The sequence below is a fragment of the Bos javanicus genome, chromosome 5, assembly GCF_032452875.1.
Source record: "Bos javanicus breed banteng chromosome 5, ARS-OSU_banteng_1.0, whole genome shotgun sequence".
NCBI lineage: Eukaryota > Metazoa > Chordata > Mammalia > Artiodactyla > Bovidae > Bos > Bos javanicus.
Genome location: NC_083872.1, coordinates 45,305,605 through 45,421,897, shown reverse-complemented (window position 1 = coordinate 45,421,897; position 116,293 = coordinate 45,305,605). Strand labels below are relative to the sequence as shown.

The 116,293-nt window shown below is 41.0% G+C and overlaps 1 protein-coding gene across 3 annotated transcripts; it reads right to left on the bottom strand.

The window, feature by feature from the left end:
* Window positions 1-13,195: 13,195 nt before the first annotated feature.
* On the bottom strand, window positions 13,196-93,198 carry CPM (carboxypeptidase M). Of its 3 annotated transcripts, none has more exons than XM_061416538.1 (9): window positions 93,110-93,198; window positions 92,653-92,815; window positions 50,002-50,099; window positions 42,971-43,143; window positions 41,143-41,327; window positions 40,291-40,458; window positions 34,056-34,208; window positions 23,097-23,245; window positions 13,196-14,862 (listed from the first exon to the last, which is right to left on the bottom strand). In XM_061416538.1, exons 2-9 carry the CDS (start codon window positions 92,810-92,812, stop codon window positions 14,818-14,820), a joined length of 1,131 nt encoding a protein of 376 aa, XP_061272522.1. In that variant the 5' UTR covers window positions 92,813-92,815; window positions 93,110-93,198; the 3' UTR covers window positions 13,196-14,817. The 3 variants fall into 3 exon arrangements, with proteins under 3 accessions (XP_061272522.1, XP_061272520.1, XP_061272521.1); XM_061416536.1 differs by lacking the exon at window positions 13,196-14,862 and adding an exon at window positions 18,605-21,012; XM_061416537.1 differs by lacking the exons at window positions 13,196-14,862; window positions 92,653-92,815; window positions 93,110-93,198 and adding exons at window positions 18,605-21,012; window positions 44,168-44,315 and having other exon boundaries at window positions 50,002-50,074.
* Window positions 93,199-116,293: the final 23,095 nt, after the last annotated feature.

Sequence of the window (116,293 nt, the reverse complement as noted above, 5' to 3'; positions counted from 1 at the left end):
TCTCAACTCAAGCATTTGTGATATAGTTAGTGTTATAAGTAATCTAGAGATTTAAAAGTATATGGGAGAAGGAGAACCTTTGCATAGTTTATGTGCAAAACCATAGAATTTTATATAAGGGACTTGAGCATCTTCAGATTTTGGTATCCCAGGGATCACGGGGAATCTTAGAACCAACCCCTTATGGATACTGAAGGACAGCTGTACATTTAGAATGTAACTCAATAATTATGCTATTTACAAAACATTCAAACTGCTGCATGGTCATGTATGGATGTGAGAGTTGGACTGTGAAGAAGGCTGAACGCTGAAGAATTGATGCTTTTGAACTGTGGTGTTCTTGAGATTCCCTTGGACTGCAAGGACATCCAACCAGTCCTGGGTGTTCTTTGGAAGGACTGATGCTAAAGCTGAAACTCCAGTACTTTGGCCACCTCATGCGAAGAGTTCACTCATTGGAAAAGACTCTGATGCTGGGAGGGATTGGGGGCAGGAGGAGAAGGGGATGACAGAGGATGAGATGGCTGGATGGCATCACCGACTCGATGGACGTGAGTCTGAGTGAACTCCGGGAGTTGGTGATGGACAGGGAGGCCTGGCATGCTGCGATTCATGGGGTAGCAAAGAGTCGGACACGACTGAGTGACTGATCTGATCTGATCAAACTGCTGCACATAATTTCATTCAGCATATACATGCGTTACTAATGCAGTCTTGATTGTCTAAATATTTTGATGTAGTATATGTATTTATTTATTTACAAATAAAGGGTGTACTGAGTGCTTAAGAATTGTTTAAAAAGTGTGGCTATTGGATCTTATAAGCAGTTTTCCCAGAATGAGTTTTTATTCCAGTTTTATTGAGATATAATAGACATACAGTACTCTGCTGTAAGATGTTACAGCATGATTTGACTTATTAATAACATTAAATGATTATTACAGTAAGTTTAGTGAACAGCCATTATCTTAAATAGGTAAATTATAATGACAGTTTTTATTCTTGTGATGAGAAGGATTTATTCTCAACTTTAATGTAGAACATACAGCAGTGCTAATTACATTTATCATGTTGTACATTATAACTTGAGTACTTTTAACCGGAAGTCTGTACCTTTTTACTGCCTTCATCCATTTCCCCTCCCCCAACTCCCCACCTGATAACCACAAATCTTTTTCTGTTTATTTGGGTTTTTTGGAAATACAAAGACCTACAATACTGTGTTAGTTCCTGTTACACAACAAAGTCATGTGGTATTCTATACATTTTCAAATGAATACAATGTCTCATTGTATGTTACTGTACAAAGATGTTACATAGTTATTGCCTGTTATTCATACCCTGTGCATTTCACACCTGAGTCATTTACTTTGCAACTAAATATTTGTACCTGTTAATCTTCACTTCTTTCTTTCCTCCTCTGATCTCTGTGGCAGCCACCCCTTTCTGATTTGTTGTGTTCATTTTTTAGATTGCACACATAGTGAAAGCATGCAGTGTTTGTCTTCTCTGATTTATCTCACTTAGCACAATACCCTCTAGGTCCATCTATATTGTTGCAAATGGCAAGATTTTGTTCCTTTTATGGCTAGTCTTGCCCAGTGTGTGTATGCCACATCTCTACATCTTTACTCATTGTGCATTGACGGATACTTGGATTGCTTTCTTTGCTGTTGTAAATAGTGCTGCAGACATTGAAGTGCACGTAAATTTTTGGAGTAGTGCTTTTGGTTTTTCAAGGTATATACCTGGAGTGGAGTTGCTGGATGATATGGTAGCTCTATTTTTAGTTTTTGAGGAAGCTCCATACTGTTTTCTGTAGTGGCTGCACCAGTTAATGTGCCCACCAAGAGTACAAGGAAGGATTCCCTTTTTTCCACCTTATTTGCTGTCTTGATAATAGCCGTTCTGGTAGGTGTGAGGTGAGATCTCATTGTGATTTTGATTTTCATTTCCCTGATTAGTGATGTTGAGCATCTTTTCATGTGCCTGTTGGCCATCTGTATGTAGTCTTTGGAGAAATAGCTGTTCAGATCCTCTGCCCGTTTTTCAATAGGCTTGTTTTTATTGAACTCCTTAATCTATTTTGAATTTATTTTTGTGAATGGTGTGAGAGTAGGCCAGTTTCTTTTGCATGTAGTTGTCCAGATATCCTAACACCGCCTTTTCAGAATATTTTATTTTTGGCTCTGCTGGGTCTTGGTTGCTGCACATGGGCTTTTTCTAGTTCTGAGAGGAGACTGCTCTGTAGTTACGGTGCAAGGGCTTCTCATTGCGGTGGCTTCTCTTGCTGCTGAGCACTGGCTCTAGGGCTCGAAGGCTCAGTAGTAGGTGGCGTATGAGCTTAGTTGCCTCGCAGCATGTGGGATCTTCCTGGACCAGGGACTGAACTGGTGTCCCTTGCGTTGCAAGGCAGATGCCTAAGCACTAGACCACCGAGGAATCCCCCAACACCCCTTACTGAAGTGGTTGTGTTTTTCTCATTGTATATCCTTGCCACTTTGTCATAGATTAATTGACCATAAGTGTGGGTTTATTTCTGCTCTCTATTCTGTTCCATTGACCTATGTGTCTGTTTTTGTGCCAGTACTACCCTGTTATGATGACTGTAGCATTATAGTATGGTTTGAACCAGGGAGTGGGAGGCCCCCAGCTTGCTTCTTTTTCCTCAAGACTTTTGGCTGTTCAGGGCATGTGTATTCTCAGTGAAAAATACCATTTTGGCTGTTCAGGGTGTCTGTGTGTGTGTGTGTGTGTGTGTGTGTTTTCTCATAGAAGTTTTATAATTAGTTGTAGTTCTGTGAAAAGTATCACTAATATTTTAATAAGGATTGAATTGATCTGTAGATTTCCTTGAGTAGTATATAGTCTTTTTAACTAATCCTTCCAGTCCATGAACACCGTATATCTCCATTTATCTATATCATCTTCAGTTTCTTTTATTGATGTCCTGTGGTTTCTCAGTACAGGTCTTTAACCTCCTTAGTTACCTTAGTCTTAAATATTTTATTCCTTTTGATGCAGTTCTAAATGGGATTGTTTCTTAATTTCTCTTTCTGATGATTTGTTGTTAGTGCGTAGAAATGCAACAGGTGTCTGTCTATTGATTTTTGTCTCTGGCAGCTTTACCAAATTCATTGAGCTATAGTAGTTTTTGTTGGCATCTTGAGACTTTTCTTTGGTGTGCTGTGCAACTTGCAGGATCTTTGTTCCCTGACCAGGAATCCAACCCAGGGGCACCAAATCCTCACCACTAGACCGCTAGGGAATTCCCAGGATTTTCTATGTATAGGATGTTATCTGTAAGCAGTGACAATTTACTTTTTTGCAATTTCGATTCTATTTCTTTTTCCTACCTGATTGCCATGACTAGGACTTCAGATAATGTCTTGAATGAAAGTGGCAGGAGTGGGCATCACTGTCTTGTTCCTAGTGTTAGAGAAGATGCTTTCACCTCTTCACCATTGAGTATGATGTTAGCTGTGGGCTTGTCATTTATGGCCATTATTGTTTTGAGGTATGTTCCCTCTATACCACTTTGTTGACTTTCTATCATAAATGGATGTTGAATTTTGTCATATTTTTCTACATCTGTTGAGATGATCATATGATTTTTGTTCTTCAGTTTGTTAATGTGTATCCCCTTGATTAATTTGCAGATATTAGTCCATCCCTGGGATAAATGATGTTTGATCTTGGTGTATGATCCTTTTAATGATTTGTTGAATTCTGTTGCTAATGTATTGTCAAGAATTTTTGCATGTGTGTTCATCAGTGATATTGACCTGTAAATTTCTTTTTTAGTATTATCTTTGGTTTTGATAGCAGGATGATACTGGTCTTGTAGAATGAGTTTGGAAATGTTACTTCCTCTACAGTTTTTTGAAATAGTTTGAGAAGGATACGTGTTAACTCCTGGATGAAAGAATTCACCTGTGAAGCAGTCTGGTCCTGAACTCTTGTTTTCTGCAAGTTGTTTTATTACTGATTCAGTGTTATTCCTGGTAATTGGTTTGTTCACATTTTTATTTGTTCTTAGTTCAGTCTGAGGATATTGTACATTTCTAGGAATTTATCGTTTCTTTGAGGTGGTCCGTTTATCAGTATATAATTATTTGTTGTAATCTCTTATGATCCTTTGTAATTCTGTGGTGTCAGTTGTAAGTTTCCCCTTTTCATTTCTGATTTTATTGATTTGGGCTCTCGTTGTTGAGTCTGGGTAATCAGTTTTATCTTTTCAGAGAACAAGCTCTTAGTTTCATTAGTCTCTATTGTTTTTTAAATCTCTCTTATTTCTGCTCTAATCTTTTAATTTCTTTCCTTCTGCTCACTTTGGGTTTTATTTGTTTTTCCTTTTCTAGTTCTTTTAGGTGTAAGAATAGGTGGTTTATTTGAGGTTTTTTTTCTTTGCTGAGATAGGCTTGTAGCACTATAAACTTTTCTCTTAGAACTGCTTTTGATGCATCACATAGATTTTGGATTGTTTTGTTTTTGTTTTCATTTCCAGGTATTTTTAAGTTCCTTTTTTGTTGGCATCTTCAGTGATCCATTAATAAGTAGCATGTTGTTTAGCATCACATTTACATTTAGCGAATTACTGATAGGTACTTATGGCCATTTTGTTAATTGTTTTGGAATGTGTGTGTGTGTGTGTGTGTGTGTGTGTGTGTTTGCAGTTTTTTCCCCCTTGTATTTATTTTCTAGTCTCATAAGATTGTAGTCAGAAAAGATGATATGGTTTCAGTTTTTTTAAGTTTATGGAAACTTGTTTTGTGGTGTAGTAAAAGTCCCTTAGTATTGTATTACTCTGTTTCTCCCTTTGTGTCTGTTAATAGTTGCTTTATGTGTTTAGGTGCCCCTGTGTTCGATGCATTTATTACTGTTAATGCCTTCTTAGGTTTATCCCTTTATCATTATGTATTGTCCTTAGTCTCTTGTGAGTCTTTATTTTCAAGCTTATTCTTTCTAAGTATTGCTACCTCATTTTACCCCCACCCCCATTTTCACGGAATGCTCATTTTCCCATCTACTTTCTGTTTCTTCAGATTTGAAACAAGTCTCAGGCAGCATATATATTGGTATTGTTTTTGTATCTGTTCAGCCATTCTGTGTCTTTTGATTGGAGCATTTAGTTCATTTACATTTAATGTGATTTTTAATAGGTATGTACTTAATGCCATTTTGTTAATTGTTTGAGGGTTTTATAGTTTTTGGTCCTAATTCTCTTCCCTTGTGATTTGAAGACTCTTTAATGTTATGTTTTAATTCCTTTCTTTTTTCTGTGTATCCGTTACAGGTTTTTGGTTTTCTGATTACCATAAAGTTATCTACCTACCTACCTACCTATCTATGATTATTTTAAGTTGCCGATCTCTTCAGTTCAAATGCATTTTAACAATCCTGGCATTTTTACTGACCATTTCCCTCCATGTTTACTGTTTTTGATGTCATATTATACATCTTTTTTTCTGTATTCCCTGAGTACTTATTGTGGATATAGGCAGTTTTACTGTGGATAATTTTGTCTTTTAATCTTCTTACTTGCTTTATAAATTTGCCTTTACCAGTGAGATTTTTTTTTTCCTTTTGTAATTTTCATTTTTCTAGTTGTACCCTGCCCCCTAGCCTGCCCCCTTAGGAAGTCTGTTTAACATTTCTTGTAAGCTGGTTTGGTGGTGCTGAACTCTTAGCTTTTGCTTGTCTGTAAAATGTTTGACGTCTCCATCAAATTTGAGTGAAAGCCTTGCCAGGTTTTTTGTGTGTATGTGTACGTGTGTGTTTTCCCCTTTCGTCACTTTAAGTATATTGTGCCATTCCCTTCTTGCTTGCAGAGTTTCTGCTGAAAACTCAGCTGATAGCCTTATGGGAGTTCCCTTGGACTTAACTAGTTGCTCTTGCTTTGCTGCTTTAATATTCTTTAATTTTTGCATTGGTGTAGTCCTCTTTGAGTGTGAGACTCTTGGCTTCCTGGACCTGGATGTCTGTTTCCTAGCTTAGGGAAGCTTTTAGCTATTATGTCTTCAGATGGATTCTCTGTCCCTTCCTCTCTTCTTCTGAGACTCCTGTAATGTGAGTGTTGCTCCACTAGATGCTCTCCCTCAGGTCTCTTAAACTCATTTTCTTTTTTTAAAATTGAAATATAGTTGATGCACAATGTAAGTTTCAGGGATAGAACAGTGATTCACAATTTTCAAAGCTTATGTTCCATTTATAGTTACAAAATATTGTATATATCCTTGTAACTTACTTTATACATCATGATTTGTACCTCTTAATCTTCTACCCCTATCTTGTCCCTCCCCTCTTCCTTTTCCCCTTGCCCCTCTGGTAAACACTAGCCTGTTTTCTATGTTTCTATTTGTTATATTCACAAGTTTTATTTTTTAAACTCCCCATATAAGTGATCAGTTGCTCAGTCGTGTCCAACTCTTTGCAACCCCATGAATCGCAGCATGCCAGGCCTCCCTGTCCATCACCAACTCCAGGAGTTCACTCAGACTCACGTCCATCGAGTCAGTGATGCCATCCAGCCATCTCATCCTCTGTCATCCCCTTCTCCTGCCCCCAACCCCTCCCAGCATCAGAGTCTTTTCCAATGAGTCAACTCTTCGCATGAGGTGGCCAAAGTACTGGAGTTTCAGCTTTATAATCATTCCTTCCAAAGAAATCCCAGGGCTGATCTCCTTCAGAATGGACTGGTTGGATGTCCTTGCAGTCCAAGGGACTCTCAAGAGTCTTCTCCAACACCACAGTTCAAAAGCATCAATTCTTCAGTGCTCAGCCTTCTTCACAGTCCAACTCATCCATACATGACCACAGGAAAAACCATAGCCTTGACTAGACGAATCTTTGTTGGCAAAGTAATGTCTCTGCTTTTGAATATGCTATGTAGGTTGGTCATAACTTCTTCCAAGGAGTAAGCGATAGCATACATTATTTTGGCTTTTTCTGACTTATTTTACTAAACATAACATGGTTCATGTCCATTCATGTTGCAAACAGCAGAGTTTCATTCTCTTATGGCTAAGTAGTATTCCATTGTGTGTGTGTGTGTGTGTGTGTGTACACACCATATCTGTCCATCTGTTGATGGACACCTGGGTTGCTTCCATACCTTGGCTATTGTAATAATGCTGCTGTGAACACTGGTGTCCTCATTTCTTTTTGTTTGCTTGCTCTTTATGTTCAGCTCCAGTGATTCCCACTGCTGTCTTCTATCTAGCTTTGTGGATCCATTCCTCTGTATTGTCTAATCTACTATTGATTCCTTCTAGTGTATTTTTTATTTCAGTTATTATATTCTTCGTCTCTGGCTCTTTATATTTTATAATTCTTTGTTAAAACTGTCTTACATTTTGCTCTGTTCACCCACAGCACTTTGTCTCAGGTATGGAACATCACTGTGATCATTACCTGGTGACTAGGGCTGTATGCCGTAGGGCCGCCCCCTATTTCTGCGTGAACTCTTCTTTTGTGGGCTGATCACTGTGGGCCGTCTGATGGATGTGGCTGGCCCAAGCCCGGTTGGTTTCCAGGCCTTGCCTTGTGCAGAGGCTGCCATTTGCTGGTGGGCAGGGCTGGATTACAAGGCTGCTGGCTGTGGAGCTTTAGGGGATCCTGGGCTCCAGCTAGTCCACCAGCGGGGTGAGCAAAGTGGCGTGGGGGCTTGTGGGGAATGAAGGGGGTGAGTGTGTCCCAGATCTAATGTTGGCTTGCTCATGGGTGGGGCCAGTTGCTAACACAGCTGGCTCCCAGGTCTGAGGTGTGGCGTTGCTCACTGGTGAATGAATGGGCCTGGATCCTGGGGCAGCTGGCTAAGGGTTACAAGGTGTCTTGGAGTTGGTGTCTGCCTGCTGGTGGGTGGGACTGGGGCTTCCTGGGGCTGGTGGTGTCTTGTAGGGAGACAGTGCTGGAGCTAATGCCAACTCACTGGTGGGCAGAACTGGGTTCCCAGGTCTCTGCCTGCAAGGCCCCGAAAGTTCTAGAGCTGGTAGTGTTCTGTTGGTAGTGGGGGACGTATCCTGGACCAGCTGACTGAGGGGCCCAAGGGGTCCTGTGGCAGGTGCAAGCCTACTGGTAGGTGGCTGGGTTTTGATACGGTAGGGTGCAGGGTGGAAGTAGTCCTAGGTCTGGTGTCTGCTTGCTGGTGGGCAGGGCCAAGGCCCAGGGTGTCTTGGGGCTAATGCTTATTCACTGGGAGGTAGATCCAGGACCTGAGGTCTTTAGCCCAGGGTCCTGGGGGTCCCAGAGTTGATGTTTTGTCCTGCTGGTGTGTGGTGCCCATAGGATCCTGTGTCTACCCACTGATGGGTGAGCTTGGTCCTGTGAGTAGTGCCCATTGGTGGACCCAACCAGGGTCTGAGCCAGGTTGACTATGGGCTCGAGATCATAAGGCAGCAGGCCTGTTGTTGGTGGGACTGTTTCTCCACCTGGTTAGTTGCTTCGCCTGGGCATCCCAATACTGATGCCAACAGGCTGGTGGGAGGGGCTGGGTCCTGAGGCTAATAAGCTGGAGAGAGGACTCCAAAATGGCACTCACCAGCACCAGTGTTCATGTGATAGAACAAGCTCCCAAAGATAGTTGTGCCAGTGTCTGTGTCTGCAGGACAAGCTGCAATTGCCTCCTGCCTCACCAGGAGACTCCAAGATCAGATGGTGGCTCTGACTCAGGCTCCTTTCAAATTACTGCTTCTGGCCCGAGTCCTGGAGTATGTGAGAGTTTGTGTGCATCTTTAAGAGTGGGGTCTCTATTTCCCACAGTCCTCTGGCTCTCCCAGAAGTAAGCCCTGCTAGTCTTTAAAGCCAGATGTTCTAAGGGCCCATCCTGGTGCAGGATTCTCTGGGCTGGGGAGCCCACTGTGGGGCTTGGACCACTCACTCCGTGGGAGAACCTCTGCAACTTTAATTATCCTCCCATTTGTGGGTCATTCACCTGGGGGTATGCGTTTTAGCTACATCACATCACCTGCCCTCCTACATGTCTTGTTACAGTTCCTTCTATCTTTGGTTGAAGATACTTGCTGCTAGTTTTCCAGTTTTTCTCATTAGTCGTTTCCCTGTTGTAATTTTGGTGTGCCCCGTGGGAGGAGGTGAGCTCAGGGTCTTCCTCCTCTGCTGTTTTGGCCACATCTCCATTATAATGAGTTTTGTTAAAAATTATATTTGAATATCATCTATTTGGGTAATCAAAGGCACTAGTGTAAATATGCTGCTGCTTTTAGAATGGCCATGCCTGCGCACTGTGGAAGTACATATATATGGGCAGCGTGACCCAGTTGGGAGCTTGTAAGGCATGGAATAAGACCAACTTGAGAATAATGACACAATTTAGTAGGGCCACGAAATGCTGTTGTCTCCCTATCTTGCACTTTTGTTACCATATGGCAGGCTGGCTTAAGTAGTTTCTTAACAAGTGGTACTTCTGAACAGTCTGAAAGGGATGTAGCTAGGGCATGGATGGGACTAGGATTAGCTACCCTGTCACTTGTCAGCCTGAAAGGCACCGTTGTAATCGCGTGTGACTTCTCTGTGTTGTCTGTGAACCTAAATTCCATGAATGTCTTCTTGACTGTGATATACATATGGGTGCTTAATAAGAGTTGATATTGAATGAGTCTAAGCACTGGGACATGAGTCTTGAAGCTGGCTTGAAAGCAGGAGATTGTGGGTCCCAAAGGCAAACCAGGATTAGCTGTTGGCATAATTTAGGTTTTTAACTTTGTTGTTCAGTTGATAAGTCTGATTTTTTTATTTTTTGTTGTTCAGTCACTAAGGTGCTAATTCAGGGTTGATTTCCTTTAGGATTGACTGGTTTGATCTCCTTGCTGTCCATGGGACTCTCAAGAGTCTTCTCCAGCACCACAATTTGAAAGCATTAGTTCTTTGGTGCTCAGCCTTCTTTATGGTCCAACTCTTACATCCATACATGACTACTGGAAAAATCATGTTCTTCAGTCGCTAAGTTGTGTCCAACTCTTTGTGACCCCATGAAATGCAGCACTCCAGGCTTTTCTGGCCATCACTATCTCCTTGAGTTTCCTCAAACTCGTGTCCATTGAGTCAGTGATGCCATCTAACCATTTCATCCTCTGTCACTCCCTTCTCTTGCCCTCGATTTTTCCCAGGATCAGGGTCTTTTCAGTTAGTCAGCTCTATGCATCAGGTGGCCAAAGTATTGAAGCTTCAGTTCAGTTCAGTCACTCAGTCGTGTCTGACTCTTGTGAACCCATGGACTCCAGCACTCTAGGTCTCCCTGTCCATCATCAACTCCTGGAGTTTACCCAAACTCATGTCCATTGAGTCAGTGATGCCATCCAACCATCTCATCCTCTGTCATCCCCTTCTCCTCCTGCTTTCAATCTTTTCCAGCATCAGAGTCTTTTCCAATTAGTCAAGTCTTCACATCAGGTGGCCAGAGTATTGGGGTTTCAGCTTCAACATCAGTCCTTCCAATGAACACTCAGGACTGATCTTTAGGATGGACTGGTTGGATCTCCTCGCAGTCCAAGGGACTCAAGAGTCTTCTCCAACACCACAATTCAAAAGCTTCAATTCTTCAGTGCTCAGCTTTCTTTATATAGTCCATAACTACTGGAAAAACCATAGCCTTGACTAGACGGACCTTTGTTGGCAAAGTATAATGTCTCTGCTTTTTAATATGCTGTCTAGGTTGGTCATAACTTTGCTTCCAAGGAGTAAGCATCTTTTAATTTCATGACTGCAGTCACCATCTGCAGTGATTTTGGAGCCCCCCAAAATAAAGTCAGCTGCTGTTTCCACTGTTTTCCCATCTATTTGCCATGAAGTGATGGGATCAGATGCCATGATCTTAGTTTTCTGAATGTTGAGTTTTAAGCCAACTTTTTCACTCTCCTCTCTCAAGTTCATCAAGAGGCTCTTTAGATCTTCACTTTCTGCCATAAGGGTGGTGTCATCTGCGTATCTGAGGTTATTGATATTTCTCCCAGCAGTCTTAATTCCAGCTTGTGCTTCTTCCAGCCCAGTGTTTCTCATGATGTACTCTGCAGATAAGTTAAATAAGCAGGGTGACAATATACAACCTTGACGTACTCTTTTTCCTATATGGAACCAGTCTGTTCCATGTCCAGTTCTAACGTTGCTTCCTGATCTGCATACAGATTCTTAAGAGGCAGGTCAGCATCAGTCCATCCAATGAATATTCAGGGTTGATTTCCTTTAGGATTGACTGGTTTGATCTCCGTGCTGTCCAAAGGACTAAGAGTCTTGTCAGCACCACAGTTCGAGGGTGTCAGTTGTTCAGTGCTCAGCCTTCTTTATGGTCCAACTCTCACATCCATATGTGACTACTGGAAAAACCCTAACTTTGACTATATGGACTTTTGTAAAAGGCTTTGGCATAGTCAGTGAATCAGAAGTAGGTGGATTTGGGGATTTCCTTGCTTTTTCTATGATCCAGCTTATGTTGGCAATCTGAAGGGCATGTCCCTGCTAGTTAGGGCCTGACAAGATCTGGTCCACTGGAGAAGGGAATGGCAAACCACTTCAGTATTCTTGATTTGAGAACCCCACAAACAGTATGAAAAAGTAAAACCATGGCTTTGGTTTACATATAGACCTTTGTTGGGAAATTGATGTCTCTGCTTTTCAATAAGCTATCTAGGTTTGTCATAGCTTTTCTTCCAAGGAGTAAATGTCTTTTAATCTCATGGCTGCAGTCACCGTCCACAGTGATTTTAGAACCCAAGAAAATAAACTCTGTCACTGTTTCCACTTTTTCAACCCTTCTGTTTGCCATGAAGTGATGGGACCGAATGCCATGATCGTTTTTTGACTTGTTTGAAGCCAGCTTTTCCACTCTCCTCTTTCACCATCAAGAGGCTCTTTAATTTTTCTTTGGTTTCTGCCATTAAGGTGGTGTCATCTGCATATCTGAGGTTATCGATAGTTCTCCTGGAAATCTTGATTCCAGCTTGTGCTTCATCCAGCCCAGTGTTTCTCATGATGTACTCTGCATATAAGTTAAATAAGCATGTGACAATATACAGCTTTGTATTCCTTTCCCAATTCTGAACCAGTCCATTCCATGTCCAGTTCTAACTGTTGCTTCTTGACCTGTATACAGATTTCTCAGGAGACAGGAAGGTGGTCTGGTATTCCCATCTCTAAGAATTTTCCAGTTTGTTGTGATCCACACAGTTAAAGGCTTTCGCATAGTCAATGAAGCAGAAGTAGATTTTTTGGGAAATTCCCTTGCTTTTTCTGTGATCCAGCAGATGTTGGCAATTTGATCTCTGGTTTCCCTACCTTTTCTAAATCCAACTTGTATATCTGGAAGTTCTTGGGTTCACGTGGTGTAGAAACCTAGGTTCAAGGATTTTGAGCATTACTTTGCTAGCATGTGAAATGAATTAATTGTGTGGTAGTTTGAACATTCTTTGGCATTGCCTTTCTGTGGGATTGGAATGAACACTTACCTGTCCTGTGGCCACTGCTGTATTTTCCAAATTTGCTGACATATTGAGTACATCTCTTTAACAGCATCATCTTTTAGGATTTTAAGTAGCTCAGCTGTCACCTCACTAGCTTTGTTCATAGTAATGCTTCTTAAGACCCATCTGACTTCACACTCCAGGATGTCTGGCTCTAGGTGAGTACTTTAAATAAATGTTTTAAAGCTACTGATTAGATCTGTGGGTTCATGACAGTAACTGCAAATATTCATTGTATTGTGAAAAGGTGATGGTTGCATTTTCTGGTTATTTGGATTCTGAATTGTGTTTTTTGGTTTAGTTTACTAAATTTTTTGATTTGATTTACTAAATTATTTTTTAGTAATACTTATTTACAAAAATTATATTTTAGTAATTTGTTTAAAAACTGGTTTAAAAGTTTGTGGACATATTGTCTATCACAGCCAGTTTTTAATAATACAGGGAATTATTGACATTTACAAATACTGCTTTAAAAAGATAAATATCTGAAAGCACCAGCACATTTAGAAGTTGCTCAGAAGTGTTTAATATAATGGCAAATTGTATAATGAACTATTAACAGGAACTAGCAAAGAGAAACAGAAAATAGAACAAGGGCAGTGTGAAGTGACAAGCAATTGTGAGAGTCCCCATGGGGTTAGTAGTTTACTAGTATGAAATGCATGTGAAATTATATATTAAAATATTGTTACAATATTATTATTTTGGATAAGAGCACCATCTTAGGAGCGTGGTGATCCTAAAACATCCTTGAATTCTTACCATTCTCTTCTAAAACTCTCCTTTAAAAATTCCTGTTTTAAAAAATTGAGAGAGATTACCTTCTCTCTCTCTCTCAGCATGGCTTACAAGGTCTTAGTTCCTCCACGGGGGATGGAACCTGGGTCCATGGCAGTGAAAGCAGGGAGCCTTAACTACTGGACCACCGGGAATTCCCAGTGTTGCCCTCTTATCCTTGTTTCAGTCCTACAGATCTGCCTTTAGAATACAACTATTTAGATGTTCACCCAACTACTGGGCAGCTTATCAAAATATCTTTCATATTCAAAATTTCAACCTTTTCAGAAGATATTTTTACTATCATGTTAGGTGGATTTCATTTATTTCTCAGTTAAGTTTCATATGCTTATTTTTGGTTCACACCTTCCCAGGCCACATCCTGTACTAGGCTTTCCTCTGAGATCACAGTAACATCTGCCTAGATTGACCTCACCACATTTTTTAAAAAATCCATTTATAGATAATTTACAGATATCTTCATGTCGCTTCCCTGATTTAAATATCGAAAAAAAAACCTTCAATAATTTTACTGCTTGTTGGACATTATCTCAGATGTTTGCCCAATCATGTTAGACTTGTAGAGCTCTCTATGAAAGTTTTCTTTTCACCACTCTATTCTCTCAGGTTTCTTGCTGCAACAAAGATCATTTGCCTCCTGAGTTTCTCATGACTTCATTTTCATCCTAGTGGGGCAGGACAGGCTAAATTCCGATAGCAGATCTGGTACTTACTTGCTTAGTGACCTTAGATTTCAGTTCAGTTCAGTCACTGAGTCGTGTCCGACTCTGTGACCCCATGAATCGCAGCACGCCAGGCCTCCCTGTCCGTCACCAACTCCCGGAGTTCACCCAAACTCATGTCCATCAAGTCAGTGATGCCATCCAGCCATCTCATCCTCTGTCATCCCCTTCTCCTCCCAGCATCAGAGTCTTTTCCAATGAGTCAACTCTTCGCATGAGGTGGCCAAAGTATTGGAGTTTCAGCTTTAGCATCAGTCCTTCCAAAGAACACCCAGGACCGATCTCCTTTAGAATGGACTGGTTGGATCTCCTTGCAGTCCAAGGGACTCTGGAGAGTCTTCTCCAACACCACAGTTCAAAAGCATCAATTCTTTGACGCTCAGCTTTCTTCACAGTCCAGCTCTCACATCCATACATGACCACAGGAAAAACCATAGCCTTGACTAGATGGACCTTTGTTGGCAAAGTAATATCTCTGCTTTTGAATATGCTATCTAGGTTGGTCATAACTTTCCTCCCAAGGAGTAAGCGTCTTTTAATTAGAATTAGAGACAATAATACACAAATCCTGGAATGGAGTCTGGCCAGTGGGAAGGACTTTTAATCATATCCTCCTTGCATCCATTATGACCACAAGTCCACTGAGCTAGATTTGAATTCAACTCGCCCCCATTTTTTCACCTGTGTTGCCTGAGTACTCTACTCACATTTACATTCACTGCCTTGCTGCTTTGTGTCTTCTCTCCACAGCAGATTATAACATCATTTTGAGTTGTCTTCTAACCCCAGGGACCTCATGTACTGCATCCTGTGCACAGTAGCATTCAGTAAAAGATATTGCTTGGCAGGGAAATCAGCTGTGCAGTTTTCTCAAATTTACAAGAGGAAAAGACAGTTGTTATTGTCCATGCAATAAATTATTACTTAAATGACAAGAGAAACATTCTAGTGAAACAGTAATCTTAAAAAGTTGATGGAGTGTCAGATGTGTAATAGAATAACTTTCCAGTTAAAAACAGAGCATCCCTCTGTATTAATACTTTTTTCATCTTTTCTCATAATCATTTTTCTTTTCTAAGAGACATGTGAGAAGACCAAATCTCTGTAGTTAATTCCTTTAACCACCAGATGCAAGCACCGCATTGGGCATTCTCAGAAGGCATCACTAATGGTAGGTAGACTCCTAACAGTATGTACAGAATACTCCCACAAGACAGATTGCCAGACTAGAAAGCAAAGAAATAGTACAAATTCTATTACACATAAATCCTTCACTAGTCACCCTTAAGGGTTTCATGAGATAAACACTGTGCATAATAATACCGTGCTTTATGTTGAAGAACATGTCCTTGCCTTGATCAATTAGGAAAAAATTTAACCTACGTTAAATCAACTTATTTTCATATAAGCTCTGGAAATCTCCATGAATATGTAAGAACGTGTAGCAGTTGTATAAGCTGGTGTTCTGAAATTTGAGATTTCATTCTTTAAATCAGTTGTATTTCTTCCCCTGGTGGCTCAGACAGTAAAGAATCTGCCTACAATGTGAGAGACCTGGTTTTGATCCCTGGATGGGGAAGATCCCCTGGAGAAGGGAATGGCTATCCACTCCAGTATTCTTGCCTGGAGAATTCCATGGACAGAGGAGCCTGGTGGGCAACAGTCCATGGGATTGCAAAGAATCGAACAGGACTGAGTGACTAACACTTCTTTCATTACAAAAGTAGCAAGTGGAAAGTTTCAAAAATGAAGTAGGAAAAACAAAAACATACTACCATGCCCAAATATGGACTACTACATTTAATTTACTTTTGGCTGTGCTGGATCTTCATTGCTTGCTCAGACTTTCTGTGGTTGCGGTGACTGGGTGCCGCTCTCTAGTTGCAGCGCTCAGGCTTCTCACTGCAGTGGCTTCTCTGGTGGTGGAGCACAGGCTCTAGGGCGTGCAGGCTTCAGCAGTTTCAGCTCCTGGGCTCTAGAGCCCAGGCTCAATAGTTGTGGCACACAGCCTTGGTTGCTCCACAGCATGTGGGATCTTCCCGAATCGGGGATGGAGCCCTGCATTGGCAGGCAGACTCCACCACTGAGCCTCCAGAGAAGCCCCCTGGACTAATCCTTTTTAGAATTTACCTTCTTTTACTTTTTTCCTCTGTGTCTATTATTTTAAAATTTAGTTTATTTAAAAATTATATTTTTCTTTGGAAGGTGTAATGGGAGTAATGAATGCTATAAGGAGTTGCAAATTTAAGTATCAAAATCTAGGGACTTCTGGGGGTCCAGTGTTTAACACTCTACACTTTCACTGCAGGGAGTGTGGGTTCAATCCCTGGTTGGGTAAACTATGATCTCACCCTGGTTGTGATGCAGCCAGAATTTTTTTTTTTTTTAAGTATCAAAGTCTAGGTAAGATATACCAGGAAACTCCTGCTAAAGGCATTTCTATATAATGAAGTCACTCAGTCGTGTCTGAAAAGTCACTCAGTCATGTCTGACTCTTTGCAACCCCATGGACTGTAGCCTACCAGGCTCCTCCATCCATGGAATTTTCCAAGCAAGAGTACTGGAGTGGGTTGCCATTTCCTTCTCCAGAGGATCTTCCTGACCCAGGGATCAAACCCAGGTCTCTCATGTTGCAGGCAGCTGCTTTACCAGCTGAGCCACCAGGGAAGCTCTTTCTTTTCCTTTTGAAAATAGAAAAACTATTATTTTTAAATTGAGACACTTGTCACTTTTAAAAAATTGGTACCTATAAATTAGTTCCTCCTCAGTCTTGTCTCATTTAAACTATTATTTGTTTAGCATGTTTCAGGGGGCATATAGACACTTACGTCCAACTTCTCTGCCCTATGACTAGAAATTCAATGTTAAGAGGTTGCATCAATCAAGGAATGAGGGTTAGGGCTATTAGTTTTCCAATTCCTGGAAGAGGCAAATTCTTCTTCTGTGTTTCAAAAGCACTTTGAAATCAATAAGACATTATTTAGGACAAAAGGCCCTTCACTATATCAGCATTTCCCAAAATGTGTTTAGAAATCTAGATAAGTCAGTTCTAAGAGATGCTGCTGCTGCTGCTGCTAAGTCGCTTCAGTCGTGTCCGACACCGTGCGACCCCATAGACAGCAGCCCACCAGGCTTCCCCGTCCCTGGGATTCTCCAGGCAAGAACACTGGAGTGGGTTGCCATTTCCTTCTCCAATGCATGAAAGTGAAAAGTGAAAATGAAGTCGCTCAGTCGTTCCTGACTCTTAGCGACCCCATGGACTGCAGCCCACCAGGCTCCTCTGTCCATGGATTTTCCAGGCAAGAGTACTGGAGTGGGGTGCCATTGCCTTCTCCGTCTAAGAGATGGCACTAGCCTAAATTATTCAAGCAAAGGTTCCATGGATGAGTCTACTGGAGGAATCCACTTTTTTCCTGCATGATTTCTCAGATCCTTTACTACATTAGTATGCATTGGGAATTTTCCAAAGATTTTTTTGTATATATGGTATGTTTTTTGTCTGATTTTTTTGTGTTTGATTTTTTGTGTCAGAAAGGAAATAGCACCCCACTCCAGTGTTCTTGCCTGGAGAATCCCAGGGACAGGGGAGCCTGGTGGGCTGCCGTCTATGGGGTTGCACAGAGTCGGACACGACTGAAGTGACTTAGCAGCAGCAGGCATACTTTTCATCCATTATCTGCCCCATGCACAAACTAATTTGGATGAGTATATGTCATATAACATATATGTCATATATGTCTCTCCTGGAAGGGCTATCTAGGCTTTGAAGAGTTATTGCAATATTATTGCCTCATAAAAGGTCATTAGATTTGGTCTTTCCCAGGCTTTGTTTGATGACAACCAGTTCTTTCTGGTATGTGGACTTTGTACACTGGTGTAAGTATGTGTTTTCAAAGTAACATAATGGAAAGAGCGGCACTCATTATTTATAGGAATATTAATTCTTTATTGAGAATCAGAAATATTCTGATTTTTACTGAATTCAGAGGTAGTCATGGCCCCTACCCAACAAGACTTTATAGTCTTAGACAATTTGTATGTTTTAATTTCTTAATTATAGTACAAAAGAAAGTCACTGAGAAAACTTGTAAAATCATCTTATGCAACATCTATAAAAGGCTATGGAGTAGTTCATATGCTAAAGTATGATATAACAATTTATGATCAATACAGTACAATGTCTACTTATCAGTGATATAATGTAAAAGTCTGTAATGAAATTAAAGTGTCTCCCCAAATTTCTGCTTTAGGTGCTGTGAAGTTTTTTCTCTTGAACCAAAATTTTCTCCCCTTCCACCCTGTCTAAATCAGTCATAAAATAGGCATCAACTGTATTATCACTGTGTAGAATAAGAACCAAATTTCTCAATAAGCAACTTTCCCTGTTACAGTGAGACAATATGCTATGTTCGTTTTTCTGTATTCCCTAGGAAAAGATATTTTGTTTCCAGATCGTATAGAACTTTCAATTTAAGAACTAAAGCAACTCACTTTCCATGAGGAATACACAGCACTCAGAAATCTGCTTACCGCAGTTGCTATATTTTTCTGTTTGATAACTGCCCGACCCCCTTAACCTAATTCGTATATATAATGTTTTAAGTATAGCAGTTTGCTGGAGCATTTAGTTCATTTATTCAATTCTCACCGTGTGCTAGGATTTGAGAATAAATAAATTTTCCAAACAAATTAAGTAGACCTTGGTCTCAAAGACCTCACACTCTACCAGAGAAAATCAGCCATGGAAGTAGAAGATCATAATACAGTGTGGTAAGTCCCATAACAGAAGTAACCTGTGTAATTTGGGAGCAAAGAGGCAGGGGTCCTCAGATCAACGGGTTAGTGGGTGGCGCAGTGAAACTGAGAAATGAAATGGACAACCATCAGCAAAGGTTTCCCAAGGGAATTGAAACCTGAACTGAGGTTTCCTTTTTTTTTTAAAGGGAATCATCGATCTTTAAGTTTTCTTTGTTTACTCTTAACAGACTAGTCTTTATTTCTGTTGTAGTTTCACATCAACAAGAAAGATGTAATTTACATAGCATGTATGCCTTGAAACCTTCACTTTGTAGAGTACATGATCAGAAAGCACCTTATGAAACATTGTTTTAATATGTAATAGTTACTATCTTTATACATAAGACCATTTTAACCAGTTTGAGTATATAATTCACTGGCATTAAATACTGTACAACGTTGTACAACCATCATCACTATTTTCAGAACTTCCTTACCTTAAACAGAAACTCTGCACCCAATAGACAGCCTTAACTGAGGTTTAAAGGTGGAGTGGGAAAGAAAATGTAGTGGGTCAGAATGGCACTGCCAGACACAGGGAACACTCACGGCATGTTCTGTGTGTAGGAACTACATGCAGTTGATTGCTGATTGTTTTTATAGCCCCTTTCCCTAGTGCTACATGGAGGTTGTGTTTGAAGAGGAGAAGGCTGGGAGCAAGAGACCAGTAAAGCTGTTGCTGTGGTTCAGGTGAGTTATGATGGCCTAAATCTGGTGGTCTTAGTAGCCATCAAGACAACGTAGAATCAGTCAACACAAATAACAATCTTTATTGTTATTTGAAGTCTTTGCTATTTGATAACATGTGAAAGGAATGATTTCATATTTGAATTTGAATAATAATAATTTGAATCCTTTAAAATTCCTTTCATATTGTTATTTGATAACAATCTTTGTTATTTGTTATTGTAAATGAAAGTCAGGGACTGACTGAATAGAGGGGATGAAGGAGCAGGAGGAGGTATTAAGGGGGACTTCCAGGTTTTTAGTTTGGTGCTATCAGTAACTGAGACAGAGAATGCAGGAGGAAAAGCAGCTCTGGTGAGAAAAGTATGTACAGTTTTTCAACATGATGAGTTTGAGGTATTTATGGGTCACACCCAGGTAGATGTGTCCAGTGGGCAGTCAGACCTGAGTCTGAAGTCCGGCATTTGGGGATCATCAGCATAACTGAGGACTGTGGCATCCGGTTTCAGAAAGGCAGGGACCCTTACTTAACCTATTATTTTGGGGGTTCTGTAGGCAAATTTGTCATCCCATCAGGTCTGTATTTTCTTGGGCTTCTGGGACATGGTTGCCTATTTTCTCTTACATTTCCTTAGAACATTGGCAGAACTTAATATTCCCAGTCCTATATCATTTCTCCCTGTACTGAAAATTATATATGGCACCATCTCTTCATACAGAGCACCCATGGCAAGGTCTTGCATGTCTTAATAGTATGCTATATGCTCACTCAGCTGTGTCCAACTCTGCCACCTTTTGGACTGTAGCCCCGCCAAGCTCCTCTGTCCATGGGATTTTTCAGGCAAGAATACTGGAGTGAATTGCCATTTCCTCCTCCAGGGGATCTTCCCGACTCATGTATGTAATAGGTAATCAATAAATATTCATCTTCATCGCTTATATTCAAATGGCTGGCTGTATACAAAATTAGTTTTCTTTTTTTTCCCCTTGCAGGAACTTTTTTTAGCTTCTCAAGTTTAACTTCTTATAAATTTCTAAGACCACTTCAAGATTAAGTGTAAGTGAGCAGTACTTGATGGGCAGGTATCTTCCATATTAAGACTAAATCATTCCTTTCATTATCACCATACATTGCTCATTGCAGGATTTGAAAACAAACATTTCTCTTCTTAGGGAAGGATCATGGAGTTTATCCAATCAAGGTCCCACAGAGGGAGTTAAGAGTTGCAGTAACCTGGCATGATTAATCCCTGATTCCAGGTGATGATGGGGGTTGAGTTTCACATTTTGCTTTATTTGAACAATATGTGAAAAAGAGTCACTAAAAATAAGAACAGACTGGGTTTTGTTGCAGCTGAGTGGCCTTGCAGTTCACTGTAAAGAGGAATCCTGGGACATAAAGGATTTGATTCTGAGATATGATTCAATTGCCCTCTGAATGGAAGTAAAATATCCTTTTTAAGAGCACTGAAGTTCTGGGATTTGGGGGGAATAGTCACCTTTGTGAGATGTGGATCATGTCCAGGGACTGTAACCTGAGAGGAAATGAGAAACAGTTATCTGAGTGATTTCAGATGTTTTGTGGTGCCAGCACTGAAAACACTGATATCCACCACTAAAATGCAGCCTTTATGAAACACATGTAACAACCTGCCAGGTCTCCCCGGGTGTTAAAAACAGCTTCAGTCCTGCTTGCTGAATGAATTATCCTGTTGATACGGAGTACTGTTGTTAATGCCGTTGCCGAGAATTACAAAGTGAAATAAAGACAGTTCCTTTATCTGGAGATGTCAGAATTCAAAAGCAACAGACTGATTTCTGTCCCCATCATTTATCACGGATTGCAAAGGTAAAAGAGTTGACTGTTTCTCTTTGTCCCAATCTCTACTTACTATCCTGATTCGGAATCAAGATTATTTATAAGTGGAAATCTTTTCTCAAATTTATTCCATTTTCCTGAAACTGATTTTATATATTTCTGTATATGTATAATGTTAAAAAGCTTTGATTTTACCTGGTTTTGTCCATGAATCTGAATCTTCAGCTAGATTTATCTTTTTGGTGGAGGAAATGATCAGGAAAATAACAACAAATGCTAAACTATGGACTGTTATTTACTGAGAAATGCTTTCATTATATATGGTAGAGGGAGAAGAGAATGGGGAATAACATTTACATGACCACTAACTAGCCTGTATTTAGTTATTCATCTCCGCTTCCACAGTCTTACCTTCGCCTTTTGTCCTAGAGTTAGTAACGAAAGCTGATTTGTGCTGTTAGTCTAACTAATTGGAAATCAACAATTTATAACTTTAAATTTTATTAGAGTACAGTTGATTTACAAGTTTTTAGTTTCAGGTGTACAGCAAAGTGAACCTGTTATACGTATACATATATCTAAGATGTGGCTTATTTATGGGATTGCATAAAAACAATTTAGATTCACCACAAGGAAAACCCTTTTTTTTTCATATAATGAAAATGTCCCAGGAAAAAAAGGGCCTTTTTTAGGCAAAGATTCACAGTGAGTTGGGTCTTTCCAGTTCTGTCTATCTCCTCGGTAGGAGGAGAGACACTCAAGAAAAGGATGTGTGCTGGGCACTTTGGGGATAACCCCTGGATCGGGAAGATCCCCTGGAGAAGGAAATGGCAACCCACTCCAGTATTCTTGCCTGGAAAATACCATGGATGGAGAAGCCTGGTGGGCTACAGTCCACGGGGTCGCAAAGAGTCGGACACGACTGAGCGACTTCACTTTCACTTTCTTTCACTTTCTGGAGCGGGAGTTTTTAATCCTACAGAGTTTTACAAACTGCAAATCATGCCTTTTTTTTATCTCCTAAAGACAAAGTAACTACAAAGCCAGTTTTTACTACAGAATAAATGACTACCTTCTCAGGAATAGCTCTGTATGGAAGGTATGCTATGGCTGGCATTAGACCCACTAAACAAACTAGATATAACTTGACATTCTAGATAAAGCCACGTCAAAAAGGAAGAGGCACAATCTGGCCTACTAAATCAGCTACTTATTCATTTAGTTGATTTGTATAAACCCACTCAGCCTCAAACTAGGCCATGTATCCTTACAGAAGAAAAGCCTCAGAACCATTCATCTAAATAGAATTAAAATCTGGAATTTTACTTGGATTGATTGAAAAACTGACCTTCATCTGCTTATGAGAAGGCTGCAAAAATATGTGTCACTTAATATGCTGGTAGACTTTGTGGATCACATTTTATTTGTAATGAATCCTAAGGAACTTGTGTCCCAATCAGTTCATGGAATAGGTGTTAAACTGGTATTTCATGAAGCTTGGAAGAACTTTGACTATGTTGGTTGTTGTTATAGGGTTTGTTCCATTTTTTATCACGAGAAATGTGATCTGGCTTCTATTTTAAAAATTTCCAGTTGGGGAAGAAACATGATTTTGAGTTTGTTTTTATTATTGCCATTTTACACTCTCCCTCTGACAGATGCAGATCTGACACTGACTTTTTATTCTGTACTGATGGATCTCCTTTTGCATATTCCAGACTTACTTTTACATCCTTTCTAGGTGAGTAAGTATTGAGTTCTATAGTATTTTAATAACAGTAACTAGCATTGTATACTTACCTCTATTACATAGGATCCAGGCAAGAGGAGGAGGTAATACTCTCCAAATTTGTTGGTTCTATAGGGGCAGATATGTTTTCTGTCTTGGACTTCTACAGTTACATTGGATAATGGAGTCTGGTTCTGATCAAAAACTTGGCCCTTTACACCTGCAAGACAAAAAAAGAATTGTGTTAACACCACATTTTATGGCATAAGAAAAAAAATCTTATAATTGTTTAAGAAAAATAAGCCCAATATTTATTAGCTATTCTGAGTTAATAGAGTATTTGAGGAGGGATGGTAAACTTTAAAAAAAAATTTGAGATAAAATAAAAATATATTAGCTTTAGGTATACAACATTGCTAAATATATGTATGTACTGTGAAATATTCACCAAAATATGCTCAGTTAACATAGTTACACTTTTTTCTTGTGATGATAACTTTTATTTTACTTTCTTATCAAATTTCAAGTATACCATACAGTATTAACTATATTTACCATGCTGTACACTACCTCCCCAGGACTTATTTCAACATACCACATTTTCTGTATCTATTTATCCATCTGATTAAGTTGCTTCCATTTCTTTTGGATAAATACCCTTAAGTAGAATTACTGGATCATATAGTAGTTCTATTTCTAGTTTTTCTTAGAAGCTCCATACTGTTTCCATAGTGCTGCACCAATTTACATTCCTATCAATAGTGCAGAAGGGTTCTCTTTTCTCCACATCCTTGCCAACACTTGTTACTTCTTGTCTTTTGACAACAGCCATTCTAACAGGGGTAAGGTGATATCTCTCATTTGTCTTTAACTTTTGACATATTAATTACAATATGTCTTGATGTGGGTCTCTTTTGGTTTATTTGGAATTCTCCAGGTTTCCTTGATCTGGATGTCTGCTTCCTTCTAGGAAGTTCCAGGCTAGGGAACTTCTGAGCCTTTTTTTTCCTTCAAGTAAGTTTTCTGTTTCTGCACCTTCGGGGACTCCTATAATGTAAATGTTGGTCTGCTTGATGTTGTCGCATAAGTTCTTTAACACGTCTTCACTCTTTTTCATTCTTTTTCTTTTTGCTGCTCTGATTGGATGAATTCCATTGTCCTGTCTTTGGATTTACTTACCTTTCTCCTGTCTCATCTAGTGTGTTGTTGAACCCCTCTACTGTATTTTTAAGCTCCATGATTTCTATTTGGTACTTTCTTATATTTTCTATTGAAATTATTTTGTTCATGCATAGTTCTGCTGAACTCAGTGAGCATCTTTATGACCACTACTTTGAACTCTATCATGTACATCACTTACCTCTATTTCATTAAGCTCTTTTCTGGGGTTTTATCTTGTTCTTTGATTTGGAATGTAGTTCTCTGTGCTGACACTGTGTTGGTTTATATGCATTAGATAAAACAACTATCACTCCCAGTCTTGAAGGAGTGGGTTCATGTAAGAGATGAACTTACTATTCAACCCTGCCCCAGCTCTGGGTTTTGTCTCAAATCTTTGTGATTACCCAAGCTGCTTACTTTAGTCTTAATGACTCCCGTAGTTGAGAGTATGCCAAGACCTGTTAGTGTCTCAAAGGGGAATATTCTGCACAAAGGTTCAGGTGTACTGGAAGCCAAACCCTCAGACAGCAGCTTTGAAGGTATACAAATATCTCTCTTTCAGGGAAGGCTGGGAGATGAGTGTTTCTGTCTATTGCCTTTGCACTGAGCCCTGGGGTGATAGCCAGTTAAGAACCATTTCTTTGTTTGATATCATCTCTTTGAACTCGTGAGAATCAGGCTATCAAAGAAAGTGTTCTCTGGGTAGTAGCCACAAAAGCCAAGGGGCTAGATGGGTATACAAGCTCCTTTCTTGAAGACAAGTTGAGAGTGAAGATGGTGCCCAATGACATCTAGAGATGATTGTAGTCAGCCACTAGATGTAAATTTAATTAGAAGCCTGCTCCTTAGGCCACAACTATGAAGATAAACTAATAGTCCTCTTTCACCAAAAGACTGTTTTTACTGCTGCCTCTCCCACTGTGTCCTGGGTGTAGCTGGTTAAGAACTCCTTTTCTGTTTGTTACAGTCCTGTGGGATCCATCAACACAAGCCCTGCTGGTCAAACAGAACCAGGAAATGAAGGGGTGGCCCCTGGGTGGCAACTGTAGAAAACAGGGCACCAGACAAGTGCACAAACTCCTTTCCAGGAGACACTGGGATCCTGCAGGGAGGTGGAGGGACAGGGCAAAGATGGCAGCCTCCATCTCTGGAGAGTATTTCAGCTGACCCCTAGATATGTGTTAAATGAAATGACTGCCCCTCCGGCTGAAGCTTTCAGACAGGCAACTAGGCTTCTTTCACAGAAAGACTGGGCACTTTTCCATCAGCTGCCTTAGCACTAGGTCCTGGGGGATAGCCAGGTAAGTCTGTGTGATTCCTTGAAGAACTGTTTTTCAGTTTGCTATAGCTTTGTGGGTCTCATGGATGCATGCCCTCTCATTTTCAAAGCTGTGTGTTTCAAGAGTTTCTGGAAGGAACCAGTCCTGCTGACACCCGGACTTTAGCCCAGTGAGACTGGTATTGAACTTCTAACCTTTAGAACTGCACATTTAAATTCACTGTTATTAGAGAGGAGACAAGATGGTGGAGTAGAAGGACAAGAGCTCACCTCTTATGGAAACACCACTGACAAAAAAAAAAACCCTGGAATCTACCAAGAGATACCCTACCTTCAAAGAAAAAGAAGAAGCCACAATGAGACAGTAGGTGGGAGGTACAATCCTGATAAAACCAAATCCCATACACGTTGGGTGGGTGACCCATAGGCTGGAAAATGATTATACCACAGAGGTTCTATAGGATTGAAAGTTCTGAGCTCCGTATCAGGCTCCCCAGCCTGGGAGTTGGGCAATGGAGAGGAGTCGTCCCTAGAGAATCTAGCTTTCAAGGCCAGTGGGGTTTGATAGCAGGAATTCCACAAAACTAGGGGAAACAAAACTTCCATTATTGGCAGGCACACACAGGGTCTCATATGCACCAGGACCCAGGAAAAAAGCAAAGACCAAATAATCGACTGGGCCAGACTTACCTGCCAGTATTGCAGGGTCTACCGTGGAGGTGAGGGTGATGGCTGTGGCTCACTGCGGGGACAGGGACACTGGCAGTGGTAGTTCTGGGGAATTTTCATTGGCACGAGCCCTCTGGAAGGCTGCCATTTTCTCACCAAGACTTGTCCCCACCCAAAAGCCTGTAGGCGCCAATGTTGGGAAGCCTCAGGCCAAATAATCCCTCACCCATCAGCAGACAGACTGTTTAATGTCTTCTTGAGCACACAGCTGCCCACTAACCACACCCCCTGACACAGCCCTGCCCACCAGAGGGACAGAACTCATATCTACCCACCAATGGGCAAAAATCAGTCCCTCACACCTGGAAGCCTGTACAAGCCTCTTAAACAGCCTCATCTACCAGGAGGCCAACAGCAGAAGCAAGAAGAGCTACAACCCTGCAGCCTGTTGAATGGAGGCTGCAATCACAGAAAATCAGACAGAATGGCAGAGAACTATGTCCCAGATGAATGAACAAGGTAAAATGCCAGGACAAAAACTAATTGAAGGGGAGATAGGCAATCTACCTGAAAAAGAATTCTGAGTAATGATAGAAAAGATAATCCAAGATCTCAGAAGAAGAATGGAGGCATAGATTGAGAAGATACAAGAAATGTTCAACAAAAAGCTAGAACTAAAGAACAAAGAGATCAAAAATCACAATCACTGAAATGAAACAGTACCCTAGAAGGAATCAATGGAGTAACAGGCAGAAGAACGGATGAGTAAGCCGGAAGACAGAATGGTGGAAATAGACTGTTGTAAGAGACAAAGACGGACACTACACAATGATCAAGGAATCAATCTAAGAAGATATGACAATTGTGAACATATAGGCACCCAGCCTAGGACCACCTCAATATATAAGGAAATACCAACAGCCATAAGAGGAGAAATTGACAGTAATAGTAGGGGACTTTAATACCCCACTTTCATCACCGAACAGATCGGTTAGAGAATCAATAAGGAAACATAGACCTTAAATGGTACATTAGACCAAGGAGTATTCTTGACACCTTGAAATTTCAAGAATACAGTTAATAAAAGGCCGTATATATTTTAAGACTCCACTCATTTTAAATCATGTTTTCCCATCTCAGTTTGTCTACTTTGTTGACAAATGTTATCTTAATGACATAAATGAGAAGAGGCCACAAAGATAAAAGTTATTGAATTCCATATTTCCTTCTCATTTTTTTTTCAATGTAATCAAATGTAAATATCCACTTTGATTTTTTCCTCTTTTGCATTTAAAAAAAAATAGGTTCCATTTATACTTATTCCTACTAGAGCTAACCTTTGGACAATGCAAGTGTTAGAGACATCAACCCTCCACACAGTTGAAAATCCACATACAGCTTTATGGTTTGCTCTCTCAGCACTGGCAGAGTCCACCAACCATGAACTGGGTATTACTAGAGTACATATTTAATGAAAAAACAAAACCAGTCCCCCACTCCACCCCACGCATATAAGTGCATTCATGCAGTTCATACATGTGTTGTTCAAGGGTCATATGTATCCTTTTGATCTTCAGGTAGTACTCAACTGTTAAACATCAGTCATAATTTAGTAACCTGATTCTGTATTTATTCATTGAATTTCGGTGGCATTGTTTTTTTGAAGAGAGATTTCCATCACATCCCAAGTCACTAAACATTCCCAAGCCTCAATTCCATCACCTATAAAATGGGCATAATATGTATATACCTTCCAGGATTGTCATGAAGATCAAATACAAGAGGAGGCTCAACAAATATTAATCCGTTTCTTAATCCTTCTCTGTCTTATTTGGATAAGAAAAATGATACAAAGGAATAGAAAGACCCCAGCTATGTAAGTCTGAAGTTGAATAGATATACTACATAAATTGCTGGGATCTCAATTCAACTTTGTTCCTCAGGAGCAAGAATATGTGAGGAAAGAAGCTCTGCTTAGATCTTCCTTCCTTAGGGCTCTGAACTAGCTCATAGTCTTCCTACCACTTGGAAAATCTGCATTTACGCAAGATAGCTTGTGGTACTGGCAGTATGTGTGTTGGCATCTTTTGTATTTTTCATCTTCTTCAAAACCAAAAAAAAAACAAACCAACCCCAAAGCTCATAGAAAAGTAAGCTATCTTTGAAATTGACTTTATACCATCCTTTAACATCTAAGATAATGCTAGAATAAGACTCAGGATGTTTGAAACTATCACAACATTGTTGATTGGCTATACTCCAATATAAAAAAGTTTAAAAAGATTCAGGATGCAAGGCAGAATATACCAAGAAAAAAATTCCATGGTACTTTAAAAGAATCAGCAAACAGTAATCAAAACAGCATGGTACTGGCACAAAAACAGACATGTAGATCAATGGAACAGAACTGAGAGCCCAGAAATAAACCCACCAACCTATGGTCAATCTTCAACAAAGGAGACAAAAGAAATATACAATGGAGAAAAGACAGTCTCTTTAGCAAGTGGTGTCGGGAAAGCTGGACAGCTGCATGTATATTAATGAAGTTAGAACACACACCATACACAGAAATAAACTCCAAATGTCTTAAAGACTTAAATATAAAACATGACACTATAAAACTCCTAGAAGAGAACATAGGCAAAACATTCTCTGATGTAAATCACAGCAGTTTTCTTAAGTTTCCCAAGTCAATAGAAATAAAAACAAAAACAAATGGGACCTAATCAAACTATAAGCTTTTGCACAGCAAGGGAAATCATAAATGAAAAGACGACTGGGAGAAAATGTTTACAAATGATGCGACTGACAAAGGATTAATCTCCAGAATATATAAACAGCAGGGCTTCCCTTATAGCTCAGTTGGTAAAAAATCTGCCTGCAATGCAGGAGACCTGGGTTCAATTCCTGGGTCGGGAAGATACCCTGGAGAAGAAAATGGCAACCCACTCCAGTATTCTTGCCTGGAGAATCCCATAGACAGAGGAGCCTGGCAGGCTACAGTCCATGGGGTCACAAGAGTCGGACACGACCTAGTGACTAAACCTCCTATATAAACAGCTCATACAACTCAAAAAGATTTAACAAAATGGGCAGAACTAGACAGTTCTCCAAAGATGACGTACAGATGGCCAACAGGCATAAAAGGATGCAAATCAAAACTACAATTAGATACCATCTCACCCTGGTTACAGAAAAGGCGATGGCACCCCACTCCAGTACTCTTGCCTGGAAAATCCCATGGACGGAGGAGCCTGGTGGGCTGCAGTCCATGGGGTCGCTAAGAGTCAGACGCGACTGAGCGACTTCCCTTTCACTTTTCACTTTCATGCATTGGAGAAGGAAATGGCAACCCACTCCAGTGTTCTTGCCTGGAGAATCCCAGGGACGGGGAGTCTGGTGGGCTGCCATCTATGGGGTCGCGCAGAGTCGGACATGACTGAAGCAACTTAGCAGCAGCACCCTGGTTAGAATGGCCATCATTAAAAAGTCTACAAATAACAAATGCTGGAGAGGGTATGGAGAAAAGGAAACCTGCCTACAGTGTTGATAGAAATGTAAGTTGGTGCAGTCTCTATGGAAAACAGTATGCAGATGCTTCAAAAAACTGAAAATAGTATTGCTATATAATCCAGCAATCCCACTCCCTGTCATGTATCCAGACAAAACTATAATTCAAAAAGATACATGTATCCCTGTGTTAACAGCACTATTCACAAAGGTCAAGACATGAATGTCCTTTGGCAGATGAATGGATAAAGAAGATGTTGTACATACATACAGACCACAGACAGAACAGTTGCCAAGGGGTAGGTGGTGGGACAGGGATGTCCTGGGGGTTGGGGATTAGCAGATGCAAGCTGTCTAGAATGGATAAACAACAAGGTCCTACCAGGAACTATATTCGATATCCTGTGATAAATCAGAAAGGAATATAAAAAATATATAAAACTATATGTTATATATACATATATAAAACTGAGTCACTTTGCTGTTCAGCAGAAATTAAGACATTGTAAATCAATTATACTTCAAATTAAAAAAAAGTTAGCATTTCCTTCTTGGCTGGAAATGGTTGTTACGCTTTAACAGAACAGATCTGAATTTTTTGACAGCCTATGAACAGTGTTTTTGGATGACCTTAGATACCCACACAGCCCCCCTATATCATCTGTGAAACTGAAGAAAGATTTCCAGGGACCTATAGTCTGCCTATCCTCAAGTACGGGGAAACGAAGAGTAATTTGGATTCAGGTCAGTTGCTAAAGTCTTCATATTTGAGTTTGACTTTCATTCAATGTCCTCTAAAGATTAAAAGATTCATTTCTATATACCCCTTACCCAAACCTAGAGACAGTAGTTCAAGTTGGGAATATCTGAACATCACTGTTACGAACAAACACAGACCATGCTTAACTACAGAATTTCTATTAGAGGATAACCCCATACCACCAGCCAATTGTAAGCTACCTTTTGATCTTATATGTCTGTTCAATACTCTGTCCAGGCACCGCCAAACTTTTCACTTACAAGTGATTGTTTTACCAAAAGAGATGATTTATTTTGATATGTTAAAATTGAAAATGGGGAAAAAATTAAAAAGACCAGTAGATCCAAAGATTTTCAGATAAAAGTCAGCACTATGACATCAGGAGAACAAAAGGCAAAATTTTGAAAAAAGTTCATGTAATAGGCAAAGGAGAATGAAATCTGAGACTTAAATTTTGTGGCCACACCTGGAAATGAGGGGGAGAAATAAATGTACATCCCTTGGGGATGTATCAAGTTCCGTGGATGAAAAGCACATTCTGGGCAAGAACTGGCCAGAGCGCAGTCTGAGCTGGTGGTTTTCAGGGGACTGTTCATTCCCATGTCCCCACCTGATGAGCACAGGTGTCACTGACTTTGGATCCCATGACAGATGCGTTATCCGTGTCTCTCAGGCTTCTGGCACTCAGCACATACCAGATTCTCTCGGGCCCAGGTTGCTGGGCCTAGGTTTCTGGGTGCTGTGGGCACCCCCTAACCTCTGGATTCAGCTCTGCTCTAAGGAGTTCAGGGGAGAGGACAGCAGCAGATAATGTTATGTCTTGCTCATCTTTACTTCTCCCCAGAGAGGGAACGTTTGGGACATTCCAGGTCCCTAGAATTCAGACTCACCTTAATGTCTGCCTTACCCTCATCTCAGCCTGAGCCTGGTCAACCCTCTTAAGCTTGACAACACAGCAACAAAGAGCCCGAGTTTAGACTGAGGTTGGAGGTGAGATTTAATTGAAAGAACGACCAATCAGAACCTTAGAATAAGCTGGGGTGAGGCAAGGCGTATGCTGTTAGTCCCAGCTATCAGTTGACTAAAAACAGTCGAGGCAAGTGACTTGGCAAGATTTCACACAGGCAGATAACAGAACAGCTTAGGCTTTACCCAGGCTCCTGCCCTCTAGACCAGTGTGGTCCTCAACCCTTTCATCACCACAGACAGGTTTCATAGAAGACAATTTTTCTACAGACCAGGGGTGGAGGGATGGTTTTGGTATGAGTCAAGCGCATTGCATTGGTTGGGGACCCCTGCTCTAGACTAGGTTCTTCCATTAGAGCAAGAGGCCTTTCCTTCCCAGACCAGGACGACTTACCAGAGTCTTTGACCCACCTGGAAATCTCAGATCTTAGCATCATAGCAAGTGGTGAAACTGAACCAATGAATGTGATGCACCTTGACAAACCTCAATAATTTTCTTAAACCAGAGCAATAATGGTAAAGAAATGTTTGTTTCCATTATCCACAAATATACTCTTTGGCTTCCCATTGGGCACCAATATGGAGAGAACCTCTCTATCAGGTAACAGTAACCATGCTGTATCAGTACAGCGGATGCATGTTGATGTATGGCAAAACCAATACAATATTGTAAAGTAAAAAAAAAAAAGTATTTTGAAATAGGGTTTCATTATTAAACTAGGGAGGAAAACAAACAAACACCTGTCTTACACCACAAGGGGGCAGTGTTGATGTATTAATATACATTAATACATATGGTTTAAGTGAACTGTGCGCATCTGATTATAGGGACACGCAGATAGATGAATATTCTTTATAAAATCTAGTTAAATGGACTTGTAAATGCTTTAAATTAATAACAATAATGCTTAGGCCATAATTTGTATGTTATTTAACAGTTTACAAAGCTCCTTCGCTGACAATATTATTTTAGCATTATATTTCAGAGCCCACCTTAATGGGGCCCAGTAGTACCGTAATCTTTCCAGCTAGTCTGAAATTCATAGAGTGTATTTTGTGTTCCGTCGCATTCCCAGTTTTACTCTTATAAAGGAGGAATTTTTAGAGTTTACACTAAAAGATTGGTATAGGTAGAAGCTACAGCCAAAGTAGAAATGTGCCTTGTGAAGAAAGTCAAAAGGAGAAACACCAGAACAGAGTCTGGTGACATAATGAAAAAGGAAAAAGACCCAATAATAAGCTCAATAAAAATTATTAAGATGCTGGTTAAAGTACACTAAGATGCTGGTAATACTACATTTTGTAATATCCCCCATCAACCTACTCCATTAATGTCTCAGCCAGTTAGATGCAGTCCTGCCAATTCAAAAATATTATTTCTGGGAACTTCCTGGGTGGTCCAGTGGCTAAGACTCTGTGCTCCCAATGAAGGGGGCCTAGACCCCACATGCACACAAGAGTTCGCATGCCACGACTAAAGATCCTGCATGCCACAATTAAGACCCAGTGCAGCCAAATAAATAAAAATAAATATTAAAAAATACATAATTTTTCTGTACTTGTGTTTTGGGATGGCAAGCGGTTGGGGGTCAAGTAGGAAAGGGGGAAGGAATATCCATGTTCGGGATGTATGGCCAAGAGAAGCTTCTGACTGTCCCTGCGCTCAGCCCTGTACCCCTCAACTACCCCATCTCTTTGCAGCAGGTGGGAAGCTTTGGTGTGAAGCATGCAGAAATTCCAGGAATTCTGCAATTATGCAATAGGTCCATGATGAAAACTTCTTCAACACACACACACTCCACTTTTGGTTTCATATGGTAGCATAACTGTTACTCGAATTCTTGATGCTTTGCTTCCCCCAACTGTTCTGAATGGAGAAAAATAACACGGGCAATGCAGAAGAGCCTTCCACACCCTGCCCAAGGTTCCACCATCACCACAAGCGATGTGCTGTTCTCATGCAATGGTTTTCAAAGAGTAGTCGCTGGACCTGCAGCATCCGCATCACCAGGGAAGATGTCCATCATTCCAGACCCACTAAATCAGAAACTCTGAGGATGGGCCTGGCAATCCATGTTTTAACAAACCCTCCTGGTGAGTCTGTTGCACATGTCTGAGAAATGACTGCTCTTCTCACACCGTCCGCTCATCTGTCATAAAGGTCAGACAGGCATCAAAAAAACAGGCTGCAAAGACTCCCAGTGCCTGGTCATTTGGCACAGTTGAGAGGTGGGAGGGGTTGAAGCCAATGGTGCTAGGTCACCACCAGTTCTAGGAAAAAATGTAAAATGGCATGTCCAACATTCTCTGGATCTGTGGTATTAAATGGCAAATGACAAGCAAACTTGGCTTCTTTCTAAATGGGTGATGATGTAACAGAGTTACAGCCTGTTTTATTGATCTTTTGCCAGGTCATTCAACATGTAAAATTAGAAGTACTCTGGATTTTACATCTCCATATTAAAGTAACACACACTATCCTTTCTCTTACATGAGCTGATGGGTGCTGCATTTTTCATATGCTGCAGATGCTCATGCAGAGAGAATTCTGAACCGTTAGTTTTGGTACTAAAAATGAGGCTAGACCCAGAAAACAGAAATAGGGGCTTGCATTTTCTCAACCCAAAGGTTTTGCCAGATGCTATGTTTTATGATAATATGAATTAATAAGAAAATCTTACAAACCTATGTGCACCTGTTTTATATATTCAATCAGCGAATCTTTGTTATCCTTCCAGAAGCCTGGAAGCTTCTCCTTGCGAGGATATTTACAGCATGACAGCTCCAACGTAATTTCAAAACACTGGGCCCAGATGTAGTTGTAATCTTGCATTCCACCTAAACACAAACATATTTAAATCTTTTAAAAAGTATGAAGTTGGAGTGAAGACAAGTATCATATACCTTGGAGACACATGAATCAGACAGTTGCAATGACAGTAAATGTAAACAGGAAAAGATGAATTTGACATATTGGCACATACAACTACAGCTTGACATTTTATTATCCAGACATGACCAAGCAATCCTAAATATTCCCATATGGGTAACTGAATCAGAGCTGACTGATGTTCATCTATGTATCCAGATCAACTGAGGAGTAAGGGAAGGGTATTTTTAAAAATCACAACTACAAAAAGGATTCTTCATATTACATTTCTTTCCTAAATTACATTTTAAACAGAGAGAAACTAGAGTGAAATTTCTTTTAAAATATTTCTACAAGCCTTTCATAAACACATTTATTCTGTGAAAATAAGTGTACGCTAGCGTGTGAGATAAGTGCAATTATGTGGTAGTTTGAACATTCTTCAGCACTGCCTTTCTCTGGGATTGGAATGAAAACTGACCTTTTCCAGTCCTGTGGCCACTACTGAGTTTTCCATATTTGCTGGCATATTGAGTACAGCGCTTTCACAGCATCATCGTTTAGGATTTGAAATAGCTCAGCTGGAATTCCATCACCTCCACTAGCTTTGTTCGTAGTGAGACTTCCTAAGGCCCACTTGACTTCACATTCCAGGATGTCTGGCTCTAGGTGAGTGATCACACCATCTGATTATCTGGGTCATGAAGATCTTTTTTGTATAGTTCTGTGTATTCTTGCCACCTCTTCTGTTAGGTCCAAACCATTTCTGTCCCTTATTGTGCTCATCTTTGCAAGAAATGTTCCCTTGGTATCTCTCATTTTCTTGAAGAGATCTCTAGTCTTTCCCATTCTATTGTTTTCTTCTCTTTCTTTCCACTGATTGCTGAGGAAGGCTTTCTTATCTCTCCTTGCTATTCTTCGGAACTCTGCATTCAAATGGGTATATCTTCCCTTTTCTCCTTTGCCTTTTGCTTACTCTTTTCTCAGCTATTTGTAAGGCCTTGTCAGACAACCATTTTGCCTTTTTGCATTTCTTTTTCTTGGGGATGGTCTTGATCCTTGCCTTCTGTACAATGTCGTGAACCTCTGTCCATAGTTCTTCAGGTACTCTGTCTATCAGATCTAATCCCTTGAATCTATTTGTCACTTTCACTGTATAATCGTAAGGGATTTGATTTAGGTCATACCTGAATGGCCTAGTGGTTTTCCCTACTTTCTTCAATTTAACTCTGAATTTGGCAATAAGGAGTTCATGACTGCACAAATGCACTCATCTCACATGCTAGCAAAGTAATGCTCAAAATTCTCCAAGCCAGGCTTCAACAGTATGTGAACCATGAACTTTCAGATGTTCAAGCTGGATTTAGAAAAGGCACAGGAACCAACATCTGGTGGATCACTGAAAAAGCAAGAGAGTTCCAGAAAAACTACTTTTGCTTCACTGACTATGCCAAAGCCTTTGACTGTGTGGATCACAACAAATTGTGAAAAATTCTTAAAGAGACAGGAATACCAGACCACCTGACCTGCCTCCTGAGAAATATGTATGCAGGTCAAGAAGCAACAGTTAAATTGGACATGGAACAACAAACTGTTTCCAAATTGGGAAAGGAGTACATCAAGGCTGTATATTGTCACCCTGCTTATTTAACTTATATGCAGAGCACATCATGCAAAATGCCAGGCTGGATGAAGCACAAGCTGGAATCAAGATTGCTGGAAGAAATACCAATAACCTCGGATACACAGTTGACACCACCCTTATGGCAGAAAGTGAAGAGGAACTAAAGAGCCTCTTGATGAAAGTGAAAGAGGAGAGTGAAAAAGTTGGCTTAAAAGTCAACATTCAGAAAACTAAGACCATGACATCTGGTCCCATCACTTCATGGCAAATAGAAGGGGAAACAATGGAAACAGAGGCTTTATTTTGGGGGGCTCCCAAATTACTACAGATGGTGACTGCAGCCATGAAATTAAAAGATGCTTGCTCCTTGGAAGAAAAGCCATGACCAACCTAGATAGCATATTAAAAAGCAGAGACAGTGCTTTGCCAACAAAGATCTGTCTAGTCAAAGCTATGGTTTTTCCAGTAGTGATGTATGGATGTGAGAGTTGGACCATAAAGAAAGCTGAGCACCAAAGAATTGATGCTTTTGAACTGTGGTGTTGGAGGAGACTCTTGAGAGTCCCTTGAACTGCAAGATCAAACCAGTCAATCCTAAAGGAAATCAGTCCTGAATATTCATTGGAAGGACTGAGGCTGAAGCTGAAACTCCAATACTTTGACCACCTGATTCGAAGAACTGACTCATTTGAAAAGACCCACAGGAGTACATCAAGGCTGTATATTGTCACCCTGTTTATTTAACTTATACGCAGAGTATATCATGAGAAACGCTGGACTGGAAGAAACACAGGCTGGAATCAAGATTGCCGGGAGAAATATCAATAACCTCAGATATGCAGATGACACCACCCTTATGGCAGAAAGTGAAGAGGAACTAAAAAGCCTCTTGATGAAAGTGAAAGTGGAGAGTGAAAAAGTTGGCTTAAAGCTCAACATTCAGAAAACGAAGATCATGGCATCTGGTCCCATCACTTCATGGGAAATAGATGGGGAAACAGTGGAAACAGTGTCAGACTTTATTTTTCTGGGCTCCAAAATCACTGTAGATGGTGACTGCAGCCATGAAATTAAAAGACGCTTACTCCTTGGAAGGAAAGTTATGACCAACGTAGATAGCATATTCAGAAGCAGAGACATTACTTTGCCAACAAAGGTTCGTCTAGTCAAGGCTATGGTTTTTCCTGTGGTCATGTATGGATGTGAGAGTTGGACTGCGAAGAAGGCTGAGCACCAAAGAATTGATGCTTTTAAACTGTGGTGTTGGAGAAGACTCTTGAGAGTCCCTTGGACTGCAAGGACATCCAATCAGTCCATTCTGAAGGAGATCAGCCCTGGGATTTCTTTGGAAGGACTGATGCTAAAGCTGAAACTCCAGTACCTTGGCCACCTCATGTGAAGAGTTGACTCATTGGAAAAGACTCTGATGCTGGGAGGGATTGGGGGCAAGAGAAGGGGACAAGAGAGGATGAGATGGCTGGATGGCATCACTGACTCGATGGACGTGAGTCTGAGTGAACTCCGGGAGTTGCTGATGGACAGGGAGGCCTGGCGTGCTGCGATTCATGGGGTTGCAAAGAGTCGGACATGACTGAGCGACTGATCTGATCTGATCTGATCCTGGGAAAGATTGAAAGTAGGAGGAGAAGGGGACGACAGAAGATGAGGTGGTTGGATGGCATCACTGACTTGATGGACATGAGTTTGAGCAAGCTCCAGGAGCTGGTGATGGACAGGGAAGCCTGGTGTGCTGCAGTCCACGGGGTCTCAGAGACATGACTGAGTGACTGAAGTACATGAATTTGGAGGAGTAATAACCAATGTTTATTGAGTGTTTGCTGTTGCTAGGTACTGTTTGAAGAACTTCACTATCAGCTCTAACCCTCACAGTAATTATCACCCATATTTTACAGATGAGAAACTTAATTACAAATGGTAGGTCATGTACCCAGGGGTTCTTGCAAGTGAATGGCTGAAACCAGAGCACATGCCACCTTCCTAGACTCCCCGTGCTCTCACCCATCACACCACACTACGTCTGTGGATGAGAGACATGGTGCCATGTGGACTCTTGGGAGCAGGGGACGACCCAGTCCCCCGCTGCTTCTGGGATTATCACTGCCCATTCTCACTTTCTAGTTCTTACCTCTCAACACTCTATTTTCAAATGGTTATTCTCATATTTTTTAAGATGCACAACTTCTATTTTAAAATCTCTGAATTGGGAAGCATCTTAAATTTGATGGCTGAAAAGCATCATTGTGTTATTAGTTCAGCTGGAAACTTTTTCTTTCTTGGTGGGACATATTTTACAATCACTGGCATCTTAGATTTGATGAAGTATGGTATCTTTGAATGAATTAGTCTCTGCCAGATTTTAATTAGTTATACTTGATATTTGCCTAGTTAAATAAGTTTTTGCAAGTCCATCAGAGTATTTGGGAAGTAATGAAGTAAATATTTATGCTCAGAAAATGGTCAAAATATTATATAACTATTAAGTAATACTTATGTAGGTCCCTGGAGAAGGAAATGGCAACTCACTCCGGTATTCTCGCCTGGAGAATCCCATGGACAGAGGAGCCTGTAGTCCATAGGGTTGCAAAGCGTCAGACAGGACTGAAGCGACTTAGCACACACGCACGCATGTAGGTCCCAGTTTTAGCCAGGAAGAATTACTCTTTTCTTCCTTTTCCTTTACTTGCAAGTTTTGTATTTCTAAGTTTATTTTCACCAAGAAATAGAAGAGGAAAAAAAGAAAGAGAGAAATGAAATAAAACAAAAGCCCTTGACTGGATGACTGTCTCAGGTAGAAAGAATTTAAATGGCAAAACAGGTGTGGAAAGCACGCTGGACAGAGAATGCCAACTGTGGAGAGTGTGTGCCACTCTGGATAAGGCCAGTCAGGCCTGGCAAACAAAGGCACGCGTGGGAACAACTCACAACAGCAAGACTAGGTTCCTGTCAGTCTCCCACGCGTCTGGATCTGTCTTGGGAAGTCACATAGCACGCTGCAGGACAGAGCTGCCCCTGGGCAGGAGGGCTCCCTTCCTCCCTGTGCAGAGTAGTGAGCGCACACTAGGCCGCCCCCAAGGTGGGGGTGGGAGGGGAGGCTGTCTCTCGGACATGGGAGAGAAGTTTGGGGCACTGTGGCATCTGGCTGGCCCTGCTGCCTTCCAGTCATGGTCTAGGCTTATTTACGTTGCCTGGAAAGCTGGCAGAAACCTGCCCAGATATAAAAGTCCCAGCTTGTGCAAGATTACCTGCCTGTGCATCTACAGTGACAAGTGAGGAAGTGGCCTGAGTGTGGAAATGCAGGCTGCGCCTGCTGCTGGCCAGATCTGCTGACCAGTCTGAAAGGGGGCACTTTTCACCGAGGTGGTGGAACCTGGTCCCCGCCCACTGTCTCCCCTCTCACCCTTCTGTCCTCCATCCCCCCTATTCTCTAGAGTTTCTAGACTAGGACTATGACACCCTTGGGCTTCTGCTGATATTCTTCCTTCTGACAAGAACATCCCCTCTGCCATGTTCCCTACATGGCAAACTCCTCACTCCCTCCCCTCGCCTGGCTACCCTGTTCCAAGGGAGCAAGACTAGAGGGATCTTCTGTTCAGTCTGCAAAGTGGCTTGAAAAATCAGGAGACTTCATGGAAATATCCATCTTGCTTCACAAACTGGAAGATCTGGCAATGCTGCTCCTTACCGCTGCATGGAATAACTACCTGGATGTCAGCAGCAACACACTTTGCTTCCCTGGTGGCTCAGATGGTAAAGAACCTGCCTGCCATTGCAGAAGACAAGAGAAGCGGGTTTGATCCCTGGGTCAAGAAGATCCCCTGGAGAAGGAAATGGCAACCCACTCCAGTATTCTTGCCAGGATAATTCCATGGATAGAGGAGCATGGTGGGCTACAATCCATGGAGTTGCAAAGAGTTGGACATGACTGGGTGACTAACACACAGGTAGCAACTGCCCCCATTGGATGAGACATAAGAATTACATTTCTCCAAGGCCTTCATTACTTCCTGCTGTGTTTTGGCTTTACACCCCTGTGGTACACTGTCCCTTTTCTAAATCTCTGTTCTTATTCATATGACACTGTCACCACAATTAACTTAAATGTTGCTCTTCTCTGTTAAACTTGGGCTTAAGATCTGTGTCCTGTTCATCTTTCTTGGCACAGTTCCTGGCTCCAAAGTGAAGGCTAAACAAGCATCTGAACTCAGGCAACTTTGGCAGTAGGGAACATGTCTGAGCATCTCTCAAACGGTCGTCCCCCTCCTAGCTCTGTGCTATTAGCTGACAGAGACACGACCGAAGGGACTGCACTGTGCCTGACTAACTTCTGGCAACTACTGGGGTCAACAAAGGCCAGCCGGCACCTCTAGGTAAAGACAACTAGGATAGTAGAACGAAGAGAAACTCACCTTTCAGTGGATACCAGGAGTATCCATTTATAATTCCATTAGAAAACCCTGTTTTAATTCTACATGAATTCCTTTTCATGTCAGGATTCCTTGAAGCATAGGTATTTGCAAGATATTGAAAAACATCATCATCAGGGGTTAAGCTCCGAGAGTATAATGTTCCAGTGGCTGTACGTGGAAGACAGACCAAGACCTTTTAGTTGATGTAGAGGAAGTATACGGTATATTAGCCCCTGCATCGTCAAATTCCACACAAAGGCTCTGATTTCCTAGAGAGATCCTCTACCCACTTCCAGGAACGTCTCTCTACCCTTCTCCCAGTTTTTAATGGACACAGCAGAAGGGATATCACACAAAATAACCACGTACATGTGCAAACTCCTCCTCAATCAGCTTAAAAGTTAAATACCTTCTGAGTCATTCTTATTGATTCCAGATCAGTAAACTTTCCTTAGGTATTGTAGGGATTAAATGAAGCCACTAGAATACTTTAACTCCTTGGTATATACCTTATCCCACAGTTTTAAGGGGAGTCAGGAATTATTATTCATGTGATTAGTTTTTTTTTTTTTTCAGTTATGTTGTCTCTTGTGTGCTAATCTAAATTACAATTTTACTATTTCACTCATGAATATCAAGTAATCCCATTTTTGGTTGTCAGTTCAGACACCTTGCCCATCTACTGTTTATAAATTGTAGGAAGGATAGCTCAGAGTCGAGAAAATGAGGCTTTTTCCAACCCCACCAGAAAAATTAAGTAGGGAGAGAAAGAGTGTATCGCCATTCAGAGGTGGACAGTTTGCAGTCTCACTCTGGATTCAGAAAGCAAGAGCAGGGCCCATGTGTGCTTACCTGGAACACCATTATCAAACGGGTAACTGGCCACCAGGGCACCACCATGGAGGTTTGCAGAGAGGACAAAGGTCTCTGTAGTCAGCCACTTCATGACTGCCACGGTCTCAGGCTGCCTCGGTACCTCATTAAGTTCAAAAGCATCAGGGAAATTTCTATTCAGGTCATAGAGGTTACTATTATCCCTTTAAAAGAAAGAAGTTTTAAGGGTTTACTGTTGGTGTATGAGGGAGCAAATTCCTGTAGAGTGTAGACCTCTGCTCTGGGCTCCAGCTGTTTTTCCAGATATGAATACAGAGGTGGTGGATGGTTGCCTTGTCAGCCTCCAACGAATTGCACTTGGTATTCATGCACTCTGTTGTTCCCCGCCGTGTGACTTGTTCTTGCCAGTGGGACAGGAGTGATTCGGATGTAAGCAGAGGTTGGATAAGTGTTTGTGTTTCGGGGCTTTTGTTCTTGGAACACTCCCATTTGGAACCGAGACCCCAGTGCTAGCTACATCAAGGGGCCACATGAAGGAATGAGGGACCCAGGTGAGATCCAGAACTGAAACTCAAGACACAGGGTCCCAGACAGACCCCCGCTGAGGTCCCAGTCATCGTGGCATAGAGATGGACCCTGCTCTGCCCTGCCCAAATTCCCAATTTACAGAGTGGAGAGCAAATAAAAAGGTGGCTGTTTCCTCAATTTGGGGCAGTTTGTTCCATAGCAGTTGTTATCAGAAATAATAGGAACATGCTATTTTACACAAATATATTTCTGAAAAGTGGATTGGCTATGTTTGTCATACTTGTTTGGTCATTAAGTCCTGTCAGACTCTGTGACCCTATGGACTGTAGCCTGCCAGGCTTCTCTATCCATGGGATTTCCCAGGCAAGAATATTGGAGTGGGTTGCCATTTCCTTCTCCAGGGAATCTTCCTGACACAGGGATCAAACTTGTGTCTCTGGCTTGGCAGATGGATTCTTTACCACTGAGCCACTTGGGAAGACTTGGCCATGTTTAAATATGCTAAAAAAACAAAACAAAACAAAAAAAACCTTAAAAGTGGAAGGGAATCCAGTGGTGATTTATCTTTGGTAAAAACAAAATTTTAATTGCACAAGTATCAGTGTTTATCAGACATTTGAGAAATTCCAAACTCCCTGAGGCCATTTAAAATACAATAAACTTTAAATCAGAAATACTACAAAAAAAAAAAAAAGAAATACTACAAGACTCACTCTTCTTTATGTTAGTTTCTGGGCTGGCTTAATAAATCAACCTGCTTATCGAGGGGCCAGGTTCTATACTAGGCCCTGGGATTTCCTAGTGATGAACACTATGGGCGGGGCTCCTGCCCTCGGGTAGACATTAAAGGAGAAATGAGACATTAAAGTTGTGCTGTGAGGGTAAAGGGCCAGGTGATATGAGTATAACTGGGGACCTAATATCCGATTGGTTAGGGAAGGAGGCTTTGAGGAAATGCTGTTGAAACAGGCCAGGGTGGGGCCGATGGGGGTGGGAATGCCAGAGATGAGAAGGAAGCCTGTCGTCATCGTTTCAGGGGTGAAGAGGGATCTAAGCGGCTGCAACAGGGTGACAGTGGGAAAAGCAATAAAGCCAGAGCAGTGGAGGGTGGGCAGGCACAGGAGTAACCCAGCCTTATTCAGGATTTCACTTCTCACAGTCAAAGCCATGGGTGGCCCTGAAGAGTTTCTAGCATGGCAGTGACATGACGCAGGCTATGAGATGTTTCACTAATTCCTCTTGACAGGGCCAAGGTGTCTGATCTGATGGGGACCTTTTGTGGTTTTGTTATGTTTTACATAGATGGGCCCATTCTTACCTGCCATCATTGTAAAAACAGTCAGGCTTTACAACAGCTTCGAATCCATCTGGATTCATTGAGGGCATGATGTGTATCCGGGTACTGTTGATTAGATTTGTGATTTCAGGGTCTCTTCCATCTCTGGTTACAAGATATTCAATTAAATGGAGCAGCAGTTCCCGCCCTACAGCCTGTAGGTGTTAAAACAGAGAAGAGGCTACTTGAGGAAAACAAGGAAAACAGTCCCCAAGGTACAAATTCCCCAACAAGAAACACGACAGATGATACTTAAAACCAAAACCAGTTGTCAGACCACCATTTCTTCAGGCACATGGCAATCCATCACTAGTATGCTGCAAAATCTTTTTAAGAGTATGTTTTTTTTAAGTTAATTTTTTTAAAGTATCTAATAATTTACTTTTAAAAAATGAATTGGAGTAGAGTAAAGGTTATTTCTTATTATCCCGTTTTCAATTTGCTTGTCTTCCAAATACTTGCTGGAGTGATGGAGGGAGGGAGAGCTAGAAATCAGGCATGGGAGCTGAGCACACGTGACCCACGGGAGTGCTGTGGTGCATGTCTGGGTGGATGACGCATGGAGAACCCCTGCAGCAGACACGCAGATGTGAACAGAGAAAAACCCAAATGGGTAATACTCATAATTTAAATAGGTTTCTGATTTCCAGATCCCCCTATTTCCAAGTTCTTCTATTTTCAAATTCCCCTCTTGCACACTTGTGCAATTTTTGCCATACCTCCGTACTTCTGATCTCCACAGTCTCATGTTTCATTGGCACATCAGCCTCACAACTTTCTGCCATGTCTCCATATTATCTATACTATTATTTAGTTTGCATTTTCTGTAAATTGGCTCACTTTTTACTTACGTCAAAAATTATAAACTTTGTATAATTATCATTTTGCTAGATTTCATGTTTTTAATTATACAGTAAAATAAAAGCACGACTATGAAAATAAATATGGTCACATTCACCTAAAATTACCTTATGTACCAACAATGATTGGGAAACTGAAGGCCTGTGAAAAATCTTGCTGTATAAGGGAGAGATTTCCTATTTTTCTTTTCTTTTTTTAGGGGAAAAAAAAAGGAGTTCACATTTTCAGCCTTATTCTGTAAAGATCTGACTAGCCTACATTAATTTTCCCCTGTAACCCTGACCTCAAAGATTCTGCTTCTCAGTAAGGAATATTTACCTCTTGAATGTGATCAGATGTCGTTGAGGGGTTAGGATATGGGAAATCAGTGCAGCAGGTGGTTAAATAAGGATGGTGCTGCCAGTGCATTAATGAAGGCCACGGGCAACAAAAGAATCAATTATGACTCCATTGTAGCAATTCACGGCTGTGACAAAGAAGGAACAATGCTGCACTCTCTACCCCTTGCTGGCAAGCAGAGAGATCACATCTTATGAATCTGTTATCCTAATGGATACAGAATAATTGAAAATGGAACTAAGAAAAATTTAAATGTGTGAATTATATATTTATACATAGCCATAAAATTTAGAGTAGAAATAAATTCCATTCTGACTTCAATTTGTTTTTTCTCCCACTCATGTCTGTCTTCTTCCACCACTGTGATTTTTGTTTTCATAGTCCAAATTGTAGGTTGAAAAAGGTCCTTACAAACTAATAACTAAAAAAGTCACGTGAGTCACACACTGGGTTTTCAATTTGGTGTTTTGGAAGCTCAAGCACATGTGCAAGCTCCTTACTGCCTTCCCTAAAACCAGAGGAGGAGGGGATGGTAATTTTAAGTTGTGAAAGACTCTACAAGTGGATCGTGCGGTGGGCTGAAGTGGGGGCTTTCCTGGCAAGGGGAGGGGAAGAGAAAAGGGTCAAGGAAAAGGAGGAGGAAGTGAGATTTCTAAATGCTGGTTCGAGACTGCAGGATGCTGCCCTTAGAGGGACACACTAGGAAAAACCTGAGGCCAATCGGAGTCCCAGGTCAAGTATGAAGTGAGCCATATTGGAATCCCCACGTGATTCTAAATTTCCTCTTAACTCTCTGAATCATACATTCTCAAGCATGCTTGAACTCAAGACAGGAATTGGCAATGAAATTCATCCACCCACAAGCAAATGAAAACAAAGAGCAAGAAGCTGTGATTAAGCTACACAACTAAATTAAGCAACTGTGGTGGTGTGAGTATAGGATAGAAGGTAAAAGTTAAGGTTTATAGTTAACAGCAAGGGTGGGGCTAGGGGAAGGGGGAGATGAGTTTTCAAAGTGCTAATTTCTTTACTTTTCATAGCAATGGGTCATAGGATATTATCCAAAGTTTAAAATATATATATATAAAATCATTATAATTTCAGCTTTTCCTAATTTTTTGATTTCAGAAGAATCTTATTAATAAGATAATTTCTTATTTTGAGAAATTAACAAGTTCACCAGTCATTTTCATTTCACTTCAGTTCTGTTAAGCTCAAGTAAAGTTATTAAATCTCATACTTCTTAAAGATAACACATATGACATTTTATTTCCTTTTGATTCCTCTCGTTCTATTACTACAGAAATAAAGAGATATGTAGAATAGCATCTGGCAAATAATAATGATGGCTATTTCTGAGTGACAGTATCTTACTCTTATTTTTCTAGTTCTTTTAAAGGAAAGAAAACCTATGTTCTTTTTACAAAAACAAAATCATGATTCTTTCAAGGACACAAATGTGTGACCAAGGTTATCTTCTGTTTGCCTCCATATTCCCAAACAAACCACAAATTCTTAACTGCATAGGGTGAAATAAAAATCCTGGCGGTATGATAAAGAAGTGATTAAGAGTCAGATAATCTTAAAACTGGTGAGATAAACTGATAAAATTTCGGAGAGAGTTAAACAAGGTCCTTTTGTTTTCTTGGACCATATTTTCTTGTCTCTGTAAAAGCAAATTTATGTCACATATTATTCAAATTAATTCTCAACTTTAATGTCTCAAATATTCATGTTTTATGTATAGGTCTCTTTTCATTTAAAATTAAGTCTTTGAACATGAGACCTTAGAGAGACTAATTTTTTTTTTTTAATGTGGTCAAAAGTGTTTCCATTGACTTATCCAGCCTTTCATTTAACTTTCGCTTCCTTTTGTGAGTGTGTGGAGAATCCCTAATGAAGAGCCTGAAAGGCTGGGTAAGCACACCGGCTTCTAGAGTGTTTCTCTGATAATTCATCTGGTCATTAAGATGGCAATACCCCAGGATGGACCTACAGATTGTCATAGTGAGTGAAGTTAGTCAGACTGAGAAAGAGGAATATTGTATAATATTGCTTATAAAAGGAATCTTAAAAAACATGATACAAATAAAATTATTTACAAAACAGAAACAGACTCACAGAGAAGGAATTTATGGCCACCAGGGAGGAATGTGGTGGAAGTGGGGAAGGATAGGTAGGGAGTTTGGGGTTGACATACACACAGTGCTATATGTAAAACAGATAACCAACAAGGACCCTTGTATAGCACAGGGGACTCTGCCCAATACTATGTAACAACCTAAATGGGAAAAGGCTTTGGAAAAAATAGATACATGTATAAGTGAATCACTTTGCTGTACACCTGAATGTAACACATTATTAATCAACTACGCTCCAACGTAAAATTAAAAGTTTTTAGAAAACGATGGCAAGAACTCAGGAAGCAGAAAATAAATCTCTACCAGGTTTACTTCAATTCAGTCAAGTTGGAACTTGCTAGATAGATGAAAATGAGTGTTTCCGCACTTATCAGAACAATTGCAAAAAAAAATGTTGAAGCAACAATCCACAACTGGGTAGTGTATTGTGTAAGACTGAGTGTTGAGGTCCACAAACTCCTAGAAGATCCATGCACCTTGAGGACAGCATTCAAAGCTAGTGCCAGAATAGCAAGGAATCCACCCAAAGAAGGTTAAGAACCACTGCCCACAAATGTTATATATGCTGCTTTTTAACAGTGCGCCTTGAAAATGCTCTTTAATTCCAAAAGGTCTAAGAGAAGAAGAAGGACGAAGAAGCTGGTTAGACCCAGCTAATCCAAGAGACCCTTCTGCTTCTGGGTTAAGCCATCCCTTTCCCCAGCTCCTGGTGGCACCAGGAGGGCAGAAAACACAAGATCTAAATTCAGGATAATAAGTTTCTCAGTGGCCCCCAAAGCTGTCAGACATTGTTAACAGCTGGGACACACAGAGGGTGACAGGACTTCAGGCCTCCACACCCAAAACACACTGACATTCCTCTCTGCATAATCTCAGTCCTTGGCAGTCGTCAAAGAATCAAGGTAAATGAGTGAGACCTGCTTTGACGGGATACATTAACTACCTGGAGGGCAAGATGTCAGAAATTTGGCAAAGTACAAGCAAATTCAGAGGTGAACAAGAGGAAGGACTCTTGCTTTTCTTTGGAAGTTTCAATTGGGAGGATTAAATTCTGAGCAGCAGACTGCAACCTTTCGAAATGCTAGGAATTCAATAAATAAGCTACTGGAGTCAATTGAGGGCCACATGTCTCTTATTAAAAATGGGTTCCATGAGACCCGATCAATTGACCAGATAGCAAAAGGGAAAGGAAGTCTGGGCTGCTATCTATCATGAATAGTTGTTTTATTAAAAACAACTTTGCATTTCTCTGATAATGAGTGATGTTGAGCATCTTTTCATGTGTTTGTTAGCCATCTGTATGTCTTCTTTGGAGAAATGTCTATTTAGATCTTTGGCCCATCCAATATTCTGGGAGGTGGGTCATAGAGGATCCTGTTGTGATGTATGTCAGAGAGTGTTTTGCCTATGTTCTCCTCTAGGAGTTTTATAGTTTCTGGTCTTACGTTGAGATCTTTAATCCATTTTGAGTTTATTTTTGTGTATGGTGTTAGAAAGTGGTCTAGTTTCATTCTTTTACAAGTGGTTGACCAGATTTCCCAGCACCACTTGTTAAAGAGATTGTCTTTAATCCATTGTATATTCTTGCCTCCTTTGTCAAAGATAAGGTGTCCATATGTGCGTGGATTTATCTCTGGGCTTTCTATTTTGTTCCATTGATCTATATTTCTGTCTTTGTGCCAGTACCATACTGTCTTGATAACTGTGGCTTTGGACATGGAAGCAATCTAGATGTCCATCAGCAGATGAATGGATAAGAAAGCTGTGGTACATATACACAATGGAGTATTACTCAGCCATTAAAAAGAATACATTTGAATCAGTTCTAATGAGGTGGATGAAACTGGAGCCTATTATACAGAGTGAAGTAAGCCAGAAGGAAAAACACCAATATAGTATACTAACGCATATATATGGAATTTAGAAAGATGGTAACGATAACCCTGTATACGAGACAGCAAAAGAGACACTGATGTATAGAACAGTCTTATGGACTCTGTGGGAGAGGGAGAGGGTGGGATGATTTGGGAGAATGGCATTGAAACATGTATACTATCATGTATGAAACGAGTCGCCAGTCCAGGTTCGATGCACAATACTGGGTGCTTGGGGCTGGTGCACTGGGAAGACCCAGAGGGATGGTATGGGGAGGGAGGAGGGAGGAGGGTTCAGGATGGGGAACACATGTATACCTGTGGTGGATTCATTTTGATATTTGGCAAAACTAATACAATTATGTAAGGTTTAAAAATAAAATAAAATTAATTAAAAAAAATAAATAAACACTGACACAGAAAAAAAAACACAACAAAAAACAACTTTGATCAGACTCCCAGCAATATCAAGCCTTTTTGAGCACAGCCTATTATGCTCAAAAAAGTAACTTCCACCCACCCATAAATCAGATTCAAAGACAAGCCAAGCCACTTTCTCAGAGGCAAACGTTTGCATTTGAGCTCCAGTGACAAGAAGTCCCCTCGCTGGTCAGGACAGTTGAGCAGCGTGTCTGGACAGGAAAGGCAGAGTTGTGCATGTGTCACGCAGGGTGGAGCCTGTTCCTATAAAGCCTGGGTCTGGGGAGGGTTGAGTCGGAACAGGAAGTGCAGCATTTGAGCAGTGGGTGCTGCCACACTATTGCAGATCTGGAAGTGTTGTAACAAGTCAGCAGGTTGTACTCACAGGATTATGCATTTTCTCTGACATTCCCTAAAGTGTGTTTGATAAGGTGTGACACAGATCCTGTGTCAATTTTCTTTACTGTCAAGACTGGAGACTATCTTTCCCTTCCACTGGATCGCCCAGTTGTGTGGGGTCCTGGGAAACAGAAAATCCTGCAGCTCTCATATTCTCAAAAATATGAGAGCTGAGGAGGTATATACTAAAATATATATCGAAAAGTATGTATAAATATATACTAAAATATATTTTATTGTACATAAAATACATATATAAAAGTATATACTAAAATATATATATATAAGTATACATACAAAAACGTACTCTGAGGAAGTAAGGTGAGAAATTTTGGGGAACATCTTCAAATGCCTGGCTAGAATGGTTGGGCAGCCAGGAGTCGTAAAAGGCTATTTTGCAAATTATAAGATAAATAACATAAATGAAACAAAATAGAGTTGATCTCTGATAAGCTGGAAAAGAGCAAAATGTTATGATGGCATCTCAGGGTTTGTGGAATGGTGGGGATGACAGAGCCCTAAGCTTGATGGTCTAAACTTACGCATCAAAAATGCTAAGTTTTGGATTAAGAGAAAGTGACAAAAGCATTCAAAAAGCCAGCCAGGAGGAGGCTGGGTCGCCAGTTGGGACCTTCTTAGTTCAAATACATCACTCTTCTGCTGGGTCACCTCGATGCTGAGCAGGAGGTGGGGAAAACCAACCCAGGAGGCGTTCAGGAACTTGGGCAGTCCTGAACGTTCTTCCAGCCCCCAAACAAGAAACGAGCTCCCGTTACCCACACAGGGCCCTGGTTAAGCAACCCAGCGGCTGATGGTTTGGGATCATGGCTCCTTCAGTCTCTCAGAAGGCCTTACAGGAAGACCCTTCCAGTCTTTGCTGCAATGTCGGCTGCTTCCTCTGCATTTACACAGAGTGCAAGAGACCCGAGGGAAGGTCCTTTGGTGACACGTCAGATACACGTTCAAACCACATACATACCTCATCTCCATGCATATTTGCCACGTACTTGAATTCCGGAATCCCGATCCTGTGTTCCTTTGGAGAGCGTCCCACGACGAGAACCCACAGGTTTCTGCCTTTACGGGGGAGAAAGTACAGAAAAATGAGTAGCCTTTTGAAATGATGAATGAACTCTGGCAGAATGAGAATAGTGAACAATGATGCTACTTCTTCCACCTGATGAATGTTTCATGACCATCTCAGTTCATGCAACTAACACCTCTGTGCCTGGAACGCTTTTAATTTACTGCCAGCCAAAATCCTTTCAATCAGCAGAAATATTTAACTTCTTATTCTAGAATGTGACTTTTAAAAATTGAAGGCTTAGTAGGTTACATAGATCTTATTCTTCCAAAATGTTTAGTAGACTTAGTAGGTTACATAGATCTGATTTTTCCAAAATTGTTTTTCCAAAAAGCATGCTCTGAGGTCCTGGTGCCTTATAGAAGTGATCTTGCTAATTCACACAATAACACGGAAATAATAATTGATAGTTGACTGGGAGGGAGCCATAACTCTCAGTGCAAGGAATGTGAAAAAACCAACAGCAAGAAAACATGAAACTCAGAAGGGAGACTGTTTTTACAGCAAATCCTGAGTCTTGTTGTATTCAAATGATCATGTAACAAAGCCTCTCAGCAGTGAGTGTCCTTGATGAGCACCAAGTCCTGTCGAGTAAGCTGGGAACCACAAACAATGCTGACAATGCCTCAAGGAAAACTTCTAAGTCCTAACTCTGCCAGATGGTGAGATTTGGACAGAGACTAAACATCATTGAAGATTCGCTCTGGGCAGATGTTACCACTGCATCTTTGGTTCATATTAACTCAGGCAATCCCTTGTCCTGAGCCAGTGAGATAGATTTTTAACCAGACTTTACAAAATGAAAACACTGACCTTCAAAAAATATTAAATAAACTGCTTATGATCACACAGCTAGTAAGAGGCTGTGATTTGAGCCCCAGAACCAAGACCTGAATTCTGGCCTATATGACTCAATTCTAGAGCTCTTAATACTAATGAAAACAGCCTGTCACTCAAGAAGCTTGGTGTCCTAATCAGCAAAATGAAGAGGTTTCTTTAGATTCTAAAATCACATTCTTTTTTTTTTTTTAATACACTTTAAAACTAGAGATTGGGGAAATGTATATTTGATATCTAGCACCTAGATACAAAGTTCACATATCTGTAATAGCTAAACCTTCTGTGGAATTCAAGAAGCCAGGAAAGGAATTTAACAGCAGTCTGTGGGCTAATGTGGAGCCCGTTTCTGCAGAATTTCTAGTGTAGTTCCTTTAATCTGGGGATCCCATAGGTGGGGGAATACTCTCTTACCATAAAGAACTCAGGGAGAAGCAGATACTGGACTTGTTTTTTCCACCATTAATTCTTAATTTATTATAACAATTGTAGGACGATTCATCTTGACAGGGTAATGCTTTAAATTTAGTAATTGCAGAAATTGTCAAAAAACATCCCCAAAGGGCAGCTTATCTGACTGATGCCACTTGTTCAGTGCAGACTACTCAGGTCATTCATTCACATCCATTTATTTAGTACTATTATGTTCATGCATTTACTCCTACAGATAGTTACGCTCTCTACACCCAGTGAGTCTCTGATCTAGAGAAGAACAGCATGCAAGAACATCATTACACTGGACTGTGACGTATATGATCACAGAGTGTGTATAAGGTACTGGTGTGACTGTAGAATAAAGGAAGAAACTTTTTCAAGGAGTGGGATCACATAAAACTTCACAGACATAGGGTTTTAGAGCTGACTTCTGACCAGGGTTCTGAACAGTCACTCCAAGTTAGCCATGTGGACAAGTATCAGTACAATCCATTTGGTGGTTTCCCACCAGAACCACTTTATTAACCAGAATCTTTGATTCCCCCATATTACCAATTCTCAGATCACCTAGGGCTTCAAATTTAGCATGTTACCATTTTTCATGTGAAGCAAATAAGAGCTTTTTTCTATTAAACTTGGCTCTTTAGGTTTCCTTCTGGGGGATTCTTTTCTGTAGCTATTAATGCTTTCAAGGCTAGAATAACCACAGATTTGTATAGAATATGGTCTGGTCTCTGCAAGAAGATCCAACCAGTCCATTCTAAAGGAGATCAGCCCTGGGATTTCTTTGGAAGGAATGATGCTAAAGCTGAAACTCCAATACTTTGGCCACTTCATGCGAAGAGTTGACTCATTGGAAAAGACTCTGATGCTGGGAGGGATTGGGGGCAGGAGGAGAAGGGGAGACAGAGGATGAGATGGCTGGATGGCATCACTGACTCGATGGACGTGAGTTTGAGTGAACTCCGGGAGTTGGTGATGGACAGGGAGGCCTGGCATGCTGCAATTCATGGGGTCACAAAGAGTCGGACACGACTGAGCGACTGAACTGATGGTCTGGTCCCCTCACAAGCAAGGAAAAAAATTCAGTATCATCTTGACGTTGTTGTTTACAGCTGCTAAGTCGTGTCCGACTCTTTTGCTACCCCATGGACTATACCCCATCGGGCTCCTCTGTCCATGGGATTTCCCAGGCAAGAATACTGGAGTGGGTTGCCATTTCCTTCTCTAAGGAATCTTTCCAACCCAGGGATCAAGCTCATGTCTCCTGCATTGGCAGGTGGGTTCTTTACCATTGAACCACCAGGGAAGCCCATCACCTCGACACAATGTTTCTCAATTGTTTTCTAACTCTGCATTTGCAAAGCTGACCTGTAATATAAAGGATAGTGTAAGACAAGAAAAACCTGACTTGACATAGGTATTCAGTATTATTTGAGGGCTTCCCTGGTGGTCCAGAGGTTAAGAATCCGCCTTGCAATGCAGAGAACACCGGTTTGATCCCTGGTTTGGGAAGATTCCACATGCTGCAAAGCAACCAAGCACGTAGCGCCACAACTACTAAGCCTGCACCCTAAAACCCGTGTGCCAAAAATTACTGAAGGCCACTCACCCTAGAGCTGCTGCTCCGCAACAAGAGAAGCCGGGGCAACGAGAAGCCCACACACCGCGACGGGAGAAAACCACATGCAGTGACAAGGACCCAGCGCAGCCTAAAAAAAAAATGTGTGTGTGTGTGTGTGTGTGTGTGTGTGTGTGTGTACTTTGGTTCAAGGAAGTTGGGAAATCAAACCAATAAAATCTAAATGAAGAAATATTGGTAGTAACTCAATCTCAATTTCAGCATGAATGGCTCCTAAGTGAACAGCAAAATGAGAAACTTACCTTGAATAACCCTCCATGGCACCAAGCCTGAGGATGAAAACAACCCATAAACCTGAAGATATTCACCCAATGCTTTTGGAAAGCTAAGCCTCTTGAAAGTTTTTAACCCGCCTCTCTAATAAACACGGGTTATCTCTGGCTTAGACTAGAGTAAATGCACAAAGGACAGACTATTGACTTTTCACAGCCTGATTGCCAAGGTGAGGCTAATTTAAACAAGATTTTTTTTTTTTTTTTCTATCAAGGTTGGACAGGCTGCCTTTATCCCTCTAAGTTCCTGCTTTGAACTTTGAGCACCTACTTTGAACTTTGAACTCGAGCACCAGGTGTGCTCAAGAGCTCTGAAATGCTCAGCCACTTTCTCTCCACTACAAAGTAAAATTGTCAGTATCTGTGTCCAGGAACCTTCTCCGGGCTTGACTCCAAGCCCAGGGATGTGACATGGTGCCCAATGGGGCACCTAACTGGGTTTGCTTGTAGGACCAGAAAAGTGTTACCATTCAAAAGGCTTCACAAAGATCCACAAGGCAAGGAAACAGAACACTCTAGGCATTCAGGAGAAAGTAGGAGGAGAAGCTTGAAAAACGAAGTACAGTGTCAACAGGGAGAAACTGAAGGAGTGTTATTCCCCTACCAGAATCACTGGATCCTTGGAAAAGCACCAATCCCTGAGCCCCATCTCCCAAATCACACTCCAGGGGGAGGGTCCCCAACCTGCACTTAACAGGCTCCTTTGGTGATTCTGAGGCCCATTAAAGTTTGAAAGCTGCTCAGATTGAGGCAGTGAATGTCCAGATAGATTTGGGCGGTAAAATCATCTCATTTTACATACAATCATGAACATGTTTCTATATGAACAAATATACTTTGACTACACCTTTTAAAATGGCTGTTTGACATACATCAACATGAATCCGCCACGGGTATACACATGTTCCCCATCCTGAACCCTGCTCCCACCTCCCTCCCCGTACCATCCCTCTGGGTCATCCCAGTACACCAGCCCCAAGCATCCTGTATCCTGCATCAAACCTGGACTGGCGATTTGTTTCTTATATGATATTAAACATGTTTCAGTGCCATTCTCCCAAATCATTCCACCCTCTCCCTCTCCCACAGTGTCCAAAATAAATAAATTTAAATTAAAAAAATAAAATGGCTGTTTGATATTTTATTACACAAATGTAGTATCATTCATTCAACAATGCTCCATGGTTAGGTGTCCAAATATAAGTAATTTATGTAAATTACAGCATGTCCACTTAAATTATGTATAGAATTTTTAATGTAAAATATTTTACCATGGCAAAGAAATCAGAGAACAAAATTATATAATTACAACCATGTAAAATAGACTATTCACTAACAAAATACCATGGAACAAAACAGCTCCAAAGCATATAAAGCCTTAAATGAAATAATTGATGAGTCCCTATAAGAACTGAAAATAGCACACTGTCAGTGAAAATGGGCTAAGTGATAGGGTTATAAAACCAAGACTTTGTTTTCACTTTTCCATCTTTCTAGTTTTTAAAAATAAAACACTAAATCTTATTGTTTATTAAGTTCATATACTGTATGCTGAGCTTTATAATACCTGATCTTTACACTTTATAATACTTGATCTTTACAACACCTCTGTGTGGTGGGTGATACCCACAATTCATTGATATAAGTGGTAGAACCAGGATTCAAACCCAGGTCTGTCTGATTCCAGTATCGGTGTTCTTCTGATGACTCCAGGCTCTTCCTGCAAGTAATAGGTAGGTCAGGGCCAATCCCACTCTAGGCGCATAGTTCCCCAGCAGCTCTTTCAGCATCACAATGCCATAATTTGTCCCTGGAACAAGTTCCAGCATGCCACCCGTCTATGACCACTGAGCCATAGCAATACACCTGAACTTACGGCTGCCCTACAGGGACGGTCCATACCAGGTGTTGATATAACAATCCCTAAGTAAAACCGTCAGTATCTGTGTCCAGGAACCCTCTCCGGGCTTGACTCCAAGCCCAGGGATGTGACATGGTGCCCAATGGGGCACCTAACTGGGTTTGCTTGTAGGACCAGAAAAGTGTTACCATTCAAAAAGCTTCACAAAGATCTGCAAGGCAAGGAAACAGAACACTCTAAGCAGTGGAGAGAAAGTGGCTGAGCATTTCAGAGCTCTTGAGCACACCTGCTCAAGAGAGCACCCAGAGAGAAGTGGAATCCAGAGAGAAGGGGAATCCCTGTGTGGGTGGCCTGGTCCCAGGAGCAGACCTGCAGTGATAACAAGGCTGGTGATGCGCAAGGTCCAACCCATGAGGCGCCAGCCTCCAGGGTGATGGATCAGTTGTTTCCCAGACTAGAATATTTCTCTTTGTGTCCTTAAAATTACCCTTTGACCTAAGTCAAAGCTCAGGGGACCTTGCTTGATGCATGAGTTTGCGTCTTCATACATAAGTGGGACCAACAGCTCTCCTGGCAAGAGTGATGTGAAGCTGGCGAGTTCCTCCTGTCTTCCCTAAAAAAGAAGCCAGCACTCCAACACCAAACCTTCAATCTCACTTATGCTCATTCCCATTACTACACACACAAAGCCAGCCCGGCCTCAAATAATGTCCCAGAGGACCTGAAAAATAGCACATAACTTTGGTCGGGTTAAACATGTAGTCTCCGTGACCTCGGGCCTGGAAGTGGAAGAGGAAGTTCCTGCTAAGTGGCTTACGACAAACAACACAAACAACTGCAAACAAAACAGGGACAACGTCTCCAGCATGGCTGTGTTTGCACGGTAGCATGCCTCACAGTTCAGAGCATTTGATATATATTCACTTGACCCTGATGACCATAAGCAGTAGGTAAAAGATTATCCTTTCACACAGGTGGAGGCGCTATCCTAGGGAAGCTCACAAGGCCATGGTTCTCACGTGTGGTCCCAAGACCAGTATCATCACATCCTCTGGGAACTTGTTAGAAATGCAGGTTCTCAGACTCCACCCCTAAGTACAGACTCCACCCCTAAGTACAGAGACCGTGGGGGTGAGGACCTGCAGTCTGTGTCTTAATGAGCTCCCCAGGGCATCCTCATGCTCGCTAAAGTCTGAGAACCACAGACACAGAGATCGGACTTGTGGACACGGTGGGGGACAGAGAGGGTAGGACGTAATAGAGAAAGTAGCATTGACGTATTTACGCTATCATGTGTAAAGCAGCTAGTGGGAAGCTGCTATATGACACAGGGAGCCCGGCCTGGCAGTCCATAACAACCTAGAGGGGTGGGATGGAGAGGGGAGGGAGGAGATAAACGTATAATTATGGCTGATTGGTATTGTGTTGGTTTCTGCCCTACCAACATTGTAAAGCAATTATCCTTCAATTAAGAATATACATAAAGCTTGAGAGCCATAGTAACCAAGGACGGAGCTGGAAGGCCTATTCAGAGCCTGCTCTGTTCTTAACCACTATGCTGCACTGTTCCAGTCACCTAAGGGACAGAAAAGATCAAAGAAACGTGAACCTGTGCCCATAAATTGCCAGGTGCCATTTCTGGTGTTGAGATTTTCCTTTCTCCCCTCTGGAGAACTGGAAATGGGAGGAGGGCTTTCAAGGACCCTATGAGGATGGTCTGAGAAGTTAAAGCTATCATCTCCTTCCTTTAGTGTGCAAATTTCAGACTGGTCTGCAAACTAGTGTACACCAGCTTGTCCCCAGACTGCTCTCTATTCAAGGATTACTGGTAAGCCTCAGTGGCTCTGCCCCAAAGCTCTGGAATCTTGAGACAGATCTACTTCAGAGGTTTGTCTGCTAAGCTGACTAGGCTGAAAAAGTAGGGTAGGTGGAGTAGCAAGAGGAGGAAGGACATGGACAAAACTCAACTGCTCTACTCAGATCTTTTCTGGGACAAAAAAAAAATTCACACACACACTCTTCCAACATGGCAAATGGCCCAGCAGTCACTGGGGCTTCTGCATTGAGTTGAGAAGTCTGGCCAGCCCATGTGAATGCCCCGTCTGTCTGATTCTGTACATGCAAAGCTGTGAACCCATCCTTGGTAAGATGCAATGATTCCAATCCCCAGTCAGCCACATGACCTCCTGGAGCTTTAATGCCATTTACTGTGTAGTGGGCTCAGAATTCCTGATATTGCTCCTGAACAGAGGAACTTGTCAAGAAGGGGTTCAGCGGCGCAGAAAGAAATTGGGCGACCTAGAGGTCCTTCTGCTACTGTGACAAGAGCAAGTGCCCTGCTCCGCCTGGAAGCAGCCATGGGACTGGGCTGCCTCTTGCCTCTGGCAGTTCTAAATTCTAGCTAGGACCCCAAGTTTTGGTCCCTTTCCCCCATGACATCAAAGTACAACCCAAGCTCCTCAGCACGGCAAGTGGCCTCTCATGGACTGTGGCCTTGCTGCCTCTAGCCTTCTACCACAATTCCTTACACTGGGCTCCAGGCAGTCTTGATTTAATCATGTGTGATTCTAATGGGAGCTACCATCAGCCTTGATGCCTATAAATATACGCTCTTGCTCCCGCATGGATAGTCCTCTATCTACCTGATCAAAGTGGCCCGCTTCCTCTTGCCTTTCCAAGGCTCAACCAAAAGCCCCCTCCCATGCATCACCTTTCTTAGCCTTCTTCCTTGATCCTATATTTTACCCGCCTGAGTTGCACTCTCTTTTGAATGCCTCCCACATGCTTCTGCAACCCCTCTCCTAACACTAAAACCACAGGTTTTCCTGCAGGCATGGGACTGTGCACCTCTGTGCTTGTGGTAGCTGGTGTCATGCCTGGCACAGATGTAGTAGGTGACCAATAAATGCTTGCTAAATGAATGGATGGCTGGAAAAATGATCAAATAAGTTCAGTTGGAGCCAGGGTCCAGGACCGAAGAAAAGGCTTACAGCTAGTCTACAAAGAACTACTGGGGTGGGCTCTGAAAAAGCTCCAAATTTCTAGATCAATCCCAGGGTTTTCAGACCTTCTTGGGGATATTTCCATACAAGAGACTGCTGAGGTCCAAACAAAATATCTGGCTTCCGATTAGATTCTTCGGTCATCATGGGGACATGGGATTCCATTTGCTTACTTATTTGTCCCCATGGCACTAATGCTGTGAAACCACACCTGAGAAATGGAGATGTTAGTTTCATGTTACTGCTTCCTGAACAAGTCAGTAGGGAAGTTTGGGGGTTTCAATTTCTAAATCAGAAATTCTTCTGATTGCTTGGGGACATTATCTTTTTCAATTGAGAAGAGAAAAGGAAAAACCTGAAGATGTACTGAATTGGAAGACATTTTCCTTTCTTCCTTTTTTTTGATTCAAGACTAGTCACGATTCCCAGAGAAGCTGAGTGTTTGTCTCATTAATCACCAACCATCAACCCAAACAAGAAGATGGCAGGAAATTCCTCTGCCTTCCTCCTCTTTCAACTCTACCTTCTCTATTCCTCCCACTCGATTCCCAGGTCAGAAGCTGATAAATCTGTTGCACTTCCTCTAAAAATTTTTAATTTTTAAGCTATAAAATTAAGAGAATTTTTTTTAAAAAATTAAGTTTTAAAAGCTAGCCATAATTCTCATGTCCCAGCCGCCCTAATTTTTTTTATGTTCCCTTCTAGTCTTTTTTCATAGAGAGACAGGAAACTTGTTTTAAATCCCCAAAGTGAAAATCTCTAGAGGCCTCATACTATAAAAAGCTGCGAACTTCCGCTTTTGGTGCCTTAGGGGAGAGGTCAAACAAAATCAAATCTTCATTTTGAAGAATGGCTCAGTTTTAACAGCCAAATTAAATATCTTAAAGTACAAACAAGTACTTCAGATTTTTTAAAAACGCTATTTTAAAAGGTCAATCATTATAGCTGGCTCTACGTTTATTGTCCGTTGGTGGGTTCTCTTTTAAGGTTTTCCAGGGGCATTCTGGTTCCGTGTTAGTGTTTTGGTTCTTTCTTCCCAGTTGGTGGCTTTACTTCTTATCCATTCCTGGGGGTGTCACACAGCTGTGTTTTACAATGAGGTCAATTCAGATCCATTTGAGCCCTTCCTCCATGCTCCCTCCCTCAAACCCCAGTTCGTTGGAGGCCTGCTTATCCTAATTGCCTATTTATTGCTACCATAAGAACTCATCCTTCAGTGGCAAGGAATAATGGCAATTTCTTTACTAGTTTTCTCATAAGCTGCTTAGAAGAACAAAGGCCTTGTCTCTCAGTCATCCTACTTGTTGCGTTTGTACCTAAAAGGCTTTCATTTCAAAGTAAAGGAAGCCAGGGTTCAGACAGAAATACGCTGAACTTCTAACAATGGGAGAAGCCCAGGAGTTGCCAAAATAAGGCTCCTTTAAGGTCTAAACTTGACCTAAAAGTAGGACCATTGGTGCTTTTGTGGGATGAACAAAATCCCACAAATTCTCACTGATTTTACCATTCTGAGATTTAAGTTTCACAGTTGGGTCAATAATTTAGTTAAGTACATCTAAACCAGAATTTCATATATGAAATTCTGTACAACATATACCTCCAAATAGCATCTGAGAGCTCTTGACAGATATGCAATGTCCCTCTTGTGGCACCTTATGTAACAATGCCTTGTGCAGGTTTTAGAATCAAATTGCCAGGGTTTAAACCCCCCAGCTTTGACACTTACTACCCATATGGTATTGGGTAAATTGCTTAATCTTGTTGAGTGGATTTAGTTTTTATGTTATAGGATTGATGGTACCTATACCACATGGGATTTCTATCTCATTTAATCCTCACAAACTTTATAAACAGTGGCAGAAACACGATGAGCACATGTTTGTTTGAAGGCCCTGAGTTGAACTGATGGATGTTACTACCGGCCCTATGGACTTCCCTGGTGGTTCAGTCGGTAAAGAATCCACCTGCAATGCAGAAGACTTGGGTTTGATCCCTGAGTCAGGAACATCTCCTGGAGAAGGAAAGGGCAACCTACTCCAGTATTCTTGCCTGGAGGATCCCGTGGGTAGCCTTGTGGGCTACAGTCCATGGGGTTGTAAAGAATCAGACACAGCTTAGTGACTACACCACCACCACCACTACAAGCCCTAGGAGATGATGCAGCGTCAGAGCAATGAAAGAAAAATTTCAACTGTAAACAGTGTCCCTAACATATGGACAGACCCATCATGCCCCCAAAATGTGTCTTTCAGAAAATGTGCAGATCAGTTCAGGTAGACCAAAATCAGCTACAGTTTTTTAAAAAACTGAAGTGTGGATTCACAGAATGAACAGGCTGTCTTCAGAAAACATGTCCTTCAAAATCAATGGTGACAGCATGAAAACTGTCACGAATGTTCATACCACCAGACATCAGGGGAATTTACTTAAGCCCAAGAACTGAACCTCATTCAGAACTCCCAGAGCAAAATGCCTGAGGCTGGTGCTGAGCCTGGAAGCAGCACTGCCATAAGGAAAGTGAAGAAGCAGGTTGCCTTGGCCAGCTGTGCTGAACCGTAAATGCATCTTTCACAATGTATTCTTACGTGGTCTGTTGCCAAAGTGATTGAAGCCATCACTCAGATTTTAATAGTCTCCAGGAGATGGAGGCTGGAAATCACGTTAAGATTCCCAGTCTGGTCCTGCCGTGGAGAGACGCCAACTCATCACTGTAGGCGGGCAACCCCAGTGCTTGTCGATAAAGAACTGGTTCATTAGGAATCAGTCAGTGACAAAAAACTGGTCCAACGGGAGATGGTCTATGTCAACAAAAGGCAGGGGGACTGGCCCAGATTACAAGACTAGAGATACAACACGATAGGCAGTGTGTTTCCAATTTTTGATTGGATTCTAAGGGAAAAAAATGTTATAAGAGGCATTCTTGGGGCCATTGGAGAACTTTGATATTGTTCATTGAGTAATTATTTTCTTAACTCAATAATGGCGTGCTGTGGTTAAGAAGTCATATTTAGATGGTGTATGCTTAGATGTTTGTAAGTAAGCATGCTATTTACTATTTCTAATAGTTCACTGAAACCCACAGATAGAGCTCATGAGAGAGAGAAAGCAAATGTAGCAAAATATTAACAGCTGGTACATATATAAATGAAAACTGAATATTTAATATTTTTGCAATCTTTCTATAGGTTTGAAACATTTCAAAATAAAAGCTGGAGGGGACAGGATTTGTAGAAGATAATGGTAAAAAAAAAAAAAAAAAATCATAGCCTGATTCACTGGTTTCCGTAGTTTGCAAAGTGAGATGCAGGCTCAGAAGAGGTCAGAGTTATTCACCTGAAAGGTGAAGTCATGGTTGGGGGTAGGTGGGGGATGGAGGCCCCAAGGTGAGAAATTCACAGGTTGCCTCTTTCTGAAGAAAACACAAAACTATACCAGAAAGGGGGCTAAGAAGTTACTATGTAAACTATCCAAAACCGAGGCACAATAGCTTTTTTTTTTTTTTAATTTATTTGGCTGCACTGGGTCTTAGCTGTAGCATGCAAACTCTTAGTTGTGACTTGTGGCATATAGTTCCCTGACTGGGGGTCAAACTTGGACCCCCTGCATTGTGAGCTCAGAGTCTTAGCCTCTGGACTATGAGGGAAGAGCCCAAAATAGCTTATTAAATCTCCATATATATTGAGAAAGAAAAATCATCTCGATGAAAATATGAATGTTAACTAAAGGATGTTTTTAAATTTCTATTACAACCAGAAAAAAATTAAAGAAGTATTTTTAAATCACATAATTTATGTGATCACTGAGTTTTCTGGTCACCAAGTCATTAACTTAGCAAAGGTCAAGTGATTAACATAGAATAAGAAGCTTGGATGGTGGGGAGCATTAATCGTGAGTTTCATGTCTTCCTCAGGATTGGGCTTTGGATCAGGGGAAAAAAAGATGTAGAAGGCTGAATTTTTCTCTCTGCCTGAATTTGGTCACCACTCCTGTTCGGACTTTGGGTAGAACAGAGCAGTAAGACCGCTACAAGTGAGGAAGCGGAGGGGAGGCAGGGACAGGCTCTGGCTGCTGAGAAGGCAAGGATGAGAAAGAGCCCGTGGACGTGAACTTGGAAAGTTTCTGGCTTTCAAGGGTCCTTTCATTTATCCTTTGACAAAATCACAGCATTAAATTTGTTGTCAACAAACTTAAGAAGCTACATGATAATCACTCAACCTCTTTCAAGAGTGGTGAGTATGAGATTTATTTTTTTCCTATCTTTTGGCCATGCTGCATGGTACGTGGGATCTTAGTTCCCCAACCAAGGACTGAACCTATGCCCCCTGCATGGGCAGCATGGAGTCTTAACCACTAGACAACCAGGCAAGTCCCTGTTTCTGTTTATTTTTGATATAGCCAAGAAGAATGTGAGCATATTTAACATTATAGTTCTACATCATGTAAGCCATGAACTGGTGCTAATTAACTTCTGTAACAAAGCAGCATGTTAAATTCATTGCAAAGTCAGTACAAATATAAATATTTACTTCAAAACAAAACCACAAGAATCACTGCTTTGGCATTCACATCTTTGCAACACCCAAGCTTCAGAAATTATCAATGGATTTCTCAAGCTTACAAGAGTCAGCAATGACACTTTCAGCAGACCCATGGACAACTGTCACTCACTGAGGGGCATTAGAAGGTGAGCTGCTCTAGTAGGAATTTCTATTGATTTGGGGCTTTTCTAGTATTGCACTGAGAATTTGATTATTAGGATTACAGAGGGAGTAGCATATTTAAATGATGTCATAATCAAGGTATCTGAGGAAGAATTCAAAGATTTCAGGAAACCATATCTGCTTAAAATCCTGATATTTTACATAATTTCCAAAGTGTTTCACATACTTTCACATGTCATCTTATCACTTAATCCTTAGCAAAAACCCCATGAGATATGTAAGGCAAGCAGTACCCTCATTTTACAGTTGAAAGAATAGGCCCTGACAGCTTGGAGTCAAACTGGCTTTTTGTTTTACTCTAAGATTAATGTTTGTTCCACACCGCTCCTTCAACATAAAGTAGAACTTCCTCTCTTACCACTTTAGATGCAATAGTTGTTTCTCTTTCTTGGGACAAAGAACTTGAGGCATCTAACTCCTGAATCCTGAGGCATCTGACTCCCAAAATAAACCTACAGCTTCATCTCCCACATCACTCTCCCCTCCCAACAAAAGCAATTCTCAGTAAGTCACTTCTCCAATAATGGCATTAGACTCATTAATTAAGAAGCTTTGGGAATGTAATGTGCTTTTGTGTCTAGAAGAGGTTTTGAGACCCTTCTTACCCTTCAGGTCAATGTTATCTGCAAAGTAGACCTATGTCCAGATGGACAAAGAAATGATCATTTACTTTGGAAGTTGCTCAGGAAGCAACAGTTAGAACTGGACACGGAACAACAGACTGGTTCCAAATAGGAAAAGGAGTACATCAAGGTTGTATATTGTCACCCTGTTTATTTAACTTATATGCAGAGTACATCATGAGAAACGCTGGGCTGGAAGAAGCACAAGCTGGAATCAAGGTTGCCAGGAGAAATATCAATAACCTCAAATATGCAGATGACACCACCCTTATGGCAGAAAGTGAAGAGGAACTCAAAAGCCTCTTGATGAAAGTGAAAGAGGAGAGTGAAAAAGTTGTTTTAAAGCTCAACATTCAGAAAACTAAGATCATGGCATCTGGTCCCATCACTTCATGGGAAATAGATGGGGAAACAGTGGAAACAGTGTCAAGACTTTATTTTTTTGGTCTCCAAAATCACTGCAGATGGTGATTGCAGCCATGAAATTAAAAGATGCTTACTCCTTGGAAGGAAAGTTATGACCAACCTAGATAGTATATTGAAAAGCAGAGACATTACTTTGCAAACAAAGGTCAGTCTAGTCAAGGCTATGGTTTTTCCAGTGGTCATGTATGGATGTGAGAGTTGGACTGTGAAGAAAGCTGAGCGCCAAAGAATTGATGCTTTTGAACTGTGGTGCTGGAGAAGACTCTTGAGAGTCCCTTGGACTGCAAGGAGATCCAACCACTCCATTCTGAAGGAGATCAGCCCTGGTATTTCTTTGGAAGGAATGATGCTAAAGCTGAAACTCCAATACTTTGGCCACCTCATGCGAAGACTTGACTCATTGGAAAAGACTCTGATGCTGGGAAGGATTGGGGGCAGGAGGAAAAGGGGACAAGAGAGGATGAGATGGCTGGATGGCATCACTGACTCGATGGACGTGAGTCTGAGTGAACTCCGGGAGTTGGTGATGGACAGGGAGGCCTGGCGTGCTGTGATTCATGGGGTTGCAAAGAGTCAGACATGACTGGTGACTGGACTGAACTGAACTGAAGCTTCCCAACAGTTTTTCTGGCTGTGCATGTACAACTGACTGATCAAAAATCTTAAGCTGAAGATCATAGCTTTAACAATGCCACCTTGTACCTATAGCTGCAGCTTTGGCTCAATATGTCCAAGGAAACAACACCGTATGTTCAAGCCCTGAGCTGTCTGCCGGAGCAGATCTAAGATTACATGGATCGCTGCCACTGAACACTTCAAGGTCAGAAAATCTCCCAGAGCCAACTTTTCTGCTTCAGACTGTATAATTATCTTGCATCTCAGGTCAGCTTCTACCTTAAAATGTGGGTTGAGCAATGCCCATTTCTAAAGAAGCAAGAGGAAATGCAGCTGTTAATCAGCCACCAAATGTTACTCACCCACTAAAGGACATCTTATCTTGATTTTTGTTAGTTTATATGTATTTAATGAACAATTATGCCTTTCTAATTTCACAATGATATGAGGTGGCTTGCTCACATAGCACGTGGCTCACTGGCAAACTATTCTCAAGAGAGAGTGGGCCAGACGCCATGTCCAAAAGCTATGATCAAGCACGTAAGTGTATGATGCATGTCCGGTCTCTTGAAAGGCACCCTCTTTTTCAGGGGCTGTGATACAAGAATCTCAGTGAAAAGTCCCAATAGTCGCAAGAAGCCATTCCAGAAACCCCTTTTTTGACTATATTAGCCACTTTCCTACAACGGGTCGGTGTAGCCCTGGTGCATCTCACCTCTCCTAGGACAGGGCCGGCTCCACACTTATCATCTGCTGCACATGGTGGCTGGCCTTCGTCCCCTCTGACAGCGTGCCTGTGTTTACTTCAGTTGAGTTTAACACATTTGGAGACAGGGCCCTTATTCAAGCTGTCACCTAATTCACTTCAGTACTCTCAGTCAAATAATTGGGCTGTACAGATGAGGCAGATTCTTCAAGGATGGGCAACAAGATTTGCCAGGGTTTCTTACTGCTCAACAAGCCAGCAAGCTGGGCCACAGAGTTACTAATAGGGCAACACCTTGAGATGTGCCCAACCATCTTTCAGAATCAGGTGCACTCTTGAAGGCCAGTGACTTCGTGCTCTTCAAACTGCCCTCCCCACTTAACCCACATGTAAGTGGGCATGAAATAGTATGAGAGAGGCCCACCAGGGAAGCTGGGCAGAACAGTTTTAACCATGGCATGTGCATTTGGATAGAAGGGGAAGAAGAGGCAGTGGAGGATGTGAATGGTGATGGTTGTGTACAAAGGACTTCTATCTAATGGAGATAAACTTGAGTAGAAAAGAGCCAGGCTTGGAGTTTACTCTCTTTCCATTAACATGCAGGAGGAATTTAAGATACCTCTCATTCCAGCATGAAAATGATTCAGAGAAACCTTGTTGTGGGCATGTTATACAGTGTTTCTGCATTTTTGTGACTCTAAAGTCATTAAGATACATCTCTATCTATGCTATATCCTATAGTGTGAGTTCAATCATTCTCAAAAAAAAATTTTTTTTGCCAATGCCTTGTGGCATGTAAGATTTTAGTTCCCCAACCAAGGATCAAACCTGTGCCCCTGCAGTGGAAGTACAGAGTGTTAACTACTGGATCACCAGGGAGGTCCCATGAATAATTCTTCTGCTCTTGCATAGTCTTGCTGCTGGCCAGGGTTAAGTAGGTCGGTAGCATCACTGTGTTTCTTATGAGCAGGTCTCCGGGTTTCCTGCAGCAGTGTTATCTGGGGTATTTGTTAAAACTGCAAGCTTGTGGGCCCCATCCAGATTGGGAACCTCCAGATATGAGTTCAGGAGTTTGCATTTTTCCTAATTCCTCAGGTGACTATAATATACATCATTAAAAAAAAAACAACAACAACCTTTTCAGTAAAATACAGTACACATACAGGAAACTATACATTTTACAGCTCGCTGTGGATTTTATAAACTGAACACACAGATGTCCAGCCAGCATGTAGAAGCATGCTTGTGCCTGCTCCCAGGCACTATCCATTTCCAACTGCGGATTTACTCATAGTGCTGTATGTAAATGTAACTCCTTCTCAGGGCTGTGTAGTATCTCGCCCTATGATGCAAACCATATTGAGAACCATTTCCTTCAGAATGCAGCACACCAGCCCTGCGTGGATGTGCCACAGAGCACTTATGTGTACCTGGAGCCAGACCACATAGGTCCAGACTGGGATTCTGTGACTTCCTATGTGATGCCGGGCTCCTCCTCAGCTCTGGAGCCTGTTTTCTCATGTGTAAAATAAGGCTTATTTCTGTATCTCATGGGGTTGTTATGAGGGGTAAGTGAGCTAATATTTGAAAAGCACTTAAACAGAGCCTCGCACATACCAATCAACATACATGTTTGATAAATGGATTAGTATTTTTAAACTCAGTGTAACACAGACACTAAAGGCTCAAATGGATCTAACGCCAAAGGAAGAAGGGTACCAAAGTGGCTTTGCGTGGCTTAGCCCAGACTAGATCACACTACACCCCTCCCCTCCTTTAAAGAATCATCTACCTGAATTTTGTTCATTTGTTACCTTATTTCTGCCACTTTTGCTTTCTTATATCTAAAAGAGTGTTAATCAATATACCACTTTTACTAACCACTGGTAGTCAGAACTAATGGGAATGAAGTGAATCATTCATGTAGTGTTGGATTATTTTTAAATAGGAGACTATCCCAAACTCATTTTTGTCCCACATGATGAATTGATAAATTCTATTATATTACTACTAGAAACACCAAAGAATCCCATCTCTGATTCACTCCGGCTTGTTTTCTTATTTTTGTATTCTGAAGTTGACATAGTGTTTATTTGAGATGACTCATGTATTTCCTGAGTCGCTGTAGCTCCCAGGACACAAGGTCAGCCAGAGCTCTTCTTTCTGCCCATATCTAGGTTCATTATGACCCAAACCCACTCCACAGGCCACAGCCCTCTTTTCCCATCACTTTACGTTTCCTCCTCCGGAGTCCACTTATAAGTGTGTTTTCAAAATCATTACTCTTTCTGCTTACAAAAATCATGCATACTTTTTAAAAAATTGAACATTTAAAAATATATACTGTAGGATGTGAAATCCATCCACACACCACTTCATTCACCAAAATAGATTCCAGATGGATTCAGGTGCTAAATGTAAAAACTAAAACTACAAAGTACTAGAAAAAGTATAGAATACATTTATGACCTTGGGGGTAAAGGCCTTTTAAAATGAGACATAAAGTAAAAAAGCATAAAGAAAAAGATTGATGAATATGACTTCATAAAAATTTAAAACTTCTATAAGGCAAAAGATGTTGAAAATAACATTTAAAGACAAGCCACAGAATGGGTGAAAATATTTGCCACACATGTAACAAAGACTACCCTAAATACCTAAGAAGGCCTACACATAAGTAGAAAAATAGGCATTAGGCATGAGAAAATAAAAATGGCCAATAAACTTTGAATGTAAATTCCACAGGAGCAGAAATTTGTTCACTGCTGTCTCCAGCATCTGGAGCAGTACCCTGATGTTTATTTAATGTGAAGTAAAATGTGAAAACATGCTCCTTTTAAGTTTCAATCATGAAAACACAATTTTAAAGGAGACATATTTTGCCCATTGGATTGGAAAAAAATTTCATTGTTGGTTAGGAGGTGGGGAAATGTACACACTTGTGTGGTGCTGGAAGTGTAAATATACATTCTTGTTGTTTAGTTGTTAAGTCATGTCCAGCTCTTTTTGCAACCCCGTGACTGTAGTCCACCAGGTTCCTCTGTCCATGGGATTTTCCAGGCAAGACTACTGGATTAGGTTGCCATTTTCTTCTCCAGGGGATCTCACCCGCAACTTCTGCATTGGCAGGCAGATTCTTTACCACTGAGCCACCAGGGAAGCCCAGTAGACATCCTACTGAAGGGCATCTGCATCTACCAAGTACAAGAATGCACATACCTTTTCATCTAACAATGCCAACCCTCAGGAAATTATTGAGCTCATGTGCTCGTTCAAAGGGTATCAATCACAGAACTGTCTGAGATAACTGAAAGTTGTTAAGTGACCTAAATACTCATCAACATGGAAGTAACTGAATAGGCTATGGTAAAATCAAACCACGAATAGTATGGAGTAGTTTAAAACAATGAGGTATTACTACAGGTACCAATCCATGCCTGCCCCATGCCCCCATACACATAAGTGAAAAAGGCAAGCTGCATAAGAATATTAACAAAGCAATACCCATAAAACAAAACTGTAGACATGTGCATATGATGCTCTCTACATAAATGCATAGAAAAAAGTTTGGATATGACATCTTTTCCTTCATATATATTCTGAAATCTTCCCATGTCAAAAGAAAAAAATCTAACTCATTCTTTTATAAAGGTTGTGGAATGTTTCATTGACAGGGTATAGCATGACCTAATCAATTCCCTGTTGATGAGTATATAGTTGTTCTTGAACAGCTTTATCAAGTACAATTCGCATACTACACAATTCACCCACTTAAAGTATATAATTCAATGGTTTTGGAATATTATATTATTAATTTTTAAAAACTGTGATAAAACATAAAATTTGCCATTTTAACCATTTCAAGTACACAGTTCAATAGCATTAATTAAATGACTGTATCTTTTTTTATTATAAATAAATGCTAATGTTAATCAACTGGAGCCAAAATACATGGTAAATATTTGGAAAACCAAGCTGGAAATCATAGACTTGAGCCTATATCTTTATTCAAACACTTAAAAATCCTCTCTAAAGGGTTTAGGTTTACCATTGCCATTAAAATTTATTTTGGGGACCTATTGATATCGATATACATATATATATATATATTTGAAATCCAGTTGATTTACAATATTGTGTTAACTTCAGGTGTGATTTGGTTATATGTATTCTTTTTTTTCTGATTCTTTTCCATTATGTTTATTACAAGATATTGAACATAATTCCATGCGCTATACAGTAAACCTGTATTGTTTCCTTAAAAAAATAAATAAATAAAATAAATGCTGTAAATATACATCCTTATACATTCTTTGTGCACATGTGATCCTCTGCAGGATAGGCAGTATATTAAAAAGTAGACACATCACTTTGCAATAAAGGTCCGTATAGTCAAAACTATGGTTTTTCCCAGTAGCCATGTATGGATGTGAGGGTTGGATCAGAAAGAAAGCTGAGTGACAAAGAAGTGATGCTTTTGAACTATGGTGCTGGAGAAGACCCTTGAGAGTCCCTTGGACTACAGAAAGATCAAACCAGTCAATTCTAAAGGAAATCAATCCTGAATATTGACTGGAATGACTGATGCTAAAGCTGAAGCTCCAATACTTTGGCCACTTGATGTGAAGAACTGACTCATTAGAAAAGACTCTGATGCTGGGAAAGATTGAAGGCAGGAGGAGAAAGGGATGACGGAGATGAGACGGTTGGATGGCATCACTGACTCGATGGACATGAGTTTGAGCAAGCTCTGGGAGACGGTGAAGGACAGGGAAGCCTGGCGTGCTGCAGTCTATGGGGTCGCAAAGAGCTGGACATGACTGAGCAACCAAACAACAACAGGATAGAAAGCTCTCATCTGCTGAATATCAGTGATAAAGAGAAATACGGGTGAGTCTTTTCAGAAGATTACTACATCATTGTTAAATATGATTCTAAACCTCTAAAAAGGTATCAGTCCAGTCACTCAGTCATGTCCAACTCTTTGTGACCCCATGAATCACAGCACGTCAGGCCTCCCTGTCCATCACCAACTCCTGGAGTTCACCCAAACTCATGTCCATCGAGTCAGTGATGCCATCCAGCCATTTCATCCTCTGTCGTCCCGTTTTCCTCCTGCCCCCAATCCCTCCCAGCATCAGAGTCTTTTCCAATGAGTAAACTCTTCGCATGAAGTGGCCAAAATACTGGAGTTTCAGCTTCAGCATCAGTCCTTCCAATGAACACCCAGGAAAGATCTCCTTTAGGATGGAGTGGTTGGATCTCCTTGCAGTCCAAGGGACTCTCAAGAGTCTTCTCCAGCACCACAGTTTAAAAGCATCAATTCTTCGGCACTCAGCTTTCTTCACAGTCCAACTCTCACATCCATATATGACCACAGGAAAAACCATAGCCTTGACTAGACGGACCTTTGTTGGCAAAGTAATGTCTCTGCTTTTCAATATGCTATCTAGGTTGGTCATTACTTTCAAGAAGTAAGCGTCTTTTAATTTCATGGCTGCGGTCACCATCTGCAGTGATTTTGGGGCCCCCAAAAATAAAGTCTGACACTGTTTCCCCATCTATCTGCCATGAAGTGATGGGGCCAGATGCCATGATCTTAGTTTTCTGAATGTTGAGCTTTAAGCCAACTTTTTCACTCTCCTCTTTCACGTTCATCAAGAGGCTTTTTAGTTCCTCTTCACTTTCTGCCATAAGGGTGGTGTCATCTGCATATCTGAGGTTATTGAGATTTCTCCCAGCGATCTTGACTCCAGCTTGTACTTCTTCCAGTCCAGCGTTTCTCATGATGTACTCTGCATATAAGTTAAATAAGCAGGGTGACAATATACAGCCTTGACGTACTCCTTTTTCTATTTGGAACCAGTCTGTTGTTCCATGTCCAGCTCTAACTGTTGCTTTCTGACCTGCATATAGGTTTCTCAAGAGGCAGATCAGGTGGTCTGGTATTCCCATCTCTTTCAGAATTTTCCACAGTTTATTGTGGTCCACACACTCAAAGGCTTTGGCATAGTCAATAAAGCAGAAATAGATGTTTTTCTGGAACTCTCTTGCTTTTTCGATGATCCAGCGAATGTTGGCAATTTGGTCTCTGGTTCCTCTGCCTTTTCTAAAACCAGCTTGAACATCTGGAAGTTCATGGTTCACATACTGCTGAAGCCTGGCTTGCAGGTAAGGATTCTTTATCTCTTTAAAGATAAGGATCTTTGCCAACAAAGGTCTGTCTAGTCAAAGCTATGGTTTTTCCAGTGGTCATGTACAGATGTGAGAGTTGGACCATAAAGAAAACTGAGTGTTGAAGAATTGATGCTTTTGAACTGTGGTGCTGCAGAAGACTCATGAGAGTCCCCTGAACTGCAAGGGGATCAAAGCAGTCAATCCTAAAGGAAATCAGTCCTGAATAATTATTGGAAGGACTGATGCTGAAGCGGAAACTCCAATACTTTGGCCATCTGATGTAAAGAACTAAATCACTGGAAAAGACCCTAATGCTGGGAAAGATTGAAGGCAGGAGGAGGGTTCGACAGAGGATGAGATGGTTGGATGGCATCACCGACTTGATGGACATGAGTTTGAACAAGCTTCAGGGTTGGTATGGACAGGGAAGCCTGGTGTGCTACAGCCCACGGGGCTGCAAAGAGTTGGACATGATTGAGTAACTGAACTGAGAGAGATAAGGGATTTTCCAAAGCAAATGCAGAAGTGAAAAAACAAAAAAAACTCTGCATCTTCCTGAGTTCATTCAAGTTGTCAAGTATATAAATACAAGCCAGTTAAAGCAAAGGATGCTCTGTCCCCCAGTATCTGAGCATGCATATGCTAGACAATGGAGTCAGTTATCTGCTTATCCTGAAATTTTTGGTCAAACGTACCACAAGCACTGGACCCTGCACTGGACGCAGCCTTATCTGGTTTCCTAATCTGAACTTCACACTCTGATTAGAAGGTGACCTCTGGACATTCACTTAATCCTTCGGTTTTGTGTCTCTCTTCTGTAAAATGGAGGGTCTAGCCTGGACGCCAGCACTTGTATGGCCCAGGTCACAAGGTTGTGCTGGCAGGAATGAGGTCAGCCCAAACCCATAGGTGTGCCAGAGCCAACCTCCAGAGACTGAAAGCTCAGGTCTGAATGTGCCAGTGACTTGTTTTGGGGCCCTGAGCAAGTTACTAAACTGCTGGCAAGTCAGTCTTGAAAGCTGTCAATTGGTATTTACCTTACAGAGTGTTGTGACGATTTAATGAGATAAAGCACAAATAATGCCTCCAAGTGCCTGACATCAAAGATGCCTTCAATAAAGGGTAGCTTTGAATGTTTTAAACACCAAAACATGTGTCAGTGCCATGGTTCCAAGTTGCTAAATACCCCAACTTATATAACCGAGTATGCTTCTGTACCATTTATAATGTGGCAATCATATTCAGTCAATCCTAAAGGAAATAAATTCTGAATATTCAATGGAAGGACTGATGCTACAGCTCTAATACTTTGGCCACCTGATGCGAAGAGCTGACTCACTGGAAAAGACTCCAATGCCTGCAAAGACTAAAGGAAAAAGGAGAACAGGGAGACAGAGGATGAGATGATTAGGTAGCATCACCGACTCAACGGACATAAATTTGAACAAACTCCAGGAGACAGTGGAGGGCAGAGGAGCCTGGTGTGCTGCAGTCCATGGAATGGCAGAGTCAGATATGACTTAGTAACTGAACAACAACAAAATCACATTCTGAGCACTTAACATCTATTAACTTATTTAATCCTCTCAATACCCTATGAGGCAAATATTATTACTTACATTTTACAAAAAAAAGAAACAGGCACAGAAGGTAAGAAACTCATTCTAGATCACAATTAGTGAATACCATAACCAGGATTTGAATTCAGACAATCTCTTCTATAGGGTCTATATTCTTAACCACTACCTAAACTGTTATTGTTATTTACAAGTATCTGTATTTATTGGTATGGATATAAATACAGTATCTCACCCTATTCTGATAGCTCTCCAGTTTCAATATCTGATAGCAACAACCCTTTCTTACCGAGATCTTACTAAGATTACTTTGATAGAACACTCACTTTTCACTCTACCACCTAATTTTAAAATCTTTTTTTTTAAAGTATATGTGCTGCTGAAGCGAGCATTAAAACATCTTTTTAAATGACTACCAAATGAGAACATTTTTAAAGGCAGCTATAAAAAGACTGCATATTAAGAGAGGACATTATTAAAGTTCTCATTGGTCACTCATGGCCTCTAAGATCACACTGATTCCTATGTGTACAGGATGTTTTGAAAATCAAATGCTTGGCCATTACTTTCTCATATTGGGAAAGTATTCTGTTTCATTAGCTTACTTTATTTCCCTAGAGTTTCCACCTCAAAATTGAACAGTTTTTTCATGGGGTCTCAGAGTTGGACACGATTTAGCGACTGAACGAGAGAGGCTACACCTGCCCGGAATGATGTGGGCATGCGGAGGCTCAAGAGTGAGATCTTTTGCCTACTTCAACATACAGGTGATCAGCCAAAATGTTGATAGAATATATTTAATATATGGAATATAAAATACTGTATTTTCTAAGAATCTTGTTTTTATCCATTTCAGAAGGTCCTGAAAAGCCCCTTTGTAAAGCATCACATATATGTATGTCCACACACACACACACATATATATGTCCAACTAGAAGAGAATGTTCCAAATGGCAGGAATTAATAATCCTTGGCACTCGCCAGAGTCTGGCATGTTTGCCTTGCTTATGGCACTTTCTCAGACTATCCTTGCAAAGGTTCCATAGTCAATGCAGTAGCTTTCATGTTACCTGTCCCTGGGTTACAGAACCTTTATTCCAATAGATTCTTATGTAAAAATCTAGTGTAAGAAGTTAAGCTGAGCTGCTCTGGTTGAAGGAGCCAACCTGTTGTCTGTCTTTCTACCCACTAAAGTATGCCAAGTCACCTTGACAGAAGTTTCCCGGTTCTAGAGACCATTTGAAAACCGCAGGAACTGGAACGTGGATTCTAGGTTTGAGTTCCAAGCTCTGCTGCCTGCCAGCTCAACTGCCTTATGCAACTTCTCTCCAAGCCCCAGCTTCCCATCTGTAAAACAGGGGCACGTGCACGCTAAGTGTGTCAGTCATGGTGGACTCGGTGCGACCCCATGGACTGCAGCCCGCCAGCCTCCTCTGTCCATGGAATTCTCCAGGCAAGAATACGGGAGTGGGTTGCCATGCCCTCCTCTGGAGGATCTTCCCAATCTAGGGATCAATCCCACGTCTCTAATGTCTCCTGCATCAGCAGACAGGTTCTTTACCACTAGCACCACCTGGGAAGCCCCTAAAACAGGGATAACACTACTTAGTTCCCAGATTGACATCAGGGTTTAAAATAATATGTGAAAGTAGCTAGTATATAGCAAGCATTCAATAAAGTATACAACTTTAATGCTCAAAACCCCCTTTTTATTCCTTTTCTTTTAGATTTTTTTTTTAAATGTGGACCATTTTTAAAGTCATTGTTGAGTTTGTTACAATATTGCTCCTGTTTTACGTTTAGGTTTTTTGGCCACAAGGCATGCGGGATCTTAGCTCCCCAACCAGAGACTGAAGGCAAGCCCCTGCATTGGAAGGTGACGTCTTAACCACCAGGGGAGTCTCTATTCCTTTTTAAACATATTTTCCCAAGGACAAAGAACAGAATGTTCTGTGGAATCACAGTTCCCTGGGGGCTACAAACTATGCAATTTTAGTGAAGAGTTACGTGAGTCAAAATATTTTCCCTATTTATCACTGTCCTTTGAACAATCTGTTTCCAAAAAACCATAACCAAACTCACAAAGACACAACCTTCCTAAAACTTTGTATTTTCCAGTGAGCACAAACTAAGATACCCTAGGTGCTAAGACATATTAGAAACCATCATCAGTTCTACATAAACACATTGCTATGCATAAAATAGATAATTAATGAGAACCTACTATATATTAAGTTGGTGTAAAAGTAATTGCAGTTTTGCATTGTTGAAATTTGCTGTTAAATATTAGAATACGTTCTTTTTTTTTTTTTTTAATCATTTATTTATTTTAATTTGGCTGCACTGGGTTTTAGTTGCTGCATGTGGGATCTAGCTCCTTGTCTAGGGATCGAACCCAGGCCCCCTGCATTGGGAGCACAGAGTCTTAGCCACTGGACCACCAGGGAAGTCCCTGGAATACATTCTTAAGCGTAATGTGGTTATGCCATATAGTATTTTCATGCACATTTCTCATTTTCTGATTTTTTTGCTAAGGACTTATTACTTTCTATTTTATATTTATTTTAGACTATTGAAACGATGTTAGACAAAAAGCAAATTCAAGCGATTTTTTTTTTTTTAACAAGTTCAAAATGGGTCATAGAGCAGTGGAGACAACTCACAACATTAACAATGTATTTGATCCAGGAACTGCTAACGAATGTACAGTGCAGTGGTTGGTCAAGAAGTCTGCAGAGAGACGAGAGCTTTGAAGATGAGGTGCATAGTGGCTGGTCATCGGAAGTTGACAGCAACCAATAGAGAGGATCATTGAAGCCGATCCTCTCCCAACTATATGAGAAGATACTGAAGAACTCAACGGTCGACCATTCTACGGCTGTGTGGCATTTGAAGTACATTGGAAAGGTGAAAAAGCTTGATAAGTGGTGCTTCATGAGCTGACCACAAATCAAAAAAAAATCATCCTTTTGAAGTGTCATCTTCTCTTATTCCTCACAACAATGAACCACTTTTAGATTGGATTGTGATATATAACGAACAGTGGAATGTATATGACAACTAGTTATTACCAGCTCAATGGCTGGACCAAGAAGAAGCTCCAAAGCACTTCCCAAAGCCAAACTTGTACCAAAAAAGGTCATGGTCACTGTTTAGTGGTCTGCTGCTGGTCTGATCCCCTACAGCTTTTTGAATCCTGGTGAAATCATTACATCTGAGAAGTATGCTCAGCAAATTGATGAGATGCATCGAAAACTGCAATGCCTGTAGCTGTCACTGGTCAACAGAAAGGGCCCAATTCTTCTCCACAAGGCCAAACTGCATGTCTTACAACCAGTGCTTCAAAAGTTGAATGAATTGGGTTATGAAGTTTTGCCTCATCTGCTGTATTCATCTGACCTCTCACTAAATAACTACACACTTCTTCGAGCATCTCAACAACTTTTTGCAGGGAAACAATATCACAACCAGCAGGAGTCAGAAAATGCTTTCTAAGAGTTTATGGAATCCAAAAGCATGGATTTTTATGCTATAGGAATAAACAAACTTATTTCTCATTGGCAAAAATGTACTGATTGTAATGGTTCCTATTTTGATTAATAAAGATGTGTTCGAGCCTAGTTATGATGATTTAAAATTCATGGTCTGAACTGCAATTACTTTATACCAACGTATTAGCACAGGGAACTCTACTCAGTGCTCCGTGGTGACCCAAATGGGAAGCAAATCCAAAAAAGAGGGAATATGTGTATACATAGACCTGATTCACTTTGCTGTAGAGCAGAAACTAACACAACATTGTAAAGCAACTATACTCCAATAAAAATTAATTTAAAAAGAAAAAAACCCAGGAAACCACCGTCAATTCTTTATCCTTCACTGTGTATGAGGGCAGCATTCAGTGCCCCAGATGCTGCTTGCAGTACACTCTCACCCTGCCCCTTACTCCAGTCTGTTTTCTCCATTCATTTTACCAAGAATTCCTACCCTGTCACCTGTCTGCCTGGGAATAGTCAAAGCTTTGTCCAATTATCAGCTTCCCTGATAAACCTTTCTCGACTTTCCCAAGCACCCTGGATACCAGGCCTTTCAACATTTACAGCCCTGTTATGGTACTTTTCCAGAGAAGGCAATGGCACCCCACTCCAGTACTCTTGCCTGGAAAATCCCATGGACGGAGGAGCCTGGTAGGCTACAGTCCATGAGGTCGCTAAGAGTCAGACACGACTGAGAGACTTCACTTTGACTTTTCACTTTCATGCATTGGAGAAGGAAGTGGCAACCCACTCCAGTGTTCTTGCCTGGAGAATCCCAGGGACGGGGGAGCCTGGTGGGCTGCCATCTATGGGGTCGCACAGGGTCGGACACGACTGAAGTGACTTAGCAGCAGCAGCAGCATGGTACTTTTCCTATTAAGGTGACTAGGTGTAAGGCCCCAGCCCTAGTTCCTAAAGAGAAAGGTCCAGGTTCTTTGCAGCCTCCCGCCAAGGTTCTGATAGACAACAGGAGGGCAATAAATCAATTGTTGACTGAGTATATAAATGAATTACTGGAAGACACATTTGGATTATTAACCCAAATCTATCAGTTACCAAGACACAATTTTGGATCAGTTCCTTCATCTATGGAATCTGTTTGTTCTCAGCTCTAAGACAGGCACGTAAATAACTTAGAGCTTTTGTATAGCTTAAGTGAGGAAAATCTGCAAAGGGCCTAGCAGAGTGCCTGGCACATGACAGGTATGTAGTAAACAGCAGCTGCATGTCTTGCATTTTCTCACCCTTGCTGTTCCTACTCAATAACTTGCTAGAAAATGAGACCAAGATTAAGTTCCCTCTCTGTGCTGCTACACAACACTTGAAAAGTTTGAGTGGTTGTAGAGTTGACTCTAAAACAACACAGGGGTCAGGGGTGCCAAGCCTCTGAACAATCAGAAGTCTTCTTTGTAATTTAGTCAGTCCTTTGTATCTGTGGCTCCTCAAAGGATTCAACCAACTGCAGATCATGTAGTTGGTAGTATTTACTGTTAAAAAAAAACCCACAGTGGACCCACGCAGTTCAAGCTCATGATATTCAAGGGTCAACTATATTTCATGATAACTCCAATATTGTTTTAAAATAGAAAGTGTTTCTATCTTGTGCATGGTTGGTAGGCACACACCTTGGTACAGCCACTATAAAAAATGGTATGGAGTTTCCCCTCCCCACCCCCCAAATTAAAATTATACCTACCATGAAGAAAAAGTAAAGTGAAAGTGTTATTCACTCAGTCATGTCCAACTCTTTTGTGATCCCGTGGGCTGTAGCCTGCCAGGCTCCTCTGTTCGTGGGGATTCTCCAGGCAAGAACACTGGAGTGGGTTGCCATTCCCTTCTTCAGGGGGTCTTCCTGAGCCAGGGACTGAACCCAGGTCTCCTGCACTGCAGGTAGATTCTTTACTGTCTGAGCCACAGGGAAGCCCCAATAACTACCATATCACCCAGCAATTCCACTTCTGGGTATTTACTTGAAGGAAACAGAATCAATATCTCCAAGAGGTGTCTTCACCCCCAAGTTCAAACAGTAGTAGTCATAATAGCCAAAACATGGAAACAACTTAAACATCCACAGATGGATGAATGATAGAGAAAATGTGGTATGCACATAGAATGGAATTTTATTCAGCCATAAAAGAGAAGGAAATCTTGCCACCTGTGACAGCATGGAGGAAATGAGGGCATTATGCTAAGTGAACTAAGACACAGCTATGATCTGACTTATATGTGGAATCTGAAAAAGCTGGACTCATAGAAAGAGTGGATTGGTGGTTGCCAGAGGCTGGGAAGCAGGGGAAATGGGGAGGTGTTGATCAAGGGAAACAAACTTCCAGTTATAAATTCTGGGGACTTAACAGACAGTACAATGACTACAGGCTTTTCCGATGGCTCAGCAATAAAGAATCCGTATGCAATACAGGAGATCTGGGTTCAATCCTTGGGTCAGGAAGATCCCCTGGAGTAGGAAATGGCAACCCACTCCAGTATTCTTGCCTGGAAAATTCCATGGACAGAGGAACCTGGTGGGTTACAGTCACATGGGGTTGAAAAAAGAGTCAGACACAAGTCAGTGACTAACACACACAGTGACTATAGTGAACAATACTGTATTATATGAAGTTGCTGAATGAATGACCAGACTTAAATATTCTCACCACCACCAAAACAACATAGTATAGACGTGAGGAAGAGGAGATGTTAACTAATCTTTTTCTGATTTTATAGTACATGTGTTTCAAATTTCAAACTTACATAAAATTATACACCAATTATATCTCAATACAGTTGGGAAAAAAATTTTAAGCATCTATTCCTAGGTACTCTAACATATCTCTCTGAATTCTAGATTTAATTATTATTAAATACTTTTGGTATATAAGTCTGGCATAACTATAATTTGTCTCCAAAATGACTGATTAAAAAAAAAATCTTTGTGTGATCTGTACTCTGTGAGGGCAAAAAAGACACAATGTGCAATGCATCATTAAAATGCTTCTAGCTAAGTTGTATGATTAAAAATAAATGATCTTTTAGATTTAAATGAATAATCAGACCCAAATATGGTACTTAAATCAGAACCCTTTATGCTGATTAATTCTGATGAACTATTCTTATTTTTGTAGATTTAATATTATGCTTTGTTGGTGCTCTGGTTTATTGGCGTGTTTCTATTTTCTCACTATTTTTCTTATTCCAGACATGGCTGTTGCACTTTACTTCTTAAAGAGAATCTTTATCATAATGCAAAATGAACTGTAAAATAATCAGAAATTTTCTGCTTAAGAAAGCAAACCTATCAGGCAGGAGTCCATAGGATGATGATGACTCTCTCTGAGTGAAGCATGAAGTCTTTCACAAGGTAGGCTAGGTCTTCCACAATCTGCCCGTCTTGCCTCCTCTCGCCCCTTCGTGCTCTCCTCTCCAGCCACATTCAACTTTTGCTCCACAGGGTCCATATGCCCCTTCACCACCAGACCTTTGAACACACTATTTATGGCCTTAACTTCCACCTTTCACCTAACTCACTTCTATCCCTCAGTTCCCCTGCCATTGAGTCCCCCAAGGTGAATCCCATCTGCATTCATTAGGATGTCTCTTCCTTCCCATGAACGTCTCAGATCATCAGCTCCATCAGGGCAGGGGACACATTTGACTTCTTACCTCTATATTTTTATGCCAGCACATGTCACAAACTATATTAAGCATTTGGTACACGTTTGCTGAATAAATTGAATGAATCTGTCCAGAGATATAGATTAACTAACGCAACTTTGGGATCTATCACTTAACTTTATGGCTGTCAGACTTCACTTATAACTGCATCCAACATGGTTGGCCAGGACCTCTGCAAGGAAAGAATTAACATAGCTGGTCTGTTTTACTCCCTCCTTGCTTATCTCGGCTGCTGCTGCTAAGTCACTTCAGTTGTGTCTGACTCTGTGTGACCACAGAGACGGCAGCCCACCAGGCTCCTCTGTCCATGGGATTTTCCAGGCAAGAGTACTGGAGTGGGGTGCCATTGCCTTCTCCGTGCTTATCTCTAGAATACTTAAACTCATCATAATGCCCTTAACCAAATTCTGAGCACTACTCTTTCAATGTTCTCTAATTAATGATGCTATTCTGTACCCGCAAGACAAAGGGTCAGTATATACCAGCCTAAAGCATTTGTTTAAAGTAAACAGTAGTATTCATAATGGGTACCTGGTATTTAGTGTGGGTATGTGTCCTGGCTGGTCACGATAGTCATGTGACCAGCTCCTGTGAAGAACTCTGGGCCTCCAAGACTCGAGTGGGCTTCTGTGAGTGGAGACAGACTTCAGGTTGGAGAGAAGCATGCATCTGTGCAACCCTCACTGAGAACAGGTAAGCCCATGCTGACTTCTGTAGTTTTTGCTGCTGCTGCTGCTGCTAAGTCACTTCAGTCGTGTCCGACTCTGCACAACCCCATAGACAGCAGCCCACCAGGCTCCCCCATCCCTGGGATTCTCCAGGCAAAATGTATCATTATTCTGCTGTGCCTGCACTGTGTCTTTTGCTTCATTAATCCTGGCTATGAATATGACTTTGTAGAGTCACGGGTCCTTTGACAATTTACTAGTGGGTGGTCATGGGACCCCAACTTCTACTTCTTGAACTGCTGCCCTTTCGAGATGTCTATGATACTGCTTTTCATCTTTTTCCTACTTCATTGCTGATTTTTTTCCTATCTCCTTTGCTGGCTTCTATCTCTATCAGACTCAAAAGATTACAGTATCCTACAGCTCTATTCTGGCCCTCTTTTATCTCTATTCTCGTTAGATTTTTTTTTTAATCACATAGGTTTCAATGCCATCTACATGTTGATGACTCTTAAGTTTATTTCTATAGTCAAAACTTTCCTCCAAACTCCACCTATACACCTGTCTACTGGACATTCCCACTGGATATCTTTTAAGGATTTCAAATTTCTAAAATCTGTCTAAATCAGAGCTCTTTGTTTCAACCAAAACTTGTCCTTTTCTAGTGTTTTCTACCTTGGTAAATAATACCTTAGACACTTAGCTGCCCAAGCTGGAAACCTGAAAGTCATCCTGGATCTTTTATTGTTCCCTGATCCCTGCCCACTCTCTTCCAATCCATTAGCAAGTATTGTTGGTTTTATTTCCAAAGCAAATCTCTAATCCCTCCACTTCTCTCCATTTCTAATACAGCATCTTCATCCAAAACACCACCATTAACCAGTGCCTGGATTATTATAACTGAATTATTTTCCCTCCGTCTATACTTTCTATACTTTTTTCTATACTTTCCCCTTCCTACTCTCTACTCATCAGACAGCAGCAGAGGACGAGATGGTTAGATAGCACCACTGACTCAATGGATATGAATCTGAGCAAACTCCAGGAGATAGTGAAAGACAGGGAAGGCTGGCGTGCTCTAGTTCACAGGGTTGCAAAGAGTCAGACACGACTTAGCGACTCAACCACAGCAACAGTAGCCGAAGTCACAATTTTTCTAAACCCACATCAGATGACATCATTTTGATTAAAACTGTTCAGTAGTTTCCTGTTATTATCAAAAGAGCATTCAAGCTCTCCTTCTTTGAATTCGTGTGCCGGGCACTCTATGGACTGCCCCTGCACCCCTCTCCAGCCACGCCCACTACTATTCTCCCCCTGCTCGCTGTGCTCCAGCGCCACTGGCCTCGTTTCTGTTCTTGGAATACAGCAGACTCCTCTACCCTCAAAACCTCCTCACTCTCTGCCTACCCCTACACTGTGAGCTAGAGCGTGCTGCTGAATCTGAAGACACAGTCTGTACATTTAGAAGTATACGTTCCTAAAACTCAGAAGATGACCAGGCCCAACTAAATGCTTGTTAAGGCTAGAATGTGGTATTTCCAAATTTGTCTGTTTTTTTCATAAACAGAAAGGAATTTACTGGTAACAAATGATAACCCTGCCAGGCTTATCTCTAGGACAGCAAGATTATTCAGTCTATAAGAGTAAGTGTGTTCCTCAACTGAGCAACCTGCATCTCAGCTTTAACTCCACACACATTTGGTATTATCCGTGGTGGTTTGCTGGTTTAGTTGCCAAGTTGTTGTCTAACTCTTGCGACCCCACGGACTATAGCCCTCGAGATTCCTCTGTCCATGGGATTCTCCAGGCAAGAATACTGGAGTGGGTTGCCATTTGGTATTATTATAAATATAATATAAAGGGTGCTGCAGTCGTGTCCGACTGTGCGACCCCACAGATGGCAGCCCACCAGGCTCCCCCATCCCTGGGATTCTCCAGGCAAGAGTACCGGAGTGGGGTGCCATTGCCTTCTCCAATGCATGAAAGTGAAAAGTAAAAGGGAAGTCGCTCAGTCGTGTCTGACTCTTAGCGACCCCATGGACTAGAGCCCACCAGGCTCCTCTGTCCATGGGATTTTCCAGGCAAGAGTACCAGAGTGGGGTGCCATTGCCTTCTCCAGTATTATTACCAAGGTGCAAATATATTTAATTATTAAAATAATGGGGAAACTTCTGTGGAAGTGCTCCATGTTAAAATGATCTATACTCTCCACACATCCCCACTTTCCATGCTGTTTACTTTCACAAGAGTAAACAGGCCCCGTAAAAGAATTTTAATGGACGGGCTTGACTGAGTTACCAATGAACAAGAGAATGAATATTTAATAGGGATTAAAAAATCAAAGATGCTTTCAACCTTCAATCTGTTGACCTCTGTATTTCCAAAACCTGTACATCTTAAATCTGTAAAGCATTGCTGAGTTTGGAAGGAAAAAAAAGACTCTTAACATTAAGAGATTCCAAGTACCTGCTTAACATTTGTGTGTGTGTGGCGGGGAGGGGGGCGGCGGGTGGAGAGGTCCTTTCTCTTTTTTTTACATTTTCTAAATATACTTGAATTATTTTTGCACTGTTCAAATAAAACCAGGGATATTTACTTAAACTCTTCTTAATGGAAAGGGGTCTGTGTGTGTATCTCTTGTATTTACTCTCTTAACACATGTTTGGTTAGTGTCTGGGGGGCTGAGGGGAGAGGCGGACAAAACCCCTTTAGGTTGGCAGTGAACAGTTCAGTTATCCGCCTTACTGCCTGAAGGACACTAACGTCCCTACTGCCTCCTCCCACACGCCAGTGACTCACTGTGGGTCCTCCATTACCACTACTCCAAGTTATACTATTTTACTGTAGTTTGAGCAAAATACTTTACATGGCCAGGAAACAATTCATTTTCTTGACACTTATGGGTACATACTACATACTATATAATGTTGCATAAAGTTACATATAGTATGTGTAACTACATAAATGTCTATAAAAGTATACATAAAAATAAACATCTTACATACATACACATAGCATACTATATACTATACTGTATAAAAGTGTATTTACATTAAAGTTTCCTTTACAGTGCATGGAAAAACTCTTCAGCTGTGACCCTCAGAGCGCCTGTCACATACAATCAGCGCATATTTGGGACTATGATACACAGATGAGCAAAAGCCCTGCCCTCCAGGTGCAATATAGACAGAGGGGCTGGAAGATGCTCAGGAAGAGTCTACCTCTGCCCAAGCGTCTAAAGAAACGCTTCCAGGAGGAGATGACACTTTGAATTCAGCTCAATCAACGGAATAAATGATCGAGTGGTCCCCAACACCCATTCCTGCTCCGAAAGTGCGGCAGTGTGCTCAACATTCACCTGACTACATTCCTAGTACTCCTGTGCACGCTGTTGGAAAGGGGCGCTCAGTTACATGTCGGGAGGACTGTCAGCTCAGGTGACTGTGGTCGTGCTCCTTAGTGTGGTTCTAGTTCCCGCAGAGATTTCTATCAGAGCAATTTTTAAAAACTGCGTAAACAACTCCCTGAAAGCTCTTTGTTTATACAGATTGCAGGTTTGCTTTCTTCTCCCAGACTTTGTGACAGTGCCTGCATATTTGAAGGGTTTACCCTGTTGTTAATGCCTTTATACCCCACCATGAAGGCTGTTATCTTCAGGAAGCTCTGGGGAGGTTCAGAAGCCTGAGGAGCCTAAGTCTGAGGAGCCAGTTTGAAGCCAACTTGTTTGAAGTTGGTGGCATTTTTGTGATGCCATGGAGATTAAACCTCCAGTTGAGCTTTTGATAAAGTTATGTATGTGAAAGGCCACAGACCAGAAAATGTGCACTTTTTAACCATCTGACATGCAGCAGTCCTTACAAAATAGGCATGAGAAAACATTTTTTAACGTGGAACTTATGTCTGTTTTTGTATTTTTTATTTAATGTCTGTTTATTTGCACACAAACTCAAATAAGGATTTCCTACCTTCTCAGCAAACTACTATCTTACATTGCATTGAATGACTACAGAGCTAGAAAGAATACCAATTGCTTTAAATCACCAGATAGGAAGTTCTGATTTAATCTCTTTCCCTTAACCCAAATGCATGTTGGTATTTGATATAATCTTTAAAAATTTAACTTTTTGGTAATAACCTATAAGGGAAAAGAATCTGAAATATATATACACACACATTTTATGCATATATAAACTAAATCATTTTGCTGTACACCTGAAATATAACATTGTAAATCAACTATACTTCCTTTTTTTTTTTTTTACTGTAATATTCTTATCTTACTTTCTGACTTTGTATTCTTTGAGAAAGGGACACTCTAAATGTTCAAAATAAAGGAAGGAAACAGGGTGAACAGCAGTTAGTTCTCAACTCTAGATTCTATTTGTCACTGTAGTGTTACCTCCAGACACACAGTTTTTTTGGTTAAGAACAGAAACCAAATACCTTTTGGACGCTAGCTACACAAACCTGAAGAGGGTCCTTATCAGCTCTCTGCATCTGTGGTTTTCGACCAACAGTTCCAAACCCTATCAGTTGAGGCCTCTTTTCACACCCAATATTTCGCAACTCTTCTTTTATTTACTGTGTTGGCATAAAATTCACAGAAAATATTTGCCTAGGTAATTTCAAAAAGATTTATATATCAAGGAAAAAAAGAAAGCAATTTATAATAAACCATGTTATCAATATGTAAATACTTGGGCACCATCCACTCAAAGACACAATGAAAAAGATGCTTATATCAATTCTTGAGACTCACAGTGAAGGCATTTATTACAAATGCAGACTGATACAGCTGTGTGCCCACTGGTGTCAGGATTTTATGTGAAATATCTCAAAATCAGGTTCAGAGAAAAACATAATAAAATTTTCCTCAATTTACCTATAGTTACATTCCTGGAAAGTTTGTTACATATTAATATTGTGAAGGAAAATATTTTGCATTTGTAAATAAAAGAATTGGTTTTAGGTTCAGATGATGGTAAGCTTGTCTTTCACTTATGGAAGACATTAGAAAGTATGGGGGATGATTTTTCACTATGCATGACAATTCTGTGTATTTGTTAACACCACCAGGAGGATGCATTATCAGCAAGGTCCCCCATCCAAAGACTTCAAAGTTATGGCCTAAACCGCCCCTCAATTTTCAAATTTTCCCCCTAGGGGGCAGTACTGCTCTTAATGAGAAACACTATTATCAACTTCAGAGATGGCATTTAGGTGGGTGGGTGACCACAAAGTGTGCAAACCAGAACTTCAGCCTTCTCCTTTTGCCTCATAATCAAACAGTTTTGGTATAAAGAAAAAAGATTAAGTCTACACAAAAATATGGAATTCACGCTGCTTTGGGTGAAACTGCAAATACTGAAAAGGGGTCAAGGAGTTCTACAGAATATCACTCAGCACAAAAAACATTTAAAACAGGCCTTTCCTTGGATGATAGAGTATGCTTGTCTACTTTTTCAGAATCACAGGGATCGGGGCAAGGGGAGAGGCAAGGATGTGTGGGGGAGGGGAAAGGGACAAAAAGAGAAAAGGTAACCGGAGAAACTTTTCTCTTCAGCAAAGTGCTTTTAAGGGTTCACTATTGGGCAAGACAGACTTGGTTCCAATCACTCTGTCATTTACTGACTATGGATGATTCATTCAATCTCAATTCTTCCCATGTGAATTGAAGGGTAATAATGGTATTTCACACTCTTGCTAGAGTGATTAGGTGAGGTGTATGTGTAAAGTGCTAGGTAAAGAGTAAAATTCAATTAATGTCGGCTGTCACTATCCTTTAAGTTTCAAATGGCCCTAGAGTATTGGTGTTTGGATATATTTGAGATTTGGAACAAAAATTGTTCCTAGACACAAGAAGCAGAGTAAAATTCTGTTATTTTTTGGATATTCTATCTCATCCTCTTCAAATATCATCCTACAAATATGGTGGAAATCTAAATCATTTCCTTGTAAGAAAAAAAAAAAAAGCAGTGTCTTTAAGAAACTGAGTGGTTATAAAACAAGGCTGATATTCCTAAGATGTTTCAGAAAAGGACCTTACATTTCAAGTTAAAGAAGGGGAAAGGCTAACTCAATGTAATCTGAAATCACAAACATGTATATTACAGCTGAAATTCCTAGATTTTAATGGTCTTCTTGGTATTTAGTCCTCAATATGTCAATATTTACATCACAAAAAGCATTTTATGCAGGATCTCAAGCAAACTGGCTGTCCAATCACATTTGGGAAATGAACAGAGTGACAGAAAACTGAAGTCGTGCAAAAGTCTTAAATACAATGTTCTTTTCCGAGGGTAAATTGCTAGTCAAAATCTAGTCAAAGGTAGTAGACAATGAGAGATCTGCATACGCAAACGCAGTGCATGCCTCTTTGGGGCTGGAATCTAAGCCAATTCTAGGAAGATTTTTGAGCATATGCAATGTTATGAAGATTCCTGGCAGAGAAATTCAATAAAATATCTGTTGAATGAATATAGGACAGTGAGAGTTCGTGAGGTAAATGCACGAGAAGTAAATTCTCCTTTATACTTTAAACAATCATGAAAAAATCATGGTACAGTGATCTTTCATCATCATCATCAAAACAGTCAGCATATCTACTTTCTTAGCAAATGTTAAAGTAAACAACATTGTTAACTACAGGCACTCCACCATACAGTAGATCCCTAGGACATATTCATCCTGATGACCAAACTCTGTACCCTTTGGCAAATACTACAGAAATCTTTAAAGCCACTAATGCCTGATTTATCATTGATATAAGATTTAGAAGAGTTAAGCATACATTTCTTGTGCAATTATCAAATCAATACACTCTTAGGAAATAAGTTTGGTTACATGTATCAAATACATAAAACTGCTTTAAGTGTTGGTAATTTCCTTTTTGGAAATGTATCCTCAATAGCAGGTCTTATCCTGAACGGCAGTGCTTATGTAATACTTCACCATGATCCAGGAAGTATTCTAACCACCCAGGGTCACACTGCTACAAAATAGAGAATCTGGAATTTGAACTTGGGCCTTGTGGTTACCAAGCCTGTGTGCACTCTGACAACTTTAGTTGTTTTAGCTACAAAGATGTTCTCTATGGCATTAAATTTTATTTATTTTTAATTGAAGGATAATTGCTTTACAATATTGTGTTGGTTTCTGCCATATATCAACATGAATCAGCCATTGGTATACATATGTCCCCTCCCTTTTGAACCTCCATTTTTTTTTTTAACAACAAGAAAAGTTTAGAAACAAACTAAGTGTTCATCAGTGGGGTCTAAGTTAAACAAACAATAGTACGTCCATTGATAGGACACGTAGCAGGCATTAAAAGTTAAGTTTTAGAAAAATGTTTGCACAGGCAAGCAAGTCATTTGGCTCAGTGGGAGGGGAGAAAGACACAAAGGGCATATAGCCTTTTAAGTTTACTAAATGTTTCCTTTGGATGGTGAGATTTTAATTTTCTTCTTGGTGCTTTGTTATATCTTCCCAAATGTCTAGATGAACTTGAGTTTCTTTTGTACTCAGAAAAAAAATTGCTCATAACAAAGTTCTGTCCAGATCAGCACAGCCCAAAATGCAGTGCAAGTCATATGTAATTTAAAATGTTTTAGAAACCACAACCATGTTAACAAAATTAAAACCAGGTGAAGTTAATTTTTAAATATGTCTTATTTCACCTATATATTTAAAACATTACATTTTAACAAGGAATCAATATAAAATATTAATGGACTATTTTACTTTTTGGTATTAAAATCTTCAGAGTCACTTTTAGCTCATCTTAATTTGGTCTGGTCACATTTCAATGGCTCAATAGACAAGTGGCAACTAACTACTGTGTTGGATCTTGGCAGAAGCTTTATTTTCAGATCAAATGTGCCCAAAACATGACTCTGAAACCCTCCACTAACTACCACAATCTCCATGCAACCACATCTATGTGGAACTGCTTCCTTGATGAGAAAGATGTGCTTGAGACCTAACACTTGTCAGCTGTGTGATCTTCAGCAAGTTAACTGACTTATCTGTACCTCATTGGACCCATTCTGTAAATGACGTTAATGCCTACTTTGAGATGTTGAGATTTAAAAAACATATTAAAACACCCAATACGTGGAAAGCACTTTATAACATATTGTTATCTAATCCTTGACCTTTGCAACCTTCCTTATTCAGACAAAGGTTAGACTTAGCAAGAGGAAAGACAAGATTCTTAGAATAGATGTAGGAAATCTTATTTTAAATGGTCCTAGAACTAATCAGAGGGGATGTGAAGAGAAAAGCTGGGGAGTCTATTGATACAACAAATACATTTGTATTTTAAAGGGGGCTATCTGATGGCAGGACACAAATGGCACACTTTTCGGCTTGCTTCACAAGACTCCTTTGGCAAATATTCAAGCCACTAAACAAACATAAAAATCACTGAATATGTGCCAAACACACTCCACAAAGGGACTTAGGAATAATTAAAAAGATAGGAGAAGATAATTACAGTATTGTGATGATGATTTTTGCCATACATCAACATGAATCAGTCACAGGTATAATGTGTTCCCCCATTCTGAACCCCACTTCTACCCCCTCCCCACCCCTATCCCCCTGGGTTGTCCCAGAGCACTGGCTTTGGGTGCCCTGCTTCATGAATCAAATTTGCACTGGTCATCTATTTTACATACGGTAATATACTTTCAATATATGTTTCAGAATATGTTTCAACACTATTCTCTCAAATCATCCCACTCTCTCCTTGTCCTACAGACCCCGAGTCTGTTCTTTATATCTGTGTCTCTTGCTGCCCTACTGTATGTAGGACTGTCATTTCCATCTTTCTAAATTCCAAATATATGTGTTAATATATAGTATTTGTGTTTCTCTTTCTGACCTGCTTCACTCTGTATAATAGACTCCAGTTTCATCCACCACATTAAAGTTGACTCAAATGTGTTATTTTTTATAGCTGAGTAATATTCATTGTGTATATGTACCACAGCTTTCTTATCCATTCATCTGCTGATGGACATCTAGGTTGCTTCCATGTCCTAGCTATTGTAAATAGTGCTGCGATGAACATTGGGATACATGTGTCTCTTTCAATTCTGGTTTCCTCAGGGTGTATGCCCAGCAGTGGGATTGCTGGGTCATACAGTAGTTCTAATCTCCACACTCTTCTCCACAGTGGCTGTACCAGTTTGCATTCCCATCAACAGTATAAGAGGGTTCCCTTTTCTGCACACCCTCTCCAGTAATTTTTTGTAGACTTTTTGATGACAGCCATTCTGATTGGTGTGAGATGGTACCTCATTGTGGTTTTGATTTGCATTTCTCTAATAATGAATGATGTTGTGTGCAGAGCTTTTGTGTAGGTTTCAAACATTTCAAAATTAAAAACTGGAAAAATACTCAATTATAATAGAAGGCCATTAATCATGACATTTATTTTTTTGGCATCACTCTTTATAACAGAGGCCACTAGAAACTATATAGATGGCTCAAAGATGAATGACTAACAAATTAACATAATCAACATAAAATATTATATAGCAACCAATTCACACTAGCAAACCATTCAATTCATAGAAATACGTAATGAAATAATATGAACTGGGAGAAAGAAAGCAGACTATAATCCATGATCACAGCAGTGAAAATACATGTGACAGGCATTTACAAAAGCTAAAAATAAATTGGCAAGGTAGAAATATTACTTTCCCTTCTAGGTAGGTTGTCCACATTCATAATACAAAAAGAAAAATAAATAACACATATGGTAAATCATGTTTGCTAAGTAAGCATCTTACATCAGAGGGCAAGATGGCCAGGGAGAACTGTCCATCTAGCAAAAAGAGTACCAACAACCATACAAGGATGCCCTGGCAACCAGCTCCCAGTTACCACTGTACAGTTTAACCTCCTGCTCGGAACCCAATAGCAGATTTGGGACTTATCTTAATCAGAGTAATTATTCAGAGCATACTCAATACAAAGCTTTGACCTAAACTAGCATCATTGTATTTTTTACATGGTAATTCCCCAGTCCTTTAACTATAAGAGTGCACACAGGTAAAAACAATTAAAGCTTGCTGGCTTTCATTATTGCTATAGTCTGACAGCATGCAGGGTAGATCAAAATAGCTGGTTGACATTGAGAGAGAGTCCCTGATTTTCTTGCACAAGCACTTTGTGCTTGAAAAAATAAAAGCTAACTCACTTAGTACTTAAAAATTAACAACATTCACATTGCCTTGTGGTTTAAATGATGACTGAACAATAACTCAAGTCAGCTGTGCTCTGTTTTTCCTTTATTGATATAATTAGTATTCTGAGATCTTTTAAAGTTGCTCTTCTTTACCCCTAGGGGAAAACAATTTCAAAAGGCTATATACGTATGCTGATTCAAGATATGCTTTCTCATACATTCAATCTCTATAATTTTGGATTATAGAGCAATATAGAATAATTCTGGCACCAACTCTTTAGCAATGCTGTTTAAAAACAAAGATGCCATTACACACAAGCCTAGGATTTTTCTGTTGCATTGCATATAAGCAAACTTATGGAACACTGCTTACAATATAAACCACAGCCTTAAGTTTTTGGGAAATGATTACTTCAGAATATGGTGATTAAGAGACTCCCAAATTGGCTGAAAAACACAGAGCTAAAATTCAGTTGGGGTTGAAACACACCTTATAAAGAGTTGAGATCCAAGAGACTCATGCACAGATCTTTGATTTACCACTCATTTTGCAGGACTTAAAACCAAAAGAACAGATTTGCAGATTGTTAAAGTATTATTCTGGTGTGGGGGGAAAAAAAAAAAAACAGTTGAGATCCAAATTACATACACTTGACAAAACTTAAATATTTAGTCAACTGGTATGTTTTGGGGGAAGTACCAATATAAGATTAATAATACGTGGTAAAATTATTTGTCTTTTCCCCCAAATATTTAAGCCTTGAAGCAGAATGATCTGTGTGCCAATCCTGGTTATAAAACTCACTAGTGATCTGGGGTGTTCTTGGGCAAAATACTCATTTCACTATGATTCAGTTTTCCTATCTACTAAAAAATAATTAATATAACATACATTTACATGTTTATACTCAATATATGGCTTCCAAATTAAAATAAAGTATTTAAATAATGAGCATGAAAATACTAGGAGCAATACCAGTCACTGCTATGGTACACTTATTATTCAGCAATTGTCTTATTCCAATGAATAATTTTTAAAACAGCTTTTTAATCAGTACCAGAGTCACTTTTTTTTTTACACAACTTTAAGCCATAGGGCTAATTATACATGATATAGAAATCTCACCAACAGAACTGAACTATTTCGAATTTAAAAGAGACTTGCAGACAGGATCCTAACAGTCTGAATCATATTTAAAGAAGCCATCAAAAAGGGAAACTTGAGATGGGTAAACAGACTTCCTTTGCAAAAGTTTATCTAGAAAACTAAAGGCTAAAATATTCATTCCAAGAAATCTGTCTGCAAAATCCAAAATCAGAACGCCATTCACGCAAAGCACTCAATGACACCGAATGACAGCGGAGACATTTAGTAAAATTCAGATCTTAGTACTCCCCTGACAAAAAGCAACGCAACTCACAAAGGGAGAAACAATCTACACGCGAGACAGTGATGGATTCGCCTGGAGCCCCTCTGAGTAGCTTCATAGAAAGGGGACAGGAAACTAAGGTATATTTGATGAATGAAAGTGAGGACTAGGGGTTTTGGAAAGTACAGGAGACGCGCCCTACCTTGTACAGATTTCCCGATACTGTGTAAGTGAGTGATAGAACTGTAGTTTTGGGCAACATTCTTCAGAAACGCTTCCATCTCTGGCTGGTGGTGGTAGCTGAAGTCCAGGGCAGCTACCGCAGGCATTAGCAGCCCTAGCCAGAGGCGGGCGCAGTCCATGTTCTAGAGATGAATAAAAATAATAAAGCTGAGCAGATAAGGCAGGCGGTGGGCTGGAGGGAAAATGTGAATGCTACTAGCTCCCGCTCTGCTCTTTAGTATCAGATCTCCCGACACTAAAGCTCGCTGCTTCCGAAAGAGGTAAAAGTTGGAAGTAACACCTTCAGGAGTTAGCGTACCCAGAGCACCGGCAGCCCCAGGTGCCCACCATCCCGTAGCCCACCCAGCCCCTCCCCACGTCCCCACCGCCCGTCAGCCGCAGCAGCTGCGCCTGACCCCGCGCGCCCCAGGCCTCACCCCTGCCCAGGCGCACACCACCGCCTGGCTGCAGCCGCTTGCCGAGACCAGACATTATAGCTGGGCCAGGGGGCGGGCGAGTTCAGGTCCCGCCCTCGACATCTAACTGACGTCGCTTTGGCCCACTCAGACACCGCGGGAGGCACTCCGGGGCGGGGTCTAGCCCGGCGACCCGGGCACCTCTGCCTGCTTCTCACCTGAGCCCGCCGGCGCCCACGCGGCGCGAGGATTCCAGGGCGCGGCGGCTTGTGCCGAGGCGTGGCAGAGCTTCCCGAAACCGAGTTACCTTGCGTGGTCTTAGTTTTTGCCGGCGCCCTAGGTTGGAAGTATCCTCACCTCGGCCACCGCTCCGTCCGATGTAGGGGTCCCCGGCGCTCCGCCCAACAGCTGCAGCAAGGGCTGGGACGGCTTCTCGCGTTGGGCGGTGCGGGCCGGCAAGCCCGGGGCTCACCTGGAGCCCCACGATGCGCCGTGAGTACCGGGCGGCCGCAGCTGCAGGCAGGCTCTTACGCTCTTCGACTCGCCAGGGCCACGCTCTCAGACGCTCCAGGCGCCCCCAGCCCTGCGGTCGCGTGGCGTTTCAGAACGTGTGTTCAGAAGTTTTAAATGAATCTTGTGGAATCCAGGAAAATTTCCTACAAATATTTATAGTGTATGAAAGAAAGAGAAAGTCGTTCAGTCGTGTCCGACTCTTTGCGACCCCGTGGACACTATACAGTCCATGGAATTCTCCAAGCCAGAGTAAAGGAGTGTGTAGCCGTTGCCGTTGGCTTTTCCCAACCCAGTAGGTCTCCCTCACTGTGGGCAGATTCTTTACCAGCTGAGCCACCAGGGAAGTTTGACTAAATCAAAGTTAAATTGAACACTGACAACCTGGAATCATGTGTAAGAAGGCATCAGAGTCATCATTGTAATGTCGACGCTCCCTCCACCAACGCTGCCCAGGTCAGTTTCAGGGCCTAAAAATACTTCTTTCTGGAAGGATGGAATGGTCTGTGTTTGCACTAGGGACAGCAAGGACTTGACCAAAACCTGAGAGGGTGTGTGGGGAGGGCAAACACCTCACACACCTGTTATACATTACCTATCAGGGTAACAGGAGACTTGTGCCAAGGGTCCAGTAAATGTAAACGTTTGAAAAGCACTGATTTAGGATAACATTCTCCTTTAACAGACTAAAAACAGTAGTGCCAGGGCACTACCCCAGACGACTTAAACAGAATTTCTGAGGCCTGGGAATGTGAATGAAATGTGCCTTCCGGAGTTGAAAATTGCTAGTCACTCTTCTTTGTGATAGATAGATACACCAAGCATTTAGGAACCTTCCCAGGAGGCAGAGTAGAGAGGTTTAAGAGCATCTAATCTGGGTTCGCATCCTTGCTCTGACACTCATTGGTTGTGTCAACTCACTACCTTAGTTTCCTAGTCTGTAAGATGGAAATGATAATTATACTTACCTAAATAACTGGGAGATGTCTATTAAGTGAATAACCTAGTTTAATTCATAAATCTTTAAGCCAAATTTCTAAGAGTTGGAAAATCTTATGATGATGTTGTTGAGCTGCTGAGTGGACTCAAAAAAAAGTATGCAGCAGTTTCTCTTCTGTTATTTCTACTGTATGACTTTAAGAAGTTCTTTGTTATTCATTCGTCAGAGGCCTGAAAGGAGGTGGAATAGGGTTGAGGAGATTAAATTTAGGCAAAATTACTGTAAAGAATGGGAAAGGGAACTGTCAAGAAACAAAGTGAAGGATTTCTGATCTGACGTTAAAAATTATACATTTGTTACAGAAGCAAGTGGCAGTTATGTGATTTCTTTTAGTGGTGACGTGGCTGGAGACTGGAGAAGATATGGCTTGGTCCATACTGGGATGCAAATTGCCAGGGTTCTTATTCCAGATAAACAAAGGAGTGAGGTATAGTTGAAATTGCTGTGCTTGGGGTTCATAGTAGATAGGAAGAGAAGCAAATTCAGGAGAAAGCCAATCAGAGAAAGGAGGTAGGGAGAATAGGGATTTGAGGGCTGAAGGTCCAGAACCTAGGCACTCCAAGTATGGCCAGACAACATTGACATCACCTGGGAGTTTGCTGGAAATGCAGAATCCTTTGTTTCACGCCAAACCTACTGAATCAGAACGTACATTTAAATAAGATTTCTAGATGATCCCTATGTACATTCAAATTTTATTTGCAGTGGTCTACAGGTCAAAAAGGCTTAGTGTTAGAGTGTGAAAGATATGGAGGTATATAAGGTTGTCATGAAAGACTAAAACACTACAGTTAGCACAGGTGATCTTTCTAAGCACAACACCACTATAGGTAAAACCATAATAAGGCAGATCATTTAACATCATAAAAATGTATACATTTTATTCAGGAAATCTCAAAGGTTACCAGAAAAATTGCAAACTGGAAAAATTGATAGCCCTTACAAAATCAAGAATGGGCAAGGACATTAATAGGCAGTTCACCAAAGCAGTAATACAAATGGTCAATAAACATAGTAAAAGCTACTATCCTGCTTAGCAATCAAAGAATTACACATTTTAGAAGGGCGAAGTAATACTTTGTTTTGCTTATCACCAAGAAAGATTAAAAAATTGATGGTACCTAGAAATGGACAGGATCTGGAAAAATGACATTCCTGCTATTTTAATGGTATTCTAAATTGCTACAATATTTCTGGGAGGAAATCTGGGGAATGGACATCGAAATTTAAAATATGCTCTTCCTTGATAAAAACTTAAGCTATAGAAGTAGTTTGGAGAAGAGCTAAGTTTATATGTTAGGATATTTATAAGCACCACTGTTTTTTAACTTTTTACTTTGTATTGGGGTATAGCCAATTGACAATGTTGTGATAATTTCACAACAAAGGGACTCACCCATACATATACATGTATCCATTCTCCCCAAACTCCCCTCCCATCCAGGCTTCTGTATAACATTGAGGAGTTTGTGAAAGCACCTGTTTTCAATTGTGACAAAGTAGATAAACAAACAATGGCAGGTTGGTTATATCACTGGTTCTCAACTGGGGGTTGATACTGGCCACAGGTGGCATTTGGGAATAGGTGTGAAATATTTTATTTATTTGGGGTAGGGGAGGAGGACAGTGCTATTGGCATCTAGTGGGTAGAGGGCAGGAATGCTGCTAAACATTCTTCAGTGACAACACAGCCTCCCACAACAAAGAATTTACTAACCCCAAATTCTGGTGTTGAGATTGAGACACCTTGGGTTAGATGAAGAATATTATAGTCTTCAGTTCAGTTCAGTCGCGCAGTCGTGTCCAGCTCTTTGCGACCCCATGGACTGCAGCACGCCAGGCTTCCCTGTCCATCACCAACTCCCAGAGCTTGCTCAAATTCATGTCCATCGAGTTAGTGATGCCATCCAACCATCTCATCCTCTGTTGTCCCCTTCTCCTCCTGCCTTCAATCTTTCTCACCATCAGGGTCTTTTCTAATGAGTCAGTTCTTTATGTGAGATGGCCAAAGTATTGGAGTTTCAGCTTCAGCATCAGTCCTTCCAATGTATATTCAGAGCTGATTTCCTTTAGGATGGACTGGTTTGATCTCCTTGAAGCCTTACAATAAATTGTTTTTCAGTCATATTAATGATGTGGGTCTGTATTTATTGGCTTGGAAAGATAAGTCATTGAGTGGCAAAAAGCAGATTGTAAAAGTAAATGAATAGTCAATTCCCATGTTGGAAAGCAAGCAAACAAACAAAACTATTCCTAGCAAAAAGTTTAAAGGGTTACAAACTGCAGAGTGGTAAGCTTTGAGTTTCAAGGTTCTGATTTTTCTTTTAAAATCTGTCTGTATTTTCTGAAAACAATTTGCAGTTATACATGTGTTACTTCTTTTCATCAGAAAAACAATGAAGGCATTTTCACCTGAAAGCAAAAAGCACAGAAGTGTCAGAGATAAACAATTCTCAATGAAGACAAGATCTAAAATTTCTTTGGAGTGAATTACAGAAGCTAAGAAGGACATTGGAAATGGGATATTAAGGAATTTTAAAAGCTCGGGGAGCAGGTGGATGATTCTGTCATGGGACTCTGAAATTCCCTAAGATAGTGGCAGGAATTAGAGCAGAAAGGAAGACTATAGTGACTATTTTTTTGTTGTCGTTTATGTTGTCACTAGGTCGTGTCCAGCTCTTTTGCAACCCCGTGGACTGTAGCCCACTAGGCTCCTACGTCCATGGGATTTCCTGGGGAAGAATACTGGACTGGGTTATCATTTCCTTTTCCAGGGGATCTTCCCCACCCAGGGATGGAACCCCTGCCTCCTGCATTGGCAGGCATATTCTTTATCACTAAGCCACCAGGGAAGCCTGGTGACAAGTGACTATAGTCAGGGGTTAAATACCACGGTAATTGTCAACAAGAATGGGCAGACCGGTGAAACTAGACTTTGTGACCTTCAATCTTGCTTTTTCCTTCTTTCAAAAGTGTCACAAGAAAATATGAACAAGGTAAAGAAATATTTAAAAGCTACAAATTCCACTTACCCAGTAACAACAATTCTGAAAATAAATGTAGGCATTAAGTAGTCCTCTAATGGTGCACACTTGCTTCTGATATTTTGCCCTTATACACAGTAAATGGTCTTAGAACTAAATTTTTGAGCACATCCTTGTTTAGGATCAGTTCTTAGACATGCAGTTTTAAATATTTGGCCAAACTGTATTCTGATAAAATGTCAAAAGTATAATTTCAAAATGTTCAAAAAATTCTCACACAGAGTAAAAATACAGAGTAAACATAGGTCAAGTTTTTTTTTTTTTTTAAATACTTTTTAAAATTTATTTATTCTTGGCCGTGCCGGGTCTTCTTTGCTACGTGAGCTGTTCTCTAGTTGCAGTACAGGGACTTCTCACCTCGGCGGCGGCTTCTGTTACGGAGCACGTGCTCCGGGCACTCAGGGTCAGGAGCTGTGGCTCCCAGGCTCTAGAGCACAGATTCAGTAGTTGTGGCACACAGGCCTCGTTTGTTTCACGGCATGTGGGATCCTCCCAGACCAGGAATAGAACCTGTGTCTCCTGCCTTGGCAGGTGGACTCCACCGTTGAGCCACCAGGGAAGCCCTAGGTCAAGTTTTTCTTTTAGCTTATTATTGAAGAAGTCAGCAGGAAACAAAGCTGGTTCAAAGAAAGATATGGGAAGTAATATTTTATATATATATCAGTGTAAGAAAAAAAGAATATTGAAACCATTCTAAATTATTGCTAGATATAAATCTGATTAAATTCCTGCAGAGTAATAAACTATAACCTTTGGTGCTATGTTCTCTACAGAGTATAAATCATTTTCATCTATAAAGGACAAAAAATATTTGTATCTCTCTTAGACAAAAAAATTAGCTCTGGGACTTCCCTGGTGGTCTAGTGGTAAAGAATCCACCTGCTAATCCTGGGGACATGGGTTCAGTCCCTGGTCTGGGAAGATTCCACATGCCTTGGGACAACTAAGCCTGTGTACCACAACTACTGAAGCCCTCTCGCCCTAGAGCCCATGTTCCACAACAACAGAAGCCACTGCAAATAGAAGCCCAAGCACCAAAACTAGAGCATAACGCTTGCTCACCACAACTAGAGAAAGCCCACGCGCAGCAATAAGGACCCAGTGCAATGAAAAATAAATAAATAAATTGTGCTTAGTCACCCAGTCGTGTCCAACTCTTTGCAACACCCTGGACTGTAGCCTGCCAGGTTCCTCTGTCCATGGGCATTCTCCAGGCGAGAATACTGGAGTGGGTTGCCATGCCCTCCTTACATTAAAAGAAATTAGCATCTTACCAGTTTTCTACAAGTTAACATTTAAATTTCTTTTTTATGAAAGACAAGTTTGGGTCTATATCTATTAAAGAAATTGATCAATGACTAATAACCTTCTAAAAACAGAAAGTACCAGGCCCAAATGGATCACTGGTGAATTCTACCAAATATTTAAGGAAGAATTTTTACTAATTTGCCATAATCTCTTTTAGAGTATAAATGCGAAGGGAATACTTCATAACTTATTCTATGATGCCAGGATTAAAATCAGACAAATATATTACAAGAAAAGAAAACTACAGATTGTTATCTTTCATGAACATGGATGCAAAAGTCCTCAACAAAATATTAGCAGGTTGAATCCAAAAAAAGTATAAAAATAGTTATATATCATGACCAAGTTGGATTTATGCCAGGTAAACAAGGCTGGTTCAACATTTGAAAATTGAATAAGGTAACCTATTACGTCAGACTAACAAAAGAAATACCACATGACCATATCAATAGATACAGAAAAAGCATTTGACAAAACCCAAACCTCATTCTTGATTAAAAACTTTCAGTAAACTAGAAATAGAAGGGAACGTTCTGGAATTACTAGAGACTATCTACAAAAAACCTACAGCTAACATCAGAGTTAATGATGAGAGATATAAAGTTTTTCCTCTAAGATCAGGAACAAAGCAAGGATGTCCCCTCTGGCCACTATTTTTTAATATCTTACTGACTGTCCTTGCTAATGAAATCAGGCCAAAAAAGGGGGGGGGAAAGGATATAAATTAAACACAATTGTGAAGGAAGATGCAAAACTGTCTTTGTTTCACAAGTGACATGATTATCTGTGTAGAAAATCTGAAAGAACTGACAAAACAAACATAAACGAAAACATCTCCTGGAACTAACAAGTGATTGTTGCAAGGTTGCAGGTAGCAAGGTTAATATATAAAAATCAAATGCTTTCCTACATACTAACAAGTAGGATTTAAAATTTAAAACGTAATACCATTATGGCAACCCACTCCAGTATTCTTACCCGGAGAATTCCATGGATAGAGGAGCCTGGTAGGCTACATTCCATGGGGTCAAAGAATCGGACATGACTTAGTGACTAAACCACCACCATCTTTTGGGCATCCCCCCAAAAGAAATACTTAGGTATATATCTAACAAAATATGTACAGGATCTATATGATGAAAACTACAAAACTCTGATGAACAAAATCAAAGAACTAAATAAATGGAGAGAGATTCTGCGTCCATGTATAGAAAAACTCAATATTGTCAGGATGTGGGTTTTTCCTAACTTGATCTGTAGATTCAATGCAATATCAATCAAAGTCCCAGCAAGTATTTTGTAGATATCAACACACTGAGGCTAAAGTAAATTTGAAAAGGCATAAGAAAGGACTCACACAATTAATTAAAGGAGAATAACATAGCTGGACTAACACAGTCCAACTTCGAGACTTACTATAAGGCTACATTAATCAGGACAGTGAGGTACTGGTGAAAGATTAAACAAATAGATCACTGTCAGTAACCTCCTGTAACTGACTCTTCCCACCCTCAACATCTTCTTTTGTCTGTAACTGAGGATGGTATTCAAGATGAGGCTTCAGCCATTTGGCAAGTGGCTCAGTTTTTCTGGTCTCTTCCACATATTCGCATCATTAAATTTTGGTTTGATTTTTTCCTGTTAATCTGTCTCACGTCAATTTAATTTTTAGACCAGCCAGAATAATCTAGGGCTTCCCCTGATGGCTCAGCAGTATAGAAGTCTCCTGCAATCGGTGAAACACAGGAGATGTGGGTTTCATCCTTGGCTCAGGAAGATCCCCTGGAGGAGGAGATGGCAACCCACTCCATTATTCTTGCCTGGGAAATCCCACGGACAGAGGAGCCTGATAGGCTACAGTCTGTGGGGTTGTAAAGAGTCAGACACGACTGAGTGGCTAAACACAGAATAATAGGATAGAAGGACAGAGGAAAATTTCTTCCTCCTCAACACACCACCAAAGACATGAATCAAGAAAAGAATAATTGATAAGCTGAACTTCATTAAAATTAAAGACTTTTGCTCTGCAAAATGACAATATCAAGAGAGCTAAAAGACAAGTCACAGACTGGGAAAAATTATTTGCAAAAGACACATCTGATAAAGGACTGCTAAAACATACAAGGAACTCTTAAAACAATAAGAAAATAAACAACCTGATTTTAAAATGTGCCAAAGATCTTAACAGATGCTTTGCAAGAGAAGGGATGTAGATGGCAAATAAGCATATTAAGAGATGCTCCACATCCTAAGTCATCATGGAAATGTAAATTAAAATAATACTGAGGTATCATTACACACTTGTCAGAGTGGGCAAAATCATGATCACCGATAACACTAAATTCTATGCGGGTGTGAACTCTCATACAAAGCTGGTGGGAGTGCAAAATGGTACAGTCACTTTAGAAGACAGCTTGGTGTTTTCTTACAAAATTTAATATATTCTTACCATATAATTCAGCAATCTTGCTCTTTGGTATTTACCCAAATGAGTTGAAAACTTATGGCCTCACAAAAAACTGCACAAAGATGTTTATAGCAGCTTTATTTATAACTGTCAAAACTTGAAAGCAACAAAGATGTCCTTCAGTAAGTGAATGGATAGACCATTGTTCATTTAGACAGTGGAATATTATTCAGTGCTAAAAAGAAATGAGCTATCTAGCCATACAAAACATGGATGAGCTTTAAATGCATATCGCTAAGAGAAAGAAGCCAATCTGAAAAGGCCACATAGTATATGATTCAAACTATAGGACATTCTGGAAAAGGCCAAACTTTGGAGACAGTGAAAAGATCAGTGGTTGCCAGGGTAGGGCTTGGAGGGGTGCTGCTGCTGCTAAGTCACTTCAGTCGTGTCCAACTCTGTGCGACACCATAGACGGCAGCCCACCAGGTTCCCCTGACCCTGGGATTCTCCAGGCAAGAACACTGGAGTGGGTTGCCATTTCCTTCTCCAATGCATGAAAGTGAAAAGTGAAAGTGAAGCCTCTCAGTCGTGTCTAACTCGCAGCGACCCCAGGGACTGCAGCACCAGGCTCCTCGGTCCATGGGATTTTCTAGGCAAGAGTACTGGAGGGGTGGGGGATGAATAAACAGAGCACCTAGGATTTTAGGGCAGTAAAAATACTCTGTATGATATTATACTGATGGATATACAGCATTACACATTTGTTCAAACCCACAGAATATACAACACCAAGAGTGAACCCTTAGGTAAACTATGGATGATTGGGTGTTTATGAGGTGTCATTGTAGGTTCATTCTCTCTTTTTTTTTTTTTGTAGGTTCATTCTTGATAGAAAATTTACTATTCTCGTGAATGATGCTGATACTGGAGAGGTTATGCACATTTAGGGGCAGAGACTGTATGGGAAATCTCTGTACCTCCTTCTTCTTGATTTTGTTGTAAACCTAAAACTGCTCTTTAAAAAATGGTCTTTGGACTTCTCTGGTGGGCCAGTGGTTAAGAACCTTTTCTGCCAATGCAGAGAACACGCATTCAATCCCTGGTCTGGGAAGATTTCCACATGCACCAAGACTACTGAAGCCCTTGTGTTCTAGAGCCTGTGCTCTGCAACAAGAGAAGCCACTGCAATAAGAAGCCCGAGTACTGCAATGAAAGTAGCCCCTGCTCACAGCAAAGAGGAACCAGCGCAACAACCCCCCACAAATCATCTTTAAAAAAGACTAGTTTTCTTGACATTTCACCTGTAGAATATAATAACTCATACTAATGCCACTCAGTGACTCCACTGCCTGCTGCTTTCCATATAGCTGAGAGAGGCTGGGTATTTACTGTTAGCCTGACTTCCCTCCCTCAGCCCTCCACCTACGTCCTGCAAACTAGCTCTCCCAAATCAAATGTCTGCTTAAATTGGATCTGTTAATTCTTGGTAAAAATAAAAGAAGTGACTTTACAGTGTTGTAGGATGGGAAGATGGCCATTTTTAGTCACTGACATGAAAGTTGTCAGTGGAAAGCTAGATGGTTTCCAGTAAGGTCCAAGATTCTGTCCTTCTCCTAGGCAACCTCAGAGTGATGTCTAAACAGTGGGACCCAGAAGTTTAAAGAACCCAGCTCAACTCAAGCACTCTGTTGGAAACAGGAACTCTGTAGTCCGTGCTGTATATTTGTTGTTGTTGTTTTTGGTTTTGCTTCTTTATTTTTTGAGAACATTTCATTAGGGATGATAAGCATTTCATTAGGGATGGTGATTGTGTTTTCTATTTGCTATGCAATCTTCTCTTGAAATCCAAGCAAAATAGTGCGTTTATCTTGGAGGTACAATTGTAAACATGTTGGCATTCCTTTGGGACATTTATAAAGGATTTGTGTACCCATCTGTGTTCATGATAAACTTCTGAATTCTGGAATTTTTGATAGCACACAGAGAGAGAGCTGAAAAATGCAAAGTCATCAAAAGCACGACATAGTTCCTGGAAGTGTTTAACAATAGATAGCAGTGACTACAAAGGTATCCACCATTATCACACTCCCATGGTCCCCCTTCAGCGCTGAGTGCATCACTGTGAGAGTTAACCTGTTTGCTGCTCTGCCCCACTCTTCCTTCTTTCCTTCCTTTCTCCCCTCCTTCCTTCCTTCCTCTCTTTTCATTCATTCATTCTTTTATCAATTATTTATTGCTTACCCTGTGCCAGGCACTGTGCTATCTCCTAAGGAGTACAACTGTGAACAAGACGGGTCAAATCCCTGCCCTTATGTAGCTTGCATTCTACAATCAAAATTCTCCGCTGAAGAATCTCACATGTTCAAAAAAACCTGTGATCTTTCTTACATTACTTTCTGCCACTTCCGTCTTGTCTTTAAGGGTTTGGACCACATTCTACACTGTATAGCATGACCTTTTTGGCTCAACATTTTATCTACTGACAGTGGAGCAAAATGAAAATTTAATCAGATCAAAGCTTAGACCTGACACTCCAGGGTATCCTAACACACTGATTGAGAACCACTGTCAGGAAAAATCTAAACAAATGTGGTATGTATCTAATTTAGTTCATGAAGATACCCCAATTAGAGTGAGTTGAGCCCTCCACAGCCTCTACAGCAGTGCTCAGTATATGCTTGCTGATTTATAAATGTTCCTCTAGGAAGGATAGAGCCTCAGTATATAACTCATAATAAGCCATACAGTAAATTGCTAAAAACTGTCTGTGGAGCCAGGGCTTCCCTGGTGGCTCAGTGGTAAAGAATCTGCCTGCAGTGCAGGAGCCAGATCACCCAAGTTTAAACCCTAACTCTCTCACTTACTGTTTGACCTTGAGCATGTTACTTAACCTCTCTGTGTTTTCACTTCCTTATATGTAAAATGTGTACGTGTTTGCAATACTCATGGTACCAATATTATAGGTTTGTAGGCGTTTTACAGGGTTGCATATTTTAAATGAGTTGTGATATGTAAAGGACTTATAACAAACAGCATCTGGCACACGGTAAATTTTTTAACATAAGAATTCTTCAATATATTAATATGCAGTCAACTTTCAACTTTTCTAGATTGTCTTCTAAACGTTGAATTGTATGTATTTAAATCCTGAAAGATGATGCTGTGAAAGTGCTGCACTCAATATGCAGGCAAATTTGGAAAACTCAGCAGTGGCCACAGGACTGGAAAAGGTCAGTTTTCATTCCAATCCCAAAGAAAGGCAATGCCAAAGAATGCTCAAACTACCGCACAATTGCACTCATCTCACACGCTAGTAAAGTCATGCTCAAAATTCTCCAAGCCAGGCTTCAGCAATATGTGAACCGTGAACTTCCTGATGTTCAAGCTGGTTTTAGAAAAGGCAGAGGAACCAGAGATCAAATAGCCAACATCCGCTGGATCATGGAAAAAGCAAGAGAGTTCCAGAAAAACATCTATTTCTGCTTTCTTGACTATGCCAAAGCCTTTGACTGTGTGGATCACAATAAACTGTGGAAAATTCTTTAAGAGATGGGAATACCAGACCACCTGATCTGCCTCTTGAGAAATTTGTATGCAGGTCAGGAAGCAACAGTTAGAGCTGGACATGGAACAACAGACTGGTTCCAAATAGGAAAAGGAGTACGTCAAGGCTGTATATTGTCACCCTGTTTATTTAACTTATATGCAGAGTACATCATGAGAAACGCTGGACTGGAAGAAACACAAGCTGGAATCAAGATTGCCGAGAGAAATATCAATAACCTCAGATATGCAGATGACACCACCCTTATGGCAGAAAGTGAAGAGGAACTCAAAAGCCTCTTGATGAAAGTGAAAGTGGAGAGTGAAAAAGTTGGCTTAAAGCTCAACATTCAGAAAACGAAGATCATGGCATCCAGTCCCACCACTTCATGGGAAATAGATGGGGAAACAGTGGAAACAGTGTCAGACTTTATTTTTCTGGGCTCCAAAATCACTACAGATGGTGACTGCAGCCATAAAATTAAAAGACACTCCTTGGAAGGAAAGTTATGACCAACCTAGATAGCATATTCAAAAGCAGAGACATTACTTTGCCAACAAAGGTCCGTCTCATGAAGGCTATGTTTTTTCCAGTGGTCATGTATGGATGTGAGAGTTGGACTGTGAGGAAGGCTGAGCGCCGAAGAATTGATGCTTTTGAAGTGTGGTGTTGGAGAAGACTCTTGAGAGTCCCTTGGACTGCAAGGAGATCCAACCAGTCCATTCTGAAGGAGATCAGCCCTGGGATTTCTTTGGAAGGAATGATGCTAAAGCTGAAACTCCAGTACTTTGGTCATCTCATACGAAGAGTTGACTTATTGGAAAAGACTCTGATGCTGGGAGGGATTGGGGGCAAGAGAAGGGGACGACAGAGGATGAGATGGCTGGATGGCATTACTGACTCGATGGACATGAGTCTGAGTGAACTCCGGGAGTTGGTGATGGACAGGGAGGCCTGGCGTGCTGCGATTCATGGGGTCGCAAAGAGTCGGACACGACTGAGTGACTGATCTGATCTGATCTAATGTATTTTAAGTTACTTTTATTGAGTATTACAGACACATACACAAGCACACAAAGAAGTACACAGCTAAATGCTCATGTAACCACCATTCAGGTCAAGATAAAAAATGGTTCAGTTACTTCAGAATTCCCTCTTGTACCACTTCCCAGTTACTGGGCCTTTCCTCCTTCTCCAGGGTAATCACTTAGCTTTGCAATTTTTATTAGTACAAGCTATGGCATGTTATAAATTCTTTATAAGCCCCAAATTGGAGCTATTGTTGTCATTGTTGTTACCACCTAGTGAAAATAAGCAAGACAGAAAGAAGCAAAAGATGTAAGAGCTTGCTTCTGCTGCTTCTTTATTTCTGCATCCCAGCTTCTTTCAACATATGCCCAATAGTGGAATAAATCTTGATCGCTCATGATAATTAATTGTTAGAAGCAACTGTTAGAAGTAACTTTTTCTCTTGAAAGCATGGTCTCTGAGTGCAAAAATAATTCTCACTTCACCTGCTATACTTAATTTATAGGATAGATTTAAGAGAAAGCTTCCTAGGCCAAATAAGGTACATTTCCAAAGCCAAGGCAGTAACATTTAGCAGCATTTACTTGGCTCACTGGATTATGTTTGGTCACTATCAAACTGTTTGCCATAAGAGCAGATGATAAATGTACTCATATCTATTTAGGAAACAGTATAACCATCACTTCATGGGAAATAGATGGGGAAACAGTGGAAACAGTGTCAGACTTTGTTTTTTTGGGCTCCAAAATCACTGCAGATGGTGACTGCAGCCATGAAATTAAAAGGCGCTTACTCCTTGGAAGGAAAGTTATGACCCCCCTAGATAGCATATTCAAAAGCAGAGACATTATTTTGCCAACAAAAGTCAGTCTCATCAAGGCTATGGTTTTTCCTGTGGATGTGAGAGTTGGACTGTGAAGAAGGCTGAGTGCTGAAGAATTGATGCTTTTGAACTGTGGTGTTGGAGAAGACTCTTGAGAGTCCCTTGGACTGCAAGAAGATCCAACCAGTCCATTCTGAAGGAGATCAGCCCTGGGATTTCTTTGGAAGGAATGATGCTAAAGCTGAAACTCCAGTACTTTGGCCACCTCATGCGAAAAGCTGACTCATTGGAAAAGACTCTGATGCTGGGAGGGATTGGGGGCAGGAGGAGAAGGGGACGACAGAGGATGAGATGGCTGGATGGCATCACTGACTCGATGGACGTGAGTCTGAGTGAACTCCGGGAGTTGGTGATGGACAGGGAGGCCTGGCGTGCTGCCATTCATGGGGTTACGAAGAGTCGGACATGACTGAGCGACTGAACTGAACTGAACTGAACTGATAACTACTGAATCCATTTTCTTCTCTTGCTTTGTTTTAAATGTTGAGCAATAACTATCTTTTGGCTCATTAAGAAAAAATAAGCTATGTATTTGAGAAAGGGTTCTCCAATTTTGTTCATATTCCATATCTGCTAAGAAAAGTAAAGGGGTTGTGGAGAAAGAAAGAAAAAGATGTATATGTACCAGAATGACAAAGGTGAGACTATTTGATTATAGTTGATATTTGTAAGTTTATCTAATTATCTACTTTTTAAATTCTCATTCCTTCTTTTTTTTATTAAATTAATTTTATTTTTTATTGCAATAACATTGTTACACAGTGTTGTGTCTGTTGTAGGTCTTATTGTTGTTCAGTTGCTAAATTGTGTCCAACTCAGTGGAACCATGGACAGCAGCCTGCCAGGCTCCTCTGTCCTCTATGATCTCCTGGAGTTTGCTCAAATTCATGTCCATTGAGTCAGTGATGTTATCTAACCATCTCATCCTCTGCTGCTCCCTTCTCTTTTTTGCCTTCTGTCTTTCCATTGAGTCAGCTCTTTGCATCAGGTGGCCAAAGAAATGGAGGTTCAGCCTCAGCAACAGTCCTCCCAATGAATATTCAGAGTGGATTTCCTTTAGGATTGACTGGTTTGATTTCTTTGCAGTCCAGGGGTAATTATTTACTTTTCAATGATCCTTTTGAAAATAGCCCAGATCGTGTCCATTCAACAATGATCTCCTCGAAATCAAATATTAAATATATTTAGACAGCACCCAAAACATTCTCTTGTCTCCTCATGATTGCTTAATTAATTGATTCATTCAGCCTGTCAATAAATAATAATTGACATCAAATAATACACTAAGCACTGTGAATACCACAGTGGAAAAGAGAAACATATCCTTCATACTAATAGAGTTCCTATTTTATTGTGTAAGTCATTGCTGCTGCTGCTGCTGCTAAGTCGCTTCAGTTGTGTCCGACTCTGTGCGACCCCATAGATGGCAGCCCACCAGGCTCCTCTGTCCCTGGGATTCTCCAGGCAAGAACACTGGAGTGGGTTGCCATTTCCTTCTCCAATGCATGAAAGTGAAAAGGTGTAAGTCACAGAGACCCACAAATACTCAGCGAACATTTTGATGTGTATCACAAAAGGAAAATTACAGGATATTATGAGGCAGACTAACAGAAGGTTCTAATCAGGTCTGGTGGGCATGAGTGAAGGTCAGAGAAGGCTTTTTCAAAATGTGTCTTTTTAACCCCAAACCTAAAGGATGGAGAAAGGGAAGGTTCAGACAAAGAGAATAATGTATTTTATTTTATAGACTCATGTAGTTTTTATTATATTTGTTCACACCCATTAGAAATAATATTGAGATGATGAATCATTTCATATTTTATACATTTATATTGTCATATTTTCTATTACCAGCACCCCCCATTCTCCAAACAATTCTGATAGCTGTTGCCCATCTAAAAGGGTTCTGAAAACCTAATTTCAACATGAAAGTGTGAGCTAAGAAAAACCTAGGCAGCATGTTAAAAAGTAGAGACATTGTTTTGCTGACAAAGGTCTGTCTAGTGAAAGCTATGGTTTTTCCAGTAGTCATGTATGGATGTGAGAGTTGGATCATACAGAAAATTGAGCACCAAAGAAGTGATGCCTTTGAACCATGGTGTTGGGGAAGACTCTTGAGAGTCCCTTGAACTGCAAGGAGATCAAACCAGTCCATCCTAAAGGAAAACAGTCCTGAATATTCATTGGAAGGACTTATGCTGAAGCTGAAGCTCCAGTACTTTGGCCACCTGATGAGAAGAGCCGACTCATTTGAAAAGATCCTGATGCTGGGAAAGATTGAAGGCAGGAAGAGAAGGGAATGACAGAGGATGAGATGGTTGGATGGTATCACCGACTTGATAGACATGAGTTTGAGCAAGCTCCGGGAGTTGACCATGAGCAGGGAGGCCTAGCATGCTGCAGTCCATGCGGTCGCAAAGAGTCGGACACAACTGAGCAACAGAACTGAACTGTGTGAGTTTCCTCCCTACCAACAAGCAATTCTCTGGATATAAACTGGGTCTCTTACAATTCAATTCATTTCTGACATTATTGAAACTTAATAAAAAGAAAAACGTTTAAAATGGAATGGGAAGGCCAGAAGAAGGAGCTCTCAGGCCCTACCACTCAACTTCAATTACATTACTAACAAAAGATTTATCTTGCATCTCCAACAGGAAGAAAGCTATTACTTTAGTACCCAGCAGGAGGAAAGAAGAATTTCTCCTTGCCGGGTCATGGCGCTGCCAATGAGACTTCACAACTCAACCAATAGAAAGCCACTACTCTTCAAACTCCAGTTTCTACCAATGGTCTCTGTTTATAACAGCTCCTTTAAACTCCCCCTTCTCTATAAAAGAACGGTCCTCTTTGTTCTCTGGCCTTGCCTGTGGTTTTCCATAGATTGCATGTCCTGAATTGCAATTCTTTGCTATTTATCAAAGAGACTCATTTTGCTGGTAAAATAGCTGGCTGTTTTTATTGTCTTAACACGATCTATACAGAGATAGTATCAGATTCCACAGTTTAAGTGTTCAGTTCTGCAAGATTCGTCCATCATCCTTCTATGCCTACAACACCCTTCATCAGATAATCACAGATCTAGGTTATCACTTGAGCTTCTCACCAACTGGCTATAGGTTGGAGGTTTCCACAACACCCTCCTTGGATTCAATTAATTTGCTGGAACGACTCACAAAACTCAAAGAAACATTCTACTTACTGGATCACCAGTTTACTATAAAGGAATATAGCTTAGGAACAGCCAAATGGAAGAGATGGCTAGAGCAGGGTATGTGGGAAGGACCCTGGGTTTTCATGCTCTCCAGGTGAGCACTCATCCCAAATCTCCACCAACCCAGAAGCTCTTTGAGCCCCCTCCTTTTCAGTTTTATGGAGGCTTCATTATATCGGCACAATTGATTAAATCGTTGGCCACTGGTAATGGATTCTGTCTCCCTCCCTGACCCAGGGGGTAGAATGGAAAGTTCCAACTCTCTAATCAAGTGGTTGGTTCTCCTGGGAACCAGTCCTGATCCTTAGGTGCAAAAGTGAAAGTGAAGTCGCTCAGTCATGTTTGACTCTTTGCAACCCCATGGACTGTAGCTTACCAGGCTCCTCTGTCCATGGGATTTTCCAGGCAAGAATACTGGAGTGGGTTGCCATTTCCTTTTCCAGGAGATCTTCCCAACCCAGGGATTGAACCCAGGTTTCCCGCATTGTAGGCAGATGCTTTACCGTCTGAGCCACCAGGGAAGTCCTAGTTAGGTGCAAAAGTCATTTCAATTTTACATAACAAGAAGCAACTTTATGTTCTCAACACTTAGAAGAAGCATTCTAAGCATTTTAGGAGCTCTATGCCAGAAACTTGATGAAGACCAAATATATATTTCTTATTATAAATCACAATATCGCAGTATCTGAAAGCAAGCTCTCAAGACCCAAAATAGAACCTAACAAATGAACAAATAGGACCCCAATCTTTAAGGGTTCTGCGCTTTTGCAGGGCTAGGCCTTTATTTAATTCCTGTTGGGGATTATCTTCAGACTATGGAGGAGTCATTTCTGTTTCACTTTTCCACAATCAACAGAAATATGGAAACTTAAGTTTTATAATTGTGCTTTTGATTTGTGCCCCTAAATAACTGAGGTTTCATTATCTATCTGTAATAGCTGGAATATGGGTATCAGATAAATAATGCTAACCATTTATTTTCTGGAGTTTTCCCTGGAAGTGTGAAACTACCTGTGTCATGATCTTAAATGATTATTCTCTGGGGAAGAAGGAAGAGGGGTGATGAGCGGCCTTGTTCATCTGCTCACTTCTGGAGTGAAGGTGGAGACAGCTGCTCCTAAACTGGACAGACTAAAAGAGTAGAAAACGGTCTGGCTCCCCAGAGGGCAATAGAGGCACATATACTAAAGTGAGTAACTAGTGCACGGAATAGATCAGTGCCTGCTCCAACCCTCTAGGTTTTCACAATTCCAAATTTCTGATTGCAGTGCTATGAGAACAGGTTCCTCTTTGATTAAATCAAGCATGAACACATTCCATTCTGGAGAACATGTAGAACTGCTTTGGGAGAGCCACTCAGCCAGAAAAGCTACTGCAAGTACAGTTTGGTGGTCCCAGAAAAACTAGACATGAAATTAGATAGCTGACCTAGGCAAGCCCACTCCTGCTTCAGAATCCTAGGAAGCAACTGGCATGATTACTAAGGGCATTAATATACTGCATGTGTGTGCTAAGTCACTTCAGTTGTGTCTGGCTCTTTGAAACCCTATGGACCACCAGGCTCCTCTGTCCATGTGATTCTTCAGGCAAGAATACTGGAGTGGGTTGCCATGACCTCCTCCAGGGAACCTTTCCAACCCAGGGATTGAACCTGTGTACCTTAGGTCTCCTGCATCGGCAGGTGGGTTCTTTACCACTGGCACCACCTGGGAAGCCCATTCTGCATAATATCGTGCAGTATATTAATGTTATAAATACTGGTTTTCAGGAATGGAAATCTTTCGTAAATTGTAACAGTAAAGCAACTAGGAGTCAGAGTGAGGAAAATTTACATTGTGGCAATTAAGCTAAGCTGGAACCCTATTTCCCAGATCTCCTTTCCCTGCATAGTTCTCGGTTGCTATGCCGCAAGAGATATTTTGCCAAGATTTGGAAGGTGGGAGTGAAACATCTATTTTTTCTATTCTCAGAAGATCAGGGCAGAGTCTCAGAGCTGTTGCAGCTCAGCCTTCTTTGTTGGTTCACCTGGTTGATGTAGAGAAGCTGGTCCCACAGCTCCTCCAGGTCCTCCCAGATCTCCTCCTTCATCTTTCATGATCCCTGGGCCAGGTGTGTGTTTACCCCTAACCTAAAGGTGCTTAAGCTCATGTCTTTCTCACATGGAGGTTGGAGGCTTGAAGCAGGTGGGTACCAGTGTGGGTTCCAGTCTGTTCAGGAGGGTTCCAGCTAGTCCCCGCAGGCTCCTGTTTGTCCTTGCTCTCTCCCACTTCATGTCCATCTTTCCTTCCTGACTACCTGCCTTGCAGACTGCAGGCCCCAGCACCAGACACAGAAGCAATAGCCTTAGAGAGACCATTTAACAAGGTCCAACAATTGCCCATTCAAGTCCAATCCTTAAATCCCTCACTCCGTATCATTCCTAGTGGTGCTACCTCTCTGATTGAACTCCAGCTGACACAGGACTTTCCACATATAGACTGTAAAGCCTGACAATATGATGGCACCACTTCTGTGTGATCTTGGGCAACTTAATCTCTGAACCTCACTTTCCCCATCCGTTAAATGGGAACACTAGTTCTCGCCTTCTACGACTGTCACAAGATAATAAATGAAAATCACTTAACAGTGTTTAGCCTTCAACAATATTCAACAGTTGTATGTGTGTGTGGCAGGAGGAGAAGGCTGCCAAGTTTGGGGAATACAATGGAGAATAGACAAGCTAGTTCCTGCTTCGATCTTGCTTGGAGTTCAGCAGGGGATACAGACTAGTTTGGAATAATTATTAAGTATAGTGGGATGTACTTTACTACAAGGGGAGGGAAGAGGAGGATGGGAGGACCGCCTTATAACTGGTGGTGGGCAGGGGTGGGGTACATCCAGGAAGGATACCCAGAGGAGGTGGCGTCTAAACTGAGACATGAAGGCAGTTAGATGCCCTTGAGCCGTCTAAGAAGAGGGCACTGTGTGGGCAAACCTAAGAGGTAAATATCAGATTTGTTGTTGTTCGGTTGCTAAGTTGTGTCCAACTCTTTGCAACCCCACGGGCAGCACACCAGGCTCCCCTGTCCTTCACTTTCTCCTGGAGTTTGCTCAAACTCATGTTGATTGAGTTGGTGATGCCATCCAATCGGAGTCTGATCGTTGCTATCACCGTCAGGGTTCACATTGCATAGGCTGAATGTTGGCCCTCTTGGCCTTTGCCACCAGTGGGCTCTGAGTCCAGAGCAGAGAAGAGAGATGGAGAGTGGGAGGCAGGCAGCGCCCAGGGGAGCGGAGCACTACCAGGAACCAGGAGACCCATTCAGAAGCCAACTGGTCTGGCAGTGAGAGTGCCCCTAGATCAGGAGTTAAATATTGTATAGTAAAAAGCAATGTTAGGACTGTGTTCTAGCAAATGTTGAGTTTTTTGAAATTGAAATATAGTTGATATACAATATTATATTAGTTTCAGGTGTACTAAATAATCTGAAATTTGTATACATTATGAAATGATCACCATGGTAAGTCTAGTAACCAATTGCCCCCATACAATGTTATAACAATTCTATTGACCATGTTCCTTATGCTGTATATTAACTCCCTGTGACTTATATATTATCCCTGGAGGAGGGCATGGCAACCCACTCCAGTATTCTTGCTTGAAGAATCCTATAGACAAAGGAGCCTGTCAGGCCGCAGTCCATCGTGTTGCACAGAGTCGGACACAACTGAGGTGACTTAGCATGAACACATGACTTAAATATTATATAACTGGAAGTTTGTATCTCTTAACCCCTTTCACCTATTTTGCCAGCTTCCCCACCCCACTCCCTTCTAAGCAATCACCATTTGTTCTCTGTTTCTATAAGTCTGTGTTCATTTTGTTTTGTTTGCTTGTTTCTTTGGTTTTTTAAGTTCAACCTATAAGTGAAATTAGGCGAAATTTGTCTTTCTCTGTTTGACTTATTTTACTTGGCATAATACTCTCTAGATTTATCTGTGTTGTTGCAAATGTGACTTTTTTTTTAATAACAAGAGGGAAAGAAAGAAGGGCAGAAAAAAGGAACAACACAATGAGTTACATCATGTGAAGGCCACGGGAGAACCATGTGAGGAGAGAAAAGAAGCTGGAGTCTGTGAGTGGGTGCTGACTGATTCGGACCTTTGTCTTGTGTCTCCTAGACTCGTGTGCCTGCTTCTTGTCGTTGCATTGGAGGTGACTGGCGGTGGGGGACAGAGAACTTCACATCCAGATCATCAAGAAAGTGTACCTTCTTGACGTGTTAGTTCAGTTCAGTTCAGTTGCACAGTCGTGTCCGACTCTGCGACTCCATGGACTGCAGCACGCCAGGCCTTCCCTGTCCATCACCAACTCCCAGAGCTTGCTCAAACTCATGTCCATCAAGTCAGTGATGCCATCCGACCATCTCATCCTCTGTTGTCCCCTTCTCCTCCTGCCCTAAGTCTTTCCCAGCATCAGGATCTTTTCCAACGAGTCAGCTCTTCGCATCAGGTGGCCGAAGTATTGGAGCTTCAGCTTCAGCATCAGTCCTTCCAATGAATATTCAGGGTTGATTTTCTTCCCGTTTGACTGGTTTGATCTCCTTGCAGTTCAAGGGACTTTCAAGAGTCTTCTCCAACACCACTCACTTAAAGATTATTTCTGGGGGCAAATCCTGTATTATTTTTAAAATGTATCCAGACTTCCTTGGTGGTCCAGTGGTCAGAACTCTGTGTTTTCAATGCAGGGGGCGTGGGTTCCATCCCCGATTGGAGAAATAAGATTCTGTATGCCGTGTGGCACACCCGAAAAGAACATTAAGGAAAAAAAAATTTTTTTTTTAATGTATCCAACAGATATATTATGGGACAGAATGAAAACATCACTGTTTTGGTTTTAGGATGAAAATTAGCCTTCAAAGAAATGTCATCATTGAAGAGAGCATTTTCTTGTTCTTCCCTCGGATCCCTCAGACCCAGGTCAGTGGGTCTTCCAAGGCTCCTTTGTTCTAATGTTGGGAGGACTTGGGAGGAGAAAAAGCTTGACCAGAAACTGGTCAAGAAGTACCAGTTTAAAGTCCAGGTGGGAGTCAGGCCTGAACTTGCTTTTCCCTGAAAGCTACTTCTTGCCAGTTCCCATCTCCAGATGTGAGGTTCCATGTTCAAAAGTCATTAAGAATTTTGAGACACTGAAGCCACAGTGTTAAACCCAGAGCCGGTCTCACTTGGTCTCACTGGTGCAGGTCTCACAGTCATGAGGCTGCTCTGCCCCTGCTCTCCCCTCTTCCAAACACACACCTGGGACATTTCTGAGGTGGAGCACTGGCTGGAGAGAGGGAAGAGAAATGTCTCCCCAGTTTGTCCTATTTATAATCTTTTCACGCCTTCTCCAAGTTGTTGGGAGGGGGATGGGCTGGGCCAGATTTCACTGAGGCTGCATCTTGTCAGTGAGTCCTGCAGGGGTCCTGAGGTCTGTCTGCTTCCCCATGAGAGCAAGTAGGGTGGAAACTCACTTGTGGCTGACCTTATACACCTGTGCTGTGCTTACAGGAGGGTCAAAAGAAAGAGCTCTGCTCCCTGTGTTACCTGAGGTTGGATGGCTGATTATCTCTTCATCCAAAATTTACAGGTAATCTAACCCAAACTACTATTTCTCAAGAAGAGACAGGCCAAGAAGGTACATATCAGTTCCTAGAAAACAGCTTTTTCTTCAAGTTATTATTGTGGGACCCAGCCTAGGACAGTGATGCAAATTGTCCTTCAGAATATCTGATTCGATATTAGGTAATAAACTCAAAACAGTACATGTCACACGATGGAGTAATAAAGAGCCTTTTCCAACATGTCTATATTTTCTCTTTTCTTTTCTCTTTATAGGATCTCCTTTTGCAGTTAAAAATCTTACAGAAGCAGGTCTTTCTTGTTTCCATGCCTGGAATATCCTTCCTTCTAATTTTATTTGTTAATCTAGCCTTCAAGGCCTATTTCAGAAGTCACAATCTTTTCAAGAATTTTTTCAGACAGTTCTAATCCTATATTCCTTTGTTTTTCCTATTTATTTTGTAATGTGTCCTAAGATACCTGTTCAACAAGTATTCATTGCACACCTACTAAGGACCAGATATACTTTTCTTTCTCTATTCTGGATTTATTTATTCACAAATACTAACTTGTATTAGCTTGGGCATTGCTCTGGTCCAAATGTCTCAGTCCCTTCAAAATTCATACATTCAAAACCTAATGTCCAAGGTGGTGAAATTAAGCAGTGGAGTCTTTGGGAGGTA

What these genes read in the sequence shown, in the direction of transcription:
- CPM (XM_061416536.1), bottom strand. Translation starts at nt 92,812, where the DNA reads ATGGACTGCGCCCGCCTCTGGCTAGGGCTGCTAATGCCTGCGGTAGCT. An exon ending in CAAATATGCATGGAGATGAG is followed by an intron (nt 43,144 to 50,001) that starts GTATGTATGTGG and finishes TAACACCTACAG; the next exon opens with GCTGTAGGGCGGGAACTGCT. An exon ending in TATAAAACAGGTGCACATAG is followed by an intron (nt 23,246 to 34,055) that starts GTTTGTAAGATT and finishes TTTGTCTTGCAG; the next exon opens with GTGTAAAGGGCCAAGTTTTT.